The sequence below is a fragment of the Myotis daubentonii genome, chromosome 3 (assembly GCF_963259705.1).
Source record: "Myotis daubentonii chromosome 3, mMyoDau2.1, whole genome shotgun sequence".
NCBI lineage: Eukaryota > Metazoa > Chordata > Mammalia > Chiroptera > Vespertilionidae > Myotis > Myotis daubentonii.
In genome coordinates, this window is record NC_081842.1 from 198,616,558 (window position 1) to 198,756,458 (window position 139,901).

Below are 139,901 nucleotides of genomic sequence, written 5' to 3' on the forward strand. Positions count from 1 at the left end.
AAAATTAATTGTTATAAATATGAGAAAATAAGTAGCGTAAACTTATACTTGCCTGGAAAGAGTGGAAGATTTAAGGGGATCTACCCCATTTAGATAGTTTTGCCTTGCAAAGAGTAACAGAATGAGTTAGAAACGCAAGAAGTTAAAAGCCAACAGGTATGCTGAGAGAGGACAAGCAAATGTAGGGTATCCAATGGAATTGAACATAGCATTCCAAACACAGTGGGAAGCAAAAGGCTGGTGGTCACAGCAGATCAGAGGCCGACCACAGACGTGCAGCGTGTTTCTGCCACAGAGGAATGTTAATCACAATTAGAGGCCATTATTTGGGGCAAATGAGGGAAAGAAGGCCCCAGAGCTGGGCCTCGGAGACTCTGGAATTGTTTTGTGATCCCAAAGCTTTGAAACAGCCGCCTTGACAAGTTGCTAGGGCAGAAGTGGAGCAGGAGGAAGCCTCTTAGGAATGGCAGAGTCCTCTAATGGTGGACTGGGCCAAAGCAGTGAGGGCCCAAGGAGGTGGGAGGAGGAGGTGGGGAGAGGAAGCTGAAATCTCAAGCTGTACGCCTGTTTACCATGTAATGTCCTAATATTAACCCAAAGACAGTACCTTGAGAACTGATGAATCAATTAATACATGAAAATAGCTCCAGGAAGAATGTTTGTTGATCACTTACTTTCTGGATTTCTAAAGCATTTTTACAGAGCTTGGAGTTAAATGAGGAATTTAACCTAGTAATAGTAGTCGCTAACTAGCTTCTAGTTTCTTGCTTTCCCTCTCCCTTCCCAACAGTCATAAATATAAGAGTGCACTTGTCTAAACACCCTCTCCCCCCTCTGCCCCCCCTGGCCCCCCCCCACACACACACTCTATGGCTAAGTCTATTCTGGTTATCACTTTTCCCAGTTATACCTGTAGGTAGTTTGTTTGTTTTTCTTTTCTTAGAAGAATTTCTAAGATTTGAGAATGGAACTTTTTAAACTCTGGTGAAAAGCTTATAATCAAGCCTGTTTAATAATCATAAGGATTAAAAGCTCTTACCCCAACCCCCTATAAAATCTCTCTCCACACAGAGTTTTTTCTCTCTCAGCCACTGGGCTACCGTTGCATCGGTGAGTGTGGTCGGGGAGCCGAACTAGTTCGAAATGAAGGACTCTTTGCTTTTGCATTGGACTCGCTGGCTCCCTGTGGGTTCTTGGGAATCTTGAAATCTGGGCACAACAATTATTTCTGTTTGGTGGTTCCTGTGGTTAGGCTGCCCAACCTTCCGTTTCTGCCCCTGCCTATGTTCCACCTGCCTTTGTTTTCCACTGAACCCCTGTCCTATCTGCCCATGTTTCAAGTTAACTTCTCTCAATATTATATAGAAAGAGTAATGGTAAAAAAAAAAAATCTGATATTTTGTTATCACTGTACTCTAGGTTATGCTTTGAAAAAAATTTTGGTTTGAAAAAGATGATTGAAAAAATTTGTTTCAGTTAGTTTGATTATAAGTAAAGATATCAACTCAAGCTAATTTCAGAAACCAGAGTCAGGGAAAACTAGAGTTTCAATGTAAAGCTCAATATTCAAGTCTCAGACAGTACTGGGGAGCACAGGAGACTCGCTTGGAATGTTTGTAAGGAGGACATTCCGAGAAAAGGGAAGTGGGCTAAAGGTGGTCCACCCTGTTTATTGGAATTCTGACTTAGGGGAGTGCCAAGGGCGGTGCCCCTAATTATTTCTTGACCTTTCCAAATTCTGACTTAGGGGAGTGCCAAGGGCGGTGCCCCTAATTATTTCTTGACCTTTCCAAACAAGTCTGTGCACATGCAGACCCCCAGGTGTTTACTGGAATCATGCTTAATCTTTAGGTGTCCTTGCCTGAAGGACACTGCAAACACAGATGCCTTCCCAAGATTACTTATCCCACTGATTATATCTAAAAGGTAAACTTCATCTCAAACTGCTGTTACAATAAAAGCCTAACAAGGCAGGCAATCGAGTCTTTCTGGTTACTTTAGCCAGGATGTCCCTTAGCCCTCTCTTTCATAGCAAACGTGTCAGAGTAATCATTCATCCATTGCTCAGGGCCTGCTGGTCAGCCCCAGAAAGAGAGAATGAGAGCAAGAATATGAACTGTGACCTCCTGGTTCATAAGTCAATGCTCAACTACTGAGCCACACCGACCAGGCTACACTGTAATTTTTAAAAATACAAGTCATAATTCCAGTCCAGATTGCAAGTGATGGGAAATAGACTTCATTTCTAGATGGAAAGACCTGCAAGTAATTTATGGCCATCTTTAATTCACTGTAATGTAAGCCATTAGAGGTATTGACAACTTGATGTCCTTTTTCTTTGTATAAAACTTAAGTTTGAACAGTGTTTGCTTTTTTCTTGACATATAACTTATCACTCAGTGTAAGCAACTTTTCTATGCATTAGCATAATGTCATACTTTCTAAATTTGGATCAGCATACAAGATTTTATCCTTCCTACTTTCAATACTGTAAAATATTTATGTAATTTCTCTATCATTAATTTTCTTTTGGGCTTCTGAGACATCTTTGTCACAATTACTTTGCTCACTTTTATCAATAAGTTTGCCTTAATTAAGCTACTCTGGCTGTATACCAGGACGCTCTCAATAGACATCATGTCCATATTCCCATCCTCAGCCATTTCTTCAATACCTCCATTTGTAATAGAATCTAATTTTACTTCCAGCATTTTCACATTTTGTTTCTTTGCCACACTATTTTCCACTTTTTTATCCAATAATAAATTATCCATTTAATTAAAAAAAAGGGGATTAAAAGCTCAAATTTTTAGTCTTCCCTTCTCCACACTCAAGGCACTCCCATATTACAACTGGGACATGAGTTCTAGATTCAGACTCTTCTGGTTTATGGCACTTAATAGCTTATGATCTTGGGCAGGTTACCACTCAGAACCCATTTCATCATCAATAATTATTGCTCCAAAATAATGCTAGGAAGATTGATCAGGCAAAGGGATGGTGGTAATTATTAAATGCCTATTCTGTGCTGCACACAGTGCTAAGTGTTTTTGCATTCTCTTATTTACTTTTTCCAATAACTCTTAAAAATCTTTAGCATTAACCCTGTTTACAGATGAGGAAACCGAGGGCCACAGAGGTTAAGTAACCTGCCTAAGATCTCCCAACTGGGGCAGAGGCAGGAATCCAAATAGCTTTCTCTGAATACAAAGCTCTCCTCTTCCTTTTAAATTATGCTGCCTCCCCGAGACTGTGCCCAGCACATGGCGAGCTTTCAGGAAAGGTAGGTGTCCTCATCCCTTCTCTCCAGAGGACTCTGAGGCAGTTGCTTTCGACTTGTTTTCCTTTTCAGTTAAATAGTTAAAAATTCTTTTATAGACCCTGCTGACAGGACCAACCATGTATGTACATATGTGAAAATACTAGGAGTTAATATCCAAAATTTATAAAGAACTCAATATTACTCAACACCGGAAAAAACCCACAAACACAACAATCCAATTAAAATGTGTTCAGAGGACCTGAAAAGACACTTCTCCAAAGAGGACATGCAGCTGGCCAATAGACATATGAAAAGGTGCTCAGAGTCACTAATTGTCAGAGAAATGCAAATTAAAATCACAATGAGATATCAAAATGGCTATCAATAAATCCACAAATCACATGTTGGCAAGGGTGTGGAGAAAAGAGAACTCTCAAGCACTGTTGGTGGGAATGCAGATTGGTGCAGGCTCTATGGAAAACGGTATGGAGATTCCTGAAAAAGTAAAAATAAAACTGCTTTGCCTGGCTGGCATGGCTCAGTGGTTGAGCATCAACCTATGAACCAGAGGTCATGATTTGATTGCTGGTCAGGACACGTGCCCGGGTTGTGGGCTTGATCTACAGTGTGGGGCATGCAGGAGGCAGCCTATCAATGATTCTCTTTCATCATTGATGTTTCTATCTCTCTCTCTCTCCCTCTCCCTTCCTCTCTGAAATCAATATATATATATATATATATATATATATATATATATATATATATACACACACACACACAGAGTCCACCGTTAGAGGACTCTGCCATTCCTAAGAGGCTTCCTCCTGCTCCACTTCTGCCCTAGCAACTTGTCAAGGTGGCTGTTTCAGAGCTTTGGGATCACAAAACAATTCCAGAGTCTCCGAGGCCCAGCTCTGGGGCCGTCTTTCCCTCACTTGCCCCATACATATACATATACATATATACACACACACATATATATATATTTTTAAATGCTCTATTACCTAGCAATTCCACTTGTGGGGATTTATTCAAAGAAACCCAAAACACTAATTTAAAAGAATATATACAATCCTTTGTTCATTGCAGCAGCATTTACAGTAGCCAAGATATGGAAGCGACCCATCAATAGACAAGTGGATAAAAGAGTTGTGGTACTTAACACACGATGGCATGCTACTCAGCCATAAGAAAGAATGAAATCTTATTTGCGGCAGCATAGATGGACCTAGAGGGTATTCTGCTCAGTGAAATAAGTCATTCTGAGAAAGACAAATACCATATGATTTCACTTATCTGTAGAATCTAAAGAACAAAATAAGTGAACAAAATCGAAACAGACTCATAGACACAAAAAAAGACTGGTAGTTGCCAGAGGGGTGGGGGTGTTAGGGGACGGGGTAAAAGAGGGTGAGCGTATGTGTATGTGTGCACATATGAATAGGCATGCTTTGTGGAGAGACTTAGTATGCAGAAAGTTTTTATGGAGCTATAATTAATGAACAACAATAATTAGTTTTAGGTATACAACATAATGATTCATTATTTGTATATATTGAAAAATGATCACCACAATAAGTCTAGGTAACAACCATCACCACACATAGTTACAGAATTTTTTCTTGTGGTGAGAAATTTTAAGATCTACTCTCTTGCCAACTTTCAATACAGTCACCATATATCCCCCGGACTTATTTGTTTTATTTGTTTAACTTGAAGTTTGTGCCTTTGGAGATATTTTCATAGAGATCTTTTTCTTAGTCTTGGCTACTGAGATTACTATGTACAAATCCAGGAATACATAGCTCTACTAAAAATAAACCAGGAAGAATTGACTGAAACCATACTGCGAAGAATTTACTGTCATTAGGTTTTTTAAAAATATTTTTCTAACTTTGAGGTTATTCTCTGGAACTTAATTCTTCTTCCGCCCCAACCTACTCTCTTTCCAGTCTGTGCCACAAACTGGGTGGCTTAAGAAATGTTCTGGAGACTGGAAGTCTGAAATTCAGTGTGAGCAGGGCCATGCTCCCTCTGAAATCTTTCCTGGTCTCTTCCTAGCTTCTAGCACCACATTCCCTGGCTCATGAAAACGTAATTCCAATCCCTGCCCCATCTCCACAGAGCTGTCTTCTCTCAGTGTATGTGTCTCTTCACATGACGTTCTTTTATAAGGATATCAGTCATATTGGGTTAGGGGCCCAACCTGCTCAAGGGTGATCTCATCTTAACTAATTACATCTGCAATGACCCTCTATCCAAATGAAGTCACAGTCTGAGGTACTGGGTGTTAGGACTTTAACATCTTTTTGAGGGAACACAGCTTAGCACATAACAGGCAGTATTTGAAGTGGAAGAAAAAAGGACCTGGACATAGTGTGTGATGACCAGCTGGGAGACTGAGGCAATGCATGTCTTAAAGTTAGGCACCAACTTAACGTAGTGATTGGATCCAAGTTTGTGTATGTAATTGTCCTCTGGGAAACCAGTAGCATAGCATCCCTCTTTAAGCCCCAAAGTAAAAGTTCTTTCTACAGAATCCTTAATAATGTCAATAATAATTATGATGATCATCATAATAATAGCAGCTAACATTTATTAAGTGTTTGCCAAGTGCCAGGCATTTTTCTAACTGCTTTACATATATTAACTCATCTAATAAAGGAACCCTACAAAGTGGTATTATTGTCCCAGTTTTACAGTTAAGGAGACTGAAGCCGAGAGATTTAGCAACTCGCTCGGAGTCACGAAACTAGGAACTTGAAGTTTGAGCCCAGGCAGTTTGGCTCTTGAGCATCCATTTTTCATCACTGTTTAGAGCAGCGGTTCTCAACCTGTGGGTTGCGACCCCTTTGGCGGCCGAACGACCCTTTCACAGGGGTCGCCTAAGACCATCCTGCATATCAGATATTTACATTACGATTCATAACAGTAGCCACATTAGTTATGAAGTAGCAACGAAAATAATTTTATGGTTGGGTCACAACATGAGGAACTGTATTTAAAGGGCCAGAAGGTTGAGAACCACTGCTCTAGAGACTGACTCTTTAAATCTTAAGTCCCTAAAGGGCCTTCTGAAAAAGCTGCCCTAAATAAATAAATAAATAAATAAATAAATAAATAAATAGGCCAAAATTTAGATAGGGAAAACAGACCATGGTTCTGTATAAAGAGATTTTTAAGTGTGACTATGACCAATGATGAAAAATAACTTAGGGGATCCTCACTATTTACTGTGGTAGAAGAGTCCCTTTCCAAATCCCAAATCGGACTCGCATCCTTGCCGTTTATCACATGTATCATTGCTGAGTATTGTCCTCGGTGGTCCGCAGGCATCTCATTTAATCCACAGAACCACCGCATGAGGGAAATGTGACCTCATTCTACTGCTGAAGAAACTGAGGCCCAAAAGAATGTAAGCTGCCCAAGGATACTGGGCTGGTGGTTAGAAATTGAACCCAGGTCTTAACAACACAAAAGCCTGTGCTGCTAACCAACAGGCTGCAGGTATACCATCTACCATATACAAAAACACATATATAAAAACGGGTTTGCCCCCAAGCCAAAAATAGCCCACCACATATTTTTGTCACTCATATTTTATTGAAACACAGCCACACTCCACTTACAACTTGTCTACGGCTGTGTTTGCCCAGCAGAGTTGAGTAATCATGGCAGAGACCATATGCTGGCAAAGCCTAAAATATTGACTATCTGGCCCCTTACAGAGAAAGTTGCAGGCTGAATAGTTGACGTGTCTCAGAGCAGGGAGACTAACGCTGCTGAGTCTCACTCCCTAAACACCGCGTTGGCATCACATGGCTTTAACTAGATGTGCCTTCCAAAGGTGCCCATATCCTCCCCATCCCTTTCCTCTCCATATTCTTCAAACAACCAGCAACCAGCTTATAGAAACACTTGACACAATCTGCCTCCTATAACTTATGAAGAAAATAAGGAGGTTTCAGAAAAAGTATGTCCATGTAAACGTACGGGGTCTATTTCACAATGAAATCAGACTATTTTGCCGGCTAAGACTGCACGGTCAGTTTTAACTTCTCGTCCTTACTTTGGTTTCTAGTGACACTGAAGGGGGCAACAAGCAGAGGGTTGTGGGGAGGGAGAACTTTTTGAGGGGGCTTGAGCTGAATCCATTTGGACTGTTTCCAATGTATCAGTAGCCTCAGACAGCTGCCAAAGGCGCAATTGGACTGGTGCAAATCAGGATACTTAAGTGTGTGCGGCAAATGGGGGTGTAAGGTGGTCTGCCCTCTGGCCCCAAAGTCTAGAGAGCCTGAACACTGCTATTACTGACTTATACCTTGGACGGAGAAGCGACCTCATAGGAGAGACAGAGCCATAGCAAAGGAGCCCCATCATCCCGCCTTTTCAGAGCCTCCATACACAAGCCACTGCAGGAATGATGACACCAGCAGCCTTTGTGGACAGACTAGACCTCTCATTTCCTGCCGGTCTCCGATTGCATGAGGAAACCCAGCCCACTTTACTCCAGGGCTTTCAGCTCCAGTTGGAGAGCTGTTCTCAGTATCTTTCCCCTCAATATCCCTGGAACCTCTGTCACAGCTGTAATCCGCAGCAAATGGATTTCCCTGACCCTGGGACAAAGGCCCAGTGTTCCCTAGACTTGGCGGCTCCTGGGAGGGCAGGACCATCAGCATTTCTCCAGCTGCTGGTCTCAGGCCCCGTGGGCTGCAGAGACCTGTAATAAGATCACTAGCCAAGCCGGTTACAGTCAGCACATCATTCAAAGTGGTCCCCTGTGATTGGGAGGGGGAATTGACTAACATAAGAATCACAGCCTTCAGAGCTCGGGCTCACACAAAACCACACAGTGAGTTGGAATCCGGCGAAAAGCTGACTTCCAGTTCTGGATGTGAGCCATTAATCAGATCTGGCTGTGGTTCATAGTGGGAGTCAACAGGGATGGGTGGCCTTGGGGGAGAAATAAGGAACTAGTTAGAAGGAGGAAAAGGGAGGAATAAGAGTGGGAATTAAAAGGAAATTGAAAAGGGTGTGTAAAATGCTTAAAGCCTAGATACCGAGTTTAAGGGTTCAGACTTTCTAATGTGGGGCCACAGGGTTGGGGCGTCATGAGAGGCCACAGATACCTCAGTAGCCCTCACTGAGGCTTCTGAACCTCCACCACTCCCCCCAGATCAGAGCTTTGAGGCAGAGGAAGGTGGCCCTACAAGCTTGGCTTCAAAGAGGGGAACTGTAGTAGAAAAGGCTTGAAAGCTACTATATAGGTCCATGCCACCTAATTTTTGTCTTTTTCTACCCAAGTTCCCTTCCCCTGGGAAACCAATGAGAAAGTGACATATAGCAGCTTCAGACTCCTTCCTCCTCAGGGCAAACTTCAACCCTCTGGCTGACTAAATCACCACCACAAGTCCAGTCAGTGTTCGGAGGGTGCCTCGCGTGTTCATGCTACTGGAGGAGACTCCAAGGAGCCCTACCTCCTTGAGTGAGTCACTTTCCCAAAACCTGGACGTCAGTTTTTGCATAGGAAAGACAAGGGAGGTAATGCTAACTTTTGATTTCTTGAACTAACTGGTAGATTCACATGTCTATTATCTTTTATGTATACATTATATTTAAAATATTATTTTGTCAGTATAAAATATTTAATAGACATTACTTAATAATTAGGGGATTATATTCAATAATTTGGTTCCTTTTCACCTCTGAAAACCTAGTATGCTCTGATATGTATGGACTTGACCCAATGTCATCACAGTAATGGCTCAAGGCAGGAATATGGGTGGCTTTCAGAGGGCATGGTTTGGGAGGAGTTCTGGCTTTGGCGTCAGACCTGGTTTTGAATCCCAGTTCTGGGATGACGTTAGGTAAGTTACTTTGATGCTTCATTGACAAAATGGAGATAATAATACCTATCCTGTAAGGGAGGTCATGAGTATCCTATATAATAAAAGAGTAATATGCAAATTGACCAAACGGTGGACCGACCAGTTGGTGGGGGGTGGGGTTGGCGAGCAGACAGCGCCAGGCCAGCCAAGGTGTGTGCCAGTGGGTAGAGGGAGGGAACAGCAATGGGGGGGGGGTGGGCAGGCACCGTCCCCCTGACACCCATCCAGTCGCCTCCGGCAGAGGGAGGCCAGACTGCTCCAACCAACTGAGCCACACTGGTTAGGGCAATAAATGTAGTTTTTGATGTAGGAAGGAATAGGTAGGAGGGAAAGTGTATATATGGAAATGAGGATTTTAGAAACAACATGAAAGAAGAAAAAGAAAGGGACTTGAACTTAAATCTGAGTATGCCTTTCTCACCACCCCTTCTTCCTCCCCAGCCCCTCTCCAATGCCAGTCATTGCCTCAAGGGGATGTGTGATTTCCACTTCTGATCCAGATCAGAGGATGGTCCCTGAAGAATCTCTGGCCTCCTTAATGAATGGGGTAGAAGGTCCCAAGGGGCACTGCCGCTTCCACACTGGAAGAGGACTGACCTATTAGCACTGGGACAGTCTCAATAACCACACAACGGCCAGCGCTTATGGAGCCCTCCACTCACTATATACCTGATGCTCTGCTGAGCACCTTGTATCATTGTTTTACTTTATCCTCCCAACAATCCATACACTCTTACATCTGATAGTTAAGAGACAGAAGGTCAGAAAAGTGTGACTTGCCAAGCTTTCTCATCCAGTAAGTAGCAGGGCCAGGACATAAACCCAAGTTTTTCTGACTCCAAACCCTGCAATTTTAACCAAATTGCTCAACCTAATGCCCTACTCAGCTTTAGATTGGAGAGCACTCAGCAAGTACTTCATAAAGAAAACAGAGACTCCAAACATATTCAAAGCCCTTCCAGCTTTCAAAACAAAACAAACACTTCAGTTTATTTTATTGTCTCCTTATTGGCCTCTTCCTTTCATTCTGTTCTCTCTAGATTTTTATTCCCATTTCTTTCAATAACCGGCTGTATAAATGTGGAGAAATAATTAGTTCTCTGATATTTAGTATCTCCATCCCACAGATAAAGGGCTGGATGGAGTGAGAGATGATCCCAGTAAGACCATTCCAGGAGCTCCGCCTCCTCTGTTGGTTTTACTTCCTTGAGCAGAACAAACAGGTCATAGACTTTAGATCAGGCAGACCTGATTTCAACTCTCCCCTAGTGAACCTGCCTGGACCTGTCCTTCTGATGACAGGACCTCGGTGCAGTAGTCTCCCCACAGGCTGATGGGAAATTCCTGCATTCGTGTGCCTGCTCTAGTAAGTGTTTTAATATTTCACTTCTGCCTTTTTCCTCCCAGCATCCGCCTGCTCTTCTGCCATCTGAACCCCCAGGCTGTGCCATCCCACAGGCCATGGAGAATGAGCTGCCGGTCCCCCATACATCCAGCAGTGCCAGTGTCGCCAGCAGTGCCAGCGGGGTCAGCAGCAGCAGCGGTGGAAGTGGCCGCCCCGCTGGGCCCCAGATTTCTGTGTACAGTGGCATCCCTGACCGACAGACGGTGCAGGTGAGATTCCAGCTGATCTTGGATTGAATTTCTTGGTCATCTCCAGGCCTGGCCAGGAGGGCCTGTCAGCGTGGTCTAGTGGAATAACTGTGGTGTTGAATCTGTGCGGTTAGAGGAGCCTTTTATCATTTCCTCATTTCCTTGAGACTGGCTCAGCCAGTCCCATGAGGAAAGAGAGAATGGCAGTAAGGCCAGGGAGTGGGGGATGGAGGCTCGGAAGAGGGGTGATGGAGGGAGGGAGGGAAAGAATAGAGAGTAACGCATCACCCTGTGGCACTTGCCAGTTCTACAAGCCCCAGGGGATTTCTTCAAAGGGACTGGTAGGACTTTCCAGGCAGCTAGGGGCAAACCCTGGGAAGCAGTGCAAGTCTGCCCTGAGGGCCCTCCCCCCACCCCCAAGCAGGGAGGATATAGCCGTTGGGTAAGTTTTAGTTGGCTGGTGTGTTGCTTCAGTGGCAATAGCCCTCTCCCTTGTGAGTTGTCTCTTTCTTCCCACCCCTTTCCTTCTCTCTGCCTCGTTGAGTTTTGGTTCCCTCTGTCATCTTCCCTGTGTTCCAATCACCCTAATCTGAGGCTGAAGAATGGAAGGGGAGGGGAGTGTTATTGGCATGGGACACAGTGTCACTGGAGACTTAAAGGACTTCTGTCTCCCACAGCCTCCCCACCACCCTGAGAGTGAGTTAGAACAGTGGTGGGCTGCCTTAAAGTCAAGGGGGGCAGCCAACACAGGGCAGACCATTCTGGGGGGCAATGCACTGAAGAGATGCAAGATAGATAAGGCAGAGATGCCTCCCTGAGAAGTGATTGGTTGTGGTGCTCGCAGACCTGGTGGCCTTCTCTGAGCAGTTGGGAAGAGGGGGGTTGGCAGGCGTTGTTGCAGAAGGGGTGGGTCTGCAGGGGGTGAGCGGCACAGCTGTTTAACGCTGTCCGCGCCTCCCCGGCCCCTCGCAGGTGATCCAGCAGGCCCTGCACAGGCAGCCCAGCACCGCGGCCCAGTACCTGCAGCAGATGTACGCCGCACAGCAGCAGCACCTCATGCTGCAGACGGCGGCCCTGCAGCAGCAGCACCTCAGCAGCGCGCAGCTCCAGAGCCTGGCGGCTGTGCAGCAGGTGAGAAGAGAGGGTGCTGCTGATGCCCCAGGGTCATGGTGGCTGCAGGAGTAAGAGAAGTGGGCACTGCACACGTGCTCCGTGCATGCTCTCCCTGGACCCTCTCAGAACCCCAGAAGTAGGTGTGATTGTCGTCCGCGTCCTCTGACAGATGAGGAAGAATGCTCTGGGAGGCTACACACCTGGCCCAAGGTCACACAGCTCCTGAGTGGAGCGGCTGGAACCCTCAGCCCGCCCAGCCCAGCCCCGGCCTTCCTCACCAGGTCACTGTACCACAGAGACAGGACTGAGGGTCACAGAGGTCCACAAGCAAAGGCATCGCTCATTCAGCTTGCCTCTCTGCCATCAGTGCCTGAGAAGAACTCATCATTCATTCATTCAACAAAATATTTTATGGACCTACTATATGCCAGAGTTTATGTCAGGCACTGAGTATACTGTGGATTCTGTCTTCTTGGAGCTCATAGTGGCGAGACAGCCAGTAAACAGAAACCCAAATAGACAAGGAAACAAATATGTGCCCATCTCAGTTGTAAGCTGTGACTGAATAACAAGGAAGACCTTAGACTGGGCGGCCAGGGCAGGCCTCTCTGCTGGAGTAACATTGACGCTACCCTTGAAGGGTGACAAGAAGCTGGCCAAGGGGAGAGGGTAGGCTGGGGGCCCAGATATGATGGACTGAGGAGGAGTGGAGGACTGAGAGCTGGAAACCTTGCTAATAACCATAGCTGACAGTTGGAGTGCTTACATGCAAATGCTTTGCCTTGCTCAATCCTTTTAACAACCGTACAAGGTAGACCCTGTATTGTCCTCACGTTATGAAAAAGGAAACTGAGGCACTCGCTTAAGGTCACACAGATGAGGCAGAATGGAGGTTTGACTCCTTCCCACCCTGTCGTACTTCCTTGGAAGGTGAGAGCCTGGGCGGGACTAAGGGAGATCTAGGACTCTAGTGATAAGAATTGTCCTTTCCAGGCGAGCCTGGTGGCCAACAGACAAGGGAGCACCCCCGGCAACAGTGTGTCTGCACAGGCCCCGGCCCAGTCATCCTCGGTGAGTAGATGGGGGGCCACGGGCAGAGCCCCCGATCCAGGACCAGCTCCGTCCTCCTTGCCCAAGACCCAGTGGTGGGGAATCCTCAGCCACGTGGAGTCATGGCTGGGATCTATTACTCTTCCAGAAATATACGTGTCTCTCCCTAACCCTTACTTTAACAACTCCCTGTCATCGTTCCAGGGCCAAGGCTCTCTGTTCATAGCTCAGTTCTCTCGCCATTGGACCATCCCTGCAGCTCTGCACACAGGCCAGAGATGGGGCAGCGCTGGGGGAAGATCCAGGGCCAAGGACCAGAGATGGTTCTAAAGCAGCAGTTCTCAACCTGTGGGTCGCGACCCCTTTGGGGGTCGAATGACCCTTTCACAGGGGTAACCTAAGACCATCGGAAAATACATATATAATTACATACTTTTGTGATTAATCACTATGCTTTAATTATGTTCAATTTGTAACAATGAAAATACATCCTGCATATCAGATATTTACATTACAATTCATAACAGTAGCAAAATTACAGTTATGAAGTAGCAACAAAAATAATTTTATAGCCCTGACCGGTTTGGCTCAGTGGATACAGTGTCGGCCTGTGGACTGAAGGGTCCCAGGTTCGATTCCGGTCAAGGGCATGTACCTTGGTTGCAGGCACATCTCCAGTAGGGGGTGTGCAGGAGGCAGCTAAATCGATGTTTCTCTCTCATCGATGTTTCTAACTATCTCTCTTCCTCTCCCTTCCTCTCTGTAAAAACTCAATAAAATATATTTTAAAATAATAATAATAATAATTTTATGGTTGGGGGTCACCACAACATGAGGAACTGTATTAAAGGGTCGAGGCATTAGGAAGGTTGAGAACCACTGTTCTAAAGAAAGCCGAATCCACCCAGGGACAGAGAGGGGGGAGAAAGAGATGGGGCGCGGAGGTAACCAACAAGACCTCCCGTTTCCTACTGTGTGTCTCTCCCATCAGATCAATCTGGCAGCCTCCCCAGCGGCAGCCCAGCTCATCAACCGGGCTCAGAGTGTGAACTCAGCAACCGCCTCGGGCATCGCCCAGCAGGCTGTGCTCTTGGGCAACACATCTTCTCCTGCCCTGACTGCAAGCCAAGCACAGATGTATCTGAGGGCACAGATGGTGAGTACCCAGCCTGGGCCACGGCTCAGGTAGGCCAGGGGAACAGGCAGAGAGTCTGAGCGATGAGAGATGGAGAAGGGTAGGGATTAGTCCAGGTCGGGAAGAAGCCTAGGGGACAGTCGGCAGAGATAAGGGTGGAATAAAAAAGGGAGGCGAGCTGGAAAGCTGAGCGGGAGCTTTGGTATGGGCTCACTGACAAGGAGGGGGGCAGTTCCAGGCTGAAACAGTTACCCATGATGCCTCCTTTACTTCCCCTCCGAGAGTGAAACAGAACTGTGCTCCTCTTTTCAGAAACCACTTTCTAACACTAATTAGGGTAGACAATGTGGGAGTCCTTGCCTCAGCCGTCTGTACACTCAGGCACATCAGATAAGCAAGCACACAAACATCCATATACTGCACAGACATGGGGACATCGGTCTTAGCTCACTGTGACAGTCCTTGCTGGTGGTCAAGGGCCAAAGGTACATTTTGGCTCAGATAGTGAAGGTGGCAGCCAGCGTCAGGACATGCTGGTGCCTCCACTGCCCTCCCAGCTGGGTCCCATGCTAATCAGGGTCACCCTAGCAATTGTTAATCAGGTGGGCATGTTTGGGTCAAATGTACTCAGGACGGCATCGGCCCTGGACATGCATACCTAAGATCTCTCCTCTATACCTGGCCCTGAGGGCTGCAGAGGCCCTTAGGAACTTAAGAGGTTCCTAAGATTTGGAAGAATTTCCTGGGAAAATAGCAGCATGCCCCCTAGGAGGCAGTAGCATCTAATGGTTCTATGCTCAGCTCTGTCCAGCCTCATATCTCCCATCCTGAAGAAACCTTCCTCGAGCTCCTTGACACACAGTCCTACCCTCCCTCACTCCTGCGGCCAGAATTTGACACTCAGAGCCTTTCTGGTCTTGCTCCTCCATTTCCGTTCCTGACTCTGAGTTCATTGCTTGGGGTGCAGGTCCATTCCCAGGGACTAGCCCCTTAGACACACAGCGTAGACTAGACTTCCACTTCTCTAGGGAAACAGCCGCACTGTGGCACTGCCCACACGGGCCTTTGTCTTCAGTTACTCATTCCCTTGCCCAACTCAACTGACGCAACTGAGTCCCGAGGCTTGTCTGCCTCCCTCCCCAGAGCAGAGCATACACGCACGAGGGTGCCTCACAGAGTTCTCAAGACACCAGCATGTCCACATTGACCCCAAGCTAGACTCACAGAGGTGGAAGTGTCATGCAGAGACCATCACGTAGCCTGCATTGCACCCCGTGGAAGGAGATGCAGACACAAGTACAGCTCTAGACGCTCTGCTTCCTCTACCACTGTTGTCTACACGAGTGCGTGCGCACACACACACACACACACACACACACACACACACGCATGCACACCCCTAAACGTGACTAAAAATTGAGCAAATCATCCCTTCTGGAGCCGAGTCCTGTTCTGAGCCAACCTAGAGTCAGGAGTGGGCGAGACCTAGCCAGTGATCCTAGGGCGTCTATTTCAGCCCGGGGTCCCTGCCCCCGGGAGGCTGGGGAGAGAGTGACTAGGATGTCCTGCGAATGTAGGTCCCCTCTGGGATGAGCTCCTCACAGAGGCTGCTGCAGTAAACCTGACTTGGGTACAGCCCCAGGGTGGCTCTCCCCCACCCCTCACTGCCCAGCCTAGATCAGGATCCAGAGGATCTCTTTGGACTCCTTCCCTTTCTTGCCTCCCTAGTTCCCCATATCTGCTCGCTGGCTAAACTGTCTGTCCTGTGGCTGAGCCCACATTGGGCAGGTAAAAGGCGCCTCGTTTCCTGTGATTCCAGGCCCAGCCAGGTAACCTGGTGCAGGTAGCTAGGAGCCTAGGCGGCACTGTTCCTTTGTCCCCTCAGCTCATCTTCACGCCCACGGCCACCGTCGCTACTGTGCAGCCTGAGCTCGGCACTGGCTCCCCCGCCCGGCCCCCCACCCCCGCCCAGGTGAGGATTCCATGCTTGTGGGAGGGCAGGGGGGTGGGTACCCCTTGACTGAAACTGGGTATGGGCCCAAGCCCTGGTGGAGCTTTGAACCTTTGGAAAGGCTGGAATCTCCTAGGAAAGCAGGTGGGAGACTGGACGGCCCAATGCACCCAGACCTGCTCCTTCGTTCCCCACTGAGAAGGCCTCAGCCACTCCTGCCCCTGTTCCTGCAACAATGGTCAGGTGTCAGAGCAGCACGCTGAGGCCAGCGTGGTTGCCAGTAATGGCCCAGTGGTCTTTGCTACCTTTGTACCTTACACTCGCCCTCCCCGATGTAACTTCTGCTGCTTCGGTTGCTTTCAAGTGGAAAATCCCACTCTGGTTACATAGACTAGCACCTCTAGGAATCAGGGGAAATGGCATGGAAGGGGGGTGGGGGGGGGAAGATGAGTCCTGGGTCCCTACCCTCTGCTGGGAGCCCACAGATACTGCTGTGGCTGTAAAGATCCTATGGGCAGCCCGGAGGAGGAACACCTCCCACTCCCATCACCCCATCCCCAGCTAAAGAATGGGGACCACGTGGAGGACACTTGGTAGCAAGATCATCGGATTGGTCAGATGAGAGTCTGGCACAGCCTCTGTATGTCCAGCAGAGGGCACCAGGGACCAGGTTGAATAAGCAGGCGCAACCCGTGCACAGTTTATTCTGGGGACCAGATAATAATCCTCTGCCTGGTGGCCTTGCTGGTTAATTAACTTTCCGTTTTGCCCTGGCCGTTTCCAGTGTGGCAAGCCCACGCCCTGCGGTACCTGGGAATTCTTTCTAAGTGGTCTGCATCCCATCCTGCTAGCTTGGAGGAGGCGGGAATTAACAGAAGGGAGAGCGCCTGGCCTGCCGGCCCGGGCCTGCCCCAGCCTGGGCCATCCTCCCTTCTCAGAACTCCATTTCTTCTGCTGGTGGATCCAATTAATAGCACTCTCTCTTGTCCCCTTTAGAGCCTCTACCTGCTCCTGGTTTCTCTTTCAGCCCTAACTCATTCTCTCTCTTTATCTCTGATTTCATACACGAGCCTATTCAGCTATTCCTGGATCCGTCCCTAACTCCTTCCCTGTCTTAGTTGTGTGTTGGCATTGCTCCTACCCACATTCTCTGGACTCCTGTAGACCCCTCTTTTCCAGGTACAGAACTTGACCCTCCGAACACAGCAGACACCAGCTGCAGCAGCTTCGGGCCCTCCCCCCACTCAGCCTGTCCTGCCCAGCTTGGCCCTGAAACCCACGCCAGGTGGTAGCCAGCCTCTGCCTACCCCGTCACAGGGCAGAAACACTGCTCAGGGTTCCCCTGCAGGTGCCAAGTCTGGCCTAACTGACAGTGTGATGGAGCCACTCAAGAAAGGAGATGGCAACAGCAGTGTGCCAGGGAGCTTGGAGGGCCGGGCTGGGCTCAGCCGGATGGTGCCCACTGTGGCTGCCCATCCCCTCATTGCACCAGGTAAGGGCTCCAGGAAGAAGGATCCTATCCCAGAAAACTGTGGGCCAGGGAAAACTTTCAGACTTTCCTGTTCTCCAGGGACATGCTAAGATCCCAGCCATGTGTCTCTCCCCTCCTCCAATCTTGAAATGCTCATTAGCTCCTCAATCCGTTTCATGGTTCTCATCCAGCTTTAAAAGGAAGCCACATCCGTTGAACTAAATGAGTCCTTCACAGGGGGCACAGCGGTGAAGCTCAGAGTGTGCAATTATAGCTGTTGACCCTGTGTGGGTGGAGGTTGGCAGCGAGACTATTTTGAAATTCTCTAGGAGTCAGCAAAAAGGATGGGGCCAGCCAGAGGCATGTAAGAACACATGGGGAGATGAGGAAGTGGGAAGTTCGTTTTCTCATCATTCCACAGACATTTGTTGACCAGTATTTGCCAGTTGTATTGCCAGTTCTGGATATGTGGGGATCAATAAGACGGGGCCTGCCCTGGAGGAGAGCACAGACTGGAAGGACAGGCAGGTACAGTGTGGTGAGTGCTGTAATGTGTGAGCCCAGCACTGTCGGAACCCCGTGCACTGTCTGTCCTTGGGGAGGAGAAGCAAGAAAGGTCCCAAAGAGGTCACACGAGAATAAATGTAGCAGATTTTTTAAAAATAATCCAGCAAGTCACTTGTGAGGCGAGTTCTCTGAAGGAGGTGAGTCAGTCTTCCCGGGGGCCAGGCTCCTTTCCCTGCCGGCTAAAATTCTCCCAGCGCCGCCTCCTGTCGGCCATCTCTGATGGGAAGAACCTGCCAAGAGCCCTAGAAGCCTGACTCTCCCTTCCAGAGAGCAAGACCAGGCTGTTCTAACACAGAAATAAATACGGTGGTGGGTCGCGTGGCTTTGCATTAAAGAGAGACTCAGCCTGGTCACATCCCTTGCCCTCGGACCTCATCCAATCTACTTTTTTCTTGAGAACCTCCTCTGCTTGTTACTAATGAACCAAGATGGTCAAAATATGATTCCTTACCTAAAGGAATATATAGTCAAAAGGATAGAGCCAGCTATATAAGGAAATCCATTCAGTCATAAATCCCATTAAAGGAATAAGTACGGGGCAAGTGGGCACAGAGCACAGGTGGTCATCGCAGCACCAGGCAGGGTGGTCGGGTGAAATGGCGCGTGAGTCTTGAAGTATGAGCAGTTGACCCAGCAGGCAACGTGGACGAACGTATTCGAGTCAGGAAAGCATTATGACAGTGAGCTGGGAAGAATCTGATTTAAGGTCCTCTATTCGCCTTTTTGAGGTTTCAAGGACCAAGGGTTGGTCTCTACCTCCCGTGGTCACTACAGAACCTTTGGAGGCCTCACTGCCCTGTGGCTCCCGGTGTCTCTCTCTGTCTGGCATTGCTTTCTCCAGAGACTGGTCCAGTCTCTTCCTTTAGGGGGACAGGAACTGAGGCCCAGAGGTAAAGACAGGTTCTTAGGGTGACTTGATAGCAGCTTGGACTAGAGCAGTGATGGCGAACCTATGACACGCCTGTCAGAGGTGACACGCGAACTCATTTTTTTGGTTGATTTATCTTTGTTAAATGGTATTTAAATATATAAAATAAATATCAAAAATATAAGTGTTTTACTATGGTTGCAAATATCAAAAAATTTCTATATGTGACACGGCACCAGAGTTAAGTTAGGGTTTTTCAAAATGCTGACACGCCGAGTTCAAAAGGTCCGCCATCACTGGACTAGAGCAAGGACCACAAGTTAGCATTTCTTCTACCTACTCATTCAGTGCACAAACCCTAGAGCAGAACTGGGAACCAAGTCTGGCTGAGTCAGATCCTGGGTCTCAGGCATCTAGCCGTGTTTGCCTCTCTCAGTTCTGACAGTAATTTGGGGCTTTCTAGGCCTTTCTTATTTCTGACCTGAAGCTCAAAGAGCCAGTGGTTCTGAAACTGTCCTGGGGTTTACAGAGTCTAATGGAGGGCTCTCTTCTCTCAAGCCCGGTCAGGGTGACTGCAGGTGAGTCACAGGCTGAGGCCAGAGCCCAGGTGTAGCTGGGACTGACAGTATGTGGCTCTGCAGTACAGGGACCAGTGGTTCCACAGAACTTTCTATGGAGCAGCTGTGAGCTGTGGACCACAAAGACCTCTCCCCCAGAGACACAAATCAGTAGGCTTTGCATTGTTTCTGCCTCCCACCATCCCCTCCTATTCTTCCTTTCTTCTCCCACCCCTTCCTCTCTGTAAACCCTAGGGTTCCACTCCCCCACCCCACCTCCCAGATGGATGACAGCGGTGGTTCAGGATGCTGCAGATCCCCGCAGGGCCTCTGGAACAAACAAACAAACAAAAAGACTGAACTAACCCTATGACCTGATGCAGGGGCGGGGGTGGGGTGGAAGGGCTGCCTGGAGCGGCACCTGCCCTGGGCCCCGCAGTTCCCCAGGCGGAGGTAACTCCTGGCCTCCTGCCCAGTCAACCCCCTGCAAGTGGAATGATCAGAGCATGCGTGCATGCCAACTGAGGGGGGGGGGGCGGGGAGAGGGGGAGCACAGAGCGGGTTTTTTTGTTTGTTATTGGAGCATTTTTTGAGCTGGCTGGCTGGCTGCCCCCAGGGAAAGTAACCAGTGGAGACTTGCGGTGGAGGGGCCGTGGAGGGAGTAGAGCAGAGGGGAATGTGTTCTCCTGGGGGCTGTTTCCTCCCAGAGCAGGCAAAGGCTCTAGTCCCAGCTGGGACTGCTCCCACTGACAGCTGTTTGGGGGCAAAGCCCCTCCCCCATGGCAAGCTCCCCGCTGTTCCTGCTCCTGTCACCTTGGCAACCGGCTTCTTTAGGCTCTGCAAATAGAAAAGGTCCCTTAAGCCCTGAAAAGGAGTGGGGGAGGGGAGTAAGGGGCGGAGAGCAGAGCCTAAGAGGTTGGGCTTCTCAGTGACCAGGACTGAACCACGGAGGACAGAGAGGGGTAGGCAGCAGGGTCCCAGGGCCTGGTCTCCAGAGAAGCCCAGTCCTAAAGGAGCTGGGTTCTTGGAGTCCTCATTCTAGTGGATAAACCCGAGGCCTTGGGTGCCGTCCGGCCCAAAGGTGAGGAGCAAGTTGCTGACCGGGAGGGAGATGCTGTGACAAAAGGGGACTGTCTGTTCTTTGAAAACCCTGCACCCTTTTCACACAATCTTTCACACAGTCGTGCCGCAGATGCCCGTTTTTGTTCTGCCTCCTCGTCCCTCCTCAGGTCTCACGGAGGAGAGAGAATGCCCTGTTGGAAAGAACTGCACATAGCGGCTTTGTTTATCACAGAGAGGGTTTTGTGTCGGGGAGCAGTGATTTCTGTCTGTGATAGGCTGGACAGTGGGATGCTTGCTGATTCCAGGAATCTGGTGCACCACATCTCCCTCCCAAGCAGCTGCCAAACTGGGGGTAGACACACCTTTACTTAGAGAATCTAATAAAAAAACAAAACATGCAGGTGGGCCTGTTATCTGGCTAGAATCAAAATTCCTAACCATTTTGATATTAGAATCATGCAAGTAGCCATGAAGATCATTTCAACTATCCACTGTAGGAACAAGTTTAGATTACTAAGAATCTCCTTATATTGGGGGGTAATCCACAGGATATCAGTGGAATTTTATACTTTGTTCAATAACATCCCTCAGCATGAGAGAGAGAGGGGGGGGGGGAGCTGTGATGCACAGAGGACCTTGGAACTGTTGAGCACGCCTCCTTTCCTGGCATTCCTCACCCCAGGCTCCTATTATGTATATTACTTCCATGGATGCAGCCAGCTAAGAATAGTAATTACAGTTCATGAACAATTCAATTCCAGGCACTGTACTAAATGCCTTACCTATATATGTCATTTAATCCTAACAATGATTATTTCATCTCACAAATTAAGAAGATATGGCTTGATATGGGGATGAATGACTTGTCATCCCCAAATAGTTTTTTCTCTTTAATTGTTCAGTTCAGCTCAGCAAATTTTCATTTAGCATCTATTATGTGCCAAACATAATGCTAACCATATGGGAGTCACAGAGAGGAGCAAGTTTGAATTCCAATAGGGGTTGTGGAAATTTGAGTTGCACCTTGACAAATGAGTAAGTTTCAAGAACTGAACAGAAGGAGGATTATCTCCGTTGGCACTGGGCAGTACCTACACCCGAGAGGCCATGTGTGCCTCTGACCATCTGTTCATGTAGGTGGGACCTGCTCCTCCTCCCCTTTCGCTGCCCCACTGCCATGAGCTCTGGGACACCCAGAAGACCTTTCCCCCTGTCTCCCTTGTGTTTTATTCCAACACTTAGCCCCCAGAGGGGGCTTGTCTGTTCTTACATTTCAAAAATCTACCAACTGTCCACAGATGGCTTTTATGCATCCATCCCTGCCCTCATCCTCGCTCCCCAGAGGCTGCCAGCCAGAGACAGGATATTCCCACTTGGATACCTGCCCACCTGATTTTACATGTTTAACATTTGGAGAATTCATAAACACAACCAGGAGTCTTCCTCTACGGAAGGGTCCCCTTTCCCAGTTCCTGACCGCTGCTCACAGTCGTGAGGTTTTCCTGTGCGCCAGGCTCACAATCTCAGGCTTACTTTAACTTAATTTTCCTTCACCAGGGAGGAGAGGGGGGTGTTATAAATGGGAAAAGCACAGGCTTTGGACTTAGACCTGGTTTCAGACCCCAGCTTCATCACTAGTTTTATGACCATCATCAATTGCCTAATGTCTGTAAACATCAATCCATTTATAAAACAAAGATGATTATGTTTACCACAGGCTGTAAAGGTGAATGAGGTGGCCTGCAAAGTGACCACCAAAGAGTAGGCTTGCGGCAGGCTTAACTGGTTCCCAGGACGTCCTGCTCACAGCTGCTGAAATCATCTTCCCCAGAGATTCTTTCTTCCTTGGCCAGAAACCCTGCACTGTGTCTTTAGTTCCTACTTTGTCAGTTGCAATGCCCCGACTATGGGAGAGACTCAATCAATAGCACGTAAGGGCTTCCTGATAGATTGACTCTGCCCTGGGGGGTCGCTCCCCCCTTGCCCACTGCACCACTCTCACTGCCTGGCTTCCTCACACAGGCCTCTGCCTCTCCCCACTCCCACCCCTTTAGGACTCTTACCTCCCACCTTCTGGCATAACACTCCCCTGTCATTGTCCGTCCCTCCAAGATCACCTCTAACCGTCTCCACAGCCTCCCATGAAGCCTCCATGGCCTGCCATGTTCTGTGTGCATCCCGACTCGCACCCTGCACTCGCCCAGCAGCACTTCCTGAGCATTTGTTACACGAAGGCACTGGACCTCATCGGTCAGATGCAGTGGATTGCCCCCTAGCCGACTGCACTGTAGACGTCACTTGGAAACCACTCTCGACTTTTGCTTGTAAAACGGGAATGCTGCCCATTTGCCTGAGAGGCTTATTATAAGGAAGACATGAGACTCAAATGATGAAAAATGCTTTGAGGCATTCAAAGCAACATACAAATAGCTACCATTTATTGAGTATCTCCTAGGTATAAACAAAGGCAGTAAACATCTTTGTGGTTTAAGCATAATATTCCATTTGATTCTAACTTCTCTATGTAGTATGTGTCACCATTTACGGAACAGGAAATCCACGTACAGAGAGGTTAAGCAGTTTGTCTAAGACTGCACAGCCTAGAGGTGGCAGAACCAAGACTCAAAGCAGATCTGTCTGACTCTAAAACCCATGCCTTCAGCTCCTTAGGCTGCACTCCCTATCATCCTTCTGCCAGGGATGGGGTAGTTTCATTTTAATGCTCCAGGCTGCCTGGTAAGGAATCCCGCTCACAGAGGATTTGGGTGGCTTTGCCAGCTGGCTGCAGAGCAGGCCTAAGGGCACAAAAGCGTAGGTGCACCATGGCAGAGAGCCCCTCAGTTGGCAACCCTGATTTTATGAAACTCCCCTTCACTCTGCTTCCTCCCCCCCCCCCCCCAACAGATTCCTCCCAACATTCATGTGGCTGTTGCTTTCAGTTTTCCTAAACGGAGCTTCCTTGTCTGACCTCTGGAGTCGACCTCAATCTCAGTTATACCCTGAGGCCTGAGACATGTTTGGAGCTGAGTGGCCTCCTGAGGGTGCCAGCATCATTTAGACCTAAAATTGCCTCCTCTCTGGCTTTTCTCCTAGAGACACCCTGGGTTCCGCGGGACAGGATGCCCTACAGGTTCCTGAATGCACCCCTGTATTTTATAGCCCCAACTCTTCCCACACGCTGTTCCTTTTGTCATCTTACTAACTCTGGATGGTGCTAATACTTTCTTCATCTGGGAAATCTTCTCTGCACCCCTTCCCAAGCTGAACCCCCTTTTCTGTGTCCTCAGCATTCGGCCCTTATCTCCTATCATAACATTTACCAAGTTGTGCTGAGAAATCTGTTCACCAGCTGTCCTTTCACGGAACTGTTATCTACCTTATTCTAGGGACCATGTTGTAGTCAGCACCAAACATAGTACCTGGCCTGCAGTGGGTGCTTAGTAATGTTTGTGGAATGACTGAATGGCTGAAAGTATCTCTTCATGTAACTTTCTAAACCTTGAACAGTAGCAGGTAGTAAAATGTTATGCCATTCCCCTCTCACAGGTACCCTCCCCTCGTAATATTCCCGTAGCTCCAAACTCTAACCAGTTATTGACTGGGATGCTTATAGCACCTGTGGACTTGGGGACAAGAGTGCCAGCATTTCGGGAACGTGGGCTGAGTCCTGCATCCTTGAAGCCTTGAGATCAATAGAGATCCATTACTGATAAGTTGACAGTGGATGCAGTGAAGGGGCGTGTCAGTAATCCCTCAGTCAGCCCTCCTGCCTGGAGGACCTTAATCCCCTGTTGCTAACAACCAGCCGTTTGGGAACAGCAGTGGGCCTCTTGAGATTCTAACGAGGCTGTTCAAGGTTAGAGCACCAGACTGTTCCCTGAGTCTCCTTTTAGCTGGGCCCTAATTCCTGCAGACCCCAGGCCTGCCCCTCCCCTGCTCCCCAGCAGAAAGGGCTGATGAAGCCTTCCAAAGCTGTGGCTGAGGTCCCATGGAACCAACCCTTTCATCCTTAGAAGCAATGAACTTTCTAGCAATGGGGAGTGGGAGCTAAAATGGGTGCAGGAAGAAAATGAAACTATTGGACCTTAGGGAAAATATAAGAAGGAAGGTCCAGAGAGATTTCTGTGCATCAATTTCATAAAGGGATATGCCCCATTCTAACTGGGGAAGAGAGATATGGCCACCTCGGTAGCATGGCTTCAACGGGAAAGCCCTCCTTCACCACCCACACTGAGCTGGGGGGGCTGGGAGAGGGAGAAGAATTCATTGGCCTTACCATGATCAGCAGCAAACTTTTGCTAAGCATCTACAAACGTGTAGAGTATTATGTTGGGCAATGCGGAAGATAAAAGATACATAAAAACTTCCCAGTTGAGTTAAAGCCGTTTTTAATTTTTTAAAAAAAAAAGAAACATAAGACATCTTTGACTGTAAAACCATGCAATCTGGTTGGATAGATAGGAAATGAACACACAAAAGAATGCAAGTATTTCTGTTTAATCTAAGACACCACTGATTATAAGAGGCACCATTATTTTTTTTAACTAAGAAAAGCACTGCCAATTAAACCCACATCATCAACTGTATATGCATTCCAATTCAAAAGACATTAAAATGAGAAGTGGGGGAGACGAGTTAATTTTTAAGAATCAATGGGATACATATACAAGATAGTAAATGTTATCACAAGTTGAATCAAACAAGCAAACAAAAGCATTCAGGAATTCCGAGGGAAAACTCACAGTTGAAGGTTAAGGCAAAGAGGGAGAAAACAGGAGCTGAGCCTGTGCCTGAGAAGCTTATGCCTCAGATCATTGAAGCAAGAGGAGGGAACTCCAGGAAACAGGAGGCTGAAACTGAACCTAAAAGGGGCTGTGATGTCCTGAGGATGAGGAGCAGGGCCGTTAGGGTGAGTTGAAGGTTAGCACAGGAAGGTAGTGAGCAGAGGCTGGACAGGAGGAAAGTCTTCCATAAACCAGAATGGCCTGCAAGGTGGCACCCACCTCATCCATGTTCTGCTTTTTTGTGGTTGTTTTTCAAGTTTTAATAAATCTTTATTGTTCAGATTATTACAGTTGTTCTTCTTTTTCCCCCATAGCTCCCCTCCACCCCGTTCCCACCCCCCCTGCCTTTACCCCCCACTGTCCTCGTCCATAGGTGTACAATTTTTGTCCAGTCTCCTCCCGCACCCCTACACCCTCTTCCCCCAAGAATTGCCAGTCCACTCCCTTTCTATGCCCCTGATTCTATTATATTCACCAGTTTATTCTGTTCGTCAGATTTTTTATTCATTTGATATTTAGATTCACTTGTTGATAGATATGTATTTGTTGTCACTTTGTTGTTCATAATTTTTATCATTACCTTTTTCTTCTTCCTCCTCTTCTTAAAGAATACGCTTCGGCATTTCATATAATACTGGTTTGGTGGTGATGAACTCCTTTAGCTTTTTCTTATCTGTGAAGCTCTTTATCTGACCTACAATTCTAAATGATAGCTTAGCTAATCTTGGTTGTAGGTTCTTGCTATTCATCACTTTGAATATTTCTTGCCACTCCCTTCTGGCCTGCATAGTTTTGTTGAGAAATCAGCTGACAGTCATATGGGTACTCCCTTGTAGGTAACTAACTGTTTTTCTCTTGCTGCTTTTAATATTCTCACTTTGTCTTTTGCCCTTGGCATTTTAATTATGATGTGTCTTGGTGTGGTCCTCTTTGGATTCCTTTTGTTTGGGGTTCTCTGTGCTTCCTGGACTTATAAGTCTATTTCTTTCACCAAGTAGGGGAAGTTTTCTGTCATTATTTCTTCAAATAGGTTTTCAATATCTTGCTCTCTCTCTTCTGGCACCCCCATAATTTGGTTGTTAGTACGCCTGAAGTTGCCCTAGAGGCTCCTTACACTATCTTCAAATTTTTGTATTCTTTATTTCCCTTTGCTTTTCCGGATGGGTGTTTTTTGCTTCTTCATATTTCAAATCTTTGACTTGATTCTTGGGATCCTCTAGTCTGCTGTTGGATCTCTGTATATTATTCTTTATTTCAGTCAGTGTTTGCTTAATTTCTAATTGGTCCTTTTTCATATTCTTGAGGGTCTCACTGTATTTCTCGGAGGTTTCTAGAAGATTCTTGAGTAACCTTTTAACCGTGGTTTTGAACTCTATATCCAGTCATTTGCTTTCCTCCATTTCTTTCATTTATGACATGTTTCTTTGTCTCCACATTTTGGCTGCTTCCCTGTGTTGAATGAGTGGCTTTGTGTGCTAGGTGTCCTATAGGGCCCAATGACTCAGCCTTCCTAATTACCTGAGGTGGACACTCTTGGTGCACCCCTTTGTGGACTGTGTGCACAGTCTTGTTGTAGTTAAGCCTTGATTGCTGTTGGTATCACTGGGAGGAATTGACCTTCAGGCCAATTGGCTGTGAGGACCAGTTGTGTCTATAATGGGAGAACTTCTGTGCTGGAGACACCCTTATGGGGCAGGACTTGCTTCAATGGGTCTTTGGTGCTCACTGAGTCTGTCCCCTGAGTGTGTCTCTTATGGATGTGAAGAGTTGTAATCTGGATGGTCTCACTCTGACCACTGGGTATACTGGCTCTTGGATCTCCAAGGAGGTGCAAAGTCCGCCATTGCCTGAGGCCACTCAGCAGGAGCTACAGAGAGATCTTCAGATTCCTCATCTTTGTTTGGGGTTTTGAGGTGCCCAGATGAGGTGCAGCTGTGAAGCAATGCTGGCTGCTGATGAGCCTTAGGCCTTCTTTTGGAAGCTCTGGGATTCTCTGACCCAGCTACAGTTTGACAGGTTTTTAGGTGGAGAAAGGCCAGGCCATTCTATGCAAAAGCCTCTGCGCACAGCTTGGGTGGGGTTGTAAATTGGGTTTGGCGGGGTCTCAGAGAATCACCAGGGTGGAGCAAACAGCAATGGCTGCCAGTCAGCCCTGCCATGGAGAGGTCCCGGGGTCTGTGTCCCGTGGCCCTGTGCAGGAACAATCAACGCTGCAAGCACCTCTGTGAGAAAGCCACCCTCACGTTCCAGCCCAATGCCAGACAGTCCAGTTACTCTCTGTATGAGTCTGGGTCCCCAAATTCTCTCCCAGAATTGAAGTTCAGAGCAGTCGGGCGCTTGTATCTCCCTCCCGGTTGAAAAAGACAACAGCATACTCAGCTGCCAGCCCCTTTCACAAGTGCCTCCGTACCTCCACACTTCCACACCTCTGCACCTCCTACCGGACTAAATGCACTTTTCTCTTTCCTTCTAGTTGTAGAATTTCTACTCAGCCAGCCTTCCCGTGGTTCTGGATGATACTCGTTTTATCTTTTAGTTGTAGTTTTAATGTGGTTGTGCTCGGCAGCAAGTTCAGGTGCTTACCTGTGTCGCCATCTTGGTTCCATGTTCTGGTTTTGTGGGACAAACAAGCTGGAGCCCATGTTTGTCATTCATTCATTCATTCATTCAGTAATACTGATTGAGCATCTGCTAAATTCAAGGTGCTTTGGAGGAAACAAATCCCATCAATTCTGCCTACTAAAGAGGATGGTTGTTTACGGAAATAACTATGAGATAGGTATTATCATGACCCCCATTTTAAAGATGAGGACACAGAGGTACAGAGAGGTCAGATGACTTCCCAGCATCCCACTGCTGGTCAGTGGCACGCTGTCCCTAGGACAGTGCAAAGCAGAGACCTCCAAACAGCTGGGAGGAAGGGGAGAGTCCTGCTAGCTGCAAGACTGGGAAAGGGTGACCGGGATTTGGTCTGTGGTGCTCTAGACAGCGTGAGACAAGACAAACTCCATAGCAGGGACAGTGAGCTTGGAGCAAAGAAATCAGAATTGAAAGGTTGGTTTGTGTTGTGAAAAGATCTTGAACATCAGGGGCTTTAGATGGCTGCAGACAAAGAAGAGTCCCCGATGGCTTTTGATCAGGGATCAGATCTGTGCACCAGGAAGAGCACTTTGCAATCATTTGTTAGGTGGGCTATAGGAGAAGAAACTGGAGTCACAGAGACCCATTAGGTTATTGCAGTACTCAATAGAAAAGGACTTTTGACCCAGGACAATGCTGCAGTTTAATTCATGGTATTTGTTTTTCATTAACCTCAGAAGGATGTATACTCCACCCAAAATACATTGGGGTCTTTTTTCCCCCTTTACTGATTAAGGTATTACAAATGTATGCTTATCCCCCCATTGCGCCCCCCATCCCCCTAATCCTGCCCTCACCCTCACCCCCTGTTGTCTGCGCCCATTGGTTATGCTTATATGCACGCATACAAGTCCTTTGGTTGATCTCTCCCCCTTACCCCCACCCTCCCCTACCTTCCCTCTGAGGTTATCTAAGCTTCCACGAGCTTTGTTTACAGCCTTGGCATACACTAGCATCATTTGTTCTAAAACAATTGCCTTTGGGTTTTCCACTAGCAGCACAGGGTCAGGGAGGGGGTAGGGTAGGATTGGAGGCCCAGGGATGGAGGGCCAGTAGGCCAGCAGTCGCCTTTCCCAATTTGGTAAACATGTAGTGTCCCTAATTCCCTAGCTATACTATTTATGCTCTATAGATCCAGAACCTTTCTTCTCTTTAACCTTTTCTTACAAATCCTGAATTTTAAACTAGTTTCCTGTGATAGCCACTCACAATTGTAAAACAGGAAGAGACTTGTATGATCACCTAGCCCAAACCTCATGTTTCACAGATAAAACTGAAGCCCAGAGAAGGAAAGGGACCCATCGCAGGCCACACAGCCAGCGAGCAGTGGGATGTGCACTGATCCTCTCAGCTCCTCTGACCTGCACCATCTCTGGCTCTCACCTCAGATAGGCAGCCCCCAGAGTGACTCTGTTCCCAAGCCCAGAATTCCTGATTTTGTAATAAGAGAGAAACGGTTTTACTTGAGTTTTCAGTGAGGATAAGCATCCTTCTGCAGGTCTGTTTGGCTGCTGGAGCCTGACAGGACTGGCGTGGCATCTCTAGCATCTCAGGTGCTATCAACCGTTGTCTTAGACATTCCTGATCGTGAAGTTTGCCTGATTAACATTTTTTGCCTGGTTGTTAAGTTTTGAGTTAAGTGACTCTGTAAGTTAAGTTCATATAAGTTAAGTTCCTGGCTGTTCAGTGTGGAATTAGGAGACAAGGCTTCGGTTAGGGTCAGGGGCAACTTATAATCACCAAATGCCTGCTGGAAATTTTCATTTGGACGTTCCACCATCACCTCAAACCCAGCACATTCCTCTCAAAACCTCATCACCATTGGAATTTCCCTCTTTCATCACTGACTGACATCTACACCGTAGCCTGTGGGCCACCCACATTCGCTCTCTTTCTGCCTGCAACAGTCCGTCACCAGGGACCACTTTGTTTTTCCTTAATGCCTCTTGTTTCTGACCTGGGTTTCAGTCGAATTTCCTGAAACGCTACTGTTTACAAGGCATGAGGTAGACCCGGAAGGGAATACTAAAAATCCTCACCTCAAAAGGTCAGCCTGGTTAAAATGCAGGGAGAGAAGGCCAGCAGTGAATGGCAAAAATGACAATAAGTTTCCTTACTTAGCACCCATCTAGTGTCAGGCATGAGGTTCTGGATAAAGAGATACCTGACAGTTTTGATGCCACGGGGTTTATGATCTGGAAGGAAAGAGAGCTAATAACAGTTGTAGCTCACTGTAATACTGCTGATTCTGATAGAGGTAAGCCCAAGATACTTTGAGAATCCAAGCCAGCCCTGAAATAATGATTTTAATTATAGCTAGAAATGCTTGAACAGGACTGGGTGCCAGACACTGAGCTGTGCACATCATGTCATTTTCTCTCATTTTATTTGCACAGTTTTGTTTGTTTCTTATTTCATCCTTACAACTTTCTGGGTAGGAACTATCTTTATTTCTAATTTTTAGACAAGGAAGCTGAGGCCTAGAGAGGTTGCACACATAGCCCAAGGTCCCAGAGTATGCAACAGAAGGTCCTGGTAGCCCGGCCCTGGTCTGCCTCCTGCCACAGTCTGAGGACCACTGTGTGCAACTGGTGCTTCCTGGAGGAGGCCAGCCTGGGCTGAGCAGGGGGTGAATAAGAACAAGCCAGATAGAGCTGGGTTGGGCAATGGGAGGCTGCACGTATTGAAGGCATGGAAAAAAGCAAGCGAAGGGCCTGGAGAAGAGAGAGAACATGGCACCCTAGAGAATCCCGCTGGAGTGTCAAGGAAGGCTTCACAGAGGAGGTGAGTTTTGCATTGGGCTTTGAGGGACAGCCACAAGTCCAATGTCGCAGCATAGGAGGAAAGCGAGAAAACAGAGAGAGAGAAAAAACCGGGCCATGACCAAGTCAGGCTCTAGGCTCTAGGTGAAAGCAATCCACACTGAGCTTGAGAAGCCTCCTTTATGTGGGCATGGGAGGGGGTCCATTTGGGGTGCTTTGCAGAGGACGAGGTCAAGCCACGCCCCCTCCCTGGTTTTTCCCCTTCAGCCTATGCTCAACTGCAGCCACACCAGCTCCTCTCCCAGCCGCCTTCAAAGCACCTGCAGCCCCAGTTTGTGATCCAGCAGCAGCAGCAGCAGCCAGCGCAGCAGCAGCAGCCCCAGCAAGCACGGCCCGCACTCCAAGCCCAGTCCCACCCCCAGCTCGCCTCCATCCCTCCGAGCTTGGCCCTGCAGCCCAGTCCCGAATCCCATGCCATGCCTCTAGGCCCAGTTACATCCACCCTGCCTCTCCAGTGTCCCACTGCCAACCTATACAAGCCTGGCAGCACTCAACATTGCCACCCTCCCACACCAGATGCTGGGCCTCACAATGGGTACCCTGAGGGCCTGTCCCACACCCCTCAACGCAGGTTCCAGCACGCCTCCGCTGTCATCCTGCAACTACAGCCTGCGTCACCAGTGGTGAGTAAGACGATCCCAGGCGCGGGGAACAAACGGGGGCCACAGCTCAGGTAATCCCACAGCCCTATGGGGACGTGTTTCCAGGTGGGGTGAGTGGTGAAGACCTCTGGATATTCCAAGAAAGAAAGGGGCCTCTCTCTAATGTGGGGCTGGCTAAATCTTAATGTCCTTGTCTTCTACCCAACCTCCACGGAAGCAGGGAAGTGTCCAGAATGTAAAGGCAGTTCATGAGATCATCCCTGTCCTGTGTCTTAACAGCCCCAGCAGTGCACCCCAGAGGACTGGAAGGAAGTGGTACCTGGGGAGAAGAGTGTGCCTGAGGCTCGGTCCCGCCCATCACCGCATCAGCAAGCCATTGTCACTGCCATGCCCAGCGGTCTGCCTGTACCCAAGAGCCCTAATATCCAGCAGATCCCAGCTCACGGTATGAAGTGAAATGGGGCCCTTGGGGGAGGGGAGAGAGCTGGCCTTCCTTGCCATCCCCTGGCACATTATAGTTGGGCCACTAGAATGGAAGGGGAAACTATTGTAAACCAAAGAGGCAACGAGGAAACTGGGTAGGTGAAGATGGAGGGAAGAGAAGATGAACCAAGGATAAAGAAAAGGGGGCCTAGAAGGTATAAGATAAAAGGCTAGAGAAAGGAGAGTTGAAAATCCTAGATGCAGACTCAGGCCTACATGTCATTGCTGTCAGATGTGTCTACACATCCATTTGCTAGCTGGGGAGCTCAGCAGGTATCCAGTTGTCTCCGTTCTCTGCTTCATTGGTAGGAGAGGAGTTCTTGACATTGGAAATATGACAAGATGGCTGTGTAGCTCCAAGATAAGGGAAATAAATGCCTAGGGGGAGCTGGAAAGGGATTCAGAATGAGTTCAGCTTGTGGAGAGCATCTTTGAAGGAACAGTGCCCGGCTGGGACCCCATCTGTCTGCCTGTGAGTGCCCAGCGACAAGTGGGCTTTCCCATGGCCGAGGTTTCAGGAGATTCCGCTGGATCCCTCTACCCTGGCGGGAGAGTCACAGCAGTAGTTCTGCCTTCGCAGCAATCCATTTGCTTTCCTTCCCTCCCTGCCAGTGTGCACAGCAACCTTGGCCCAGATTTCAGTGACATTCTGAGCCATTTGCTGCCTACAACTCAGGGAGGCAGTTCCAGTCATTGGACTGTGTGTTGGGGTGAGGGTGGGGAGAGCCAACAGAAAGTTTGGAAACTGAAGGACAAAATGGGGGGGGGGGGTAATAAATGTCCTATAATGAATGGAAGACAGGATCAAGGAAAAGGAAAGCAAAGGAATATGGAGAAAGAACATTAGAAAAAGTAAAAGACAGGAAGGAGTTCATTGTTCTCTTGGCACTTGCAAGATTCATCATTTTGAAAAGCAGCCGTTCCATTGTGGAATTGCTCTAATGATCAGAAAGTGACTCTTCAAATTAAGTCCAAATCTGCTCCCCTGGAACTTCCACCACTGGTTGTGATTGTCTTGTGAATTATAACAGAGTCCATCTCCTACTGTGGTTGTAGACAGTTATCATGTCTCTTTCCTCTCCCTCCCAATCAGCCCTGGCTGGTGTTGCTCACTGGTTAAAGTGTCAGTCCGAGCACCAAGGGGTCATGGGTTCAATTCCCAGTCAAGGGCAAGACCCTGTTCAGGGTGCATGCGGCAACCAATCCATATGTCTCTCTCACATCAATGCTTTTCTCTCTCTCCTCTGTCTTTCCCCTCCCTCCCTCTTTTCCACTCTCTCTGAAAAGCAATGGGAAAAATCTCCTCTGGTGAGGATGAGAGAGAGAGAGAGAGAGAGAGAGAGAGAGAGAGAGAGAGAGAGAGAGAGAGAAGAGAAGAGAAGAGAAAATCCAGTCTAAAGGCTGAGACTTTTTTTTTTTTTTTTTACCTATTACATGTCAAAACCTCCTATTCCCTATTCCCGCTGTTCTGGTTATTCTTGTCTAGGCACTTTCCACCTTTTCATTAATTCCCTTCAAGTGTGATCCACAAAATTAAGCACCTTAATTCCAAATATAAAAAGCCACAAGTCACAGTAAGTTGGGACTTGGATCGCTGTATTAGCCCTTCAAGGGGCAGGCAGGACTGTTTTCCAGATCTGCATGGTATGGTAGGGAGGAACTGAAATTTATTGAACACCTACTATGTGTCAAGTACTGTTCTAAGTTTTCCTTTACCCATGATAATAAGGCCACGAAAGAAATGTTATGGCCCCAGTATTTCAAGGAGAAAACAAAAAGCTTGAAGAGGCTTCAGGTCACACAGCTATGAAAGCACCATGACTCTGGCTCCAGTGTCACCTTCCTTCATCAGGAAGTTGCACCCAGGGCCCCACATCAACTGCTCCAACCCAGGGGGATGACACTGTTGGGCCACAGAGCATTGTGTCACCTGAATTCCTGAGGGTTGGGTCAGCTTTTGTGTCTGCTTTTGTTTTTGAGGTTTCTTTTTACATGGACTGCTCTCACTCCAGGTCTCCCCAGTCCCAAACACATACAATTTATATTTTGTGCCAATGTCTAGTTAATGACATGTGTTAAATATCTTGCGAATTTAGCCCAGAGTTCCAACCTAGTAAGAAAATGATAATAGTTAATAGCTAACATTTACTGGGCCCTCTCTGTCAGAGTTTACATGTATTTCCTCATTTAAACCTGACAGTAACTCTCTGAAGCTGAAACTTTTATCATCCCCATTTTAAAGATAAGAAAACCGAGGCACAGAAAGAATATGTGGTGGGGCAGAAATGTTTCATATCTGAATTTTGTTATTCATTATATAATGCCTCTGCTAACTTTGCCATCTATCAATTATATAGCATGTTTTCTTTGTCTTTAACCAATTTGCTGATAGAAATGTTGAATAGGACCCAAATGAGGACACATGCCCTGTCTACAGGTTGGTGATAATCAATATTCTTTGTTCAATTATTTGTTATCCAATAACCCCTAAATGAACTGACGTTTGCCTACCTTTCTCCACCTTGTCTACAAAGCCCTCAAAAAATCTCTTCCTATAATCTAATCAAGATGATATACACATAACCAGGCATCCTTCCCCAAAAGGACTATCTAAGGAGAGAAGTAAGCTTTGCACAGTGGAAACAATGGTCAGCCACCAGCACTTAACTGTGTAACCATCCTGTATGTATCTGAATGCTTGCTCTGTGCAAAGCACTGTGGGATGGGAGGTAATACATAGAGTAAAAAAGATTTGTACCCTACCTTCAAGGAGCTTCAGTTCTGCTGGGAAAGATGATAAATGCACAGGGGAGGGGGGACATATACAATAAAAACTAAATGTGATAAATGCTATAGAAGGATTATAGGCAAGTGCTATAAGAGGGAAGAGTTACTATCAAGTACAAATTATCAGGATAGACTGCAGAGAAATGGCATTGTTCTAGAGCAGGGGTTAGCAAACTGTATCCCAAGGCCCAAATCCATCACATCACCAGCTTGGTTTTTTTATTATTATTATTATTTGTTTTGGTTGTGTGTGTGTGTTTAATCCTTTCCTGAGGATATTTTCCCATTGATTAGAGAGAGTGGAAGGGGGGTTAGGGAGAGGGAGAGGGAGAGAGAGGGAGGGAGGGAGGGAGGGAGGGAGAGAGAGAGAGAGAGAGAGAGAGAGAGAGAGAGAGAGAGAAACATCAATGTGAGAGAGAAACATCAGTTGGTTGCTTTCTGTACATGCTCTGAGCAGGGATTGAACCCACAACCTGAGTATGTTCCTGGGAATCGAACCGGCAACCTTTGGGTGCACAGGACGATGCTCAACGAACTGAGCCACTCAGACACAGCACATCACTATTTTTTTGTACAGCCCAGAAGTTATTGATGGTTTTTACATTTTAAGATGTTTAAGAATAAAAAGAATAGTCTTCTTGATACATGAAAATTATAAAAAATCCAAATTTCAGGGTTCATAAATAAAGTTTTATTGGAGCACAGCCACCTGTATTCATGGACATATTATCTATGGTTGCTTTCCTGCTACAACAGCAGAGCTGAGTAGTGCCACAGAAACTGTATGTTCTGTAAAGTCTAAAGTATTTACTATCTGGTCCCTTACAGAAGTTTGTCGGCCAGCTCTTGAGTCTTGACCTTGAAGGATAGGTAGGACCTGGACATGCAGAGTTGGGAAAAGGGCATTCCAGGAGGGAGTCGTGGAAGTAGAGGTAGGGAGTCAGGAAGATGTGGGCATGTTTGGAGAATAGAGAGAAGCTGTGTATTTGATCCTATGTTACCTTCTTTTATAAAACAAAATATATGTCTAAGAAATGTAAAGGCAGAAATGTGAATATTAATGAAAAAAGGCTTTGGAAATTTGAAAAATACTAGAGGGGAAAGGGAATGGGGAAAAGAGAAAGAGGGTGAGGTAAACAATCAAGAAACATAAAATAAATGTAAAACGTGGAAACAAAGACAAAGGGATGAGGGAGACCTAATGGGAAAAGAGAATGTGAATGCAGAAAATAAATAAAAAGGCAAGACAATGGGAAATGTTGGGAATAGTGAGCGAGCAATCATGGAGAGATTCGTGTTGTCTTCTCAGCACAAAGCTGGGAGTGGGGAGTGAGCTTGTGACTCACTTACGGCTTTTGTACCCCCCACAGCTCCTAGCATATCTACTGAATGACTGTACTTCGCCAGGACAATTCCGTTTAAAGCAGTGTGGTTTAGGGAGAGAAAGTAACCTTTATTGGGCTCCAACTGTGTGCCAGGCACTGCTGGCACTTTGTGTAAATGTCCTCAGTTAACCTCCACAGTAAGCCTAACAGTCCATTATTCCCGTTTATGGAGGTGTAGCCGGGTCGCTTCGGTCATTACTTAACCTCTCTGATCCTGTCCCCGTGGGGGCGGATAATGACTCCTGTGGGGCCGTTGCGAGCACGCAGAGTGCGCGCACGCAGAGCTTGGCACGCACCGAGCAGGCATGGCTTGCAGTTACTATTATTGCCTCCGTATTGGCCCAGGCGGGAGGCCAGGCCACCGCGCCGCTGGGGACTCGCGGCCCGGCGAGGGCAGACGTCCTCCGGCGCCGCTGGCCTCCCCGCACCGAAAGCCCAGGTCCCTAACCGCCGCGGGGCGGGCGGGGCGACCGCACAAAGGAAGCGCGCGGCCCGGCTTCCGCGCCGGGGCCCCGCCTCCCGGAGGCCCCGCCCCGCGGCGCCCAGGCCCCGCCCCGCGCCTCACTCCGCCCCCGGCGGAGGCGGCCGCGGGAGCCCAGCCGGGACGCGCCGCATTGTCTCCACGGCGGCTGCAGCCCTCGAGCGCCCGCCGCGCGCGCGCAATCCAGCCGTTGCCCGCGCCCCCGCCCCGGCCTCGCGCCCCCGCCGCCCTTTGTTGTCGCCGGCCCGGCCGGTGCGGTCGGATGCGCCGCGGCAGCCCCGGGCCCCGGCTCGGAGGCTCCCGGCGGAGAGGAGGCGGCCCGCCCGGGCCCGGGACTCCGCGCGAGGCGGCGCCCGGCCAAGGGGCTGCGTAGGCCCCGCCCGGCCAGGCCCAGCCGGGCCCTGGACAGGTCAGTGCCCGCGCGGGGGAGGGGGTCTTGCCAGGAGGGGTCCGCGGCCCGCGCTCCTCGCGCTGGAAACCGGGCACCGCCCTCCGGTGCCACTCCCGGCCCGGGCCTACTCGGCTGCCAGGCCGTGCCAGCCCGCGGCTCTCGCCCTCTCGGCGCCTGAGTGGTGTCCTGCGCCTCCTCCCCTCGTCGGGGACCCTGCCTGCCCCGCACTCCCCCGGAAGCCTCGGTGTCAGCCTGGCGAGCCCAACGCTTCCGTGTGTCCCGTCCCTACCCCGAGCCCCCGCACACCCCGCCCCGCCCTCCCCGGACGGCGAGTTGCGGGGGATGGACGTCCCTTTTAAGGAGCAAGGCTGCTGTGCTCCACCGACCGGGGACTTCTGCCTTGGAGGGCCCGAGGCTTCGCCGGGGAGTTTTGTTTTTAATCTAGTTCGGTTTTTAATGGGATGGAAAGGGACAAGCTGTTCTGTGTCTGTCCTCTCCTTTCCCATTTTTAGAAGAGCATTTTCTCTCCTCAGACCAAATGATGGTGTTCTAATATTGTTGATCCTTTACATCGGGATTTGTGAGGTTCGCTATTTAAATTGAAGTGCACAGAGGGAATGATTGGCCCAAGGTCAGGTTGCAAAGAATGGTGAAGCTACAATCTGAACTTATATCCGTCTGTGCCCCCCGCCCCCGTCCCTCCCCGCCCCGCCTTCGATACCTGGACCGATTTCACTGAGGCGACTGACATGCTTTCAGTTCTGATTAACTTTCCTTTCCTTCCTGCTCCATACTTAGAATGTTCACCTTCTTCCTGTGCTGTCTTCAGACACACATTCTTTTTCCTGCTTTGCCAGTGACAGCTTTCTCCTCCCATATCTCCCATCCTAGGTTTTTAATCCCCTCTATTAGCATATTGGGCCCAGAGGATCCTTGTAGTGAAATAAGCTACCGACCTAAATGCACCATATGCCCTCGATTTTTCTAGGACAGCCCCAATGTAAAATATTCTATCTATTGTCTGTCAGCCCGCACGTCTCGATTTTGATTTAGAAAATAGTCACTTTAGCTGTATCTACCCTGCTGTCCTGGCCTTTTCCAGCCTTTTGGCTCTGGGGCATAACGGTAATCCAATTATCATTCACCTGGGATTTTTCTTCCCCTTCTGAGTCAACCCAAATGTTGGAACTGCCAGGATTTCTAGGGGTGCCTGAGTACTACAGGCTACTGAGGAAAGGGAATGCCTTCTTACTCCTTTATTTCTGCCCCCTCCCCATCCTTTATACCAGTACCGGGAAGCTTTTATACACCTGGCAGTGTCCATTGATTAAGGCTCAGGTTTAAGTCATGAGGGATGAAGGGCTTTATGTCATTTGATTCTAGAATAGAAATAACTTACTGTATTGGTTATAGGGCAAGAGATTCTATCTTGAGTCTTAAGAAACCTGCCTGCACAGGTTTCTTAAGTAGTTTTGGTTTCATTCAGTTACATTTAACAGACCTCTGTTAGGCTTCTTCATATAAAGAAAGCACTTGCTAGGCACTGAGGAAAATGTAAAAGAGATTTCTCACACAGCCCCGACATCTGGATCTGTATTTGGAAATGCCCACACTTTTGAGTCAGCTGATAAACTTGTTTTCCCCTGTTTCTGTACCTAAGTTCCAGTCCCTGCAAGGCGGGAGCCAGAGCTTCTGGTTTGGCTCATTCACAAGGGCTGGCTTGTTTCACAGAAGGTCCAGCAGATGGGCAGTGGTGCTCTTTTGGCACCTGTCCTTTCCAGGCACTTTTCATCACATGGTCTCTGCCTCTCAGCCCACCCAAGATCTTTTCCCGTGCACACTGGGGAAACAGATACCTTTTTTCTCCAGCCTTCGTCTTGAGAAAGTAGACAGTTTCTTCGTCCACTTTTCCGTTGTTCTTGAGTTGGTTTCTCAGTTATCCAACTGCATTTTTTTTTTTAATCCTCACCTGAGGATATGTTTTCATTGATTTTGAGAGACAGAGGAGACATTTGAGAGAGGAGCATTGATCTGCTGCCTCCTGCATCCGTTCCAACTGGGGATTAAACTTGCAACTCAGGCACGTTTCCCTGAAAGGAAATTGACCCCGCCACCTTTGGGTGTAGGGACGAAGTTCTTGCCAACTGAGCCACCCGGCCAGGGGCAGCCCAGGGCGTCCGACTGCATTTTCATGAGTAATCTCTCCTGGTCTCACCCTCTTCTTTATTTTTCTTGTTTTAAGCTCTTGTTTTACTGAATGTGGCACATAGATGCTAAATGAACATTGGTAATTCATCATGTACTCACCTACCAGACCTTTCCACTTCTCTTCCAGGTCCTGGCTTAATTTCTAATTTACCGTGTTAAGTGCACTCAATGTATATTATTCCACTTTCTTTAAAGTAAGGAGAAAAGGAAACTGTCCCGGGAATGATTCTCCTGGTTGTAGATCTCTTCAGCCATCTTTTCTCGGCATCTCAGTGGTGGATAACTTTTTAGGAAGATGTTTTTAATGCTTCTCCAGACATACCTCCTCTGTCCCTGGCTTTCTAGCCGGAGCCAGTTGACCCTGAGACTTCTCTTCCTGCCACCAAAACCCCTTCCCCCATCTGTGACCCTGTGCCTGTTACTTGCTCTGGCTCAGCCCCAGAATCCACTCTTTTTCAGACCACATCCTTTTTCCTGCCTTACTCATTTCCTGTCTCAGATACTTTGGATCCCTTGGTTCTGATTTTTCCGAGGGAGAGAGAACAGACTAAGAGAAGAGGAATAAATAGATAAGTCATCTCACAAAATTGAACTGTTCTTGCCTCTGGTCTTGCATGCTCTCACACGGCCTGCCCCCCTCCCTGAGATTTCTTATTTAAGAAAAACAAAAACCAGTTACTATCTCAGAATCAAGAATTCATGAATGTTTTTTAATCTTTTCCCCTTTGTGAATGTATGCCTTCCTTAGACTCTTCCTCTAAGTCTTTGCCCTTCTTTGGTCTGTGGACCTCATGCTAGTCATTCGGTAACCATTTGCTGAATAAAGTTCACCCACTTCCTATGAAAGTCCTTCACTTACAGATAGCATGGAGCAGCAAGCCAAAATAAAGTAAAAACCAAAAACGGGAAAAGGATGGTGGTTCCAGTGCTGGTAATACTGTTCCGTGTTAATATGCTACTTACCAAGAGGTATTTTCCCCCTCTTCTTGAGTTAGTCCAAGTTTATATTAAAGTTCTCCCAGCTGTTCAATGCCACTTAATCTCTAGACAGATTTGGTCCCACCCACTAAAAGATTCTCTTCCAAAAATATACATCTACTGAGATGAGAGTAGGGACGTGAGTCTTCATAAATGATAGTTTCTCTTTTATTCCTTTTATGCCATTTTGCAACTGGAAGATGAAGATGATTTTCTGTGGTCAGGAGGGAGCTCACTAAAGTGGTTGTAGAGAGATGCTTTTGTGTTTTCCGCCCCCCTGGAAGTGCAGGGTGAGGACTGGCTGCTTATGCAATCCACTCTGGTGAGTCCTTTGTGCCAGTAACAGAAATGACTCCACAGTGATTTAGCAACTTGTTTGATGGTGATATCAAAGCTGGACTGCCCCTCAAGGCAGAGGTCTGAACATATGTAGATTTATGTTTTAAATATTTTTTATGGCATGGTTTAAACTACAATGTGAGTCCCCAGTTTAAAAGACTGAATATGTTTTCTGTTTAAAGAGTGCTTTTTTAAAACAACTATTTATTCACAACTTAAATAGGTGCAGGTTTCATTTTAAGCATTGACTTACTTTTAAATTTCAGTTTGAATTACTAGCTACATTAGATCACTGACTTGATATGTAAAACTATTCAGACACAGATCATCTTTAATTCAATTTCCTGACATTTTGCAAATAGATAGGAAAATAATCAACCATTTGTTTATCCAAGACAGAAGTCTTACAGATTCTGGACACTTTCCCATCAATAATATAGTTTTATAGTTAATCAATAATTATGCAATTTAAAATGGTTAGGTTTTGAAGATTAAAAGTAGAGTAAGAAACATAGCATTACTTTAAATAATAAATTGTTGCTCTGTGATTCAGTGTAAGACCATCTTAGCCAGCATGGTAAACTTAGTATTTTTTTCTTCCCCTTCCAGATTATTTATAGCTAGTGGAAAAGGATGTGCTTTCCTACTCTTTGAGTCTCCAGATGATTTTTTTTTAGTTTAGGTAAGTCCAAAAGAAGAGGACATTCTTTCTACATCTGCTTAAGAAATGATTGCTATTAAACAGGCATCGCCAGTGCTCTAAGAGGAATCCACATGTTGAAAAGAGTCCCCGTTGCTGTTAGGATTTTCTTGAAAGCAAGTATCTGTTTCTTGAATGACTTTCTTCACAGTAAAAGTTATTATACCTCCTCTTAAGAAAAGATGTGTTTTAGATGTCAGCTCTTCTCTGTAGTTAGGAGGACCAGAGCCGATGCTGAGTATTGAGACTGTTGGCAAGAAAGTGAGAGTTCGTGACTGCTTTGAGTTATTTTTAAAGTTTTAGTTGCATGGCTATTATGTCTCAAGTACTATATAATTATCCCTAGTTAGTGATATCTTTAGCATATTTGAAACCATCATACATGGTCTAAGTCCACACCAGCTATATTAAGACATTTTTAAACAATTAAAGCAAATGACACTTTAAATTAATAGCATGAATGTGAATCAGATACTTTTAAAATGAATTAAGTCCACATTTCCAGGACTCCAGTAATCAGTATTAATCTGTTCTGTCAGTTGATTTGTAGCAAAGTAGGGTGAGGGAAAGCTTAGACAGTGGTTACAGGAAGGAAGCGCGGGGGATGTTTTCCAAGAACTGAAATTATCAGGAGGATTGATTTGCAAGGTATTATCCAGCCCATTATATAGATAAGACAACTGAGGCTTAGTATTCTCCCTCTCTCCTCCCCCGCCCCCAATCCTTCAGCCATTTATCTAAATGATCCTACAGCTGGTAACCAAATAAATAAATAAGGCATCATTGCCTTTTCTTGTTGTCACCCTGAAAATAATTAGGGAATTTACTAAACATTCCTAGATATATATTTTTCTGGAGGGTAAACGGTTATTAATTCATCTCCCATGATTTTACCTTTAGCTATAAGAGGCTGGTTTCCTAATCTCTCAGATCTCAGTGATGTAACCCTTCTATGGCCAAGTCAGGTCAATTCCACTGTGTTGTACCTGCATTATCTTAATCCTCATGGAAGCCGCATGAGACAGAGCTTATACCCCATTTTGTAGATAAGGAAACAGGCCTTGAGTAACTTGTCCAGGATTACAAACTATGATTTAAGCCCAGAGTCTTTGTGATCCCCAAGTCTTAACTTCCATGTAGCCCAGCTTCTAAATGTAATCAGAGCCAGGGTTTTTCTTATACTCAAATATTTGCTGTAACCTTGCAAGACAGGCAGTGATCCTCATTTTTATAGATGGGAAAACAGGCTCAGAGCAGGTACCAATTCTTGAAGCTGCACAGGTGATCCATGATGGACCCAGACTGTGAACCCAAGTCTGACCAGATCCAGTGTTCTTTCCCCTGTGCCCTCTCCTTTCATCTCCTGCTGTGGTGATGCCTCTCCTGTTGGTTGCATTCTCCTTTGAAACCATAGTGTCTGCTAGAGCACTGTGACAGGAGACTATGTAGGGCCTGCACCTCGGCATGGGGTACACAGGACGTCCCCATTTAAGCAGGACTCTGAAAACCCCGCCTGCCTGACGCCTCGAAGTCAGAGGTAGCTGTTATTCCTGTCCTGTTGGACGTCCCCCTGTGGTCCTGCAGATAGATGCTGCTGCTGAGTGTGCTCTGGCTGTAGAGTTGCAGCACCCGCCTGACTGGGAAGCAGTTCTTGCAGCTGTTTGGAAATCCCCCACGGCTCTGGCTCTGTTGTCCTGAACCGCATGGGGGACGGTGGCTGTTCGCCCCATTGATTCCTTCATAGCTGGGGGTGGCAGCTTGGAAAACATTCAGCTGTTTACAATTCAGCTTATGTACACTTTAGCTGGGGATTGTGGGTGAGTGAGAAGGGCTGCTCTCTTTGCCTGTGTCCTAAGAGACAGCATGAAAGTCAGCTGTATGGTAATGGCTGCCAGTGAGGAGGAGGAGCCCTCCCTAACAGATGCCTCAGCCAGAGTCACTCAGCCCAGATGCTTAAGATCCGAGAAGCATGTCTGCTCTCCAATCCTCTTCAGCCAGACTCACAGATCATTGTGCCGTGACACCGAGGGCAGGTCTGGGGCCACCTGGCTCGGCCTCCCGCTCATTCTGCCGGCCAGCTCACCCCTTTGCTCAGTAAAGTTCCCCAAAGGGATCCGCCTGCCACCGCCGTCACTTCCCTCTGTTACTTCCCTCGGGGAGAGGTGCTTCAGATCGGCCGCTCTTGTTTGCAGAGCCAGGAAGGTGCCCTGAGGAGCAGAATGTGGGTGGCATGTGTGTGAGAGCCTGCTGTGTATCCTCAGGGCAGGGACATCTTGGATGTCTGACAGCTTGGTCCTTAGCAGGATTGAAAAACTAACAAACATTTGGCCTTGGTTCTTTCTGCCTTCTGGTACCTAGGGTCCTACAATTTCCCCACCACTACGAGCTCCTTCTGTGTGTTTAGAAGATACTGTCTTCCAAACAAATTGCATCTATTCCTCTTTGATTCTAAAATGCACAGTTAACTGTGCGCACTTTTCCTCCTCTGGAAAATGAAGATGTTATACGAGGCCCTTCCAACTCTAATCATCTGGGATCTCACACCCAGGATCCAAAATGATCGCTCTCCACCCCCGCGCCTCCCACTGAACCTTCTGTCCCTGCTCTGGGAAGAAAGCTATCTGCTTATCTACGTGGTTCACAGTGAGGTGTGAATGACCGCAGGTGTATATTTGCATTTTAAAGAAGGTTGTTAACCAAATCAATCTCTTTAATTGATGGGCTCTGTCAGGATCCCAGGGTAGAGCCCCACTCCTCCCTCCCTCTTCCCCTCATACTACCCCCCACTTCATTTTCCTACCCTTCCCCTGGGGGGGGGGGTTGGGGAGGGGGAAAGGAACCCCAACAGATTGGTGCTTATGAAATAGCTTACCTCCCTAACCTGCAGTGACACTAATTTTGTTAGGGGCCCAAATAAAGCTAAAATCCTAATGGGTGGCCCACAGACCTCTCCACAAAGACTGTGCCCTGCGCCCTGGGCTCCCTGCGCTGTGGCTCTGCCCTCTGCTCAGACCAGGCACTGCATCAGCGGCTCTCTGCCCCAGGGGTGTGGTTGCCCTGGGGTCCCTTTGCAGGTGCTCCACTCAGGCTCTCCCCAGAGGGCAGTCCTTCAGGAATCCTGCTGTCACCCTCCAGGCCTCGTGTCTGGCCTGCTAAGCTGGGCACAGTGAGCAGGACTCTAGAGCCAGGAAGGGGCCTGGAGAGGACCTCTGTGTGGCACAGGTGGCCTTGTTTTCCCATTTGCCCAGCAGAATTTGCTGCAGGCAAATGACCCATGTTATCACCTACTCTGCTTCCTTGAATTCTTTTAACTCCATTAGCTCTGGCTTACTCCTGCTATAGCCAAGCAAGGCTAGTTAGAAGCCTTGTTGAGTAAAATACTCTCTCCTGTTGTCTAGAGAAAGGAGGGAACGTGTTGGTCCAGCTGAGGGGGTGGAAGGAGAAGCTGTGCTTGCCCCCCATTTCCTCTGGAGTCAGGTCTTCACGGCAAATAGAATGAGCAGCCAGGCCATCTGAGATAGCCACAGTAAATATTAGTACTAAATGTATTCCAGAATAACTGATGATGATGATGTCTTATCTGTGCATGTAAACAACATCAGAACTGGTTCTGAAGCGGTCCAAGTTTTGCATAGCTGGGGCCAGCATGACCTCTCTCTGCAGAGGGCAGGAGAGCTCAGCCTCTCTGGACATCTACCAGTGGTCCTTCGGGCCTGCCCATTTCCACAGGCAACTCCTGGCCTTTGCCGCTAGAGGTCATTGTGCCTTTCCAAGTGCCTGGAGCTGGCGTAAATGTGTCCCTGCCTTAACAGGAAGAAGTGGACCAAGGAATAGCTCTTAGGCTTCTTTATAGCCAGGTACCCAGAAATGCCACTCTTACAGACAGGCACCAGCCTAGCTGCTCTCAAACCATCATAGCCTCGGAAGTAATTTTACAAATCTCAGTTGCTGGCAAGTTGCTTATTTTGAGACTAGGGAGACCTGTTGAAACCATGGTTTCATATATTCCAGTTTAACAGACATTAAGGGTCTGCCATATAGTGGACATTGCATTAGCCCCTGGAGATACAGAGGTGACTAAGATACAGCCCCTGCCTAAAGAAACGTGCTCTGCCTAGTGAAGGGGACCAACCCCGAAGCAGATCATTTCACAGACAAGGCCATTGTGGTCCTTCCCACATTATCCCGCCCCTATTAGGGCTATTTCTGCCAGAGCCTGAGTGAAACCAGAATTGAGAGCCACCCGAAAGGTTGAGACATTATGTAACGACTGCCCCAGACATACTGTTCTGTTCATTCTGGTCTGAATACTTGGCCCTTACGGTCAGCTTCAATTAAGGGCTAGATTCTACCTTCCCCCAGCACCAGCACCACAGAAGCTTGGCTTTACTCCCACAGCCTCCTAGACTCATGGTGTCCTGGCCTTCCCCTTTCAGATTTCAGGTGCCTAACTCTGAACAAAGGTATTTGAGACCCCTGGGAATCCCAGGCATCCCTTGCAGCCTAGGTCTGATCCAGAGAATTGAGAAAGGACAAATTCCAAACAGTAGAGTATTGCTTTGTCTCGGTCTTTTATCCGGCCTCCAGGCCAGCAGGGCAGGTTTCTGCAAGTTTCCCTATTAAGCTGCTTTTCCCCAAGCAGGCCGCAGAGCAGTCTGGGAGAGCGGGGAAGCAGATTAAATTAATCGCAGTGTGCTGAGCCTGGCGGGGGTGAGATTGTGTTTTGTCATTCCACAAATAGCCCAAACTCCTTTGTTACTAAAGCAGATGAGGGGTATTTGCTACGAGATGAATGTGAAGCGAAGCAGTGTCTGCAAACCTGTGCCTTCATAAAACATGCTCTTCTGTCCCTTGGATTCTGTCTCTCCTGTAACGCGCCCCAGTGATAACGGGAGTGATAGTTTCTAATGTTATGTACGGTGAAAGGGTTTCTCCGTTTGTTGGCTCTCTCGCCTCGGAGCTGGTGAAGGTATCTCTCACCACTGTATTTGGCATGAGGGAAGAATCTGACCTCAAAAGAGTTGTCCCGCCTTACAGTGTGTATTAATAGGCACAGCTCTGAGAGGCAGGAGGGAAGGGATGAGGGGAAAGGGGAGGAGTCCAGCAAAGATAGATCCCATGAAAGGAGACAAGGATCAGAGGCTGTTTGGTGGTGAGTAGCATTGAAAAGAGCAGGGGGTAGGAGTGATCCCAGAATTCAGGGAAGAATGGATTCATAAACTAAAGGAATTATAAACTAAAACACAGAAGTCACTAATTTCCCTCCATCTGTTCTCTTAATATAACAAAAATCTTATCAACCTGATCTCTTAGACCAATACATTGATATGTTTGCAGTAACTGGGTAGACTTTAAAAGATACAGGCCAAGAAGACCTAGGATGATGATGAACTTGAATCCTTTTTATATACAAGAAACAGTTGGAAGAGCAGAGGGAGTTGGGCCTGGAGGAGAGAAGTATTCTGGGGTCATGAGTGGCATTCTTCATGCCACCTGAGCATTTCCTAGTGTGCTAGCACTACACTGCTGTTGATTCATTATCTCATTTAGTCCTCACAGCGACACAGTGAGGTAAGTATTGTTATTGTCCTTACCTTACGCCAGTGAAACTGAGGCTCAAGGAACAATGAGGACTTGCCACTGACACTTCAGTGATAGAGAGACCAGCCTCTAAGACAGGTCCCAGCCTGTGTTTCTGCCCATTACACAAACAGGATTAGCCTTGTTCTGTGTGGTCTTAAGGAACACAGCCAGGATAAGTGGGCAGAAATTAACAGCAGATAGATTTGGGGCCTGTTATAAGGAAGAACTTTTCATTGAACTGCCCAAGGTGGGAACAAACTACTTCAGAGATAGTGAGCTCCTTTGTCACAAGGGATATTTAAACAGATGCCAGGAAATCTCTGGGTGGAGGTATGACAGAGCAGGTGTAAGCAGTGGTGAGAGGATGCCCAGAATTTCTCATCTTGATTCTGTAATCTATGGTTCATTAGAGTAACCAGAGAATCTTTTACGAGGCTCTAATAAGGAAGAAATAGCCATCATCTAAAAATAATATTTTAACTTACACAGTAAGCTTTCTAATTATCTATTCATCATTTCAAATAAAATATATACTCAATTCGAATTTTGAAAACATTTTTAAAGCAGAGGAAATGTAGTTATGTCAATGCAGACTTAAATATTTAAAATTTAAGTGCAGAGAAAAGTAATTTGATTATGTAACTAACTCAGTCCACCTAGTTATTCATAGTTTGTGAAAGAAAGTGTTTTGTTTTGTTTTCAGTTCCCAAATGCCTTTCACGTTAGAAAGATTTCAAAAGAGGGGAAAGTTCCTATCTTTACCAAAAGAGCCAAAGCTATAAATAATTCTCACAACCAAGAAGAATTTTTTCAAAGGCCATCAATTACACCTCTTGGATGACTCCTGCTCAGCAGTGAAGTTTATTAGAGTTGAATTAGGCAGGTCTGAGTACTGGAGCATGTGTCGTAGCCACCAACTCTTTTTCATCAAAAAAGATTTATTCTGGCTTATTTAAGCATTGGGGCTACTAGTAAGAAATGAGCCAGTTATAACGCTTTTCTAAAATGAGTTTATTTTGATTTCTCCGTGCTGCATAATTAGACCCTGTTCCATTGTAGGATTTGACATATTTTTTAAAAAATATATTTTATTGATTTTTTATAGAGAGGAAGGGAGAGGAATAGAGAGTTAGAAACATCGATGAGTGAGAAACATCAATCAGCTGCCTCCTGCACACTCCCTACTGGGTATGTGCCCGCAACCAAGGTACATGCCCTTGACCGGAATCAAACCTGGGACCCTTGAGTCCGCAGGCCGATGCTCTACCCACTGAACCAAACCAGTTAGGGCGGATTTGAGATCTTTAACATGAAATAAGAGCATCTTCATGGAAAGTTTTGTGCAGACATGGCTTAGCTAATAAATTTATTGAAATCGTTTTTAAAGTAACACACAAATACACACTGGTTTATACTTAATAGGCTGTTGCAGTAAAAAAAAAAAAAAAAAAAAAAAAAAAAAAAAAAAAAAAAAAAGCCGTTTCTTTCCTTTTCCCTCCTTTCTTAGGAAGTTCCAGGTTAAAGGCAACCTCAGGCCTCCTGGGCAGCTGGTGGTGGTAGAGAATGACTCTGAGAAGGGGGGTAGAGTTTCACAAGTGAGGTGACGAAGCCTTGCACCTCTAAACGACTCCTGAGAGGTGCTGTTGGAAGTGGAGAAGAGGCGGCCATTGCGGTGTGGTTCTGTATGGATACCCGTCACACTTTTGGAGCACTCTGTTAGGTCTTTCAGAGCAAGGCCAGGGGGTCCAGGAGAGGATAACTCAGGAAAAGTTGTCCACAGAGGGACAGAGGGAAGGAGCCTGTGGTTGGCTGGGCATCAGATCGGATACGGCGCTGACAACAGGCAAGAGGCTTGACTGAGCACAGGACGAGCAGAAGCAGCACGGAAGGCCTCCGCTCGGCCTCGCCGCCCCCTGGGGGCAGAATGGAGCGGTGTATCTTAATGCAGGGGCCCGAGTCCCAGGCTCTGGACAGTCAGATCTATGTTCCGTGTTTACTTGGGGTTCAGCTCCCCAAATTCCCTTTGCATTGATTTCTGGAATTCAGTACTCTGACATTTCACAGGACACTTTCAATCTAACCCTTTTCCAAGGAACCTCATAGAAGGTTCACTTGAACTCTTTCCCCCAAACCCTATTATACCCCTAGCCCTCTGTCTAGTTCAGCTTCTCAATCTGGTTTCTGATACCAGTTTGAATATATTTTCTCCCTTGAACTGAATGTTACTTTAATTGTCCATATCAATATTGACCAAGTTCTTAACACCTCAAAGGCAAGATTCTTGTCTGTTCACCTAGTTGAATTGTTAACACAGTTGGAAGTCTACAAAACACTGCCAGCTGATTAGTTGCATTGCTGCACAACTGACTGGAGTCACACCTGGTGGTGTGTCCCTTGACACCACATCAAATAGGTGGTTGAGGGAGGGGACTGCTTGGTTTGCATTGTCGCTTGGCTCCACCGAAGGTACCAGGCTCATGTTGAACCCCTGTGCTCCTGCTGGGCTGAACCAGGTTCTGACCTCCCCTGCTTGTGTTTCCCTACTTTCCCTGTACAGAGACAGGGCAGGGCATTGTTCATGCACTGACCGACCTCAGCAGCCCCGGCATGACCTCAGGGAACGGAAATTCTGCCTCCAGCATCGCCGGCACTGCCCCCCAGAATGGTGAGAATAAACCACCACAGGCCATTGTGAAACCCCAAATCCTGACGCATGTTATCGAAGGGTTTGTGATCCAGGAGGGGGCGGAGCCTTTCCCGGTACGGACTACTTCTTTTCCCCTCTTTTTTCTTTCTTTTCTTTTTTTTTTTAAGTATAATTTGGATGTGTATTAGAATATTTTATGTTTCCATGTAAAATTTCCAAAAATGTGAAATAGTTGTTCTTTCCCTGCTAATTTTCCCCAAAGGAATGTCAGAACTATTTTCTTTCTAGGATTGAGCAGTGTCCTGAGGTCCACAGGGGGTCAGTGATTAGGAATAATTGGCAAGATGCCTTGTTTAGAAGTTCCCAACATAGACTCTGCTGTGTCCCGCCTGGTGATATGTGACCCCCTTGGTTAAAAGGGAATTCTCCTTGGCATGTTTGGTGGACTTTGGGAGATGAAACCCCATTCAGTTTTGAATACTAAAACCTCTGCATGGCAAAACTGGCCAGTCAGAGAACAAAAGGAACCTGTACAGAAGAGAAGTCTTCAGATGCATTTGAAACGAAGAGAATAGCGTTGTGGCTGGGGACAGAGCCTCTAAAGGGGAGTGAATGAAAGTGAGGGCGCTTCAGAAAGGGCACAGTCAAGTGTCTCCAATCCTCCTATATAATAAAAGGCTAATATGCAAATTGACAGAACTGTGGAATGGTTGCTATGACGTGCACTGACCACCAGGGGGAAGATGCTCAATACAGGAGCTGCCCCCTGGTGGTCAGTGTGCTCCTACAGGTGGAGTACCCCTCAGCCAGAAGCTGGGCTCACAGCTGGTGAGTGCAGTGACGGTGGTGGGAGCCTCTCCTGCCTCTGCAACAGCACTAAGGATGTCCGACTGCCAAGAGGGCACAGGCTGGGCTGAGGGACCCCCCAAGTGCACGAATTTTGTGCACCAGGCCTCTAGTTAAAGCATAAGACCAAAGGGAAATATAAAAGAATTAAGAAAATGGCTTATTAAAACAAAACAGCCAAAGCTAATTCTGCTCAGTGCAGACTGGTGAGGACAGGTGGTACTGCTGTGTGGGTGGGAGGAGCCTAGAGCCAGTGCACAGAGCCCCTCCTGTGATAAAAGTATCTGTTAGAGACATACGATCCTCACGGGATGCCATCTGCCTCCTGCTCGTTCTCTGGATCCATAAGTGATTTGAATAGTCAGCAAAAGACTATGCTTGATTAACTGAGAAGGATGGCCTGCCCTTCTGAAATGCCGAAGGATGCATAGGTTCTTGTCCTCTTTTCCTCTGGAGGTCGTTCAAGGCCTGTAGCAAAGAAATTCACATGGCGCACCTTAGTTATGAGGAGCTCTAGGCCTATGACATCCCTTCCCTCATTAGACTAGGTCTTCCCCTGGGCCTCCTGGAGCAACACCAGAAGCCAGCCGATCTCTCAGGGTGATGCAGATTCAGTAACACCCCAGCATTGCTCTAGCTATCTGGCCACGGGGCTGCCTGAACAAAGGCAGCCAAGGGAGAACCAAAAGAATGAATTAGCCAATCTGGGATCCTTGCAACCATAGAGGGCATTTTTGCTCTTAACCCAGAGTCCATTTTTTCCCTACTGCCTTCCATGGCTGTGTGTACGTCTGCCTTGGGTAGGGCAGTGGTAAGATAGAGAACAGTAAGAAATTTTAAAATGGTTGTTGAGACACACACACACACACACACACACACACACACAGCCTTGGCTGTGTTCCTGCCTGGTGGCATGTGAACGCTGCTGGCAATGTGGGAAACTCCAATCTCTGCCCCTTAGACACTGGGAAGGGTAGATCTTTTCCTAACCTCCCGAGGCATCCATTGGTGCTGGATTGAAGCCATCCCTTCAGTCTCCAGTAGCATCCTGCCTCATGAGCTAACAGCGAAATAGGCCTTTTACAGGGCTTACTTGGATGATGATGTAGGGGCTGCCTGGATGCTTTATACGTGTAATTTTGGTGAGGCTGGATAAGGAAGCATTTCCCAGCTAACCCTCATGGCCTCCGTGTCACCATGTCCTCTAGGTGGGACGCTCGTCCCTGCTGGTGGGGAATCTCAAAAAGAAGTATGCACAGGGGTTTTTGCCTGAGAAACTTCCACAGCAGGACCACACCACCACCACTGACTCCGAGATGGAGGAGCCCTATCTGCAAGGTAAGCGTCTCACACCCGGAACGCTGAGGGCGTGTGTAGCCACATAGGACGTAGGCAAGTCTGGAAAAGCAGGCCTTCCCCACTTCCTTTCTTGGTATCCACGGAGGAACTCGGAGCTAGGGTGTGTGTGAACATGCCGACTTACTGATCATTTCCTCCAGTGCCTTCCCAGCTCCTAAGAAGCAGGGACAGAAGTCCCTGCCCTTGGGAACTGTTTGTGCCCTGCCTGCCCTCCAGCCAACCACAGGACTCTAAGGCTCTTCTCCCGTGTGAGTCACTGGAGAGTGGTAGGGCTTGAGGAGCGGCGGGCCACCCATGCCCTTCCTCCACCGCCTCAGGAGCCTGCACTCAGCACGGCCCAGCTCGGAGGCTCAGTGGCGGCCGGACAGGGACTGCACTCGTCACTTGAGCCACTGATAAATGGAAGGAGGGGCCTGTGTAGGTCACAGAACTGGATTCTGTTTCCCAGGTTAGCAGCCAACTAGACAGATTGAGGTGGGTGGGGAAGGACAGCTGTTCCTTCATGAGCTTCCACCCAGCTCAGATCAGTTGTGGCAGCACCCAGAGTGCTCCCTTGGAGCTCCTCTCTCCCAGGATCAGGAGGGGTGCTGCTACATCTTCACCTGTGGGCGCCTCAGGCTCGTAGCACTTAGACAAGAGAATGGTCAGTGTCACAGGGGCATTCTCAGATCCCTTTGAGTACTTTCCAGGGAAGGAAACAGCTCTTCCAAAAACAGTGACAGAGAAGGCTCAGCATTTCCCAAGCTAGGCAGCTGTGTGTGTCACAGCTGTGAGAACGAGCAGGCAGACAGTAGGGAGGCCCTGTGATGGGGCTGTTGACAATTGCTCGTTCTCCATACTTACCCATTTTCATACATTTCAGAATCCAAAGAGGAGGGGACTCCCCTCAAACTCAAGTGTGAGCTCTGTGGCCGGGTGGACTTTGCCTACAAGTTCAAGCGTTCCAAGCGCTTCTGTTCCATGGCCTGTGCAAAAAGGTGAGTGGCTTGGCCCCCCCACCCCCTGTGCTGTGCCCAGCTCCTGCCCTCCCCCAGGATTGCGTCTTTGATCCTGCTCCTGTGTCCCACCTCCTTCAGTAATAGTCCATCCCAAGAGACTGGGGGGGTGGCTTACCAGCTCCCCATTTCCTGTGCCTGCCTGGAAGCAGCACCGCGTCACTAATTCCCCCAGAGAACCCCCACCAGCAGATGAGAGAGAGCAGCCCAGAATGGAGGGAGGAGGCACAGAAGGAAGCAGGGCTTCAGTGTGGCTGCCTCCTGGGTCCCCTTGGCCCAGCCTCTTTTCCTGCCCATCTCCTTATGGCAAGCCCTCCCCTGGGAGCTTTGCCCCCAGCACTGCACTAGTGACAGTTCCTCATGAGCTTCCACCAGCTTAGGGAACTAATGATCCTAGTGAAAACCAGCCGTATTGGATGAGAGCCTATGTGTGCAGGGCAGTGGGTATTCATTGTGTCATCTAACCTTCAAGACAACTCTGAGGCCGGTGTTGCTATTGTCTTCTTTACACACAGTTTGGGAACAGGCATGAATGATAAATAATTGTGCCTGAAGTCACAGAGCTGGGGGGTTTAGATCGTCTGACTCTACAACCCTCTGTGGTCTTTGTACCAAAGTGGACAAGGCGGCTGCCCTAGAAGCCCTGAGCCCCCCAAAGAGAAGAACTCTAGGCCCCAGGCACCCATGTTCTGCAGGCCAACTAGAGTAAGGCTTCCTCAGCCCTCCGCCCCGCAGGCTGTGCTGGAGGGGATCAGGGCGCTTCAGTGAAGCCTCACCAAGCTGCTCTCCAGCAGGACCATGGACAGGAGTTTCTTAGCACAGGTAGTATTTGCAGCAGAGCGTGTCTGCAATGAGTTATCACCAGGATCCAATTTATGTCAAGTGACGGATTTAGGATTAGAATGAATGAATGGACGGACACGGGTTTGCCACATAGCTTGGCTGCTCTCCTCCTGCCCGAGGCCTGTGCACCCTGTGACTGCTGACTTCCTGTGTTCCCCTGACTGGCAGGTACAATGTGGGATGCACCAAACGAGTGGGGCTTTTCCACTCAGACCGGAGCAAGTTGCAGAAGGCAGGAGCCACGACCCACAACCGCCGTCGGGCCAGCAAAGCCAGTCTGCCAACTCTTACCAAGGATACCAAGAAGCAGGTGAGAGGGCTGGCCGAGCCTGAAGCTCCATCCTCACTGTCCCCATGCCTTTTCTGCCCACATCAGCATGCTCTGTCAGATCAAGCCTTCCCCATGTCCCTTCATGTAGTTCAAGCATGTCAAACTCAAATAAACAAGGTGTAAGTTTATGTGGGCGACAAAAAAAACAAAAGCTTCAATTTTCATAGAAACGTAGGTTTATTTCAATTAAAGATATGCTGAATACAAAGGGCTGAAATAAATGAGTAATCGTTAACATAAAGTAATAGAACATTTTAATAAAAATTTATATTTTTTCTTGGACATTAACTTACCAGATACTAACTGCACAAATCAATAAGCATAACGCAAATAAACCTATTTTCTTGTTCTCTGAAAGCGAAATATTTCCTGTTGCGCACACCAAACAAGTCAGTACAAGACTAAATGACATGGCAGTCAGCTGCTAAAATATTCGCTGCTAGTATTAGTGGAGATAAATGGTGTGCCTGTGCATAAGGCGCATAAGGGAAATAAACACGATTATAGTAATCAGTCATTGGCGAATGTTGTAGTTTGTTATTACTAATTATGTATAACAGTATATTATAAAAATTAAGTTACGAAATTTTTATTAAAATGTTTCTTACATACCGTTATATTGGCTGGGCTACAAAAATACTCGTGGGCTGCATGCGGCCCGTGAGCCGTGAGTTTAACATGCTTGATGTAGATCCATGGGTGCCTATGAGGTGACTCTGTTTTCAGTGACCTTGCCCCAACATCATCCCTCCCGGTTTGCCTTCATCCATGGCCTCAAGTGTGGCACATACTCCAGTACTGACTCCATAGGGCCAGAGAGGGACAGCACAGAAGGTACTTTTTGGAACTCAGAGATAGGTAGTCATAGACCAAGTAGAGGAGGGTAATGCACCTGCCTTTGCCCATCACTGTACTAGAGATGGTTTAGTCCCCATTCTGAAGAAACTTTCTCTCTCCCAGCCAACAGGCTCTGTACCCCTTTCGGTTACTGCTGCATTGCAGCTAACACATAGCCAGGAAGACTCCAGCCGTTGCTCGGATAACTCAAGCTACGAGGAACCCCTGTCACCCATCTCAGCCAGCTCATCCACCTCCCGCCGGCGACAAGGCCAACGCGACCTGGAGCTCCCTGACATGCACATGCGGGACCTGGTGGGCATGGGACACCACTTCCTGCCAAGTGAGCCCACCAAATGGAATGTAGAAGATGTCTACGAGTTCATCCGCTCTCTGCCAGGTGAGGCCCTTGGAGGTTCCACACCTGCATGGAAAGCGAGAGATGAGAGGGAGTGAGAGACCTCACCTCCGCCACCAGGAAAGATTAGGCAGCTCAGTTAATGACTCAGGTTCATGAACTGGGTACAAAGATGATGGTGATGAGGTTTCATAGCTAGAGCTTCCATTCTAGCACAGAACACAAACTAACATTTTAAAGCTATAATTGGATATAGTTGCTGGATATATTTACGTGTATGAAACACAGAGGTGATAATGTAATGAACCCTGTGTCCTGTGCAGGTTGGGAGGAGTGACAGGTGGGAGTGTAGGAAATCTGTCAGGAACATCGGGAACAGGTATAGGATAACGGCTGTAGACATGCCGTTCAAAAAATTTAAACTGAATGACAGTGGACAGGTAGGCCCTTGCCAGGTAAAGTGATGCATGAGGCAGCAGCGTGAGGCATGAAGACAGGAAAGTGCAGGATGCAGCTGGGAACTCCACAGAAGCCTGTGTGGTGGAGCGCAAGTGGTTCTGAGGGCTAGCATCCAGAGATGAGCCCTGAAAGGCAAACCTCACACCAACGCTCTTCTACTGTCTTCCTGCCAGGTGCACCCAGCCAGTGACCAGGTCAGGCACTGACGGCAACCACAGGCCTGACACTCGGGGCCTGGAGTGGGTGTAGTTGCCAAGAGCACAGACTTCTGAGTCAGACAGACCCCGGCTCTGCCAGTTAACCCAGTGTGGTAGTTATCGCACAGTTACTGTGGGCAGTTCTGCCGCAGGGTCCCTTTTGAGATTTTGATTAAGATGTAGACAGGTCAAGGCTGAGGTCCTCTGAAGGCTTGCTGGGGCCTCACTCACATGATTCTCAACTCGGGTGTGGCTGTTGGCAAGAGGCCGTTTCTCCACATGGGCTCTTCAGAGCACTCACGCTTGAGTCTTCTCTTGACATGGCAGCCAGTATTTGCCACCGGCGTTGTTCCAGGAGAGCAAGGTGGAAGCCACTGTGCCCTTTACGATCTGGGCTCAGGCACCACACAGAGTGCTGTCAGTCTCACAGCATCTTCCTGGTCTCCCAGGTAAACCCTGTTGTATTGTGAGGGACTCAGGAGGACATGTGAGGGAGGCAAGGGTTGTTGGGAGCTCTTTGGAGGCTGCTTACACAGCTCCCAGTGACTCACAGCCCCTCATGTAGAAACGCTCTCAGCCCTACTGGGCTCTCCTGAGGCTCCTTCCATTGCAGCAGCAGTTTGAAACCCAGGATCTCGTCCTCTAACTCAGGACCAGGCACGAATGAGCTTGCTCTTCCAATAAACAATTCCTCTCAACTTTCTTGAGAGGTTATCCGTTTTCCTTCACAAATTCAAAATATGGTGGGTGAGATAGGCATAGGATAACTACTGGAGACAGGTCGTTCAAAAGGGAGGAAACTGCCGCAGCAGTTCCTAAACCTAGCGGGGCACATGTTGGCATTTCCTTCACTAGGACTCAGCCTGGGAGTGATTGTCTGTAACTCTTGGTTCCACTCTCTGAGTCATTCTTCCTCCCCTATGAAAGCTAGCCTCAGTTTTCTTAGCCTGTTTCCTGCTGCTTTTCAGGTTGTATTACCTCTGACCCTTTCAGTTTAAGTGAGAAGCACTCTGCCAATATGATTCTCTTAAAATATTTGTTGGCCCCCCATGTATCTTGTTGGGGGCTCACTTCATAAGACAAAAACCATACCCACGGAAGTCTTCAAGATGAACTCTCTCTGCATCGGGCTTCTTCTGAAGCTGAGGGACAGTGAATGGTCATAGAAGCCTTGCTGATGGGTGGAGAGGATCTGTGAGGCACTCCCATAACATCCTTCAAGAGTTTTTTTATTGAATTGTGCTCGAGGCAGCATCTTAGATCTTTCTGAGGCCTTAAAAGATTTAAGTCACAGCCTCAGTTTCATCTGTAGACCATCTTTTCTTGAACACCGTGCCTTGTATTTGATCTTTGCCTAGAAACCATTTCTTAATTTTAGCATCATTTACCATGTAGAGAGGCTAGAGATTTTCAAAACCAGCAAATCCTGGCTCCTTTATGTTTTAACAGTTTTCCTTTACCTTATCTCTCTCCTCTCCTTTTGCTTTAAGCAGCAATAAGCCAGGCAGCCTGGCTGGTGTGGCTCAGTGGTTTAGTGCCAACCAATTGGAGTCACAATTCAATTCCTGGTCAGGGCACATGCCCGGGTTGCAGGATTGATCCTCAGTGTGGGGCATGCAGGAGGCAGCCAATCAACGATATCAATAAAAATATATACATTAAAAAAGAAGAAGCCAGGCAACACCTTCAAAATTCTGCCTAAAAATGTTAGCTGACCTGCTCAGTTCATTGGGCACATTAAACTTACCTGTGGCTGCACTTTCTAATTCATAGCAAGGATCCATTTCTTCCAGTTTCCAGTAAGTTTGCTCACTGTCCTTTAAGACTCCCAAGGAGTTTCTCAAAGGCCATCAGACGTTCAGTCTTGGGAAAGCGCCTTAGCCATTCACTAACACTCTCCTCTCAGTCCTCCCAGCTCCCACCCACTGGCGCTCCCAAGATCAAACCCACATTTTTAGGGGTTTGTTATGGCAGCAGCCCTCTGCTAAGTACCAAAATCTGCATTATTTTTATTGTGAAACAGGTTACCCCAAAACTTGGTGGCTTAAAAGAGTAATTATCGGAAGGTTTCTGTGGGTCAAGAAATGGAGTGGCTTAGCTGGCAGTTCTGGACGGGGTCTCTTACAAGGTCTCGGTGAAGACGTCAGCCAGAGCTGCAGGTGTCTGAGGTTTGGGGCCGGAGGATTCACTTCCCGGTGCCTCCTTCACATGGCATGGAGGGCTGGCTATGGGCAGGAGGCTCAGTTCCTCTCCATGTAGCCTCCAGAGGACTGCTTGAGTGTCCTTACAACATGGTAGCTAGCTTACTCTAAATTATCCAAAAGAGCAAGGTGGATTCCGCTGTGCCCTTTGTGATCTAGCCTCAAATCACATGCCATCACTCCTGCAACACCTTATTGGTCTCCCAGGCCAGCCAGTTCACTGAGGGAGGGCTCTGAACAACTCCATGGAGACTAAGGAGGTGATTTCTGGGGCCATCCTGGAATCCGGCTGCCTTAGGCAAGTCACTTAGCCTTTCAAGCTATAAAATAAGGACGTGATTGTGAGGACTAATTGAAATGTGTGTGCAGTGCAGGGACTACCAGAGTGAATTTGGGGGGCTCTGACTGACAGTCTTTGGTGGTGTCCCTGTCAGGCTGCCAGGAGATAGCAGAGGAATTCCGTGCCCAAGAAATCGACGGGCAGGCCCTGCTGCTGCTCAAGGAGGACCATCTGATGAGTGCTATGAACATCAAACTGGGGCCCGCCCTGAAGATCTACGCTCGCATCAACATGCTCAAGGACTCGTAGGGCTGGCCGGGCAGCCATGGTTCTGGCCCAGGACGCCTCCACCCAGCTGAGCAGAGCCAGACAGACATTCCTGAGGGGCCCAGACATGGGGCCAGGCGGAGGGCAGGGGCTCTCCCTGTGGGGCATGGCTGGTGGGGAGGTGTTGGCACCTCCCAGTGGCTCTCAGGGGCCTTTCTTTCTGTGGGAGGGGCTGAGAGGTAGGTGGCGCAGAAGATGGGGCTTTATGCTTGTAAATACTGATAGCACTGGCTTCCTCCAAAGTCCCAACACTCTAGCCCCGCTCTCTTCCCCTCTTTGTCCCCCATTTTCCAGGGGGTATATGGTCAGGGCTCCCAACCTGAGTTGGGTTACTTCCAAGGGCAGCCGTCAGGTCTGGATGGAGGCCTTGAAAGCCCTTCCTGCCTTCCTCCCACTTCCTTCTCCAGGCCTGGCTAACGCTCCCGACGCCAGCTTCTCCCCCTTCAGCTTGTTTCTGAAGCAGCCAGGTGTTCCCCCCTTCACCCTCGGCAGGTGGAGAGAGAGAAGCTGGGCCCAGTTTGCCATGCCTGCTGGCACAGACGCCTTAAACGCTGTGTGTGTGACTGTATGACTGTGTGGGAGCCTGGACTGACAGATAGGCCAAGAGCCACCCTCTGGCATCTCCAGGTGTTTTGTAGCAAACAGCCACTTAGTGCTTTGTCCTGGACTCCACTCGGCCTCAGGATGGGGAATAGAAACGAAGGGCGGCCTCAGTGCAGAGAGGCAAGATCAGAGCGCGAGTTAGATGCTCCTCTCCAGACTGGCCACGATGCCTCTAAAGTCCCTTCCCCACACTGTGAAGTCCCCCGACTGCCCTGCTGTTACAAACATTAAAGAAGCTGCCGGCCACAGTGCTGGTGGGCGGGCTGGGTCAGGCTGAGCCTCCTGCCCGCCGCCCGGGGATCCCAGTGGTGAGGCCCAGACAACCTCGGAGGGAGAGAAGAGCTGGAGTGACCACTCATGTGGAGAAGGCAGCCTCTGGCCTCCCGCTCCCACACTTGGCCTTGCAAACCTGCTCGCAGCAATCAGCTGCCCGTGGAGGAGGCAGGGCAGGAGGGGCGAGGTCTGCCTCCCACGTGCCCTGTCCTCGGCAGCTCCCCGGGGGCAGGGGGCCTCTCCCCGGAAGAGGTGGCTGCCTTCCTCAGCTTGTTCTGTTCCCCACTCACACCCCTGGCAGGGTTGGAAATGAAGGACTTTTTTAACCATTTGTTTTTGTTTTTTAAAAATAAATCTGTAAAATCTGTTTCTATGCCTTTCTTTCCTGGGGATGCCTGTCCCTACAGGTATAGGTCTTGAGTGGTGCCAGTTCACCCCTAGGAGCGGGGTGGGTCCCTGGTTGGGATAGCATCTCCTCCGCACTTCGCTGGCTGGGCCACTGAGGGCACCCTCAGCCCCAGTCCTCGCAGGGGTGGCAGATTCCCCGTCTCCTCATGGTGTCCCTTGAAGTGGAGGGTCCAGAGCCCCTTCAGCTCTGAGCCCCGTCCCCACCATTCCCCTGGGGAGACAAGTCCCCAGTGGGGATATCGGCCACCTGAGGCAGAACCCTGACTCCCACCCTCTAGCAGACACCTTTAGTGGTCGCTGCTCAGTGTCCCGAAGAGCCTTGGAATGGCTCTGGTTCACTCAGCGTGTTCTGAGCATTTGTTGGATGCTGGAATAGCAAATTATTAGAAAGTCATCGTCCCCCAGGAGGTAACACCTAAGCCTCGAATGAAAGAGAAAGCTCATTCCAGGCCCAGGCAGCTCACCCGAAGGTAGGAGCATGAAGGTGGGAGTGCAGACCAGCAGGATGTGAGGGGGTGGTGGGATGGGCTGTGTTGACCTGTGCCTCTGTGAGCCAGGCCTTGTGCTGGCAACGAGGCCTTGGTGGGGAGCAGGACACTGCTGTGCCTGCTTGCACAGAGCTTACATCTCGCTGCACCTATCTCAGGGGAAGGGAGGGCAACTGGCCTGGCTCCTGACCTTCTCTAGGTTTTTCCTTCAGTGTTTCCACTTGTTTAAAACATAGGATTTAGGCCGAGGGCCCAACCTACTGAATCAGAGAATCTAAGGGTGGGGCCCTGGAAGGTCAGGCCCACACAGAGCCAATACCCTCATCTTGATAGCACCTCTGGAAAGCCTGTTAAAATGTAGCTACTCCAGCCCTGGCTGGTAGCTCAGTTGGTTAGAGCATCGTCCTGATACTGATACACTAGTGCAGTGGTTCTCAACCTGTGGGTCGCGACCCCTTTGGCGGTCAAATGACCCTTTCACAGGGGTCGCCTAAGACCATTCTGCATATCAGATATTTACATTATGATTCATAACAGTAGCAACATTACAGTTATGAAGTAGCAATGAAAATAATTTTATGGTTGGGTCACAACATGAGGAACTGTATTTAAAGGGCCAGAAGGTTGAGAACCACTGCACTAATGGGTTCCATCTCCAGTCAGGGCACCTACAAGCAGCAACCAATGAATGAAAAAATAAATGGGACAACAAATCGATGTTTCTCTCGCTCTCTAAAACCAATTTTTAAAATATATGTACTGTCCTAGCCAGTTTGGCTCAGTGGATAGAGTGTTGGCCTGTGGACTGAAGAGTCCCAGGTTCCATTCTAGTCAAGGGCACAATCCAGGGTTGCGGGCTCGATCCCCAGTAGGGGGCGTGCAGGAGGCAGCCGATCCATGATTCTCATCAGTGATGTTTCTCTCCCTCTCCCTTTCTCTCTGAAATCTATAAAAATATATTTAAAAAAATAAAATAAATGCACTACCCGGAAGAGGAGGAAAAGCAGATTACAGGCTTACCTTGCATTTTTGCGCTTTATTGCAGTTCACAAATACTGCTTTTTTCCCCCAACAAATTAAAGGATTCTGGCAACCTTGCCTCGAGCAAGCGTTTTCCAACAGCATCTGGTCTCTGAGTCTCTGTCTGCTGCTGGGAAGATGCTGGGAAGACTGTTGGAATGAGATTAGTACATGAACAGATTGACAGCAGCAGCAGGGGTTGAGAGGATCTGAGATTTCCAGTTTTAAGTTCTGTGTTAAAATGCTACCAACAGCATCACATGCTACAGAGAAATTGTTTGTGAAGGGAAAAGTCAACTAGGGCAAACTTCATTGTCTTATTTTAAGAAATTGCCCCAGTCGCCCCAACCTTCAGCAACCACCACCCCGATCAGTCAGCAACCATAAACATCGAGGCAAGACCCTCCACCAGCAACAAGGTTACAGCTTGCTGAAGGCTCAGATAATGGCTAGCATTTTTAGCAATAAAGTCTTTGTAAACTAAGTTATGTGCATTATTTTAGACATAATGCTATTATTACTTAAAAGGCTACAGTAGCCTGGCCGGTGTGGCTCAGTGGGTGAGCTTCGACTCATGAAGCAGAAGGACGGGTTGATTCCTGGTCAGGACACATGCTGGGGTTTCAGGCTCCATCCCCAGTAGGGGACGTGCAGGGGGCAGCCAATCAATGATTCCCTCTCATCACTGATGTTTCTATCTTTCCCTCTCCCTTTCTCTCTGAAAGCAATAAAGAATATATTTAAAAAATAATAAAAGGCTACAGTATAGTGTAAACATGGCTTTTCTATGTACTAGGAAGCCAAAAACTTCCCATGGCTCACTTTATTTCAACATTCGCTTTACTGTGGTGGTCTGGCACCGAATCGTCAGTTGATAGCCCAGAGGGTGGAGCCAGGACTGGAAAGTCTGGTGGTTCCAGGAGATAGGGAATGGCTTGCAGGACCAGGGGCCAGCATAGCCCCTAAGCTGAGGGGGAAGAGGGAGAGCATAAAGGACCTTGGGGAGGGCGCCTAGTGGAGAGGGCACCTGGACACGCCCACTGCCCTGCCCCTCCCGCTGCAGGAAGTGGGCAGGTATGCTGTGGCCTGGGTGGCTCTGGGCAAGTCTGCACTCTGGACCTCGACATTCCCCTTCCTGGCAGATCGTGAAAGCCAGGCCACACCTGAGTTTGCTTTGGTGTGCATGGTGGAGAAAGAAACCTAAATTCCCAAGAGGGTATGGTGAATTTGAGGGAGCTGACTTAGGTCAATATGGGCACTGTTTCCTATTTTTTTGTTTTTTGTGTGTTTTCTTTTTAAACAAGTTTATTTAAACAACAAGACACTTGAAAGGAAAACTAGGATTCATTTTTTAGAGTAATTTATCCCTGCTTAAAAACAGATTGCCCTACATGTAACAGCTATGTACAAAAAAGTTATAAAATTGTCCTTGGCTTTACAATGATAAATGAAAAACATTAAAATTCTTCAATCAAACAAGGTATGCACGAATTTTTATGTTGTTCTTTTTTGTTAAACAGTGAGAGTAGAATAACTTACCGGAATATAAAGATAAGAGCTGGATGAGCATGCCACTAATGGAGAAAGGGGGTGTTTTCACAGATCCAGTATTTTCCCCATCCCATCTCCATTCGATGTAGATCAAAACATAACCATGGGCCATTTAGTTTAAAAAAATGCAAATGCTGGTGCACATACATCAGTTACTTCATGTACAATAAAGGAATGGGGAAGGGGGAAATGAAAGAATGGAGAAAACTATACGGTGGCAGTCAGATGTGTTGAAACCAAATTGCAGTTTTCTAATTGAGAATGTCTTCTTGGTCCGGAGGAATTGTTCCGGAGTAAACAGCAGGTTCCCTTTTCAGCAGACACCTGTCTGCTGCTGGAACACATGGACTGTATCTTCCTCCCCCATTTCCAACTGTGCAGGTGTGTCTGTTTCATTGATTGGCCGGCTGCCCGTCAAATCGGAAGCTGATCTGCCTCATTGACAAACCCTGTCATTCACAATAGGCTTTCCTTAGTTTACTAAGTGGTGTGTGCCTCTTAATCTTAAACGGCACCCCAGAACCACCCTGCCCCGCCACCTTCAAATTCGTATGGTCGTTATTCTCAGTCTTGGCTCCTTCCTTGGGCTTTGTGTCGGCCATGGCGAGCGCCGGAGTCTCCAGCTGCCGCTTCCCAAGAGGTACCAGGCCCGCCCGGAAGGAGCACACGAGCAGCACCAGGAGCGGCCTGGGCACTGCCACTTTGCTTTGGGTGGAAGGCCCCACCCCATCGCCGTTTGAAGGGTGCAGCCTTCACTATACTTTTGTTCCTGTTTACACTGTACACACAATTTTTCCAACCTCTGATTACGGCCCAGAGTTTAAAAAGTGTTTCCAACATTCATGCACATACTTAAATACGTATAATGGAAACAAAACTTCCACAAAACAACACCTACCGTCATGTACCATGCATCCTGGTGTTTTCTTTTCCATTCTCTTCCTGGTCACACTTTTTAAGTCTTGGTCACAATCCAGGAAATTGATTTCATGGCTCTCGGATGGATCACAACCTGCATCTCAAAAAACGCTGCCCAGTGCAAACTCTCCAGAAATCCCGTATCCGCTCTCTCGAGTGGCCCTTCCACTGTCCTGGTGACTTACCCATTTGACTGAGGAGGTGAAGGACTCCTGGGTAACCGGTCCAGGATCGCAATCCGCAATCGGGAGACGTGTGCTCTGGGGCTCTGGCTGAAGCCTTTCCCTGATGAGACCAGAAGACACTGGAAGGGCCACAGGGAGCGTAGAGAGGGAAAGGGAGTCAGTACGAAGTAGTTCAGAGCCTCTGGCCAATCAGAGCTGGCCTTATTCAGGTCCACTCTTTTCCAGGTGATTGGCCCCAAGGGGGTTCCCAGCCCCCACCCGAGCCTGGGGCCAGCCTCCTGCAGCAGGTGCCACTCCTAAGTCCCACACCAGGCCAGGCGTTCATCCCGCCTGCTCCTGTGGGTGTGGTTCCAGATGGCCTGTACCTGCTTTGTCCCAGACACAGGGTCATTTGCTTCCCCGCTGAGCTGAGAGAGTTCTTGGAAGGCTGCCCCACCAGCTTCTCAATATGGCTCTCAAAGAGAGACTCAGGTGAGTGGGGACACCCCCAGTGTGGGGGAAGCTGGGGGGGACAGCTGACCTGAGAGGAGTCTAGAACAGCCAAGGAGGCACCAAGACAGTCCTGGGAGAAGGTGCCTCTCAGAGGGAACACGGCCCACGGGGTAGATGGAGACGGCAGGGGACAATCTGGGAGATCTCGTAGCCTGTGAGGAGCTGGGCAAGTCCTCTTGCTTCCCTGACTGAGCCCCTTGGTGAGCCACAGAAGGCAGGCCCGGGGGCTGCACCCCCACTGTAACCAAGGGGTCTCCACGTTCCCACGGCAGTGACTGTCCAGGACTGGAAGCTTCTACCTGCTTAAGAACTAATGACTGATCTTTAACCCCTACAGGGAAGGTACAGGGAACAGGACATGGGGTGGGCTTGAGGGACCACCTTCTGCAGATAGAAGAGGGGTGAAGGGGGTCCTTTTGAAAATATCTGAGAAGGGAATGTGGAGGAATAGGCCAGGCAGCGGCCAGATGGACTAAGGGCTCCCAGGCTGGGGCATGGGAAGGCGGCAGGAACTGGCGGTGCCTGCCGCAGGCCTGGGTCTCAGCACCCTCCCAGACCTGACAGTTTGCACCCACCTGGCGCAGCTCTGCCTGGCTGCCCTGGTGGAGGCCCAGTGCCCTAGATAAGCATCGGGACAGCAGTGAGAGCAAAGGTCCCAGCCAGCCTTTTCCTGCCCGGCACCTCCTGTCGTGTACCTGGGCAGCCCTGCTTCCGGGAGCCGGAAAGGCCCTGGTGCAGCAGCCCTCCAGGAGCTCAGCGTGGAGCTGGGGAGTGAGGAGGGAGAAAGGCTTTTTGTAGGAGAGACACTGACTTGGGGCCGTGAGGAGCCTTGGGAGGAGCCAAGCCTATGGGAAATGGTAGCAGGGACGTTTGGAAGACGAGCGTCCGGGTTGGGCTGGGGCCAGGTCATAAAAAGCCCCAAACGCCAGGCTCTGGCTTGGGAGTCAGACAGACCTACGTTCGCACCTCAGCTCCAGCACTCCTAGCGGTGTGATCCTGAGCGAATGATTTCACCTTTCGGAGCCACAGTCCCCTTGTCTACAAGGTGGAGGTAATCACCGTATCTTCCTAAGCGATCGTGGTCAGACTTCCCTGAGAGAGGGGCATAGAACTGTCAGCACAGCATCTGCCTCAGTAAGCGTCTGGGATCATTCAGAGAGTGCAGAGCTGACCCTAAAGAAAATGGTGTTTTGAGCAAAGGAGAAACCATCAGTTTAGGAAAGAGAATGAAGACCAGGAACCCATGATGACCTCACTCATTTACTGAACAAATAACTATTCATACCGCCAACTCTGAGGCAGGCTCTCGGATCCAAAGTCGAATAAAACAGGAAACCCGTGGCCTGGCCGAGCAGTCAGTCTAGTTCTGCAGGTGCTAGAGTAGAGGTTTGCACAGGAGGAGCTCTTGGGAGGGCGGTTGTTGAGGGGAAGGCGTCCCCAGGAGGAAGCTGGGTATCGAGGGATGACTGGGAGCTTGGTGGTGGCTGATGGGGAAAGAGCAACCTGGTGGGAGGACCCAGAGTCAAAGCAAGTCTAGGAATCACAGGATGGAGACTGGGAGGCAGGTGAGGGGAGTTGCAGGAATCTATCTGATGAGAAACAATGAGGGGTAAGAATTCAGTGGGATGGAGAAGAGGGAGCTTAGAGCTCTACGAGGGAGGCACATGCAGTGGAACTTGGTGACTGAATGGCTATGGGGGGAGGGTGGCGGGAAGGGTCCCACTTGGGTAACGGGGACCAGTCACGGAGAATGCAGAAGGAAGAAGAGATCAGGGAAATGCAAATGCAGCTTGGGAAGCCAAGTTGGTGTCTATGGGACACCCAGGGAGACACCGCAGTCCAGGAGTCACACGGTGCCTGAGTCCAGTGCTCAGTGCTCAGGACTCGGTTTTCGGAGTCAGTGGTAGAGAAAAGACAAGGGGTGAAAGAGGCTGCACGCAGAATCCTAACTGGATCCCAAAAGGCAAGAAGGGCAAGCCAGGCAAAGGTGAACAAGAAGGCTGCGGGCCAGAGCACGTAGGGGCGCACAAGAGAGACCCCAGGAGCCAGGCGCAGGGAGCTCTGCACACAGACCCCAGGGCGCGGGTTTTGTTCTAAGAGCGTAAGAAGTCGTTGGAAGGTCTGGAAGAGGGGAGAGATGTGTTCTAATATGTTTTTGAAAGTTCATTCTGGAGAACGGATTGTTGGGGGGCAAGAGTAGAAGCAGGGAGGCTGAAAGGGGTGCTATGAGGTTATCCAGACAGTGGCCTGGAGTGGAATGAGAGGAGGCGAAGGCCCGTGGATGGAGTGGGGTGTGTTTGTGGGAGAGTCCACGGTGCTTGTTGGTGACTGCATGTGGGGCATGACACATGGGAAGAATAAAGGGGGGCTCCTAGGACTTCAGTTTGAGAAATGGGGTGTATATCATGATGCCATGTCCCAGGATGGAGGAGACCTGAGTGGGGAGCAGGTTTCTGAGGAAAATCGAGTCCCTTTCTGGTCATATAAGTTTGAGATGCTTGTGGGATATCCAAGTGGAGAGATCAGGGGGCACCAGTGCCCCAGGCGTCCTCTGTCACTGCCCCAGCGATGCCAGCTCAGTCCACCAGAGGCCCAGGCCATGATTCGGCCCCGCCCCGCTTCCGGGAGGGCGGTCTGAGAGAGGCTGTGGTCTCTTAAGAAAACCATTTGGTCACTTTTGCACATTGTCGTCTCCTTTCCGTGGACCTCCCTTCCCGCTCCACCATCTTCTTTTCTTGGATCCCTTCTCATTGCTCGGGTGCTAGCTCAGAGGTCACCTCCTCCAGGAAGCTGCCCTGACATCCCACCTGTCAAGGCTTAGGTGCCACTCTCCAAGCTGCCCTCGTAGCATCTTATGTTTATATGAATTACAGCCTTTGCTGCGCTGTGTTCCATTCATCTGTTTGCTGCTGTCACCTGACCTTTTCCCTCTCCTCGGGGACTCACATATTCCTGACTCCCTGAAGACAGGCCCTCTGAACCCTGACCTAGCACAATGCTTGATTCTGAGTGTGTGCCCATCAATACAGGTGGAATGCATGAATGAGCAGAAACGAGTGACCACCCTGATGCATAAACTTATTCCATGTTGAAGATTATCTCCTCTGAACAGAATCCCAGAAGCTGAGGTTGTTGGACTAAAGGGGATGAATACTGAAAGCGTCCATCCCCATAGCTAAGGAGCTTTCCACAAGAGCTGCAAGTGCGAGAGAGCCCATCTCACTGTGTTCTTGCAGCGTGGCTAAGTTCTCTTTATTTTAATTTAAAAAAATACGTATTTTAATTGATTTCAGAGAGGAAAGGAGAGGGAGAAAGAGATAGAAACATCAATGATGAGAGAGAATCATTGATGGGCTGCCTCCTGCACACCCCACACTGGGGATTGAGCCCGCAACCGGGGCATGTGCCCTGACTGGGAATCGAACCATGATCTCCTGGTTCGCAGGTTGATGCTCAACCCCTGAGCCACGGCAGCAGGCTTCTTTCTTCTCCAAATGAGCTCATTTTATAGGCAAATTAGAACCACCTTGTCGTAATTTGCATGTCTTTGATTACGAGTGAGGGTGAGCATTCTTCCATGTTTGACTACTAAATGCATTTCTTCTTTGAGGGTTTACCTGGTCATGTGCTGTGGAACTGGTAAGGCAGGTGGTGTTCTGTGAGATGTTTGGGGGCCGTGTGGGGAGTGACGAAGCACGGAGCTGCCGCTGGAATGCTCCTGGTGAGGGGCGAGCAGGCGGGGCCACTGAGGGGCTGGAGGAAGGGCAGGGGCAGAGGAGGTACACTAACACTGTTATTAACTCTCTATTCAGGAATAATAATAGTAGCTACAGCTTACTGAGCCACTAGTATGCGTGAGCCCTGTTCTCTTCACTTAGCACGTGGTAACTCAGTAACCATGACAACCCTCCGAGGCAGGTATTCTTATCCCCAGTTTACAGATGAGGAGACTAAAGTGCGGACGTCCAAAGCCTTGCCCTTGCTCAGGCAGCTAAAACGCGGTGGAGCTGGGATTCGAACCGCAAGGGTGTGGACCCAGTGTCTCTGCTTCTCACCACAGGGCCCAGCCTCTCCAGGGGCAGGGGCACACATCAGAGATGCAGGGAGCTGGACAAGACCCCCAGAAGGAGCTTATTAAGATTCCCAACTCCTGGCCCGCTTCCTAGAAAACAACCAGCCACGGACAAATGCGAGCCCACCTCTTCTGAGCCGGGAACGGGGCTGCTGAGTTCTGCTGGAGGAACCAGCCCCGTGACTGGAGCCACGACAGACGCCTGGTCCCTGACCACAGCTGCCCTCCACGCAGCCCGGCGACTCTTCCCCAAGCCCCACGTAGCTCTCGCCTCCCAGCCACAGTCACAAACTTCCCTGCTTCCCCTCCCAGACTCTCTCCCATCCAAGGTCAGTCCCAGCCCCTTCCCAGACTAAACACCCCACACCTAATGTTAGCATCCCCCCAACCTGCCCGAGGCCGTGCCCCCCCCCCCACACACACACAGCACTACTGGCAAAAGCAAAGGATATACATCTAAGTGCGCATTAGAAGGGACCTGGTCAGGTAGGTTATGCTATTGCCCATCAGTGGAAAGAAGGGTGAGGAAGCGATTCAAGTACTGAGATGGAATAACCTCAAAGACATTGTCATGGAAAATGCAAGATGCAGAATTATCTATTGTGCTACCATCTGTGGGGAGAAAGAAAGAGGAGGAGATGAAAACCATTCCAGGGTAAAAAAAAAAAAAAAGAAAAGAAAAAGAAAGGGGGAGGAGCAGGGCGGGTGGAGAATCTGCTACCGTATTCACCACGCTGCCTGCTTGGGCACAGCCTCTTTCTGGAAAGACACACCGGAAACTGGCGACACTGGCTGCCTCCACGCAGAGGAGCTGGGTGTCTGGGAACAGGAAGGACCTTGCACTGTGTATACTCGTGTATCTTTGAATACACATGTGAAGATACTCGTATTATTAATAATAACAATAATGAAACATTAAGTTGCACAGATGGTTTCTCATACGTGTGTGCAGAGATCTGTGTGCAGATAAACATAAACACACGTGTAAATCGTGTGCTGCCGACGCCCCTCCCCCTCCCCAGGGCCCGGAAGAGGACCTTCTGGTGGCTGATCCTGCTGGCAGTCAGCTTCTCAGGGCTGCTCCTGTACGGGCTCCCTGTCAGGTACAGCCTCCTCTCCCCAGCGCTCCAGGCGGGCCCTCTGGGACGGGACTCAAGTGGGTCTTTCCCAGCATCCCCTGAGGGGTGGCGGGGGTGACCATCCCAGCCCACTCCAGTGCCCTGTGGCTCTCCCTCCCTGTAAGGAGCAGGGCTGCTGAGCCGGCTGGCTGGCGTGCCCCTCATTGCTGCCCCCGCCCAACAGGTACCTGGAAACCTTCATCCCCATGGGCACCTGCCCTTTGGCCAGAATGCCCCTGCTGAGAGACAACTTCACAGGTCCCCTGCATCTCTGGTAAGGAGACATAGTGCCTCCCCCTCTGAGATTTCCCATGGTGCCCTGCAGTATGTGCCCCAGCATCCCTGCCCTCCTACCCCCTACCCTGGCAGAGCCAGGCTCTCCACCCAAGGGCCCAGCGGGTTGCACATCTCTGGATCTTCCATTTGTGTTGGTTCTGGGCCAGGGACTGGGTATGCCCCACCTGGGGGTGCCTAGGGCCCAGCATGGGGAGATGGCAGTGAGCATCACCAAGTGGGTGGACAAATGGACCCCATCTCCCATCCCTGCTCTGGCCAGGGCCCGGCCTGAAGTCCTGACCTGTACCTCCTGGGGGGCCCCCATTATTTGGGATGGCACTTTCGATCCAGATGTGGCCCAGCAAGAGGCTATACAGCAGAACCTCACCATTGGGCTGACTGTCTTTGCTGTAGGCAGGTAAGGCCTGGGGAGGGGAGTAGGGCTGTCAATCAGGGAGGGTGGGGGGGGGTGCATGTGATATGGGGGGGGGCTCCCTGTTCCCTGTGCCAGAGGATCCCAAGGTGATGCAGAAGGCAAAGACAGCACCCCCATCCCATTAATCCCCTTCCTGTCCTTCCCGGACACTAACACTGTGCAGCCCACCCAGCAAGGCAGCCAGGGGCTCAATGCCAGGTCCTGCGAAGCACCTGCCAGGGGGCTGGTTGTCCATTTGGAGGCACTGGGTTTGTGGTGAGAACATGATCACGTGAGAATGGTGAGACGAGGGGAGAGCAGATGGGTGAACAGAGGAAATGGCGTGGCTGCAGCAAGTGCCCACTGGAGTCAGTGGCTCAGATGCAGGCACGCGATAAGGGGAGGGCGGAGGCTTGCCAAGCAAGCCTGATGGAGGGAAAGGGGCTGGCGAGCTGAGGGTTTCTGCAAGGGAGTGAAGAGAGGAGGGGGATGCTGAGAAAGGGGTTCAAACCTGAGCGTCAGTGGGGTGGGACTGCTGGGGGAGGGGGATCACAGGAAGTGGGCCGGAAGGATGGGGGGATCACAGAGTAGGACAGACTGATGATGACCAGGCCAAGGGAGTAGACATGGGGATAGGTGACTGAGGAGGGTAGAGGACAGAATCACTGGAGGAGGGGAGTCTGAGGTATGGAGGAGCCGAGTGGGAGGTGGAGCAGAAATCCCAGGGGCACTGACACCCCCATTATGGATGGCAGCTGTCCAAGCAGAGTGCCCACTCTCCAGATGCAAAGGGGACAACTGGATGTAACCCTAAGTAGGTACCCGGAGGGAGAGTTCAGGGCAGTTAAAGGAAGCATTTGTACTAATGAAACAGACTGCTTTGGGAAGGCAGTGAGAGTTTGGCATCCAGGAAGAGAATGGGGGGAAGGAATTCTGTTATCAAATACCCCAGAACTCTGACCTCCACAATCCAGAAGGGAGAGAAAGCCAAGACGGTGCCTGGGAGTTAGGGGGCAAACAGAACTATAGGCTGACCCATCGGCCAGGTGGGCAGAACCTTGTGCTCCCACTTCTATTCTGGATACTGAGTAGGGTGTTCTTGCACCAGCCGTAGGGGGCAGAATCTTGGGGTCCAGAAATTCCAGGTCTTGAGGCCCTGAATTCCAAGGTTTTGTGAGTCTAACGCCCTGGGAGGCTGAGGTTTCCTTCCAGTTCCTCACAGACCTACCAGGAATAGAGCAAGTGCAGGTAAAAGCTCTGGCCCGAATGCCAAGCTGGGTTCAGATCATAGCTCTGCAACTTACCACCTGTGTGTATGCTTGCACCAGGCATGAAAGCTCTTTGTGGCTCATTTTCCTCATCTGAAAAATAGAGATAATAATAAATGGTGAGGATTAAATGCTCGACTTAGAACACTGTCTGCCACATAAATGTTCAAAAATATTAGGCATTATTACTATTATTTCAGAACCCTGGGATCCCAAAATCTTTTAATACAAAGTCTCTAATATTACAAATGTTCTGATAAGGAATTACCACAAACTCAGGGAGTTAAGACAACAATTATTTATCACTAGAGGCCCGGTGCACAAAATTCGTGCACGGGGTGGGGGAGGTGGGGGTCCCTCAGCCCAGCCTGCACACTCTCGCAGTCTGGGAGCCCTTGGGGGATATCTGACTGATGGCTAAGCTGGCAGTTGGACATCCTTAGTGCTGCTGCAGAGGCCGGAGAGGCTCCCACCATGGCCGCTGCGCTGGCCAGCAGTAAACCCGGCTTCTGGCTAAGTGGCACTCCCAGTGTGGGAGTGCACTGACCACCAGAGGGCAGCTCCTGCATTGAGCGTCTGCCCCCTGGTGGTCAGTGCACATCATAGCGACCAGTTGTTCTGCTATTCAGTCGATTTGCATATTAGCCTTTTATTATATAGGAAAGGATTCTAGCTCGTGATTTTGTGGTCCAGTAATTCCAACAGGGCTCCACAGGAAGTGTTCCATTGCCCCCCAATGTCTGGGTCTCTCCTGGGATAGCCCACTGCTAAAGACTGGTGGGGCACCTCTCTCCACACTGCCTCTCTGCACGGCTGGTTTGGGCTTCCTCACATCAATGCAACATCCAAATGTGAAACTTATTAAAGAAAGGCCCAGAGCTCTAAAGAGACAAAGGCTAACACGGTCAGTCCTTTGAAGGCCAGCGCAGCACAACTTCCTTGGTACCGCGGTCAGGGACAGCCCGTGTTCAAGGGAAGGAAGGCAGGGCCCCTCGGGGCACGAGTGGCAAACAATCTGCTATCACCTTGAATGGCTTGCAGGATCAGGAGCTCCAGGGACTGAGGTTGCAAGTTAACAAGGACCTGAATGCGGAGGAGCAGGAAAGCTCGAGTCGAGGGGAGGGGAGAGGACAGCGGGCGAGGGGATAAGGAGGAGGGGCAAGGCCATGCAGGTACCCCTCCCCCACCCCTTGCAGGTACCTGGAGAAGTACCTGGCGCGCTTTCTGGAGACAGCAGAGCAGTACTTCATGGTGGGCCAGCGCGTGGTCTACTACGTGTTCACGGATCGCCCGGCTGCCGTGCCCCGCCTGCCGCTGGGCCCGGGCCGCCAGCTGCGCGTGGAGCGTGTGCTGCGCGAGCGGCGCTGGCAGGACGTGTCGATGGAGCGCATGGGCACGCTGCACGCGGCGCTGGGCGGCCGGCTGGGCCGCGAGGCGCACTTCGTGTTCTGCATGGACGTGGACCAGTACTTCAGTGGCGCCTTTGGGCCCGAGACGCTGGCCGACTCGGTGGCGCAGCTGCACGCCTGGCACTACCACTGGCTGCGGAGGCTGCTGCCCTACGAGAGGGACCCGCGCTCGGCTGCAGCGCTGGCGCCGGGGGAGGGCGACTTCTACTACCACGCGGCGCTGTTCGGGGGCAGCGTGGCGGCGCTGCGCCGGCTGACGGCGCACTGCATGCGCGGCCAGCGGCAGGACCGCGCGCGCGGCCTCGAGGCGCTCTGGCACGATGAGAGCCACCTCAACAAGTTCTTCTGGCTGCACAAGCCCGCCAAGGTGCTGTCGCCCGAGTTCTGCTGGTGCCCGGAGTTAGGCCGGCGCGCCGAGATCCGCCGCCCGCGCCTGCTCTGGGCGCCCAAGGAGTACACGCTGGTGCGCGACTAGGCGCCGGGACCAGGCCTCGTGCGCCCCTCCGGACGCCTGGGCACCGGGACGATGCGCAGTGAGCGGAATCGCAAGGAGAGAGACCCTGAAGCCATCGGGTCCCTTTTGGAAGCAGCATGGCAGGCACTCTGGAGGACAGGGAGAGGTGGGCTGAAAGCAGCCCTGCCACCTTCTGCAGGTGCCCAGCCAGGAGGTGGGGGCGCCCTGCCTTCGGGAGTGTTTTGCGCTGGTCCCTGCCTGCGGGCAGACAGTGTTGTGGTTGGACCTGTGCACGTGGTTCTTCAGCGAAGGCCATCAGGACGCTGAAGCGAATGACTCACAGGTCCTGGAAGCTACACCGCACACCTAGAGCCACACAGCAAGGTCTCAGGTAGAGAGAGGCAGGCCCGGGGTCCCGTTTATTGGGGTCGAGAGTGGGGTCCTAGGGTTTCGTGGACTCACTCTGTTGGTGAATTCAACCTACAAGAGCGGGGATGTAAAGTTCTGGAAGAGAAAAAGCAAGGGGTCCTGAAAGGACAGAATGGGACTGATAGCTGTGTCCCTAACTCCTCTTCCAAGAAAAAGCCACAGAATGTATCACTCAGCCTGCCCTTATCTCAGCCGATGGGAATGCAAGGGAAACAAACCCAAGGCCAAAAGTATGCTGACCACCCCCCTGTCTTTGTGTAACCAGACCCTAGCTGCACCCTGCCCTTGCGTTACTAGCCCCCGGCCCTCACTCAACCAACCGGAATCGGCCAAATCAGTGGTCAGAGTGTGCCCCCACCCCAAGCCCTATAAATTCTTTGTTCTCTTGGGACTTGGGGCTCTCTCGCATCCTGCCGCTGAGCCGGTAAAGGAGGCAGAGGGACCAAGCCCAGGCTTGAATAAAGGCTCTTTGCTTTTGCATTGGACTCGGCTCCCTAGTGGTCTGTCTTTGGGGATCTTGAAATCTGGGCATAACAGCCCCAGTGATGAGTTGTTGAAATCAACCAAGATCTCTCAGCACAGGAGCCTCCTCGGGGGACGCAGCGGTTCTCTGGTCCTGTGGCTGGCCCTGGGGTATTGGAGAAGGCTGCTCTCTTGGACGTGCCTGCCTTGGCAATCAACGCTTAAAGTGGGCACTTGCATTACAAAAGGCAGAAAGAAAGAAAAAAAACTCAGGAAGGGCGCTTCTCACTTGCAAGCCTCCTTTCCCTCGCTTTCTGCGGGGAACTGAGGCAGAGACCTTTCACCTCTGACCTTACTGAATTTAGTCTATGCCACCTGAAGGGATGTTTTAGCCCCTCCCCACCTCACCCTCCACCCCCGTTTTTTTAAAATGAGGAGACTGGATGCCAGTGGCGTCCAGCTCCTTGGCTTTGACCTTTCACCTCCCTGGCCCTCAAGCATAGTTTGTACATATTTAAGTAATACGATTGTAAATGAAAAAGGGGCTGTGGCATAACCTAACAAGTTCAGGGGGCCACAGGCAGGCCTGATAAGCTCAGCAGCCACACATGGTCTGATCCTACATCCCTAACTGGGCAGGCCATGGTAGGTAGTCCCGTCCCAGGACTATAGCATCCTAGCAAAGGTCAGCCTTTACCTCACGTGAGTTCTGTCCACTGTTCTTACGCATCGAGGGTAACAGACCTTGGAAATGGCACAGTAATCACCTTTTAGACCCAAGAGGACACAACACAGGTACCAGAGCGCAAGATCCCCAGAACCCCTCATGGTTACCTGGTCCCCCGATACCATCTCTATGTGCTGTGTTAATGACTGGTTGTCCTGTCCTGCCAATGTAAGCCATGTTTCTCAATTTTGCTTTTTATTCAGTCCTAGAGATTTTCCCGCTTTGCTTTCTCCCACCTCCCTAAATCTGTCACCAATGATTTGATGTATCCTCCTTGTTGTTTTTTTTTTCTCTCCTTTAATCCTAAATGCATCCAAGGAACTGCAAACTGCCTTTTTCCAGAGCATTTTCGCAGTCTTTGAGATTTTGTTTCCAGGCAAACTTTGGCTCAAACTCTTTCTTAAAATTTTTTATAGGAATTCATTTTTTTTTCTAATTTTTTTTATTTTTTATTTTTTCATTTTTTTTTTTTATTTCAGAGAGGAAGGGAGAGGAAAAGAGAGATGAAACATCAATGAGAATCATTGATCGGCTGTCACCTGCAGGCCCCACTCTGAGGATCAAGCCTGTAACCTGGGCATGTGCCCCAATGGGGAATCAAACCGTGGCCTCCTGGTTCATAGGCTGACGCTCAACCACTGCCACAATGGCCGGGCCATTTATTTACTTGTTTATTTATTTATTTTTTAATCCTCACCGAAGGATATTTTTCCATTGATTTTTAGAGAGAGTGGAAGGGATGGGGAGAGAGAGAGAGGAGAGAAACATCAATATGAGAGAAATGCATCGATTGGTTGCCTCCCGAATGCCCCGGGACAGGGAATCGAGCCTGCAACCGAGGTACATGCCCTTGACCGGAATCAAACCCGGGACCCTTCAGACCATGGGCAGATGCTCTATCCACTGAGCCAAATGGGCTAGGGCAACTCTTTTTTTTAATGTGTTTATTGGGATGGTTTTTAAGATGTTTATTGATTTTTAGAGAGAGAGGAAGGGGGGAGAGAGAAACATTGATGGCACAATATTGATCAGCGGCCTGCCTCCTGCACACCCTCTACCAGGGAAGGAGCCTGCAACTTGGGCATGTGCCCTGACAAGGAATCAAACCAGCAACATCCTGGTGCACAGCAACCTCCTGGGAGAACGCCCACCCAACTGAGCCATACTGGCCAGGGCTCAAATAAGCTTTTATAATACTTTTCTGTATGTTGGGAGTTCTCTTGTTGGTATCATAATAAAATGAGTTATTCCAAAAGTGTCTTTATGGCATTTTTCCTGGAGAGTCAATGTTTACAAAAATGACATTTCCTTCTTCTGGGGCAATAGGTCTGTTTGGTCACAGTGTCTAGGAGAGATGTTTCCTCATCCATGGCTGCTGTCCAGACTCTGCATCCTCAACCAGGGAAAACGCAGGCTCTGAATGGGAGCATGCAGTCATCAGGTCCTCCAGGAAAGGTGGTCCCAGAGCCAAGGCAACAGGAAAGGTAACCACTGGAAGCCCCCGAGCTTTTGTCTGACAGTTGGGAACACTGAGGCCTGAGGGTGGGATTTCACTCCAGGTCTCCTGAGTCCTTTAGGTAGTGTTCGCATAGACTTGCAGTTTTAACAGCCTCCACTGCTCCGAGGCAGGATAGCAATGCCGGCTGTAAGCCAATCCTGATGGTGTTTATAACCTAGTAGTTTGTATAAGCAAGTTCCAGTTATTGATGATGTGGAATAGAAGATGCCTCCCCTCTCAAAAGCAGTTCAAACTTCCCTGGTGCCTCTTACCTAACGAAGGTAAGCGGAATCCGGAAGGCCTTTTGGCCACTGGATTAGAAATGAGAACAGGCCAGGTGAACTGGAGAACAGGTTAGACCAGCCGGGGGCAAACTACGGCCCGCGGACCAGATCTGGCCCGTTTGAAATGAATAAAACTAAAAAAAAAAAAAGGACCATACCCTTTTATGTAATGATGTTTACTTTGAATTTATATTAGTTCACACAAACACTCCATCCATGCTTTTGTTCCGGCCCTCCAGGCCAGTTTAAGAACCCATTGTGGCCCTCGAGTCAAAAAGTTTGCCCACCCCTGGGTTAGACTGTGATCTGGAACCTCCCCTCCTCTGGGACCATGATCCCCATCTCACCCTAGAACGTGCACCAAGGGTCACACACAGGACTCTGAGGCACTAGAGACCCCAGCGTGAGTAGGTAAGACCTGGGTGGGAATCGGAGGTTCATGCTCATGTGTGTGACTATGGACAAGGTCCTTACCTTTGTGCCGTCTCAGTTTTCTCACATGTAAAGTGGGGGTGCTAGTCGCCCTCTCTGCAGGGGTTGTGATGCTCCAGAAAACAGAACGTGCCGTCTCCCTCTCCTTGCCTGCCCCCTCTCCAACAGGTTCATAGTGCAGCTAATTCAGCAAACAGTCCTTTTCTCTTTAAAAGAGGAAGCGATGGCACACTCAAGGGTTTCTAGGTGCTGGGCTCGGGCAGCCTCGTGCTGCGGGTGAAGCCAGTGGTGTGCTGGTGAATGTGTGGCAACCGGCTCTTGGAGGAAAAAGAAAGCCCAGTCTGTCGGGATTTGCACCACCAAGGATACCCTGCCAGGGCTGAGTTCCAAGCTCCCACTGAATGCAGAGTGGAAAAGAGGTGTGGGCAGCCCGCTCCCATGAGCCAGGGCAGCAGGTCCTCGAATGATGTTTCGTTCCACATCTTTTCCTTACAGCGTTGATGAGACACAGTAGGAACTTAACTATTGCTTATATCAGCCTGTGGTAAAATTGGTCTCGATATATGTCGTTTCCCTTAAAGTCAAAGAACCTATCATGACATTACGGGAGGACTTAGCTGTACACTCCACTGGCACAGGAATCAAGTCACTGAGGCAGGTGGCCACCCCTGGCCAATCAGCTGTAGCTGGGATGGGGTCATGTGACCAAATATGGCCAGAGTCCATCCTTTCACTGCATAGCAGGCTGTGGGAGGTCAATTTCAGAGAAAAAGATGAGTCCTGTGAGACTACTTAACACATGTTTTGGCTACTCGTCCATTTCCCTTTCTGATGATCACACACTCTGGCTTCCTCCTGGGGAGGTGCTGCAGGTGCTAGGGCTCAGAGCATGGGCTCTTGGCCTGAGCCCACTAAGTATAAATGTTCCGGTCATGTGACTGGTTCAGGGACCGCACTTCACCCAGTTCAAACCGGGAAGACCCTCTCAGACTTTTGCTGGGACTTCTGGGAGAGACAGGCTTGACTGCTGGGAACCTGAGGGCTGTGAGTTTGGGAACAAAGCCAAGTGGAGAGAGACTTCACTGAGCCCTGAAGCTGACCTGACCCTGCTGATGTCCATGTTGCTATGTAAGCCAATAGATCCTCATTTGCATTGGGCGTTCTACACCCTGCAGCCATGTCTCACGTTCACAAGGCCATGAAGGCTCAGAGGAGTGAGCTCCATGGTGACTCATGTCCAAGTCACTTCTGTCTCCCCCATCATGCCTAGCACAGGGCCTACCTTGATAAACTTTGGAGGAATTAATTCCTGCAGTTCCCTCCTAGGCAATTAGAACACTGACCTCCATGGAGCAAACTTATGTGAAGGGGACTTCTTTTTTTTTTTAAATATATTTTTTTACAGAGAGGAAGGGAGAGGAATAGAGAGTTAGAAACATCGATCAGCTGCCTCCTGCACACTCCCTACTGGGTATGTGCCCGCAACCAAGGTACATGCCCTTGACCGGAATCGAACTTGAGACCTTTCAGTCCGCAGGCCGACGCTCTATCCACTGAGCTAAACCAGTCAGGGCTGAAGGGGACTTCTCGATCCCCTCAGTCACTGGAATAGCTCCCACAAATCTGGGCACTCATGATGGTCCCCCAAAGAGGGTTGGGAGAAGCTGCAGTGAACCTCACCGGTGGACTCCATGCGTCTGAAAAGGCTTCAGAACTAGACAAACTGGGGCTGAATTTACGTCCCTCTATTGCAGCATGATCCTCAGCAAAATACCTCTCTTGGCCCGCTGCCCACTTCATAGGGGGTTGTGAGGTAATCAACACCATCTCCCTCCAAGTCTGGGGGGGCGGGGGAGGGGAGAGGAGCAGTGGAAAGGTGCCCCCCAGCCCCGCCCTCGCACAGAGCACGCCACACACCACCGCCACCCGGGTGCAGGTATGTTTATTCTTCACAACAGAGAAATACAAAGAGCAGGGGGTTTAGAATTCCTGTGTGTCTTGCCCCCTTTAGTGTTTTTCCCCCACATTGGATTTTTTTCACTCCCCACCCCTTTTCTTAAATGTAATGCAAACCTCCTTCCTGACGCGTTGAGGGGCGCCTGCCCTCACCTCCCTGCCACCAAGATGCAGACTGAGAGGCCAACAGACTGTTTTCTCTTTTTTAATAAGGTAACTAGTTCTAAATAAGGTGGCCTGGAGGTCCCATAGAAAAAGCAGAGGGTGTTAACAGTGTGTATAACAGCGTATTTACAGGGCAGTAACATGCGGACAAAAGCTACAATACTGAGTATCAGACGACGCAAGTCAAACAGAGGGGTGGGGCGGGCGGGGGCAGAGAACCCTGTGGGAGAAGAAACCCCAGGAGACGTTAAACTGGTAAATCAATGGTGAGTTAAGGCTTAAAAAGTGTATAAAAATAACACAGTTAATATTCAAAACGGAACTCCAGATACAGAATATATAGATGAGTTTCTGTCTAGTTTTTTTTTTTTTTTTTTCCCGGGGGATGGAGTGGGGCTTCTCCGGTCTCTGTACACGGTTCCTATATACACGGACACGCATGGCTTTCAGATCGGGGTGTGTCTGTGGGGGCTGAGGGCAGGGGCAGCTCCTGGGACCCTCCTTTCGGAGGACCCCTTCCCTACCGAGGGGCTGAGGGCCTGGGCTGGGGGTTCCCCCTCCATGGCAGGGAAGACAAGTATCCCCTCCCTGGGTAATGTCCCATCTGGAGGAGATGATGGAGGGGGTCCTAGCCCCACACCCACTCCCTCCCCATCCCCCTGCCCACAGTCTGGGATGGTGGGAGAGGTAGCCAATAGGTTTCCTGGCCAGCACCGAGGTAGACTGGGGTGGTCTTAAGGGCATTGGGGGTCCAGGTCTTACCCAGCCCACCCCGCCCCATTTCCCTGGGCTGCACCCAGCCCAGCCCAGCACTGCAGCCTTTGGTCCTTCTGATCCCCCGGCCCCTCTCGTTTTGCCTCCTGAAGTCTGGGCAGCTCTGCTGGCTGCCGCCTCCCTCTGGCCAGTGATGCTCGGGGTGCAGCTCGAGGTCCAGGCTGGGCACCCAGGGTGAGGGGCTTGCTCCAGCTGCCTCCTGCCCCTCCCGCCAGCCCCCCCCCCCTTTGCAGTCCAGAAGCCCAGGCCTGAGCCTTCCCTCAAGACCTAAGGCCATGGCAAGAGGCGGTCCCACGCTGCCCTCTGGTTCTCTGTGTCCATCTGTCCAACTCTTAATTTCTCGGTCTTAGCAGCACCAACTTCTTGGCCAATAAATATCTTTTTTGTTATTTCCAAAACAAACTTAAAAAAAACAAGAGTGAAGCAAGTGAAGGGTGGAGGGAAAAAGAAAACCCAACAGAGAGAGGTTCAAAGTGCTCTGAGATCGTCTTTGGATGCCACCAAACAGTCCAGTATCTTGCGGTTGGCCTGGCCACCCGGAGCTGGGCCGGGCAGGGCTTCTGTGCCCAGGCTTTCTGGAAGGTCAGGAAGGTCATTGAGAGCTCGGCTGTTCCTGGAGGGCCCTGGAGGGGGTCGGGCCTGGTGCTGCCCGGGTCTGTGTCTGCCAGTGGGCAGGGCGGCGCCTGGGGTCGGCTCAGATGAGGGAAATTCGCACCGGGATGCCGGGGGACTCCGTCCTCTGGGGCGAGTGATGGCTCACCAGGTGCTCCACCACCGTGTGTTTGGACATGTGCTTCATCAGGTAGGTCTCCTGTGGGCAGGGATGAGAGTCAGAGCATAAAGCCAACAGCTGGCGGGGAGGCAGAAGAGGCTGCAGTTCCCACAAGGGACCACTGGAGGGCGCCTTGGCAATGGGCCAGCCAGCGAGCAGCGGCAGCCTGGGGAGCAGATGAGCATCCGCCTAGGTTCCAGGCGTGCTGCATCCACAGGCCTGGGGGCTGGCTCGCTGACCAGAGTCTGACCCCCTCGTGTTGGCTGGAGAGCTCATCCCTCAGCAATGCCCACCTGGCAGTGCCTAGGGCCAGGCCAGCTGCCATTTACCAGCGAGCTGCAGCGAAGTGTGCTGGCTGGTGCTCGCAGTGAAGGTGGAGTGCAGGCCTGGGTTTCAGCCTCGCTCTGGATAAGTCACCTCACCCCTCCAAGCCTAGTTTCCTCCTCTGCAAGCAGGGGTGGGCAGGAACAATCTCAAAGGGTTGTAGGGTGATGTGGATACCGATCTTAGCATGCAGTAAGTGTTGAGGGAACCATGCCTTCCCTGGCTTTGCATTTCATTCCAGGTGGTGGTGGGAGCCCTGGCCTCTGCACCCCCACACTGGACCCTCCCTTGAGGAGAAGTGGCGCCTGATTTGATTGGCGAGTTTGGAAGCATAAACTGGGCATGCTCAGCTCGTTCCTTGAGTGCCCCCCACAGGCTCTGCTGAATCTGACTTGAGGCACCCAAAAGTGGGTGGGCAAGGTGGCCAAAGGCCCACCTGCAGGCCCACAGGCCTCACACTAGGCTGCAGGGTGGCACTCTGGTTCCCACCTGCCACTCCTTGGCCTCATACCTCAATCTGCTCAGAATCCGGCAGAGAAAACCCTCAAAAGTGGTGGCCACATGCTGTCACACAACATCAGAGGGAAGCAATCAGCAAAATCCAAACTAGGAAATGACTCTTCAATGAGTAAATTGCAAAGGAAAAAAAAGGCAGGAGTCAGGGGAGCCAACAGATTAAAAGATATACTGACCCAGTGCAATGTAGAAATCTTATTTGGATGCTGATGAATAAAATTCTAAGTAAGTAAAATGATGGCATTCATGAGACAAACGAAAATGTGAATGCTTCCTGGGTATTGGATGTTAAGGACTTCGAGTGAATTATTTGTAGGTATGTTTAAAGAGTCCTTATGTTTAGAGACACTAAGATGAAACAGGATTGGCTGAGGGTTCTGGGGGCTGATGGGAACATGAGGATTCACTATTCTACAATGTTTCTTTTATGTATTACAGTAGTTTAAAAATCAATCTATTAATTTTTCTTGTTCAGTCAGGCCCAGTTCAGGGTGGGGCCTCAGGCCAGGTAAGAGCTGACCCCTTCCTTCCCCCCAGAGTTCAGACAGATCCCCTCTAAGAACCCCAGCTGTGGATGCTGGAGGCACCTCCTCTAAGAGTGGGGGTGTAGAGGAGGGTCAAGAGCTTGGGACTGGGACTGACTGAAGGTCAGAGGACGGGCTCCTAGGTCTCCGGGGCTCCCCACATATGCCCTTAGGGCCCTGGTCCCTGCAGGGTCTGTCCTCCCAGTCGCTCCTCTGCCTCTGACTCCAGGGAAGTCAGAGGCACTCAGCATGCTACAGCCCCCTGGCATCTGCCACAAACTGCTGACCACCTGCCTGTCATCCCTGCGTCCCTTCCAGCCAGTGTGACCTTTCATACTCTCCTAGCTGGCCCCTCCCGATGGCTTCCCATTCCCCCTAGAAAACATCCAGACTCCCGCACAGGCCGCACAGCCCCATGCGACCCATTTTCTTCCAGTTCTGGAACACGCCTCGCTGGTTCTGCCTCAGGGGCCTTGCATCTTCTGTTCCCTGCAGGGAATGTTCTTCCCTCGCCTCCTGCTCACCTGGCTCATTCTCCTCCAAGGCCTCAGCTCAATGTTCCTTCCTCAGACAGCCGACCCAGACCTGTCTCGCCTTCCCCGCTCCATTTTGTCCTCCCTGCTGCTGTCTTTCAAAACACACTTTCCTTCTTAGCAATGGTTCTCCATCAGAAGCGACTGTGCCCCCCACGCCCGGGACATGTGTCAAAGTCTGGAGGCATCTTGGGTTGTCAGACTGGGGAGGGGGTTGCCAGTGGGCAGAGGCCAAGAATGTTGCTAAGATCCCACAATGCACAGGACAGCCCGCCCCAGCAGAAAGTACCTGCCCAAACGCCAGCATGGGCCGAGGCTGAGAAACCCTGCTTGGAGCGATCACCACAACTTGTCAGTACATACTTATCTGTGTGGCCACTTATTTAATGTCTCCAGCAGCAGACTCGAACCTCCCTGGCAGCCCAGACGACATCTGTCTGGTTCATCCTGGTTCCCAAGCGCTGGCACAGGCGCTCAGTAAACCCTGAGTAAGTGTGTCAGCTGAGGTGGCTGAGGGCCAGTAGCCAGCCTGTGAGTTGAGAACTCTCCCTCCTCTGTTGACAGCTGAGGAAACTGAGGCTCCGAGCTGTCTGTCTGGTACATACGGGGGTCTGTTACCCAGAATATTTGATCAGCCAGAAGCACACACACAGTGACTCACCTGGACTCCCTCTTCTGAGGTCTGAAAGGCCCTTGTTTGGGAAATTCAAACCCAGGGCAGAGGGCTGGATGCAATGACCCTTCTGGCACTGTCCAGACCTTCCCTGACACCTGAGGTGGCTCTAGGCAAAGTCGCTCTGCCACCTTGTGGCCATGATGGGGGTTGCAGCTTCCCCAGAGGAAGAAAGCCTTCCTCCCTCCCTGACCCCAGAAAGCAGGGTACCAAGTCCCCCCACCAAGGCCTGGAGTATTCTGGGGCCTGGCGGGAGCCATGCCTCTGAACCCTAAAGGCCACCAGGGAGCTGGGAGCTTGGCCTGGGGCTGCCTGAAAGAGAACTGGGGAACAAGCCCTGGCTCCACCACTCACTGTGACCTTAAGGGGGCACTAGGAGCCCCGCTGGGCCTCGGTTTTCTTGTCTAGAAAATGGCAACTGTCAGAGGAGGAGGAAGCGGAGGCCGGGGAGAGGAGGAGGCCCCGGGGAGCCCAGGCACTCACGGAGGTGTAGGCCCGCCCGCACATGCTGCAGCAGTAGGCCTTGGCATGCTTGATGGCGTGCGCGGACAGGTGGATCTGCAGGGAGGCGGAGTCTGAGTAGGCCCGGTAGCAGTTGGGACACTTGTAGGGCTTGTCCTTGTTGTGCTGGCGCTGGTGAGACTGTGGGGAACGCAGGACGGAGTCAGGGGCCAGCAGGCCTCGCCCAGCCCCAGCCCCACCCCCTGCTTATGCTCCCTTTACAGGTAACTGCACCTGTTGGGCAGGAGGCAGGTGGCACTCACCTGGAGATTGGAGAGCTGAGTGAAAGCCTTTTCGCAGCCAGGATGCGGGCACTTGTAGGGTCTGTCGCCTGTGTGGATTCTGCAAGGGGCAGCCCAATGAGGTGGAGTCCGGCAGAGACCCCTAGGCCAGCTCCGGCCCCTAAGCCTTCACTGGCCCGCGCAGACCTCTGGCTGCCAAGCCTCCCAGGCTCCACTACACAAACTCTCCCCAGAGCGAGCCCCAGGCAAGAGCTGGGGTCTTCAAAGGCCACCCCCTCTTTCTCTGACCAACCACTGCCAGTCTATGATTAATGCCTTCCTGCTCCCCAAGTCCCTGCTGAGCCCAACCCTCCAGGGGCACCCACCCGGAGACCTGCCCCGACCTCCAGCTAATCATGGAGGGCTTGCTGGGGCTGCACTGGCCCCTGTCTTCTAAAAAGCCCACCTGCAGGCCACCCCTGAAAAGAGCACAGGCTCACAGCTGCTTTCCCTCAGGAAAAGGAGACGCCTCCCTTTGATTGGCCCCAATATCTGTTTCCGACCCCTCCCCATGTCAGGCACGTGTCCATGATGGCTACACGGTCACTCCAACTACTGAGAGAATGCAGGACAGGGTGGCCCTAAAGCTCAGCCCCTCTGTGTCCTTCCTGTGAGTCCCTTCTGTTCCCCTCATTCCGGGTTCTCATCCTGGCTCCACCCCTTACTAGCTGGGAGACCTTGGCAAATCACTGAGCCTCGGTTTTCTCATCTGCAAGATGGGTGCAAAATACAGTCCCTCCCTCACTGGGCCTTATGAGGATAGATAATACATGAAAAGGGTTGAGCCTCAAGTACTGGCACACAGTGAGCACTCAGTGAACACTAGTATTATTATTCATTCATTGAACAGTTACTACATCAGGTACCTACCTCTGTGAACAAAACAGACAAAAACCACCGCCTTGTGCAAACAGGCAGCAACACACAAGTCACATGTGGGAGGCAATGCGTGCTGTGAGAACAAGGTGAGGTGATCACGAGTGCAGGGAGGGGTGCAGGTTTAATCGGGGGGCCAGGCGGGCCTCATTGAGAGGCCGCTTGGAGGCTGATGGCGTATTTTCAGTTCATGTCTGTGGGCAGCACATGCCCACCCTACAGCCAGGTGGGGACACAGGTGGACCGAGGGGAGGTGTGTGGAGGGGGCCCTGCCCGCTCTCCCCACTCAAGCCTCCTCCTGCCACCTGGACTTGCCTTTCATCACCTGTCCTGGCAAAACCTCTGAGCCAAGCAGGTGGGGAGTGAAACGCTGGCTGGGTCTGAACCGCGTTTGCCTCCTTTACAGAAGAGCATTAGGTGCAGGGAGGACCCAGCTCCGGCCTCCTGGTGGCTCCTTCCCTAGGCCCGGGCCACCTCGCCAACTGGGTTTGCTCTGCCCGTCACCACTCTTCAAGCAAACTGAGGCCCTGGGCCAGGCCCCATGCTGGCTGGGCTTGAATCAGAGGCGCTCCCTGCCATCAACAAGCCCATGACACGGAGACCGCCCACTGTCAACACCGATGAGTCCAAATTCCTTCGTCGCTCAAGGCCCTCTGCCGTGGGGTCCAGCCTCAGCTCCCTGCTCCCAAGCGCCCCACGTCCTGGTCAGAGAACTACGTCTCATGGATGCTTCTGCCGCCAGCCCTGCGCCCGCTGCCTCCTCAGCACAGGAGGCTGCCCTCCGACTCGGATCCGAAGGGCAGGGACAGCCCGGTCTCGGGTGCAAGGCCAAGTGGAGCTGGGCTGGCGGGCCCTGAGGACCCCTACTCTGCCTGCACGTTTCTGGGTGTCACATTTTGGGGACATCATCCCAGGCTCCTGCACCCTGTCTCTACAATGGAAGGACCTTAAGAGCCATCTAGACCGACAGCCTGATGCCAGAATCCGCTCCATTCCCTCCCACCTTCGCTCCCCCCAGGGCTGTGGGATTCATTCAGCAAGAGACCCGGTGACAGAGGGGACTAAAGGGCCCCAGGATATGCACGGATTTTGGCTGAAACCCCACAATACTCACCCAGAGTCCCCACCTCCCACCACTGCTCGAGTCAGGCCTCTCCCCTGCCTGCGGCTCAGCCCCACAGGCCCCGCTAGCATTCCAAGTTGCCTCCTACCCCCAGTCCTTTATCCAGGCTGTTCCCTCCTCCAGGAACAGTTCCCTCAGCTAATACCCAGCTAAACCCCCCACTCCTGTTCTCAGTATAAAGGCCCCTTGTTTGAGGCAGCCTTCCCTGACCCCCCGGACTAGGCCTGGCCCCCACAGCCCACCCCTCAAGCAGAAGTCGTGCTGTCACTTTCTAGGCGCTGATTTCTTGGCTGCCTCCTCGATCTCCTTCACCACCATCACCCCAGGGCCCGGCAGAGAGGACTCAACACAGTCATCGGCTGAACGAAGGAAAGTGGGTTCTTTCTCTCAAGTCAGTCAGTGACAACAGTAATATGCTCGATGTAATCAACACCCACTCATTCCTCAGGGGTATGTCACACGTGTTTGTTGACTGACTCATCGATGGTCCTCTGGGGACTTGAGGTCTTTCCTTAGTGACCCAGCCAAGACCTCTTGACCAGGAAACTCCCCGTCTAGCCTTGTCCCTCAAAGCCCCAGCTGCCTGGCCTCCCAGCCTCTGCCTCTCCCCTTCTGATGCTCACACAGCAGAGGCACATGCCTCTGACCTTGTCGCATCCCTGCTTGGCATCCTCCACTGGCTCTCCTCTCCCAGGACGGAGCCCAAACCCCCTGCCCCAGATTCAAGGCCTCAGTTCCTAAAGCCTCCCCTCGGCCACTGCTCTCCCCAGGGGGGCATCTTACCAGCCTCCCCCCGGCACATGTGCAAACCTCCCCCCCAGCAAGCCTCTGAGCCTTTGCTCATGCTATTCCCCCTGCCAGGGACACCCTTCCCCTCTCTCACTCGGGAGGGCTATGGGCCCTTTACCACCTGACCCAGATGATCGCCCCAACCTCCACCACATACTTCCCTCCTATGAAGTTTCCACATCCACCAGCCTCCCGGGTTGCGAAGGGAGTTCCTCTGGGCCAGAGCCTGCCTCCGACCACGGATCAGTCCCTGTGTGTGGCCCTCCCTCTTCGGGGAGCCACTTTGGAAGAAAGAAGGACCAGCCTGCCCCTTCTCACGGATACTGGCCCCAAAGCTCTTCAGTCCCGGAGTTTCAAGTCAGGACCAAACCTTCAACTGCAGCGCCAGATCCCTCCCTTGTGGGGCACCTTCCCCCTAGGGGAGCACCCGCCACCGGCTCCCTCGCCTGTGGAGATGGAGAGCTCACCACCAACCCCAGGCGTGTGGATCACAGGGAAGCTGAGCCGAAACGGGTGCCCCTCACCTGCCCTTCCACCCCAGCCCCAGCCCCGGGCCCCAAATCTCCCTTCTGCCTCCTCCCAGGAGTGTGACCTCAGACAAGTGACTGGCTCCCTGAGCCCATTTCCTCGTCCCCACAACAGGGTGACAGTCCGCATCGTGAAGACTGGAGGGAGCAGATGGCTTCCATGAAGGTGTTCACAGAACATTTGTGTGGTGTTAGTTTTTAATCCATTCATTTCTATTTAAGATAAACAGTTTATGAAACACAACAAATGGGGAATTTATCCCATGTTTAAATAAAATGATTAAGGGTTCATTCGTTACCATTTCTCTCCCAGGTAATGAAGCCCCATCATGAGGAATGGCTTCAGTCATGTTGTGCTTTGTCACTGAGCAACGGCGGCTTTCGTTCATTGCTCGGAAGTTAGTTAACCTTCCCTCCCCGTGGCATTGTTCAGATTTTCATGTCTTATGAGGAAACCCCAGTTCACATTGTCTGAGAGCTTGATGGGTACCTTGTGTGCAAACAGCGACGCAGAGCCGGGCCCACAGGAGCGTTCTGACCAGGAGCGCAGGTGGGCACACGCAGTTTACGGGGCCTGTGGATCTCCTGTTGCTTGTTGTGTTGCAGTCTCCAGTTGTATTTTTAAACAAATGTCTACTTCTGAAAACGCTCAGATTCTTAGTAACTATCAGTGCTTGCTTCTGTGTGCATTTTCGTATGGAAAATAACGCAGTAATTAATACATGATAATACAAGAACCAACTCTGCGCTTCGTGACTCACAGCTGTAAACCTCCCTGTGCCCACCCTGTAGCGGTGATGGTTTTACTATCGTTACTCTCAGCAGAATGGAGAGCGAATGGCGCCCGTCCCTGTCCCAGTCACTACACCCGTAGAACACGTCACACAGCCAGGAGGAGGAGAGGCAAACCGCTCTGCAGTCTGAATAAACAACCACACGCACCTAGAGTCACCCTGTCTAGCATGTGTCCCCCACAAAATAAAACTCGGAGCCCTCTCTGTACCCACGAAGCGTGTTCTCCCTGACTGTGCATCGCGTAGCTGCAGATGTGTACGTAGGCCGACTGCAGGAGACCACTGCTGTTTTCCTACCACGAGCAGACTCGCTACAAAACCCTGCTTATTTTCTCTTAAAACGCATGTGGTATTACTGCTTCCCGAGCTGAGCCTCCGGACGCCTGGACTTCGGCAACCCTTCCAAGTCACCTGCTTCCCTTTCCCTCGTGCTTGTCTGACAGCTGAGGCCCCGCCAAGATGCTCCAGGGTCACCAGCGCACTGCGCGCTCCCAGCACAGCGCTCTCAACAGCCGGGTGAGCCTTGCTCAGCCCGTTTCTCACGGACGGGGCTGGTCCGTTTTGGACATGAACTCTTTTTCTTATTCCCTTCATTACTGGCAATGACACTGGGAAGACGGGTTTGGTTCTACGCCTGATGGTTGAGTCCAAACCCCCTGCCCCAGATTCAAGGCTCAGGTCCTAGAGCCTCCCCCTCGGTCACCCGGAATCGGGTGGCTTTGTGTGTGTCTGTCTAAAGGATTCTGGGACTTGTGGGCATTTGGGACCCCCACCTCTTTGTCACTGGGTTGACACGGGGGTTTAATATGTGCTGCTGCCTAATGACCAATGATGTGTCCCTAAATGTTGTTACAAACGTTGCTTGTTTGGCTTTTCACCATTGAGAACTGAAATCACTAAAAAAAAATTTTAAAAAATTGTGCCCTCAGGAACAGAGAGCACCCCCGCCCCCAGTCAAGGAACGTTCTGATGAAATAGTCTCCTTTAGGCCCATGGATTCCTTGTTGCTTGTTTTGTTGAGGCTTAAGTAATATTTTTTAACAAATGTCTACTTCTGGAAAAACTCGGTTCTTACTAATCATCACTGCTTGCTACTGTGTGTATTTTCTACTAGACTGATGCCCAAACCATGCCCGCGCTGCCACCTGTGCTGTAGCCTTTCTTAAATCCAGAATTATAAAATGACTGAGGTGTCCTTTACCCGCAAAGGCTCCTGCAGTTTCCAGAAGCTGCCGGGCGACACCAAAGATTTCCTCCTCCGTTTTATAAGAAGAGGGGTGATCCAAATAATTGGGTATTCTTTAAATTCTCTCTCTATATTTTTTTGTTTGTTTGTTTGTTTAGTCCTCACCTGAGGATATTTTTCCACTGATTTTTAGAGAGAGTGGAAGAGAGAAGGAAAGACGGAGAGAAACATTGGTGAGAGAAACACATCAATTGGTTGCCTCCTGCACAAGCCCCAGCCAGGGCCTGGGCCGGGAAGGAGTCTGCAATCGAGGCATGTGCCCTTGACCAGAATCGAACCTGGGACCTTTTGGTCCACAGGCCAATGCTCTATCCACTGAGCCAAACTTGCTAGGGCAATTCTACATATTTTTAATCAGCAGAACACTAGAGCGAGAGCTAGCCTGCTCCTAGCACGAGAAAGTTGGCAAAGCAAATGAAGAGAAGCTCAAGCTCCCTGAGTTAACTTTATGAATATCTGTAATTATATGTAATGTACATAAATATAATAGTAATAGAATCATAGATAACATGTAATCATACAGAATATAATTATGTGTGCCCTATAATTACATATAAAATAAATACACTGAGGCCCAGTGCATGGATTTGTGCACCAGCGGGGTCCCTCGGCCTGGCCTGTGCCCTCTCACAATCTGGGACCTCCTCAGGTGATGTCGGACTGCCAGTTTCGGCCCGATTCCTGCAGGCCAGACCAAGGAACCCCACCAGTGCACAAATCCATGCAGTGGGCCTCTAGTATGCATATTAGATCTTTGGTTAATCTCTTCCTGCCCTCCCCCTCCCCCCTTCCCCCTGAGATTCATCAGTCTGTTCCATGTGTCCATGCCTGTGCGTTGAGCATCTGCCCCCTGGTGGTCAGTGCACGTCATAGCTACTGGTTGAACAGTCGCTTAGGCTTTTATATATAGAGATTCACCATATAATTATATATAATATATTTATATATTTATGTTTTTTAAGATGGAGGGAAAAAACACGTACAGAGACTTGCACAATAAGTATCCACAGATTTTTTTTTAGCTTTAACTATACTTATCAATTAGTGCCAATCATAACATGAGCTTTATGAGATAAATTAGAAGGCCCTAAAGATTGGTCCATACCCTTACTGCCTGTGTTTTTAATCTGAAAAATGGACCATGATGCCGAAACCGGTTTGGCTCAGTGGATAGAGCGTCGGCCTGTGGACTGAAAGGTCCCAGGTTCGATTCCGGTCGAGGGCATGTACCTGGGTTGCGGGCATATCCCCAGTAGGAGATGTGCAGGAGGCAGCTGATCGATGTTTCTCTCTCATCGATGTTTCTAACTCTCTATCTCTCTCCCTTCCTCTCTGTAAAAAATCAATAAAATATATTTAAAAAAAAAAAAGGACCATGATTATACCTTAACAGAGGGCTCCATTATCCTCCGTTCTGATGTTGTTCACTATTATACCCAACAGTCCAGAGGGACTTAGTCCTGTCCACCAATCAGATTACCCCTCACACTTGCCTGAAGGCCCCTGCTTCAAACTACAGGTCAGAAATTGAGTCTGGAAGAAGCATCCACAGACGACGGCCTCAGCAGAGGACCGTGCCAGCCACACTCGGCTCTTTATATTTCAGGGAACGGACAGTGGCACCGGCGTCCAAGCTGATGCCATCACCATGACCGGACACTGCCCGGGGCCCAGGCAGGGTCCACGACTCTTTCGTCCAGAAGCAAACGACTTTGCAAAGTGAACTAACTACCCAAGATCAGCTGAACAGGAACACGGCCCAACATTGGATGGAAGTGATTTAATTCTAGTTAATGGTATTTCCTAACGGGCATGTGAGAAAACCCTCTTTTGCTTTGATTTCCCTCTAATCCTCAATTTAGGAGGCCATATCTGTACAAATGAGAATAAAATATTCCTTAAAGGGTGCCTTGTTCCAACTAACCCTTCAGAATTCTGGAGGGGAAACACACTATAAAAATTTAACATAGATATAAATCAATGAATGATCAGGGAAATTTAAAAATAATAGTTCTATTGAAAACCATACAGGTCATTGGCCTTGTTGACAACACTCAGAACAAGTACTGGAAAGCAGTCCACGTGACGTTACTGAGACCCTCCTCTTCCTGAGATCATCGCCGGCTCCGTAAGCAGGTTCAATAAGAATCTGTCCTCCTTCCTCATAGGACTCAATTGGGTAAATCAAATTTGTAACCATGACCATGCCAGAAATGTCACCTTTAAGGACAAAGGTCATTTAATTGGGCATGACAAGCGTCATAGTCAGAAGCGAGGACTGGACTTCACCGGTGGCCCCCCAGGAAACCGGACTGGCTCTGCTCCGCGGCAGACCCCAGGGAGTTGCGTCCTGAAGGTTGTAGAAAGAGTCATTCCTGCCGGCCCAGAAAAGTGACCAACTTGGGGATTCTCCGAAAGATGGTACCTACTGTTCCAGGTTACAGAGCAAACCAGGCAGGGGTGAAGCGGCTGGTTCTAGGTTCCCGATCTTAGATAATAAGAAAACTTTGCGGCTTCACACAGTTTCCTGACAGAAGTCAACTCTCAAACCTTAGCGTCACATGCTCTAATTTTAACAACCATGCAAACAGCGGGGCTTGATTACATATAGTTCTCTGTACATGAAACTGGCCAAACCTTAAAAAAAAAAAATCAAAGTAATGACAAAAACCAGAGAATTGCTGAAGCAAACTTAGCGGCCAAATCTACAGCAGGGGAGGCATGAGACAGGGAAAGGCGGACTGACTCCTTGTCCTGTGGCCGTTCTGCCATTTGTTATCCTACCTACACATCACGCCCCCAAGTCTGAGCGGCAGACAGACAAAGCCTGCTGCACCCTGACAGAGCACCCCGAGAATGGAGAGAAATGAACACATAAGGACAACAAAACAAGTCAGACATCAGGTCCCTCTGTTGAGCATTTGTCCCCAAAACAAAGAAAACCTTGAGCGCTTTCTGTGAGATACCAACTCCGCGGCAAAAACAATTTTATCCCTGACGGCGCAAGGCGGATACTGGCAAACACACAGCATGTTACCGATCTCACCACCCTGGAGAAAAGGGCTGTGTTTCTCCCCTCGGGAGAGATGAACTGCCATCTTGAAAACCCTGAGTTTGTTTCTTTAAATTTCCATGGTATTTTTATTTGGTGAGCCAGTCTCTTTGATGTCTGTCCTCCCCTGCAAAAACATTTCTTTCCTTAAAGCATGTTTCTCTTAGAATCTCCCTTCCACACACTGGACTGGAAGGTAAGCCCATGAGGGCAGGGATTTTTGTCTGTTTTGTTCATTGTCGTATTCCCAGCACCTAGAATCACATCTGGCTAACAGAAGAGGTTCTGTAATTATTTGTTAAATGGCCCCATAAAAGCTAGTTCTAGTTATTTCACAAATATTAAACAAATGCTTAGATGCTTGCGGCACGCACTGGGGTGTGTGGAAATGGAGACCAAACCCTGGCCTTCGAGAACTCCCAAAATATTGGGGATGATGGGCAAATAGCCAGGTAAGTACAAGACAGCCTCCCACTGCTGTGATGGGGAGGCCCAGGGCCTGTGGAACCAGCTCAGGGGGGCCCAGGAGGACTTCCTGGAGGAAGTGGACTGAGAGATGGGTAGGACAGGGCCAGAGAAACAGGGTACAGGAGGGAAGGGTGTCAGGGAAAAGACACAGCATGTGCAAAGACCTGCAGATGACAAAGGATGGGAAGGATGGTGTAGCAGTGTGAGCTGGTGCCAGTGAGGCCCACGTAGGCCATATCATAAAAGGCCTCCCTCGAATACCAAGCAAAGGAATTTGGTCTTGACCCGGAAGGCAGTGGGCACGGAGAGAAGGTCCTTGCCCCAGGTCCATGCATGGGCACAGGTGCCGAGCTAAAATGGCTGCAGGCTGGCAGCAGCAGGCCACTCACCTGGTGTGCTGCTGGAGGTGGGAGAGCTGTCGGAAGGACTTATCACAGTAGGAGCAGTGGTAGGGCTTGACGCCCAGGTGGATGCGCAGGTGCTGGGCCAGGTAGGAGGCGTTGGCAAAGGACTTGGAGCAGTGCGGGCACTTGTGGGGCTTGGCCTCTGTGTGCGACTTGGAGTGGATCTGCATCTCGGACTTGGTGAAAAAGGTCAGCGGGCACACCTTACACCTGTGGGCAAGAGGCAGGTTCACACCCGGGAAGACGCCTGCACCCCCTGCCTGTACCGCTCAGGGGAGACCTTCTGCATGAGACCGTGCACCTGGGACTGAGCTTTCCTGTGAGGAGTCTCTGGGGCCCAGGCCCCCTCGGGAGAGGTGGGAGGCAGGCTCGGGCCTGGACAACCTCCAATCTGGAGGAGAAAGCTCTTCCGCCTGGGGGCCCCTTTCCAGCAGCCTGCGCAGCAGGCTCACCCCTCACAGGGAGGAGAGGTCCGGTGATCTGGTGATGGTTTGCCCAGAGCCACACCCACAGTTCTGGGGGAGCGCTCAACCGGCTGCACCTTAGAATCACTGCGGGAACTTTCAAGAAAGACTGACACCTGGTCCCCCCAACAAATTAAATTAGAATTTTGGGAAGTGAGGCCCTGGTTTGGCACTTTTTGAACTCCCCCCAGTGATTCTAACGTTCAGGGTGGAAGGGAGGAGGAAACAGACTCCCATGACCCAGGCTGTGTGCCCCGCACTCACTGCTGCTGAAAGGATGTGGGTGCAGTGGACTTAGCCCCCCTCAGCCCCTGGGGTCCCTCTCTCCAGCCCCCATTGCTGTGCTCCTGGGGACAGCCCTCCGCCAGAGCCTCTGCCCCAAGCCCACCTGGACCCCCTCCGGCCGAGACCCCCACCTGTATGTCTTGCCCTCCTTGGCAGTCTCGCCTGAGGCCAGGATGGGGTAAGGGACTACCAGGACAGGCGGGCCCCCTGGGTTCTCCGCCTTGATCTTTTTGCGGCCTCGCTCGGACTTGGGGGGGCCCAGCAGGCCATGGCCCTGGATTGTCTTGATGGAGTCCAGGAGGGGGGGGCTGGTGATCCCTGAGATGAGGGTGGGGGACGAGGCGATGAGGCGGCTCTGGCTGGTGGTGGTGGGTGTGGACGGGGTGCTGGTGCCCGTGCCCGCGCTGGACTCTGATGTGCTCACAGCCGGGGTCCGGGAGGAGAGCCCTAGACCTGCGAAGACACGGGGGTGGGGGCAGGGGTGAGGGGCAGCTGCAGAGGCCAGCTCAGCCCTGGCCACCCAGCTGTGCGACTTTGGCAGGTTACTCGCCTTTTTGAGCCCCCCCTTCCCTTTGTAAATTATTGTCCAGGAGTAACTAAATGAGCTTGTGTATGTGTAAGATGCCTTAGATACCTAAGAATTAAAATGAGTTAGATAAAAGGCACTTGGAAATCATTCAAACTACAGAAAAAAAAACAAAAAACTGAGACACAAAGATGTTCACGACTGTGTTAGTTATAATAGTAAAAATTAGAGGCAACTGAAATTTGTAACATTAGGGAAGGAAGGATTTGATGAATTTTGATCAATCTTCTCTACTAAACATTACTACCCATTAAAAAGTTTGTATTTGTTTTACGGAAAAGTAAGAGGAGATATACCAAAATGTGATGTGGATGGTAGAATTAAAAGTAATTTTAAAAATATTTTTGGGGGGTTTAACTATACTTTCAGACTCTTTGACAATAAACTTTTTATTTTTACTTCTATAATAAAAGTTACTCTTTTTAAAACGAGGGGACCAGAGCCCTGGCCGGTTTGGCTCAGTGGATGGAACATCGGCCTGCGGACTGAAGGGTCCCTGGTTCGATTCTGGTCCAGGGCACATGCCCGGGTTGCAGGCTCGGTCCCCCGTAGGGGGTGTGCAGGAGGCAGCCAATCAATGATTCTCTCTCATCATTGATATTTATCTCTCTCTCCCTCTCCTTCTTCTCTGAAATCAATAAAAATATATTTAAAAATAAAAATAAAATGAGGGGACCAGAAACATCAACACTAATAAAAGAGAAAAATGGTAATTGGCGTACGACGATACCCTTTTCATTGGCTAATCAGGGCTATATGCAAATTAACTGCCAACTAAGATTGGCAGTTAACTGCCAACAAGATGGCGGCTAATTTGCATATGTAGGCACAATGCAGGGAGGCGAAAGGGAAAGCAGGAAGAAGCCCCCTGCCACTGACAGTGATCGGAAACCCAGGGGGGAGCTAAGAGCTGGGGGGCAGGGCAAAGGCGGCCCTGGGGCCGCCTTTGCCCTGCCCCCCAGCCATGATCGGAGAATCAGGTGCCTTTTCCGCCCTGGCCAGTGATAGCAGGAAGTAGGGGTGGAGCCAGCGATGGGAGCTGGACACAGTCGAAGCTGGCAGTCCTGGGAGCTAGGGGTCCCCTGCCTGGGCCTAAAGCGGAGCCCACGATTGCGGGGCCGCTGCAGCTGCGGGTCCCCGCTGCCCGGGCCAGATGCCTCAGCCAGAGGCGTTAGGCCTGGGCAGGGGCGGAGCCTACAACCGCGGGGAGCTGGGGGTCCCCTGCCCAGGCCTAACACCTCTGCCGGAGGCCTCAGGCCTGGTCAAGGGGCCGATCCGGTGATTGGTGATCGGAGGGTGATGAGGGTCAACTCCTCTGGCCGGCATCAGGCCTGGGCGGGGGGCGGAGCCGGCGATTGGGGGGATATGATGGTCCCCTTGCCCAGGCCTGAAGCCTGGGTCAGAGGCGTCAGGCTTGGGCGGGGGGGTGGAGCAAGCGATCAGAGGGAGATGGGAGTCCCCTGCCCAGGCATGATTCCTGGGCCAGAGGCCTCAGGCCTGGGCGGGGGCCAGAGCCAGTGATCGGGGGGAGATGGGGGTCCCCTGTTTGGACCTCTGGCGGAGGCGTCAGGCCTGGGCAAGGGGCCGATCAGGTGATCGGAGGGTGATGGGGGTCTACGCCTCTGGCTGAGGCATCAGGCCTGGGCAAGGGGCAGAGCCAGCAATCGGAGGGGTCTGGGGGTCCCCTGCCCAGGCCTGATGCCTGGGCCAGAGGCATCAGGCCTGGGCTGGGGCAGAACCAGTGATGGGGGGAAATGAGGGTCCCCTGCCCAGGCCTGACACCTCTGTCAGAGGCATCAGGCCTGGGCAAGGAGCCGATCCTGTGATTGGAGGGTGATGGGGGTCAACGCCTGAGGGCTCCCAGTATGTGAGAGGGGGCAGGCTGGGCTGAGGGACACTCCCCCCCACACACACACCCAGTGCACGAATTTCGTGCACCGGGCCCCTAGTTTACAATAACAGATTAAGTAGACAAAACGATGAAAATGGTATCATGTGGTGAAACTACACTTTTTTTTTAAATCTTTCTGTGCACTGAAAGAGAGAATACCCAGCACCAGCACAAGCATGTTGTAGACACACATGCAGCTGGAGTGTGCACTTAACACCTTTAATGAAGGACTGCATGGCAACAGCCCTTAAAATGTTAAATGTACGTAACTTTTGACCAAGCAATTCTATTTCTAGAAATTGCCCTAAAGAAATATTTGCACATGAACACAAAGGCTGTATGCATGGACCTTCCGTACAAAACTGTGGTTGGACAAACTGGACACGAGCTGTTTGTCCTCATAGGGATTGCACAGAGAGATACGTCCGCCCTCATTGTGGAGAACTGGGAGCCACGACAGTAAGACAGGTGTCACCCAGTGACACAGCGAGAAGGCCAAAATGTGCAGGCAGTACGAGCCCCTCTATTTTAAAACACACACCCGAACTACATGTGTATTATACAGAGACAACATATGTGTGTGAGTGCACAGGAATGCATGTGAGAAGAGACACGCCAAACTAAACTGTGTGTAAATTGTGGTGCTGTCCAGGGAGAAAGAATGTATTGGTAAAAGGAGAGTTTCATACTTTGTCTATTTTCTTATATATTACTTGAATTTTTTTACCTGGTGAATTCCTCCATTTTTTACATCTGTGATTAAAGAATAAAATAAAATAAATTATAGAGAAAACAATGAAATGCTAATAATGGGACTAGGACTTTTTCTCCTTTTTATCTTCAATTTCTAAACTTTCTATAATGACTATGTATTATCTTTATAATAAAAAATGCACTAAATACTAATGTGTCCCCCCAAAATGTATACACACTTTGAATGATTATTAATTCCAACGGGTTAAATCTGAAAAGAAAGAAACATCAGTTGAGCGATCAGCTGTTAAAGTGTGTATACAGTTTTTAGGGACACCCTGTATGTTTATGATAGAATGGCAAGTAGGAAAGCAAGTTAAAATCATGGGTACAGCCCTCCCACAAGCTCAGCAAAACACACACACACATTAAAAAGCAAACAAAAAGATGAAAAAGGGAGGAAACAGACCAAAAGGCTCTCTAAGCTGCTGGGTTAGGAGCTAGGGGATTTTGAGTGCTTTTTTCCTTAGTTTCTCTGTTTTCCAAATTTCCCTTAATATGCTTATATTACTTTTTTAATATTACTTTTATAATGAAAAAATAAATTTAATAAAATCATAACGGGAGAATGTGCAGAGTGTGGCTGGGGCCTGGGGGAGGCTTACGGGCCCAATAACTCTTGGGTGTCTCTGGAAGGAGGAGGGAGAAGGGAAGAGAGGCAGGGGTGCCTGGCTGGTGGCAGGGGTGAGCCAGGGGAAGAACAAAGGCCCAGCCACAGTGGCCACCAGAGAAAACCCGTCTGCCAGGCACCCCCAGCTCGGTGACACTGCACCAGGATGTCCCCCTGGCACCCTATCCAAGACTGAGCTCATGACCTCCCTCCCCCTCCTCCTGTGGTTCCATCTCATGGGCAGTGCCTGAGGGTCTCCCTCTTCCCACTCCTCACCCCTACATCCAGTCTAGCAACCAGCCCTGTCTATTCTTCTCAACATAACTCAGACCTGTCCTCTTCTCTCAGTCCCTACCACCTGGCCAGGGTCCCACCATCCTCTCCTGCATACCCCTCCGTCTCCATGCTTGTCTCCCACCAAGCCAGTTTCCACTGCAGTCTGACCCAGCTTTCTAACCCAAATCGGAGCCCTTCCCTCTCCTACTAAAATCCTTCCATGGCTCCCCACTGCCTGAGGGTCCCCACTGCAGAGCATGGCTCTCAGGCCCCTCACAATCTGCTGCCCCTTCCTCTCTAGCCTCAGTAGAACCAGGACGAGCCAAGGATTAGCACATGGGCTCTGGAACCTCACTGCCTGCCTCCGCCTCTTCCTCCTGACTGTGAAACTGGGCCTCAGTTTCCTCATCTGTCGAATGGGGACATTAAAGTGAATGCACAAAACTGCTGGTTTTTGTAAGTCAAAAACAGTCCAGTGTTCAACCTAATACTAACAGTACCCACCTCACAGGACTGCTGGGAGTGGTAAAGTGAGTACCAGTGAACATACACCGGTGCTCAGCTGGAATTAGCTGCCATAGTATGATCATCATCACCATCATCTTCTGGTGCTCCCCACCCAGACTGTCCTACTCCTGCTTTCTACACATGCTCACTTTGCACATGCTGTTCCCTCAGGCTTCTCCATTCCCTAGTTAACTGCCAACCTTTCCTTGCATATAGGCTCCTCCCGGGAAATCTCCACCCGCCACCGCCCGCCCCTCCAACCTACCCCAGGTCTGGTCAGGGTTCCTCTCTGGATTAACCTCATGAGCCCCTGGTGGGCCTACGTCCTGTCGATTTAGTGGGGTAGGTCCTCTCAGCAGGGTCAGAGGAAATCTGGTAGCTGTACCCATTCTGCCCTCACCCGGCCGGGCCACCCTCGCCACGCCCCTAGCCCCGCCCCCACCCGGCAGGTCTCCGCCCTAGCCCCGCCCCCACCAGGCAGGTCTCCGCCTCTAGCCCCGCCCCCACCAGGCAGGTCTCCGCCCTAGCCCCGCCCCCACCAGGCAGGTCTCCGCCCCGGCCCCGGCCCCGGCCCCGCCCCCGCGGTACCTGTGACCGTGCTGGTGGCCGGCCGCGCGTGCAGCGCCACGTCGGGCTGCGGCACGGACTGCGGGTGCAGCCCCGGCACCTGCTGCAGCTTGGGCAGCGACATGACCGCCTGGCTGCTCTCGGCGGGCGCTGGCGGCACGAGCAGCGGCTGCTGCGACGAGGCCGACGTGGGCGGCAGGTGAGGCGGTCGGATCTTCTCCGCCATCAGCTGCTCCTTGATCTTGTTAATCAGGACCAGGTTGTCCAGCTGCGGGACAGTAGAGGGACTGAAGGGGCTTGGCCAGCGCCCGGCCCGGTCCCTGGCCGACAGTCCACCCGCCAGCCCCTCGCCCCACAGACAAAGCAGTAAGAGGGGAGGGTGGCCGCAGGGGGCGCTCCTCTTACCTGGCTGGGCATGGTGGGAGGAGGGGGCCAGAAGTAGGGGTTGTTAAATCGAGGCTCGGCCATCCTGCGGGGAGAGACCGACTGTTACGGGGAAGAGGGCCCTCCCCACCATCTTGGGCCGAACTCAAGTCGGAGCCAGTGCGTGGGACCCTCACCCCGCAGCGGGGCAGGCCTCCTACCAGGGCCAGGGAACCGCAACCTCAGGCTCAAGAGTCGAATGCAGTGGCTCCCTCAGTGGGCACAAGGGTCACATCCAGACCACAGTGCTGCCAGCCCCTCCTGAAACTGCAGGCCAATCCCCACCCCCAGAAGGAACCGGCAGAGCCAACCCCATGGACCCGTGGATTCTGCACTAACACCACTAACACCACCACCACCCCACCCCACCACCACCACCACCACCACCACCATCCCTGCTTCAAAGGCAAACAGGAGTCCTGGGGACTGTGTCAACGGCCACAGCAGAGGCAACGGGCCGTCCCTCATCCCTACTCCTATGACCCATGGCCCCTCTAATGCAGACGCCCCCATCACAACTCAGGGCAACCTGAGTCAGCAGGTAAGTATTTCTGAGAGGCAGCTTGGCCGGACGACTTACAAGGACCCAAATGGTTATTGGACTTTGACCCAAGAAACTGTACCTCTGGAAAGTGACCTTTAAGATACAAGCATGGCTGTGGGCAGCCCTTTACCTGAAGGTGTCAGGTCACTGCACAGGAGGGGGCGGAGGGGGCCTGAGGCTCGCGCCCTGGGGCTCTTCAGAAGTGACTGTCTGTCTGGTGGCCCTGTCCTCCCAGTCCCATGGCAGGCCTGTGCGGTCAGAAGGCCTTTCAACCAGGGAAGTATGCGGGATGGGCCTTCAAAGCTAACGGTCTTCTTGTGGCCCTGGAGTAAGAAGTGCCGTATAGGGACCATGCTGGGCAGAGGGGTTCTATTGTCTTGCTTCCTACCCCATTTCTCTTATTTAACAGAAATTACTAACTAAATACCTAACTGATCTCATTGCTTAAATGAACTTATTTTGATAGGCAAGGCCAAAAGGAAGTGTCTTCAACCTCTTTTCCTGGTCCTACAAGCCTGAGAAGCCCCTACTGGAGATGCAGACAGAGGGTTTCAGGAGAAAACCCTCAAAAAGATTAAATCTAATCTCAACCCTTTAAGAAAGATGTTTTATGTGAGTTATCTCTTGTGATCTTTACGTAAGAAGGTATTATAACCCCAAATTACAGGTGAGGAAACTGAGGTCTGGAGAGAAGGGAAGAGAGCTGCTCAAGACCACAGGGCTAGGGTGTCAGAGTCAAGACTAGAAATCAGATTTGCACAAGTTGGTTCCTCTTGTAATTTGCTTTGTAAACCCCAGTCTCAGTTGAGCAAATAGCCACGTGCCAGTAACTCGATACCTGTATGCAAAACCCTGGCCTCTCACTTCCAGCCTCAGGCGGTCTGGGTGTGAGCCTGGCCAGCCTGGGCATCAGAACCGTGCTCTGGGGTGGCCAGGGCAGCCCCTGCCTAACAGCTCTCCTGCTCCCACCACCTGCAGACGCCAAGCTGCCCTTCCCCCTACCCATCCCTCGCAGCCCCATACAAGCAGCACTTCCTGCCTGGAGTTCTCCCAGAATGCTCCAGGTGCCTGGGGGTTCTTTCTCAGAAAGACCTCAAAACAATAATAACAGCAAGGAGGTTGCCCTGGGCCAGGCACACTGACTCTGAAAAGCAGATGCTCTCATCCCCCACATTTTACCACGGAGGAAACTGAAGTTCAAAAAGGTGGGATGACTTGGCCAAGGTCACACAGCAAGTAAGCAGAGAGCTCAGACTCCCACTCTAAACTGCCTGACTCTGAGGTCCAGCTCATCAGTCCCTTAGCTGTTCCGGCCCAGAGGTTATTAATAAAGTGAGCTGCATGACAGAATGAATAAATGAAGGCATGATCATTGGAATCATTTTAAAGACACACCCACACGACTATCTAGCGCTGCTGACAGTTTACCAAGCTCTTCTGTACCCACTGGCATTCTCATCAGAGCCCCGGGGAGCAGGGAAGAGTGTCCACCCCCATTTCCTAGAGGAAGAAGCCAGGACACTAGGAGGGAAGCACTTTGCTCCAGGCCACGTGGATGGGGGAACGGGCAGGGGCTGCAATGGTGGGCATCGGCTCTCTGCGCATCAGTTTTCCTCGTCTGTAAAATGGGGTGAAACACCCTGGCCCAGGACTCTGTCCATTGCACCCAGCTGTTCCTCAGGCAGTTCTGGGGGAAGCTGTCCTCTCCTCCTCGTCAATCCAATGCCGAGTTCAGGCTTCCCAAAGCCCGACCCTGGTCAGAAAGGATGTGGAAGAGGGCGGCTTGCTTAGGGTCCCATAGCTGCCACAAAGCATCTTCTCGGCCATTTACCAGGCCCCCGGCCAGACAGGGACCACCCCTCACCTTAGATGGGAAGCAGGCCCAGAGAGGGGAAGGCTCTGCCCTCCTCTTTAATCTGAGCTGCCCAGCCTCTGCCTAATGTCTGCATACTTCTCTGGCTGGTCTGAAATAATTGAATGATTTGGTTGATGACCTTGATCCTGGTGTATCCCTACTATGTGTCAGATGCAGGGAAGGCTGGCTGAGGTGGGGCGGGGGGAACACGTGCAAGTTTCTACTGAATGTCGGACACATCGCTAGGTGTACACCCAAAGCATCTAATGTGAGTCCCCCAGCAGGCCGGGCAGGGGGTGTCCACCTGTGCAACCCCGGGACCTGCATGGCAAGGGGGGAGAGGGCTGGAAAGGGAGTGGGGGAAAGGTGGCCAGGGCTGGGCTAAGCCCCTCAGACCTTGTTTTGAGGGAGGGCTTTAAGCAGGAGAGAGACTGGACAGATGTGTGTTTAGGACAGGTGGACAAGGCAGAGGGCATTCCTGGCAGAGGCACCAGCTTGACCAGAGGTATGCCAGTCCAAGGCAGGTTTGGGACAGTGAGCAGATACCCACTGGCATCAAAAGGAGAGTTGGAGAGTTGGGGGAGGGTGCTGAGAGCCAAAGGCCAGTTTGGCAGGGCCTTAATGCCACGCTAAGGTGTTGGGATGGATGCTGGTGGTGAGAAGGCATCAGGAAGTGTTCTGGGCCAGGGGGGGCAATGAACCTAAGGGGTCAGAGGGAGAAGCCTGAGGACAGCGCTGGGGGCAAAGGGGATGGAGGCAGAGCAGACTGGGTGGGGCTGAGTGTCCATGACAGAACAGGCAGAGGAGACACACTGGTGGTGGGGAAGGACACGTGGATTGGGCTTCAAGCCGCAGACAGAAGCCTGGACTCTACTGCATCCTGGGACAGATAGCACTGATCCTTGCAGTGGGGCTATCATTTGGGGGGTTTTGCCCTAAACAGGGGGAAGAGTTGGATGGGTGGATGAATGAAACACCTTCCAGGGCTGCCTCTGAAAACAGCATCCTGATGGCAGCTGCCCATCCACCCACCCGTCCGTCCATCAGTACATCCATTCATCCTGAATGCACCTTACGGGCCAAACGGGGAGCCAGTGCCGGGGAACCTGAGGCACAGAAGAGCGCGGCCCCCCGGGAGCCCCAAGCTGAGTGGAGGAAGCAGACAAGTGGCCCAAGTTCCTGAGAAAAAGAACCTTTGCCTAAGAAACCTACTACATGCCACCGAGGCACGTAGTCAACGCTGACAGGCCATTCTCCAGTCCCACCTGGCGTCCCTGCCACCGGGTCCTTTGGGAAGATCTGTGTGCGTGACCCCGGCTCCCTCATCTCAGTCTCTTTCACAGCAACCCCCACCCCCGCTGGGCTGCTCAGGGTAGTGCAGGCGATTCTTCTCTCCCACTGACCTCAGTACCTGGGTGGCCCACCTACTCTAGGGCTTTAAATGCCAACCAACCCCCAAGTCTCCACCTGCAGCCCTGGCCTCTTCCTAGAGCTCCAGACCCAACTTGCCGCTGCCTCCCTGACACATCCCTCTGGCTGTCTCCCAGCCTCTCAGACTCAGCAGGCCTAGGCCAGGTTTGGTCTTTCCCTCGATGGACACCTCCTCTAGCCATTCCCAACTCCAGGAGGGCCTCACCAGCTGCCCATATGCTCTTGCCACATACATACATCGATCTACAACACTTCCCCCCTCTTCCCAGTTCAGATCCATCGCCAGCCACGTCCTCAGCATTCTCACTTCCTTCCACAAGTCCTAGCTACACTCACCTCACCTGGACATGGGACAGCCTGCTTTGCTTGGAGCCTAGTGCACCCAGGTTCAATTCTTGGCTCAACTCACCAACTGTGTGATCTTGGGCAAGCCACTCGCTTCTGCCCCCCGAGTAAGGGAAGAGCAGCCCAGAGCCAGGGGTCTGACCCAGGATGGAAAGAAAGGATCAGGGAGGACTTCCCAGGGGCAGTGATGCTGGCTTTGGGTCTTAAAGGATGAGTGGGAGCTAGCCAGGCAAAGGAGTGAGGAGCACTCCTGGCAGAAGGAGCAGCCTGAGCAAAGGCCCAGAGGTGAGCAGCAACACGGCCACGGCATGTGAGGGGCTAACGCGTTCCGGTGTGGACTGGGAGACAGGACACGAGGCTGGAGCCATCAGCCGGGGCCAGACCCAGAAAGTCGATTCCTGAATCCTAGGCCTGGAGTCTGGACTTGAAGCAGTGGGTGATGGGACGGAATCTGTGGCTTAGAAAGACCCCTCTGACTGCTGAGTGTAGACAGGACTGGAGAGGCCAGAAGTGGAGGCAGGGAGAGAACACCCCTTCGGAGGCCCTTGGGAATGGAGGTGACAGGCAGGGGTCAAACCTGGGCCAGGCAGGAGAGTGAGCACGGAGGCCTGGCTGTTTGGTTGAGCTGGAGGCCAAGGAAGTATGTGCAGGCTGCCACCCATGGTGTGGCCTGGCAGGTTCCCTGGATAGCAACATGGACACACATGGCCACAGGAACATGCAGACAGACAGCACCAAAGTCAGATACACACGACAGACACAGACCTGTAGCCCCACACATGGACAGACGGGGACACAGCAACTCCCATGAGCAGGAACCCACAGCCACCAGGACACAGAGTCCTAGGAGGATGCTGTTCAAGTGGGCGCATGCATACGACCCTCGGTGCAGACCCAGAGGGACGCAGTGAGGGATGCTCAGGGGAGCTGGGATGAACACAAGGGCTTAATCCCCCAAAGAACAAATCCCTCATTGACAGATTTCAACCTGGAATTACAGGCTGCTTACCTAGAGTGTCCTTTCCCACTTGGTGAACTTCTACTCATCCTTCAAGACCCAGCTCAAGTGTTCCCTCTTCTACGGAGCTTTCCCTGAACCCCCAGCCAGTCACTTCCTCTGTGTTCCCAACAGCACCTTGTATATGAGAATAACAATAACAATGATAAAATGGCAGCTACCATTCATTTCCACACCTATTATGTGCCAGGCACTGTGCTGACTGTGTCATATGCATCATGTCACTGAATCTTCCCAGTGACCCTGTGAAATGTACAGTTAACAAAAGAGGAAACAGCAGCTCAGAGAAGTTGACCAACTTGCCCAAAGTCACAGAGCTAGCAAGTGATGGCGTGAGGATGCCTCCCAGCACCACAGGGACAGTCAGACCCTCGCGTGGTACCTGCCTCCCTGGGCGACTTCCCCACCAGGTTACGAGCCCTTCGAGCCAGGGAGAGCTGCTGCTGATTCACCTCTGCCACCCCCACATCCAGCCCACGGTGGTCTCAGAAACTCTTTGTAGCATGAAAAAGGATAATAATATCGACTACCGTTTCTTGAGCACTTACAATAGGCCAGGACCTGTGTCAGGGCATTTTACAGCCATTATTTTACTGTTGTAATAGACCCATTATAAGGAAACTGCGGTCCAGAGAGGTTAAGCAACTTTTCTGAGGTCACAGAGCCCGGTCTGGTTTTAAAACCAGGTCTGTCTGTCACCCTATCCTAGGAAGGAGGCCTCTGAGGCCTGCCTGGCAACCTGCACAAGGGGGAACTTAGGGTGGGGCACTGCGGAAGGGGTACACCAGGTGCCAGGCCCTGCTGCCCAGGTAGGTTGAGGCCTAGACAAACAGACACAAAGAGGACAGGCAGCCCAGGGTAGAATGCAGCTAGCCTTGCCCACTGCAGGGCAGGGGGATGCGGTTAAGCAACTTATGACCCACCCCCATCCCCAGCCCATCCCACAGACATTAAAAAATGAGAATTGACCAGACCCCGTGGCCACAAAGCAAATGGGAGGGAACAGGACCCAAAACTGTCCGGACACTATGATTACAAAGAGGCAAAAATAAAGACCTGCGTCAGAAAAAGCAAGCAGCAGGAGCCGCGCCCAGAGGGAGGCTGGGCGTGCCGGGGGAGGCGGCTGGAGCCCATCTGACTTTGTGTCATTGTTTCTCTGATTTCCACATTCTCTGTAATATTGTTCGGTTGCTTTTATATTGAAAACAATAAATGTATTCTTTTAAAAATGAAAGAGAAAGAAAAAAAGAAAGAAGGAAGGAGAGAGAGAGAGAGAGAGAGAGAGAGAGAGAGAGAGAGAGAGAGAGAGAGAGAAGGAAGAAAGAAAGAAAGAAAGAAAGAAAGAAAGAAAGAAAGAAAGAAAGAAAGAAAGAAAGAAAGAAAGAAAGAAAGAAAGAAGGGAAGGAAGAAAGAAAGACAAAAGGAAGGTTGGGGGAGGGGGAACAGATGGAGGGTCTGGCGCATGGAGGAGCAGGGAGAGGTCAAGGTCAGCCAGGTGGACACTCCGTTGACAGTTACAAGCCAGGCCCTGCGCAGCCCCCACGCTCCAGGTACATATGACCTGGGTAGGGGACAGCAAATGTCAGGAAGGGCCACCTGACAGAGGCAAGAGTCAGTCTGCACTTTGAAGCTGGTTAGGATTCCACCAGGTGGGGAAAGAAGGGTGCCCCCACCCCCTTTCCTGCCGTGGTCCAGGCCCCCTTCAGCTACTGCGAGTTTCCTCAAGGTTTCCCCACCTCTGCCCACATTCCATTCTCAGTAGTCACTCTGATATTTCTAAAATGTAAAATATAAATACGATCCCCTCAGAACCTCCCATGGCTCCCTACGTCCCTGCACACAGGGTCTGGATTCCTTCGTCCTTACATACCCAGCCCCTGCTGACCTCTTTGGCCTCCCTGGCTGTTCTGCCTTACACTCTGCCCCTGCCGGCCTGAGGGTCCCCCAGTGTCCCACTTCCCTTCTCGATTCCTTCACCTCCCAGCAGGCTGCCTCCTCCCCCTGGAGCCCTCTCCCCGCCCCAGCTCACTGGTTAACTACAACTTATTCCTGGGGCCCCAGATTACAGGCTATTTCCTCTTGAAAGCCTTCTGGGACCCTCCACCGCCCAGGCTGTGCTGGGCACCTCTCCTCTCTGTTCCCTTCCTGCCCTGCATTTCCATCATCAGACACTCATCACGGCGGTGTCTGCCTGTTGTCCCGTCCACCTCGGCTGCTGGGACAGTCACAGCGGAGCCATTTGTGCTCCCAGCCCCACACTGCATCTGACACGTCTGAATGAAGGAATGGTCTGGTGCAGGAACTGAAAGTGTCATGGTCTGGGGAGAGGAAAGTCCCTCCTCCCTCCTCGGGGTCCCTGCCACTCACCCTGGCACGATGTTGTCCCCTGTGTTAGCCTGTTTCCTATTTCCTGTAGCTCAGCCCTGTCTTCCTAACTGACCTGAGGAGGGGTTGTATGCTATAAAGACCAGCAGACCAAAAGGGTGTTAACAGCTAATAACCACAGAAAATGGTTCTGCTTCCCTGGCAGTGAAAAGCAAATGAGCTTCACATGTTAAAATAGCAAAAACATATAAGAAAATGGTCATACCCAATGCTGGCGAGCCTGTGGTGACACTGGCACTCCCACTGCTGCTGGGGTGCAAACGGGATCATTTTAAAGCCATCTGGCAATAGTGTGTCACGAGCTCTAAAACTTTTCAGACGTCCTGGCCTAGCCATCCCACTCCTGGTCATCTATCCCTAGAAAATCCCCCAAATTCAGATAAAGTTTTAGACACGAAGCTGTTCGCTTCGGTGGTTTCTTAGAATAGCAAAACCTGGAACATCCGAAATTTTAAACAAGAAGGGGATGGCTCTGGACATCATGTTAAACAGTGACAGCGTCTGCAGTCATTAATAACAGACAGCGTTTACTGGCGTTGTAACGACTTACTTAACACTCATATCAACCCGGAAAGGAACTAAGGCACAGACAGATCAGGTAACTTGCCCAACGTCAAACAGTTTGTGTCTGACAGGAACCTAGAAAGTTGGGCTCCAGAGCCCCCAAACTCCCCCGTTAGAAAGAAGGATTAAAACCACGCTGCAGTCATTTAGAAAATGCCTGTGATACAACATCTATATATAAAAACAAACAAACAAACAAAACAAAAAAACTAGGTGCGGGGAGAAAACAGGGAACGAAACACAAATATGCTAATAGCAGTGGTGTTCAGGCTAATCTGATTTTCCTACAGGATGGTTATGTGACTTTTATTTAAGGAATATTTTTAATAAAAATAAAGGTTCAGCAAGCTTTGGCCAAGCAGATACCCCAAGCCGCCCACAGCCCCATGAGGATTCTGGCCCTCCTCTCTGGGGCTTTAGAGAGGAGGCCCCGGCCACTCACTCTCCTACTTAAATCGCCCCGCTGGTCCCATCACTTTGGGGCACAGCTCAAAACTCCCCAGCATAGCACCCAGGGGCCTTTGCTAGGGAGGCCCTGCTGGCCACATACATCCCAACAGGTACCTCCCCGTCTCCAGCCTCACTACCTGCAGGTTCCTCCAAAACTAGCTGCTCTCTTGCGCCACAGGGCCTTTGCACAGGCTGTGCCCTTCCATCTGAGGTCATCACCAGCCAAAACCCTGCCAGGTTCCCGTCACCCATTAAGTCAGCTCGGTGTCACTGCTGGGAAAACCTTCCTGACCGCCGCCCCTCTCCCCCGAGTTCCCACAGCTGCCCAGGCTTCCCCCTCCAAAGCCCTGACCCCATTGTCCTGGAACTGCCTGGGTGCTGGTTTGCCCACGGAGCTGGGAGCCCCCCCAGGGGAGCTTGGGTCTGGCTCTTGGTTACAACCCCACACCCTGACTCGGCCCCACAGCTTACCAGGCTCCTCCCAACAGGAATCGGGCCACCCTGTTACACACCCACTGGCCCCTGCATTCTCCCCACCCCGCCTCTGTACCACATCTCTAAATACTCCCTCCAGGCCGGACCCACAAGGATGGAGCCAACGCTGTAGGCCCAGAGTCAAGTGCTGGCCACACAGTAGGTGCTCAAGTGCCCAGTTCACAGTAGGTGCCTAATGAATGTTCACTGAGAGAATCAGTGAGAGGAAGGGGCCTGTCCACATGGGCCTGGAAGACTGAGAAGTTTGCCAGGAGAGTGAGGGTGGAGAGAGCCTCTGAGCAGAGGGGCAGCTTATGAGGATGCAGAGGGTTCTCAAACACGCTACTGCTGGGGGTATGGCTGGGCCAGGGGGTGGGGCATTCCTGGGAAGATGTCATAAGATGGGACTTACTGATGGGGGGAAGGGAGATGCCAAGAAATGCCAGGGAAGGGTAAGCCAGGAGGCAAAAACTGCATGTGCAAAGGCCCGGAGGCAGGAAGGCACACAGCACACACGTGGTCTGCTGTGGGGCCGTGCAGAAGTTCACAGGGGAAGGAGGGAAAGGCGGCCAGGGCAGTCACAGAGGCCCAGAGTTCCAGGCTAAGAGCTTGGATGAAAGGCTGGGTGTGGGGCATAGGAGGTCTCTGAGCAGGAGGAGGCCATGGTCAAGGTTTTCATGGAGAGGTCATTATGGGGCCGGAAGGATGGCCAGAGATGGACTAGCAGGAAATGGTCTAAGTTGAGTTTTCCCATTTTCCCAGCGCCTTGAGACCCCCGTGTGCTCAGAGGTTTCCTCCCCATGACCCCTCTGCCCTCCATGTACCCCAGTCCCTACAGCCCTGAGCCCTGAGCCCCACTCCAGCCTCAGAAGCTGGCTCCTGGGAACTTCCTGTGAGGAACAGGCTCCCAAGGGTCCTGGATCCAATCAGGCTGGGTTTCCGCAGCCCTGGGGAGGGGGGGGCGGGCAGCGGGGGGGAGGGCATGTTTCCATTGCTGTGGTGGGGCTGACCGGAGCAGGGGGGCTGCTGTCTATGCCCTGGGCGATGGGAGCTGGGATGCTAGCCCCTCCCTGACCCCTCTCATCCACTGCCAACCCCCAGAGCCCCCAGGGCAGTGCCCTCACCCTCCTGGGAGCCTCAGTGCCCTCACTTAGGAAATGGGCCATGACTGCTCTTCTCGGGCCTGAGAGATGTGCTGCAGGCTGTGAACACATGCCCTGCTCTGCTTCCATCCCCCTGGGGATCCCCATCTCCCATCCCCACAGGGGACTCCTCTGGCCACCATCAAATGACAGTAACAAAACAACAACAACAATAACAGTTACTAAGCATGTCTCCCAGGTCAGGTGCTATTAGGTGCTTTATAAGCATTTCTCACTCAGCCCCCTAATGACCCTGTGAAAGATGCGTAGAACCTCAATGAACAGCTTGGTGACTTGTTATGAAGCCCCCACCCGTCCCCTCCCAATTGCAGTCCCCTTGCTTGTATCCTCCAAAGTCCCCACCCTCCTGGCTTCCGTGGTCATCTTTTCCTGTTTGTGGCAGGAATAAAGCCAGAGGAGTATGTAACCTGCCCCAGGCCATGCGGGGGGCCGGCAGGGAGCTGGAACCCTCCGCCATCAGCTGGCTGTGCGACCTTCAGCAAGTCCATTTCCCTTCGGGACCTTCATTCTTTCATCTATAAAAATATTCCACTAAGTCACAGCCTGAATTCCTGGACCCGATGAGGGCCAGTGTGGCAACTGACAGGCCAACAGTACAGATTCTGGAACAAGATGGTGTGGAGGGAAGCCCCAGGGACTGTTACCAAACTAGGGATGATAACAGTATCCCCACAGTGCTGCTGTGAAGATGAAATGGGTTAATATGTATAAAGTCTTTAGAAGAGTGCCTGGTACACAGCAAGGACCCCGTATTGGCTACTGCTGTTCTGTTACTAGGTTCTCTAAGGCATAGAGAGCCTTTCCCAACCCAAAGACCCACGTGGAAATCTGACCAAGCCGTGGCAGTAGCTGGGCCGGGGGGTGGCGGGGGGAGAGGGGGGAGCAGCCCTGGAGCCTCTTGGACCCACAGGGGCTGCTCTGCTGATGTGGGAGCCAAGTCTGGGATTAACTCAAAGCAGGACAGCCAGTTGCTGAACCCCAGCTGTGACCTGGCCCCCAGAAACTTTCTAGACCAGTGGTTCTCAACCTTCCTAATGCTGCCCCCCTTTAATACAGTTCCTCGTGTTGTGGTGACCCCCAACCATAAAATTATTTTCATTGCTACTTCATAACTGTAATTTTGCTACTGTTATGAATCGTAATGTAAATATCTGATATGCAGGATGTATTGTCATTGTTACAAATTGAACATAATTAAAGCATAGTGATTAATCACAAAAACAATATGTAATTATATATGTATTTTCCGATGGTCTTAGGTGACCCCTGTGAAAGGGTCGTTCTACCCCCAAAGGGGTCACGACCCACAGGTTGAGAACCGCTGTTCTGGACAATTCCTAGGGGTTGTAGGCAGGGAACCCCTGGCAGATGGTCAGAACCTGTTCTCATGCTGTATCTCCAGACCCCAGAGTGGGCCCTCCACGCAGGGCAAGGCAGCCAAGGGAGGGGCGGGCTGGTCAGAGAGGGTAGGAGGGCCTGGGGTGGACACGTGTCGGGGGGTAAAGAGGCCAGAGAAGACCTACCCCAGGCCCTGCCAGCCAGGTCTCTCACCCTCACCCAGGGATTGTCTAGGTCCTAGAGTCTAGGAGCTACCACCTTCTCCATGATCTCCCACCTCAGGGCTTTTGCCAGGCTGCTCCCTTGGCCTCTGTGGACAACTTCTGGCCACGGTTCAGGTGTCACTTCCTCCCAGAAGCACCTCTCACCTACAGGTACCATGACCGTCACTCATTATAGGGAATTTACAAGCATGACGCTACAGGGAGGCCCTTGCCAGAGAACAGTAGTTCCTTCCCAGCACCTGCCACAATCTACAGTCACATCATCATTTGTGTGCTCTTTGGCACGTCTGTCTCTCCCACCAGGACAGGAACGATGTCAGTTTTCCTCACCTCTATCCCCAGCATCTAGCCCTTGGCCTGGTATATAGTAAATGCTCAAGAAATACTGCTCATGGAGGTGGAAGATGGAAGCAAGCGGCCTGCTCCACCGCTGCAAGCAGATCCAGGCAGGGTGTGGGCACACGCGTGAATGCGTGGGGATCGTGTGCACAGCCCAGAACTCATGGTGTAAATGAGTGGGTATGCAAGGCATAGCTACATATAAAAACACACATGTATATGAGTATGCCTGAGTGCGGGTGATAAACTTGGCATGTATCATGCATGTGAAAGTACATGAGAAGGGATAGCCATGCAGCTGTTTGTCACTTCCTGGGAGGGTGCACTCAGGTGTCTGCACGTGTATGTAATCCTGCAGGTGGTAGGAGCGTATGCATGTGTTCCCATGTGATGTGTGTATCACGTGGTAGATACACACTCCAGCAGACATGCCTCCTGAACTTCTGGCCCCTGTGGGCCCAGTTCGGGGCATCTCTGGTGGTGTTTCTGAAACAGCAGGGGGGCACCCAAATGGCAAAGGAGGGTAGGGTCAGCGGTGGCAGTGGGTGGCTGATAATGTGAATATGTAACAATGTGTGCTTTTCAGTGGATCTGGGGGGATGTACCCACCCCAGTCAGGTTTCTCCCACTGAACCCCAGAATCTGAAATGGCTAAACTGTCCCCTCAAGGACTGTCCCTGTTGGCTTTAGCTCAGAGAAGGACCCACATGGCAAGGAAATCCTGTGGCCACACAAATGAGGCAGGGACAAGGCAAGACACTTTGGGCTGCAGAGCCAAATGCCTGGGCCTTCCCCCCACACCTTATCCACTAAAACACCGCTCAGTCACCTCCCCAAATCCTACCCAGCCTCCAAAGCCACCCCAGCCTCAGGGCTAGGAAGCCATCCCCACAGCCCCTAACCCTTCCACCACACCCACTTCCTCAATCCCACCCAAGTGCCAGGCGCCGGGCCCTCGGACAGCCCTGTGCACCTGGGATGTGACCCCCACTGTGGAGGTGAGGAGGCCGGTGCTACCCAGGGAGTTTCTCCAAAGAGGACGGCCCCTGCCTTTGAACCCCAGGCACATAGTGTGGCCGCCTGTTGGCACCTGGGGAGCAGAAAGCCCACCAGGCAAAGCATCTCAAGATGTGAGTGTCCTTGGACAAGGCCCACTCCTCTCCCTTCCCACTGTAGTCTCCCCAACAGGCAAAACGAGGGTCCGCTGGGGAATCGCTGAGGTCTACCTCTCTCCAATGAGTATGCGACTTTAGGTCTCAGATGGCTCTCCGAGAATGGGGGACACACATCACCGATGCAGACCTTCTTAGGGCTCACTTTTCTTTCCTAAGTGCACTGAGTCTGCCCAATACCCTGGAACAAGTGCCTAGCACGGTGCTATAGAGATACATGGAAGCCTTCTTTGTACACACCATTCATTCATTCATTCAACACCACGCACCAAAGCCGCCTGCCTTCAAGGAGCTCACAACCCAGTGGGGAGAAAGAGGCTTCTAAACTCACCAACCACTGGGAAAGCACTGGGAACCCATCATGCTCAGATCACGTCACACTCTGTAAAGAAATCTTTCCAGCAATGACAACTGTCTGACAAGGGGAGAATTGGGGGGCCTGGTGAGGAAGGGGTCCCCGTCACTCTAGCAGAGTCAGGGCCCTTTTGCCCAGGATGTGGGGAGGGGACTCCAGCTCCATGCAGGGTCTGGGAAGCTGGGCTTGTCCTCCACAGGTGTGGGATTCACAAGAGGAGCCCAAAGTGCAGGGTTCAACTCCCACAATGCCCTTGACAAGCTCTGTGGACCCTGGCCAGTTACCTAATCTCCCTGTGCCTCGATTTCCTCACCTGTAAAATGAGGGTAATAACAATGAGGATTAAATCCATTAACGTTTACAGAGCCTCTTCTAACGTGGCCTGACGCACAGGGAGAGTAAGGCAGGCAGAGTCCCATTGTAAGATTCTAATTCCCAGAGCAGAGCATGCGAACACTCCAAGTGTCAGAGTTTCTGAGGCAGAAAGCTTCTCAATCCTGAGACTCTGAGACTGGCAGGGACTGGGATTCCGAGCTCCCGCGCGCGATTTCATCATCTCATTATTTCCTAACAACAGCCCGGAGCCTCCCAGGGGAGGAGAGGACAGGGCTCGGTGTCACTTCAGTGCCACTTCATCTCCCGGGCGCTGCCAGGGCCGCCGCCACACCTGGGCTCCCAGCATTTCCGCACCTCCACGACAGCCCCAGTCACACCTGCTGGGGCCAGCTGCCCACTCGCCTGCACGGTCTAAGCATGTTCCAGTGGTGCAGACAGACAAGAAGTGCAAATAAACAAATACAGGAGAATGTTTCGGATACTGGTAAGAGCCACAAGAAAAAATAAAAAGGGGCTGACATGGCCAAGAGTGAGAGTGGGAAGCTATCACAGAGCAGGTGATCAGGGGAGCCCCTCTGAGGAGGTGACATTTGAGTTGAAACCTGTGAAACAAGAAGGTGGCAGCCATGTAAACATTTAGAGGTGGGGGGGTGTGCAAAGGCCCCACCAAAAGGCTTGGTAAATTTGAGGTACAGAAAGAAGCCAGTGCAGCTGGAGACAGTGAGACCAGAGGTAGGGGTGGGGCGGGTGGGGGTGCAGGGGAGCTGAGGTTGAGGGGTGGGCAGGCCCAGACCTGAAGGGCCTTGTAGGCCGGCAGTCCCTTGCAGGACTTTGGATATTTTGTTCATCTCAATGCCTAGGAAACATTAGAAACGCCTCAGCAGTGGGATGACAAGGCAGAGCAGGGCTTTCGGGGTCCCCACACCTTTTGGCTCGTTCTGAAAACACCACGATAGTTTTAAAAATCCAGGTTGAGCCCAGGCTGGTAATTAGCAATCCTTGTAATTCAGTCGGTGTATAATGAGCTCCTACCACAGGCCTGGCCAGGGCTGGGAGACATGCCGGACACTCTTGTTATCACTCCCAACAACCGATGAGAGTTTCACAGAGATGCCCCGATGCCCCACTTTAAAGTTCAAAAAACTGAGGCTCAGAGGGAGGAAGGAAGTGCCCAAAGTCGCACAAACCATGCACCACACTGTGCAAGCTGTAAAATTCAATACACAGATGGGACTTGGTCCCAGGACCCAGACCCAGGACCCAGACCCACCGTCTGTGGAACTCCTTTGGTATTTTTAAGCCTCCTCTTCTCCTGGAGACCTGGGCTAGAGCGACACCTCTAGTCTTATTCCTGGTCTGTCCAGCTCCACAGGGCACTGTGAGCTCCCCGAGGGCAGAGTCAGGTTCAAGGTGGGGTTTCAGAGTTTAGGGCTGTACAACTCGCATGCCTGGGCCATAGGTACCAAGCCAGGCATTTTTCAGATGAAGAAACTGAAGTCCAGAGTAGGGGAAGTGACTTGCCCAAAGTCACATTGCCAGTTGGGATACCTGCCCTGGGGCCTCGTGTAGACACCAGGCATACTGCCCTGGCTAGTGCGATACGCACCCGCAGTCTCACAGCCTTTTCCCTGTTGGCTTTAGAGGACTGTCCAGCCTGGGCTAGGTGTGCCGGGGATTGGATGGTTGGATGGACAGAGAGATGAATGGACTAATGAAATGACTAATCCAGTAAACTAATGAATAAATGAAAGAATAAAGAATCTGGCAGACCAATAAACAAATAAGCCAATGGGTGGGAGATGAATGAAGGAAGGAACAACTCTTACTTTACAGAGAAGCAGGGCAGAGAAGTGCCTGGAGCCAGGCTAGCTTCAGACCCAGTCATACCTCACCCACACACCCGCTTCCTCTCCGCCCGGGGCCATTCGCCTCCATTTCCCCAAGAACTCGGGGAGCCTATTCCTCAGCCCCTGGGACAGACCACGTCTCTAAGCGTTGGCCACGGCAGTGCGCACCTGCACAACCAGCGATCACAGCTCTCCTGAGCCCAACGGAGCCCGCAGTGGGAAGAGCGGCTCCCTCTCCCTCTGCGTGTCTCACAGAGGAAGGGAAATGAGACACCAGAGCTCGGGTCCCAGCTGGGCCCTGAATCGCTGGGTGACTTCAACCCAGTGGCTTCCCGCCTCTGAGCCCAGGTGACTTCTCAGGGCCTTTTCAGCTCTCACTGTTGTAGGGGGTGGGCCTCTAGATTTTTACAGTCGCTGGGTCAGCAGAAGTTGAGTGATCAAAATCTAGAAGGTGGGAAAGAGTTCTGTCTACGAGCACCAAAGTCCACCTAGGAAAAGGCCCCCAGACGAGGAGCCGGGATGCTTTGGATTAAGCCTTCCTCTGCCACTGCTCAACTTCTGCAAGCCTGTTTCCTACATTTTCAGATGGGGTTAAGTGTCCTTGACAGTTTCACCCCAACAGAGCTCCTGCGAGGCCTGATGTGATCAGGACCAGGCACTACACTGTGCAAACTGCAAAGTTCCGTTCACTCCTGAAGGGTTACTATGGGGAAGGGCTATTACGGGCAGGGAGATGTGCTGTCGCATTCTAGTTTAGTTCTTTCCAAAATGACCCTCTCAGGGGTCAGGGCCAGAGAACAGTGGAGGGAGCCCAGAAGCAGGAGCCTGAACAGCTGGGCCCCTGACTTAGCATCCCAACTGGCAGTGTGACTTTGGGCAAGTCACTCCCCCTTCTCTGGACTTGTTTCTTCGTCTGAAAAATGCCTGGCGTGGTACCTATGGCCCAGACATGCAAGTTGTACAGCCCTAAACTCTGAAACCCCACCTTGAACCCGACTCTGCCCTCGGGGAGCTCACAGTGCCCTGTGGAGCTGGACAGACCAGGAATAAGACTAGAGGTGTCGCTCCTCCAAGAGACACCAGGGCAGGGGCCAGAAGGGCTCGGGGTCCTCCGGGGACACACACTTTCCCAACAGAGGAAAGACCAGGCCCCATGAGCCCGGGTGCCTTGGACAGCGCCAGCCACCCCAGGCCTGGCCTCCCGAACCCCTCTGCAGGGTGCAGAGCCAGCAGGCCCTGATCTAGAGAGAGACTTCAGGAACTACACTGCCCCCAACACAGGAGCCGTCAGGGTGCTAGCAGGGGTGGCAGAAAAGGGTAGGAGCCACCACAGGCAAGAGGCTCAGATGACCCCCACTAGCAAACCAGCAGAGGCCCCCCAACACCAGACAACCTCACAGACAGGACCCAGGGGAGTTTCCGGCTGTACCCAGCCAAGAGCCCACCCCTGGGGGCATTCACCACCAGATGCCACCTCCTGCAGCAGGAGGCCTACCAGGGTGGGGAAGGGGCTTGCCAACTGCCAACCAAGCGCACTTGCCAGAGGGCTCTGGGAGCCTCCCTGGCACCCAGGGCAGGATTCCGGACTACAGGGAGGCCCCGGCCACCCAGGGAGACAGGCCCACTCCCCACACTCACGGCTGGAGGGCAGGGCGCTGGAGAGCAGGTTCATTTCCTCCTGCCTGGAGTCTCACGCGGAAACCCTGGGCCCACTCAGAGCCCTTACTGCCGGCCCTCTCCCTCCAACCTGAGACCATAGTTCTTTACATTTTATACAGGTTCTTCCAAAAGACGTTTCCTGGTCCCCCCAAGTCCCCATCCCCAACCCCCCACATGCCTCCCGCAGCTCTGAGGAAACCAACAGTTAACTTTTCCCAAAAATTCCTGCAAAGGCGACTGTCTGGGGGGAGAAATGGACCCCGAGATCCTTTCGCGGCATTTCACCGCCTTCAAAAAAAAAAAAAAAAAGAGTGAGATAGAGAGAGAAAGAGAGAGAGGGAGAGAGAGCTTTAAAAAAAAAAAAGAAAGAAAGAAAACTTTCCGAGTTAACTTTAAATTCCCAGCCCTACCCCCCAAATCGCCCAGCGGCTTCCTTTTTTTTCTTTAAAGTGCAATTGCATTGTGTCTCACCTCCCCGAAAGGCTCGCGGCTCTCGCCAAAGAAAAGGGAAAAAAAGCCAACCCTTCGGGTGCCCCCTCTGCTTCCAGCCGCCTCTCCCACATTCTCAGACAGTTTTATTAAAATTTTCAGACAAAAGAAAAACAAAAATGGCAGCCTGGCTTATTTTTAAAACAGGACAGGGACGCCATATTCTGCAGATCTGCAAAAAAAGGGAGAAATCCGGCACTGGCCGCTCCACCCGGCCGGCTGCAAAGTGCGCGAACCGCGCCGTTTGCTACCCGTTTATTTGCATTAAGTCCCATGAATCATTGTTTACCGGAGAATTGCAGCAGGTTTGAATAGCCCGGCTTAAGAAAACACACACACACACACACTCGCTCACACTCGCACACGCTCGGAGCAGACAGACACGCCGCGGAGGCACTTCCTACCCGCGCGCCGCCGCCGCTCCGGGCCCCGCCGCAGGCGCAGGCGGCCCCGGGCCCTCGGAGCGCCCGGCCCGCGCTGACAGCGCCCGCGCCGCGGCCCGCACCCCGCCCGCAACTCCGCGCAACTTTCCCGCGGGCGGGCGCTCGGGCGGGCACCCGCGGCCACCGAGCCCGCTCCCCCCGCGCCCCGGGCCCGCACGGACCTGGCTGTGCGGCGGCGGCTCCGGCACGCGGCCGCAGCCCCGCGCCCGGCGGCCCGAGCAGGGCCGGGCTGGGGCTCCGGCTCCCGGCTCCGGTCGGTGCGGAGCCGCGCGCAAACCTTCCGGGTCGCCTGCTGTTCACTTCTGGGTTCTGCACGCCGAGGCGGCGGCGGCGGCGGCGGGAGGCTGGGTCTGCAGCGCCGCGCGGCCCCCCGTGTTCTCGGCGAGCCCCCGCGCCAGGCGCCCGGCTCCGGGGGGGCCGCGTCGGGCCCCCGCCTCTCCGGCTGCGCAGCCCGTCCGGCCCCGGGGGCTCCCGCGAGTGGGCAGCGCCGGGCGCGGGCGACGGCGCGCGAAGGGAGGGGGCCGGGCAGGGGGCGGGGGCGGGCCGCGCGCTGGGGGCCCCGCTCGGGCCCCGGGGCCTCGTCTGGCTCTCGCCGCCGCCGCCGCCGCCGCCGCCGCCTCGCAAAGTTGCGCGGCTCCCACCGTCCGCGCCGCGCCGGAGGCAGAGCCACAAAGGAACTCCTCGCCCCCCTCCGCCCTCCCGAGCCGCGCGGGGAGGGCACCGGCGCCCGGCCCTAGGCCAGCCCCTTCCCCAGCGCGGGGGCTCCCGGGGCCCCGGCGGCCGCGGCCATTGTCCCGCCCTGGCTGGGCCGCCGCCTGGCCGCCCCCTCCCCGGCGATGGGGACCTGGGCCTGGCGAGCCATGGCCCGGATCACGGCGACCCCGCGCGGCGGCAAGGCTGCCCCTGGGGGTCTCCTTCGCAGACGCAGGCAGAAGGGGACCCTCAGAATGGGCCCCCACACCTGGGAACCAACGATCGCGCTCAAAATCCAGGCTGAGATTATTTTTTTAGACGAGAACATGGGGATGGGGGTCGGGAGTTTGGACAGGCCAGGCCACCCCTCCCTCGCTAGGCTCCGGCCCGCCCTGGATCTAGGCCCGAGCCCCCAAAGGGTGGGGCCGCCCCAGGCTGTCAGCGGCTCTCCTCGCAGAAGCTATCAGAGGTGGCACCGGCTGTCCCCCGCTCCAGACCTCAGAGCCATCTGTGTGTGACTCCTCCTCCCGCCTCACCCTCCCCAGCCAATCAGTCACCAAGTCCTCCGGATTCGGCCTCCCGGGCTGTGTCAGCTTCCAAACTTCACTTCTACCTGAGGTGGCCAATCCCCGGCTCCCTGACCCAGCTCAGCCTTCTGTGCCCCTGACTGCCACCCAGCCTCTAGGCCACGATGAATCGGGGCTGGCCCTGCCCTCAGGGAGCACCCAGTCCCGGGGGGAGGGCACACACACAATCGCCTGCCCCGCTTGCCCTCCTGCAGGAGGCATTTCCCAGGGTGCGGGTAGTGCTGATACCTGCTATCAGCACCTCTACCTGTTGGCTGGAAACAGCTCTGAACAAGCTGGACAAAGTGCCTGCCCTCAGGGCACTTCCCGTCCAGCGCAGATAAGGCCGTGAGCAGCTGGAGGGCAGGACACACGTAGACCTTTGTTTCTGAGCCCAAGTCCCGGGCACAGAGCACAATACGTGTGTGGCATGAACTAGTTGGAATTACAAAGCATGAGAGAACACAGATGAGGCCACTCGTTTTCTCAGGGAGGTAGAGAAGGTCTTCAGAAATTACGTGTAGTGCGAGCGGGTGGGGAAGAACCAGGGCCTTCCAGGTCCCAGAAAAACAGGGTGATAAGTATCAAGCGCCGTTGGGAAGTTCAGTGAGATGATACATTTTAAAATGGAGAGAAGGGACAACGCTCTCGTGCAGAAGGATTCCAAATAATTTATGTAGACACTCCAGGAGCTGGAGCATAACTCTCCACTCCTTACGTGTGAGCTGTGCACTGCAACGTCCAAAGTGTACAGTATGAAAGAGGAAGGGAGCCCTGGCCGTTCGGCTCAGTGGGTAGGGAATCAGGGCACATACCTCAGTTGCAGGCTCAATCCCAGGCCCTGGTCGGGGAGGCAACCAACCAATGAGCCTCTCCGCCTCCCTTCCACTCCCTGGGGGGGAAAAAATCAATGGAAAAATATCCTCAGGTGAGGGTTAACGAAAAAGGAGAGGGGGAAGTAAATTCACAGGGGAAAAGCTAAACAACTCCTACCTCGGCCAGGCAATCAAGGCCAACGTCGGCAGTCGCAAGTCCTGTTGACAGTATGTGCGCTCGATATGCAATGAAAATGACACTTTACCTCTGTGGACTTCCTCCCAATAACCTATGACCCCAGTCTCGTCATGAGAAAAATACCAAACTCAAATCATGGGTCTCCTACAAATATCTAACTAGGACTCCTTGAAACGGCCAAGACCATCAAGACAAGGAAAATCTCAGAAACTGTCGCTGCCCAGAGGAGACTAAAGAGACATAACAATTGCAATAGGGTATCCTAGATAGGATCTTGGGACAGAAGAAAGACATCAGGTAAAAACTAAGGAAATCTTTATAATAAACTGCGGAATTTGGTTAATGATGTAGTAACAAAAGCATCCATCAATAAATAATTATAACAAATATACTAACAAAAGATATTACCAGCAGGAAAAACGGGGGGGGGGGGGGAGGCGGTATATGGGAACTCTCTAATATTTTCTCAATATTTTTGTAAATCTAAATCTGTTCTAAAAAATAGAGTCCAATAAGAAAAAAATAAATCCCTGAAAAATGTACTAGCCCATGTCATTACTGATGTCATTGTTAGTCAATGAAATAATGCTTGACATGACACCTCACATATTGTAAGAGGCCCAACAAATATTATTATGTTATTATTATCATCCTCATTGTAATTCTCGGCACTGAGAATAGCATCTGCAAAGGCACCAGAGTCTAGGGTTGAAAGGAAGATGGGAGGCAGAATCCTGAATGCTTTGCTGGGATGAGGTCTTGATAGGGGGGGTTGGGGGGGCAAGTAACATGATCTGGCCCATCTGCCTCACCAGAGCCTCCTGTCTGGCCACCTGGAAAGCTATGCTCTCACCAGACAAAGTGAGCTGCCCTCTCAGGCCTTGCCATCTCCCCTCGAAGGCCTGTGAGCATGCTGTTCCCTCAGCCTGGATCCCCTCCCTTGTCCTCTCATCACACCTCTCCTGGTCCCTTCAAGCCATCCTTCAGATCTTAACTTAGACGCTCTCTAAAATGTCTTCCCGGACCAGCCAAGATGCCTTCAATATGGTCAGTGCGGGCTGAGACGCAAGAAGCCAGAGATGGAAGCACTGAGCTCATCTCTTTGCCATTGGCACCCAGACTCCCCTGCCCCAAATCCAGTCACACTAGATGCTGCCCCACACTGTGTAGCTCTGTGTCTGCAAGCCTCTGTCCATGCTGTTCCCTCTGCTGGGGATCCTCAGTCCTTTTCTCCCCATCTCATCTCTGACAAACACCTATTTATCACGGCTCAGCTTAAACATCACCTCCTCTGTGCAGCCATTCTAGATCCTCACATGGGAAGAGGCACTTTCCTCTGATTCCCAAAGAGCACCTGTTCCTCTGGCCTCACTGCTGGCAAAACCCTTATGGTGCACTAGAATAAGTATTTGTTGAATGGATGAATAAGTGATGGGATAGACAGCAAACCCACTCTCATTCTCTCAAAATATTCAATCTTCCTTATTCTCTTCCAGGAAGTCCTCCATGACTGCTCCAACCCACAGACTCCCTCCTTTTTCTTTAACTTTTACAATTTAGCCACTGACTATATTCTCACGGTTGTGTATATAAGTATTACTACAGTAAATTATTTGAGAAAGCAACTACTAGTATGAGATTATATATTCTGTTTTGGGTGGGGTTTTTCACTCATTCAACAAATATTTACAAAGCACCTACTTCTGTGTTGCAGATAGGGTCTCAGGCTCTGGAGAGGCAGTGAACAAGACACAGGCCCTGCTCTGATAGAGCACAAGTTAGCATAAATAGTCAGGATAGACCAGAACATGCTGCAGTAACAAAGAACTCTGAAACCTCCATGACATAACACTTGTGCCACATACCCAGCCTAAGTCCTCAGCTCTAGTCACCCACAGGCCTAGGCTGAGAAGTCCTTATCATCTTGAAGCTGCACCCAATGGAACATGTGACTTTCTTAGTTACCAGGGCAGGAGAAGAACATTGAAGAATTGTATGAAGGTTTCACACTGCTTCAGCTGGAAAGGGATGCACATCACTTCTCCTCATTATCCATTGGCCAGTATTAGTCACGTGGTCCTGCCCAACTGCAAGGGAAGCTGGGAAGTACAGTGTTCCCCTGGAGGGCAAGAGAAGTGGACATTGGTGAACTCTCCCAGTCTGTTCCAGGAGACAGAATTTAACAAGTAATCAAGGAGCGCTGTAATTAGTCTCCATAGCTACAAAGGACAGGTTTCAGGTGTCAGGGGTGTGGGTAAGTGAAGATCAAGGAGAACTGCCCAGAAGAAGGGATGTTCAAGCTGAGATCAGGGAAGAGACGAGAGAAAAAGCTTTCTGGCAGGAAGAACAGTGTGTGACGCTTCTGAGGCAAGAAGGCACTGGCCATATTAAAGGGCCAGGAAGGATAAAGGAGCTCGAGGGCAATGAGGGGGGACTGCAAAACGACACTGAGGGCTGGGCGTCCTAGGTGGGCCCTGGTAAGGAATTGGGATTTTAGCTTAAGAGCAATAGGAAGGGTGGGGAGGTGGGCATTAAGTAGACAAATGATGTGGTCAGAATTCTTTTCAAAAGGTTCATGTGGCTGCTGGGGAAAGAATGGGTTGGAATGGGGCAAAGCAGGAAGGCCAATAGGAGGCGTTCAAAGTCTTCCAGGTGAACAACGGTGATGGCTTGGACCAGGGTGGCACTAGCAGAGGTGGAAAGAGGTGGACAGATGTGGGGCGCGGCTACAGCGTTCGGACAGGTTCAAGCCTCGGACTGATGAGAGGGCACAGTCCTCTTATCGCCACGTGCAAGTCCCAGCTTGGAGGGCAGAGCCCTCCCAGCACAATTATAGCCGACAGCTAGAGTTGTAGGCTTGAGCCTGTGGTCCGAACTCGTGGCCCCACATGCCTGAGTGATGTGGGCTTGATAGAGTTCAGGTGCATGTAGTTGAGTAGGATTGAAACCCACGAGAATGTTGTAAGCATCTTGATGACGCCCTTACTTTGCCTCGTGGCATCTGCTATAAAATAAAGACACGGCTTGTGGCCGCGGGCGCTGTCTCTCCCACCAAGACCCAACTTTCTTCTCTTGTCTGTCTTTTCTTAATCCTTCACCGCCCCCTCTCAGGGTCACTGAACCAGGCTGAGCTGGTGCGGCACATAAGGCGCCCTGGGGCTGAGTATGCCATGGCCGTGCCGGCTCGCCACAGACAACTGTGGGATTTGTCCACATTTGTGGATTCCGTGTCACCAGGACTTAGTGACTGATAGATGTGAGGTGTGAGAAAGCAAGTGTCTAGGTGACTCCCAGGTTCTGCAGCCCCCATCGTGGCAAATGCAAGGTTGACTTCATAGCATCGCAGCTAAAGCCTGTTCACAGCGGGGCCTTAAGCCCAAAGATTTCCATCTTCCTCTCCTTGCCCTCTACTCAACCTTGCCGTCTCCTTATCCCTCAAACTGGGCGTACCTCCCATCGGAACTAAAACAATCTTGAGCTTCAACAGATGCGCTTTCTAATTAGACCCCCAAGGGAGCCCCGGGAGGGAGGCTGGCAGGGATGTTAGCCCCATTTCACAGGTGGGAAAACTGAGGCCCAACAAAGGCAAATGGTTGGTTAAGTCCTGGGGCTGCAGGATTTGTAAAAACAGGGATCATAGTCATCATCTTCCTGCCCTTTGCATTGCTATGATACAACGCCCACTATGTCTTAAACCTTCAGCTAAAGGAGCTGCACACTGAATGTGAGGTTGGCACTGGGTTGCCTGGACTGGCACTGAGCCAAGAGGAAAGGTGGGCAGAGGAAAGGTACACTAGGCGTAGACAGTTGGAGCTGGAAGTGATCAGGACTTAGTAAGTCACTGGATTTGAAGAAATCTTGAAGACATCATTGGATTTCTACAAAATGTGAGGTAGTAAATTCCAGTCAATTTTTATTTAAATCTCAAAGGATTAGGAATCTGGGCTTTAAATAGGAAGAATGCTGTGACTGATTAGCAATGTCTGACAGCTGGTTCCAGAGGCCAGCCTTATTCAGGGGCTCTGGGGTCTGCAATTGAGCTCACTCAGTGTTTGCTTTAGCCAGAGGGTCAAGACTAAGTCTTGGTCATCTTCTGTGTCTCCACCATTAGTAGTGAGCTGCGGGTTGTGGGATGCCAGGAGGTGGCAGAGGGAATGGAAGGGGAGCAGAACAGGGCCAGCAGCAAGTCGGGGCAGGGCAGACATGTGGAGATTTAAATAAAATCCTTTGAGATTTAAATAAAAATCGACTGGAATTTTCTACCTCACATTTTGTAGAAGTCCAATGATGTCTCCAAGATTTCTTCAAATCCAGTGACTCACCAAGTCCTGATCACGTCCAGCTCCAACATGTGCGTCCAGGTTCTGGCTCTATTAAAACAACCTCCGTGAGCTGGGGTCAGCCACGTTGCATCTCTGGGCCTCAATTTCTTCAACTGTGAAATGGGCCAGTCGTATCTGGTGGCAGGTTGTAAGGGAAGCGCCTGAGTGTTTTGAGTTCAGACATACAGGGTTCAAATCCTGGCTCCCACCAGCTTTAAACCCTGAGGACACCCCAGTCTTTTCATTTATAAAATGAGGAGAATACTGTCATTCTTATTTCACAAAGCAGTACGTCAGGATTAGAAATGGTCTACACCGCCATTTACCGAGCATTTACTATGAGTGCGGCACCTTGCTGGGCTTTTACAGGCATCATCTCACCTGGAGAAGGTAGCGTGACCAGCACAGTGCCCAGGACCTGGCTGGTGCTCAGGGAGCCCTTTCCTCTTTTCCTGTAGGACCTTAGGAGTTCATGGGCACGGGAGGGCTTTATCATCCACAAATCACCTTCGGCAGCCACTATTTACAGCCCTTCCTCCAAGCTGGTCTAAGGATGATCCATGCTGGGCTGCCACAGCAGACCTGGACTGCCCGCCCCCCCCACCCCCCCCCCCCCACACACACACACACACTCTTTTACGACTGGAGACTGGCCTGGGGCCGCCAGAGGAAAAGGGCAGAAGTGCTATAATGAAAGGGCAGACAATTACCTCCCCTTATAATTACCATTTGCAGTAATTAAGTAATAATAGCCTTTTGTAGGCCCTGAGAATTCAAAGCAGCCCACCAAGATAACATCTGGCTCCCTTCTCTTCTGCCAGGAATTATGTGCCCACAAGGACAGAATGGGGAAATTGAGGCAAGGAAAGCAATAAGGCCAGCCACCCCAGGTCACACACAAATCAGGGTGCCAGAGTCCTGGAAAGATCCTTAGAGATGGATGTGACTCGGAGTGGCAGGCGGCCGGCGGCCTGTCTCCACTGCTCACGTGCTGTGTGGCTGTGGATGGCTCAGCTCCCTCTCTGGGCTTCAGTTTTCCCACATGTAACATGAGGTGGAGCCAACACTTGACCGGACACAAGTCTATTGTTCTAGGCTTTATTCCGCTGACACATAATATTTAACAATTATCTTTGCACGTTTCGGATTGCAAGAGACAGACTGTGTATCAGGCTAGCAAGTAAGCAGAAGGGGTGTGTGTATGTGTGTGTGTGTGTGTGTGTGTGTGTGTGTGTGTGTGTGTTGGGGGGGCAGTAACTGGCTCACAGAAGCCATTTAAAGGTTGAACAGCTGTGTGAGGAGCAGAGGTCTCCAGAAGAATCAAACCAGGCACTACTAGGACACTCAGGCCTCCCTCCTCTCTGCCTTCCAGGAATATCAGCTGTATTCTTTCTCCACCTCCTTCCAGAGTGCAAGAAACATGGGCACCAACAGCTACCCCTAACCAGGGGTTCAGAGCTTCAGCCACCTAAGGGAGTGTGCTCTGATTGGCCCTGCTTGCGTCAGGTGGCCATTATTGAACCAAACCACTGCAGCCAATGGGGCAGGGTCTAATTATCCCATGGGAATGTTAGGGATGGAGCAAGAGAAGGGGCTGGGGAGGGGAGAAATAGAGGGCACTAGGCAGGCAGCATAATAGTCATTCACTGAAACAAAATTTCTGCACATGGCCTGTCGGAGAGTGAAAGCAGCGCCATCAAACCAAGCAAGGGTATAAATCACCAGGAATGCAGAAGTGCCAGGGGCCCGCCTGGCAGGGGCAAGGGGAGAGCTGTACAGGACTGAATTCACCACGGGGAGAAGCAGGTTCCAGGCTTCTGGATGGCCTTGGTGAGATACCCTGTGAGTGGACATGGATTGATGCCGCCTGCCAGGCCCCTTCCTTCCTCTGGTGGTAGCAGCCCCCTCCTTTGAAGGAATTGCTGTGCCTCTTATTCCAACCAGGTGGTCCTAGTGGGGACTGGAGGGTCACATGACGCAGCCAGGACCATCAGAATCCTTCCCCCGGCCTTTCCGTGGGCACCTAAAGCTGTGGTCCCAGAAGAAGCCATCCCAGAGCATGAAGCCTGGGCTGAGGGGGGCAGATCCCCGGCAGCATCCCTAAGCCTTGGCCCCTCTCCCTGTCCGCCCCCCCTCCCAACTCCCCCAGAGCTCAGCCTTCTGCAGGCCTTCTCCTCGGTGGCTAAAATGAGCCGGTCACTTTCCCCTGGGGCAGGTGTTTCCCAGGGCTGTGGTAACACGTTACCACAAATTCAGTGGCTTAAAACGATAGGAATGTATTCTGTGAGTTTTGGAGGCCAGAAGTCTCCAATCAAGATGTGAGCCTGGCCCTCACTCCCTTCTACATTTCCAGGAGGCGCTCCCTCCTTGCCCCTGCAGCTGCTGGCGGCTCCAGGCATTCCTTGACCTGTGGCGTCATCATTCCCACCTCTGCCTTCATCTGCACATGGTCTTCTCCTTTTGTCTTTTTTAAATTATTATTAATCCTCACCCAAGGATATTTTTCCATTGATTTTTAGAGAGAGTGGAAGGAAGAGAGAGAGAGAGAGAGAGAGAGAGAGAAAGAGAGAGAGAGAAACTTAGATGTGAGAGAGGGGATTGAATCTGCAACCGAGGTACATGCCTTTGAGCAGAATCTAACCCGGGACCTTTCAGTCCGCGGGCCGACGCTCTATCTCCTGAGCCAAACCAGCTCCTCCTGTCTTTTATAGGGGCCCTTGTCACTGGATTGAGGACCTACTCAGGTGCTCCAGAATAATCTTATCTTAAGAGCCTTAACTTTATTACATCTGCAAAGGCTTTTTTCCAAGTAAGGTCATATTTACAGGTTCTGAGGTTAGGACATGGACATATCTTTTGGGGGAGCTACCATTTAACCCACTACAGCAGGCTTATGCCCTTGTAACCGAGAGAACCCTCACTCATGCATGCCTCGGGGCTAGCATGAAGCAGTTCTCCCCTCATTGTTCTGGTCCTGGACTCTAAACATTAACACACACACACACACACACACACACACACACACACACACACAACAATTCCAACTCCTTTCAAGGAATGCGATCCCTCTCTGAGCCTGTTTTTGTGTTCTGCCTATCAACATGGGGTAATACCACCTGTCCACAGGGATGTTGAGTGAATTATATGAAGTGTCACAGGTTAGATTTCACAGTTCACGCTCCATATGAGCTTGTCTCCTGAGCCCCAGTGGAGGTGGATGGAGCAGTCGGACCTCTGCAAAGGAGCATCCTGTTTGTCAATGAGCCACTTGACACCTGGTTCATTCATCAGGTTCCCAAACGTATGATCCTGGGGACTTGACAAAATCAGATTTCTGCTCCTGCAGAGCTAAGGACCAGAGCCAAGTCCATCAGACTCGGAAGAAGGTGGGAATCTGTAAGCTGATAACATTAGGGTCATAGTCACGGAGGAAAAGCCCAGAGACAGAGAAACCACAACATTGATAGCTGTTCCCTAGTGGGTGCCTCCTCCACACTCAGTGTCAGGCCCACACTCAGGCCCCTGACCCCTTCTTTTGCCCCCACCACCATCTGGTGAGGCAGCTCAGGTGACCCCCATTTAAAAAGTTGCTGAGGCTCAGAGAGACAAAGTCAGTGGTCCAAGGCCACACAGCAATGAGTTGTGGGGCCTGATCCAACTCCATCATTGTGCTGTCTCCTTAACCACAGTGCCTCCACAATGCTCACTGCCCCCACACCCAGTGGCATTGGGGCTCTTGGAAGCACAGTGAGATAGCATTCTGCAATATTAAATGAGGGGTCCCCTCCCACACACACACAAAATGCCCTTGTCACACACAACATACCTATGGAGACTCAGTCCTTCCTCCATCAGACTTTGAGTCACAGTTGTGTGCCTGGTGGCTAAAATGGTGCTGGCACACAGTTGGCACTCAAGAAATATTTGTCGAACGAATGGATTCAGTTAGCGAGGGCATTCCTGTGGCTAGTGCCTCGGAGAACTGATGGGAGAACGGATGACATCATAACGCAGGTAACAAAGAATTGCCGTCCTTTCGGTACTCAGCCTGGTGCAGGGGGGGAGGAAATCCCTGCAGGTGTGTCAGACACCTGAGCCAGCCTCAGGCCTCCCACTGCACAGCGGGGAGTGGAGCTTGGCTGGGAAGGGCTGGGAGGATTAGGGGCTCTGGGAGGAGCCGGGAGGCAGGCCTTACTGAGGCTCAGTGCACACAGCGGGCTGCAGAGCAGCTGTGGAGCCACACTGGCCGAGCTCAGATCCTGTTCTGTGAGACCTGGGGCATCTCCTAACCTCTCTGTGCCACTGTTTCCTCATTAACCCAAAGATGACTTAATATTTCCCTCTTCATAGGACCAGTGTGAGGAGGAGCTGCTTGCCAGACACTTTGGCCACTTAAGTGGTTATTGTTTTCAATACGGGAGCTGAGCTGCACCCACTACAAAGCCAGTTGTAAACACTTGTAGGGAGGGCAGCTCCCTTGATTACCCTCCTCCCGGCACAGCAGGGGGGCCATCAGAAGCTGGGAGCCCCCCAAGGAAGGTCGCCCATGTGCTCGCTCCAGTGTTAGAGTTCATGACCCTGGGTCCCATCTGATCTGCAAAGTCTGCAAAATGAGATGCTGTTTGCAAAACAGAAAGTGCTCTAGGAATTTCATGGATTATTCATAGGAACTGCATACCTGCTTCTCCCACCTCATCCTTCAACTGACAGTTTTTTCACCCATCTCCAAATCCATGGGCACTTTTTAATCTTTCTTTCCCTTATTTTTTAAAAATTGCATTTACTTTTTCCATTATAAAAGCAACGCCTGTTCATGATAGAAACATTTGAAAATACATAAAAGTCAAAGAAAACAGGGGAAATCTCCTTTGGGCCCATGACCTAGTGGTAACTAATAACTTGATGTATTCCTTTCAAAAATATTTTTTGGGGGGGGGAGGGGCAGGCATTTTCAACAAATTTGTTCTAGTAATATGAAAATTTGCATATAATTATTTTGAATATCTCTTTTTTCTTATTATAATAAATGAATAAAATTAGTACATAAAGAAAAAAAAGAAGAAGAAAGAAATACTATCCAGAATCTTCCAGTTCAGATGCAGTGAAACCCCAGGTACCTCCCCTCACCTCCTGCCCAGTCATTTTCTAAAAACTTGCACGTTTCATAATCATTTTTTAAAAATCCTCATCCGAGGATATGTTTTTTATTGATTTTCGGAAAGAGAGAAAGAAACATTGATGTGAGAGAGAAAGACATCAGTCAGTTGCCTCCTGTATGTGCCCGGACCAGGGACCAAACCTGCAACCCAGGTATGTCCCCTGACCAGGAATCAAAGCCACACCTTTTTGGTGCCTGGGACAGTGCTGCCACCAGCGGGGCCACCTGGCCGGGCGGTGTATTGCTTTTTTGAAAGGGCTGATGTGGACGAGGAGAAACAGCACTCTGCCTCTCCAGAAGCAGCCCCAGGCCTGAGGAACACAGCTGCTGTTTTTCCGTCCTTGCAACATGCCTTGTTTCTGATCCAGGGACAGAGAGGGAAGGGGAATGAGATAGGGACATTGAGTACTTTCTGATCACGTGTCACCAGTGGTTTGCTAATTGCACTTCTCACTCTACCTCCAGGACTCTCTGATCAGTGGCAAATCTTGATTCTGACCCTGGGACGATTTTCAGCCCTGGTTTTCGATGTGTCTTCATGAATTTTTTGTCTTTTTCTGAGTCTTCAAATGACCTTTCGTGCCATCTGTCCCCAGTGACACTTCCTCCCGCTTGAAATCCTCACTCCCTTGACTTCTGTGACACCTTTTGCCACTAAACTCTCCCTTTGCCGGATCCTCCCTTTTCTGTTTATTTTGCCGACTTCTCTTCCTCACACCTCTTAAGTCCTGGTCTCCCTGAGGTTCATCCCTCTCTCTTCTCTATAATGTCTTCCATCCCTCCCATGACTTGCACAAGGTTAATTTCTAGGCTTGTGTCCTCCCCGACTATCCTTCAGGAATCTGAGATTCCACCGGTCCATGACCTCGTGCTTTCTTTCCCCAAAATTCTTTCTATTGGATCAATAGCTTCTCATATTCATGTTCTCTCTCGCCCTTTCCCTCTCCTTCTCCCTCTCTCTCTCCATTCACCCACACTAGGTAGCTCAATGTCATCCTCTCTCCTTTACCCCAAATACCAGTGGGCCCAGCTTAACCTGTTTGGAGTTTTGCGGTTTGGTTTTTTTTGTTTGTTTGTTTCATTTTGTTTATTTGTAAATTTTCATTTTGAAATAATTTCAAATTTACATAAAAGTTGCAACCATAACCGGGAGAAACTCAAATAGCCTTTACCCAGGTTCGCCAATTGTTGACATTTTGCCTCATTTACTCCGTTTTTCTCTCTCTCTACATATAGCGTCACACACTCAGGTAAGTATTCACTAAATAGTTCAGAGTATATTTTCTAAGGAAAAAAGTAGTCTCTTAAAGAACAACAATACAACCATCAAAACTAGGGAATTAACATTGATACGACTCTGTTATCTAATAAACAGTCCATGTCCAAGTTTTGACAATTATCCCAATAATAATGTCCTTTATAACAATTCTTTTCCAGTCCAGGATCCAATCCAGGATGGCACACTGCAGTTAACTGTCATATCTCTTTAGTCACCTTTAATCTGAACTGATTCCTAACCCTTTCAATCTGTTGCCGCTGACTTTTTTTATACCCACCAGAGGAGATGTTTATTGATTTTAGAGAGGAAGGAAGAGGAGGAGGGAGGAAGGGGGGGGAGGGAGGGAGGGAGGGAGAGAGAGAAACCTCGATGTGAGAAAGAAACTTCTATAGGTTGCCTCTCATACGCACTTCAACCAGGGATCAAACCCTCAGCCTTTTGGTGTACCGGATGACACTCCCACCAAGAGACTCAGCAGGGCTTAACCTTGACATTTTGAAGATTCATGAACAAGTTATTTTGTAAAATGTCTTTCAATTTCTCTTTGTCTCATGTTTTGGAATCAGATTACATATCTTTGGTAGAAACACCGTCGAAGGTTGTATCCTTCACAATGTGTTACCTAGGGCACTCAACACCTGGAACAGATTTTTTTTTTTAAATTAACACTTCCTTCCTCTATATGGCACAATTCTTTTCAAAAATAATCATGAAATTATATGAATAATAATAATGATCCGGAAGAGAAACACAGAGATGCCAGTAAAGTTATGAAAAAATCAAATATTAAAAAAAATGATAGGGCACAAAAGGGAAAAATTAATGGATTAGAGATGTTAAATTACATTAGTGTAGTTTTAGAAGGGAGGAATAACACATACCTACATATTGGTCTGTCACAGAAATGCACAATAACCGTACACTTCCTCATTTTTGTGCCTTTGCTGCTATCAATTTCTCATGCTTTCATCAGAATTTATTTTATTCCCATGTTCAATGGGAAGTGTACCCAGATTTATAAATCTGTCTTCACTCATAGTTGGTCAAATAATACTTTTTACTCATTTTCATTTAGACAAGTTTCTTTCATGGGAATATATATATATATATATATATATATACACACACACACACACAAAACATAGTTAGAAAAAAAGTCATGGGCACAGGGCTAAGTTTGGGAGGAACCCATACAAATCCCTGTTCACAGTAAGTCCAAGAAAGCGCAGTGCTGTTCCCGGCTTTGTGTCTTCGGGATGGATACCGATCCAAACACCTTCGCAATTTAAAAAATTTCCACTAAATTATATTCACCAGAAAATTCATCCAATACATCCAATACTTCTAATCTACTTGGTCAGGAAAATAACTTCCAAGGTTTTCCTTCTTTTGCAAAAACAGACAAAATGGATGGTCTATCACCAAATTGCTGGCACATGGTGATAACAAAAAGCAAATCAATGTTAGTTAGACGTTATTTGAACCCGTGCCTTTCAAGAGGATCCAGTTCTGGGTGAAAATGACTGTGGCCTCCAAGCATTTGCCTTTTATTTCTTCTTGCAAAGGGAGACGAGCATCTCCGGCGGTTTCTCTGGCTCTCTTCTTCTGAACACACTCATTTTTTCTATGTGAATTCCCACTTCCTTACCTGTGCTGTTGCATGGTTAATGACTTTCTCCCCAGTTTCTGTTCACCAACCTGCAAGAAGCAATTTGAAAGCTGGAGGTTTTACTGTACCGTCATCCAGGCTGATTCCAGCTGGTTCAAATATTTTTGTGTCTGATTGACCTCACCTCAAACTTCACACTTGATAAAAGGTAACTCAGGGGGAAATTCTCACATGCAGCAGAAAGCAAAATCTGCACGGATTCCCCTGTGGATCACACAGCTTTCCAAAGCTGGGGTTAACTTTTCAAACGTTGTCTGACTTCATGCACAGCTTCAGGCGGGGCAGCGGTTTTGTCTGGGGAAGTCTTTTCACTGCACTTCATTCTGCAGCATTTTCCATCAATGAAGCGACCCTGAAAAGAATGACTACCTTTTTTCTAAAGTTCCAAAAAATGTCACACACGGGGAGACACTCCAGGGGGTCACATAGAATGTCAGAATTAAACTAACTCAAGTTCAATTTTCTTCACCATCGCTCTGCTATTATTGCTTATTTTGAGGCCACTATTTAAACACAGACTGTAACCAGGTTAGCTTGAACGGTTAAGAACTGAAATTAATTTACTCTGGCAAAACAAACAAACATTTTTCAGAGCCCACATATGCGAGGGCCATGAGATAAGTGGGAATTTTCCAAATAAATATTCCCTTTGAACCTATTGTTTATTAAAAGATAAGTGTGATTAAAATATTCTCATTTGAAGCACATAGGTGTGTGGTGTATAGGTGTATGTGTATACATATAATTAAACATATACTAAATACATAATTAAAGATAAAATGAAAACTCAAACATAATGGCGGCAATTGCTTAGATGTTTTCAGGGAGGACTGGTCTATCACCAAATTGCTGGCACATGGTGATAACAAAAAGCAAGTCAATGTTTTAGTCAGTTTTTCTATTTTTAAATCCTTTAGAAACACAAGTCACCCCCTTACTATTCTACCATCCTTTGTTGATTTTTTTAACTCCCAAATTTTCTCAAATTTAGTAGTTGGCATTCTACAGTTAGGAAAAAGAATTCTCTTCTCCCATATTTATCTATCATTTATCTATAGCAATATGGACTTGCAGATTGTTATTTTAGTCAATGGATTTTAATCCAATGCTATCTTTTATCGTTTTGATTTTCAAATTGTTTCTGATTTGGCCAGTGGGAGCCTCTTCAGGTTAGGACCTGTGCACTTTTGAAATGTCCCCATAAGTTTTTTGAGCACTTTCTTACCTTCTGATGGATACCAATAGGTATCATGCATGCCACCAATGTGTGTCTGTATACTGGTACGTGTCCATGTGCCAATATGTATGTAATGTGAGAATCAGGAAAATGAGCTAGGGGACCCCAGAGGGAATGTTGCTGGTCTCCCCTGGGGCCCATTGTGGGGTCTTGCCCAAAACACTGGGGCAGGAGAGAGCAGACCTGTGACAACTTTCCATTTTGTCTGCAACTCCCCACCAGAGTGAGTCTGCTGCCCCTCTTCTGTGCGGTGATACAATTACCCGGATTCCAACACTCTGCTGTTGATAGTATCTGATAACAGTGCAGCGTATACAAACTGGAGGATGAGGTGGATGCTACCTGGCTCACAGTGGTTCTCCCAGCACGAATTCACCACCTCATGGGGGTATTCCCCATTCCCCCAGGCAACACACACCATTTGGAAAACCATTCCTCCTGAATTCCTCGACTCAGACATCATAATAAAATCCATCGACAACAGAAATTTATTTTCTCACAATTCTAGAGGCTAGAAGTCCAAAACCAAAGTGCCAGAAGGGTTGCTTTTTGATGAGACCTCTCTCCTCAGCTTGCAGGCAGCACCTTGTCACTGTACCTTTACATGACCTTTTCTCTGTGCATGACCATGGAGGGAGGGAGAGAGGGAGAGAGGGAGAGAGAGAGAGAGAGAGAGAGAGAGAGTGTTTTCTGGTGTCTCTTCCCCTTCTTGTAAGGACACCAGTCCTACGGGATTAGGACCCCACCCTTACAGCCTTATTTAACCTTAATTACCTCCTTAAAGGCCCTATCTCCAAATGCAGTCACATTAGAGGTTAGAGTTGCAACATACACGTTTTAGGGGACACAATATAGTCCGTAACACCTCCCTTTGCTCTAGCTAGGTATGTTTTCTTGTGACCCTGCCTTCTTGGCTGCAATGATTGGCTGAGGCACAAGCACCTGGCTGAATCTTGGCCAATCACTGCACTTCACTCTCCTCAACTATGGTGATTGGCCGAGCCAAGATCACATGACTCAAATTGTCTTTCCAAAGGGATTAATTTTTCAATTTAGAGAAGTTCCAAATATTTTTTTAAAAATAAAAGGCTAGGTAGTAAGTATTTTAGCCTTAGGAGGAAAAGGGGATACGGTCCCTTTCCCGAATATCAAGTCTGTGCTGACCTCTGCCCTTGCAGATGAAAGCAGCCAAAGACAATACATAAAGGAATAGGCCTGGCTGGATTTGGCCTGTGGTAGGCTGGACTGTGCAGACCCTGATCTACAGCCTAGTGGATAAAATGGGGGCTTATTATGTGGCTTCCTCCATTCAAATCCTGGCTTCATCAGTTTCCTCATCTATAAAATATGACCAAAAGGTAATTTTGTATTAATGGGCAGTGGTAGCTGCTATAATAACCCCAATATCTCAGTGGCTTAGCACAACAAAAAGTTATTCCTTATGCCACCACACTCCACTGCTGATTGTCAGAGGTGGGTGGCATTGCTGGCATCAGCTCTGCTCTGTGAAGTCATTCAGGGAACCACGCTCATTCTACCAGGAGGTTTCACCATCTATAACACATGGCTTCAAGGTTGCCCTGTCCTCCGCCCACTGGCAGATCAAAGAAAGAGAGAGCACAGAGGAGTAGTCACTCCTAACTGTCTTGGGCCATACAGAGGTCACTTCCAGTCACATCCCATTGGTAAGAACTAGTCATGTGGCTCCACCCAGACAAAGGGATCTGGGAAATGTAGTTTGTTTGTGGGTCCAGGAAGAGGAAAAGGGTCTGATGAGCATCCAGCCAATCTCTGTCGTGGACTCCAGGTTATCATGAGACCTGGATTAGAGAAAACTGTGAAGACTTAGAATAGTGCCTGGTCCTCATAAGCATCCATAAATGTTAGCTTTGATTATTACTGAAGCTAGAGGGGAGAAAAGAGAGAAAGGAGAGCGCTCTTTTCCTTTTGGGTAGTAAAGCCTTGCTGATATCATCTTACCTATAGGATGGAGCTTATAATAATACCTCCTTCGCCCTAGCTGGTTTGGCTCATTGGATAGAGCGTTGGCTTGAGGACTGAAGGGTCCCAGGTTCGATTCCAGCAGGGGCACATGCCTGGGTTGCGGGCTCAATCCCCAGTAGAGGGCGTTCAGGAGGCAACCTATCAATGATTCTCTCTCATCATTGATGTTTCCATCTCTCTCTCCCTCTCCCTTCCTCTCTGAAATCAATAAAAATATATTAAATAATAATAATAATAATACCTCCTTCACTGGGCAATTGGGAAGGGTCAATGAATTAGGGCAGTGACTGCAGTAAAAAAAGACATTTTATGTCATCTAAAACCAAAGTCCATCCATAAAACAAAATTTTTATTATTATACTCTGTGATATGCTCTGATGTATAGAGCAGCCTGCAGCTGTGGCTTCTACTGAGTGGCAAAGGCTAGCGTAAGGAAAAGATGCTGGCCCACAGATAAAGAAGCCTGGGTGGAAAATGGAGGCCAACGAGAGAATCCTGATTGTGCCAAAGTGCCTGCTGCAACCAAACCTGCCCTCTAATCTTGGTTGGTCTGTAATTAACAACAACAACAACAATAATAGCAGCTAACAATGACTGAGGTCTTATTATGTGCCAGACACTTTGCTAAGCTCTTAATAGCCATTAACAATTTTTAAACTCAAACCACAATCCATGGCAGGGGAGTGGGTCACGAAATCACTTTACGAAGTTGGTACCAATATTTTCTTAATGAACAAAATAGACTAGACTAAACTAGGACTAGGTTAAACTACAACCAAAACATCAGAGTGTATCACACATAATAATAGCAAATTTTGTTTTATGGATGGACTTTTGTTTCAGATGATGTGCGTACTGGTCATGACATAAAATGTCTATTCTACTGCAGTCACTGCCCTAATTCATTGACCCTTCCCAATAGCCCAGTGAAGAGGAATTGATTATTAAAAGCTCCGTCCTATAAGTGAGGGAACTGAGGCACCCAGAGGTGACCCCACTGGCTGCAGGCTGCACAGTGAGAAAGTGGTACAGTCAGCATTGGCACCTTCATGGTTTGGCTGCTGGGTCCCACTCTGAAATCTACCCTAAGATCCTTCTAATAAATCAGTCACTTCCTTTTTGGCTTAAGCTTCTCCCAGTCAGATTTCTGTATTGTGCAAACCCAGGAGTCCTAGGAAGCAGGGGCAGAGAGCATAGACAGGACATGGGATATGCAGAGAGGAAGGAGGCTGGACTGGGCCTGGGTTTGGCCTGGAGCTGCCCAGAGACCTTCCACAGGGCATCTCACCTTTTTGAGTCTGTTTCCTCCTGGGAAACGAGCCGGGCAATCGTGTCTCCCTCAGAGGCTTTGCCAGGAAGAAGGCGCTGACCTAGGAGAGCACCAGGCCTGGGTCCGCCTGTGAGCCCTGGATCGGGGAGGGGAGGGGAGGGCAGGGACAGCACCTTAAAGGTATAGAGATGGCATGGAGCAGAGCAAGGGAAGACCGACCAGACAGAACCAGAGGATGGGAGGTCAGGCAAAGCAGGTGTCACCAGCCTCGAAGGGTCAGTTCACCATGCAGAATCCTGGGAGGTCCTAGGAAGGCCAAGTGGGAAGTTCCCAGTGTCCTGAGGCACAGACAGGCATTTCCTGTGAGTTAAGCTTGAAGAATACACAGCATGGTATTGTTCATCCCAGCTGGCCTCCATGCCAGGTGGCTAACCGAGGAAAATGGAGTCAAGTATCTCAAACTACAGCTCAGGACTGGGGGAGAGTGAGGGCTGGGGGGAGGGAGGAAGCCAGGGTCCAACCTTGGCCGAGGCCTTCCCAGTTCCCAGAGCTGCACAGCAGGCTCCGTGCAGAGCAGGAAGCCCAGAGCTGCTCCAGGGGGCAGGCAGCTGCGAGGCCTCCTCTGGGAAGCTACTCTTTGATCTCCATGGCAGCTCAGGGTCCCACTTCCTGCATCCCAGAATGCCTGCTCCAGAAGGACCTCAGAGGTCGCAGAGCCCAACCCCATTGGACAGATGGGGCCGATGGGGCCCTGAGAGGCACAGAGTCTGGTCAAGGTCAGACAGGGAGGGGGGTGGGCGGGCCTTGAGGACCAGGGTCCAGGCAGCAATGCTTGCCCAGGGCCCCCTCCACTCCTCAATGCTCCTCCTGTTTCCCCTCCCTCAGTGGGAAGCCAGCAGGGAGGGTCAGCTCTTTGGCTCTTTCCATTCTCTCTGCTGTGGGGGATCCATTTCCTGCCCCAGCCAAGTAAGTTCAAAGGCCCTGGAATGGCGGGGAGGGGAACCCGGACAGCACAGGGTAGGGAGTGGGTCTTTAAATCACAAAGGCGACTTTATCCTTTGAGATTTTAAGTGGACAGAAGCCAATTTTCTAACATCCTTTCTTCTGATGTGGCCCTTGGCAAAAATTATGACATGGGGTGGGGATAAGGAAACTTAAGGTATCTGAGCCCCTACTATATGCTGGGCTCTATGCCAGGCACATCTTTTATAGACATAACAATCTTTCCTGGTAGGGACTGGTTTCCTCAGTTTACAGATGAGGTAAGGGAGGCACAGGAGGGGAAGTAACTTGCTCAAGGTCACATAGCTAGGATTCGAGCCCAAGTGTGTCTGATTCAAGAATGTTTAACCTTGCCCTGCCAACGTGGCTCAGTGATTGAACATCAACCTATAAACCAGAGGGTCATGGTTCGATTCCTGGTCAGGGCACATGCCCTGGTATGGGCTCGGTCCCTAGTGTGGGGCATGCAGGAGGTAGCCGATCGATGATTCTCTCTCATCATTGATGTTTCTATCTCTCTCCCCCTCTCCCCAAAGCGTGTTTAACCTCAGGCCACATCAGTGCCCAAAGGGTTGTGTTGTGGGTAACCTGAGTTCTACCACTGTCTCAGTCAGGGTTCTCCAGAGAAACAGAACCAACAGACAGTAGATAGATAAATAGATAGATAGATGATAGATAGATAGATAGATAGATAGATAGATAGATAGATAGATAGACAGATAGAGTTGGTTCATTATGAGACTGTGGGGCTGAGATGTCCCATGATCTGCTGGAGACCCAGGAAAGCTGACGGTGTCATTCTAGCCCAAGCCCAAAGGCCCAAGATCCAGGAGAGCCAGTGGCGTCCATCCCAGTCTGAGTGCAGCTCAGGCACACAGCGAATTCACTATGTCTCCACCGTTTTGCTCTGTTCCGATCCCACACAGATTGGATGATGCCTCACTGGAGTGGGCAATCTGCTTTACTCAGCCCAACAATTAAGATACTAGTAGTCAAGTTAACACAAAATTAACCATCACAACTGGTCCATTAATGCATCCAACAAATACATGCTGAATGTCTGGTAGGTGCCAAGTGCTTTGAGTACAGCAATAATAAAAATAGGCAAAATTAATTGAGTACTTGCTATGTGCCAAGCACTGTTCTAAGTACTTTATGTGAATTAATTTATTTAAGCCCCACAACAATCGTGCAAGGTAGAACCTGTTAAATATCCCCATCTTATGGGGAGTGAAATAGAGTCACAGAGAGAGGAAAGGACACACCATAGTCCCAAAGCCAGGAAGTGCAGAAGCCAGCAATCAAACCCTGGTGCCAGCGTCCATGCTCTTGACCACTACACCACACGGCCCTGTTAAACCTCCAGAACTCACAGGCAGGACTCCATAATAAAGTGTGAGTGGGGATGGGTGAGGGAGGTACAGGGCATTGCTG

At 50.6% G+C, this 139,901-nt stretch overlaps 3 protein-coding genes, 1 long non-coding RNA gene and 1 pseudogene across 7 annotated transcripts; 2 read left to right on the forward strand and 3 right to left on the reverse strand.

Annotated features, from left to right (window-relative positions):
* The first annotated feature begins 10,576 nt into the window (after nt 1–10,576).
* Nucleotides 10,577–59,623, forward strand: PHC2 (polyhomeotic homolog 2). 3 transcript variants are annotated; one of them, XM_059690298.1, is made up of 14 exons: nt 10,577–10,764; nt 11,716–11,874; nt 12,850–12,927; nt 13,898–14,062; nt 15,861–16,013; nt 17,172–17,484; nt 30,971–31,386; nt 31,645–31,810; nt 49,258–49,460; nt 51,402–51,531; nt 52,415–52,529; nt 53,559–53,700; nt 54,682–54,958; nt 58,208–59,623. In XM_059690298.1, the coding sequence occupies exons 1-14, from the start codon at nt 10,612–10,614 to the stop codon at nt 58,360–58,362; spliced, it is 2,625 nt and encodes an 874-aa protein (XP_059546281.1). In that variant the 5' UTR covers nt 10,577–10,611; the 3' UTR covers nt 58,363–59,623. The 3 variants fall into 3 exon arrangements, with proteins under 3 accessions (XP_059546281.1, XP_059546282.1, XP_059546283.1); XM_059690299.1 differs by having other exon boundaries at nt 10,579–10,764; nt 15,927–16,013; XM_059690300.1 differs by lacking the exons at nt 10,577–10,764; nt 11,716–11,874; nt 12,850–12,927; ... (3 more) ...; nt 30,971–31,386; nt 31,645–31,810 and adding an exon at nt 36,605–36,910.
* Nucleotides 59,624–61,221: 1,598 nt separating this feature from the next.
* On the reverse strand, nt 61,222–71,563 carry LOC132231346 (uncharacterized). Its single transcript, XR_009452040.1, has 4 exons — nt 71,504–71,563; nt 63,827–63,945; nt 63,622–63,735; nt 61,222–61,322 (listed from the first exon to the last, which is right to left on the reverse strand). It is a non-coding gene; the product is annotated as an uncharacterized LOC132231346 (long non-coding RNA).
* Nucleotides 63,037–63,325, reverse strand: LOC132231344 (small ubiquitin-related modifier 2-like; annotated as a pseudogene).
* Nucleotides 63,599–76,203, forward strand: A3GALT2 (alpha 1,3-galactosyltransferase 2). Its single transcript, XM_059690301.1, has 6 exons — nt 63,599–64,297; nt 69,413–69,493; nt 69,693–69,782; nt 70,065–70,202; nt 72,664–73,855; nt 74,297–76,203. The coding sequence occupies exons 1-5, from the start codon at nt 64,275–64,277 to the stop codon at nt 73,349–73,351; spliced, it is 1,020 nt and encodes a 339-aa protein (XP_059546284.1). The 5' UTR covers nt 63,599–64,274; the 3' UTR covers nt 73,352–73,855; nt 74,297–76,203.
* Nucleotides 76,204–79,088: 2,885 nt separating this feature from the next.
* On the reverse strand, nt 79,089–118,702 carry ZNF362 (zinc finger protein 362). Of its 2 annotated transcripts, XR_009452041.1 has the most exons (10): nt 118,415–118,702; nt 105,007–105,132; nt 99,805–99,868; nt 99,421–99,667; nt 94,341–94,662; nt 93,446–93,670; nt 84,164–84,242; nt 83,883–84,041; nt 81,665–81,772; nt 79,089–80,868 (listed from the first exon to the last, which is right to left on the reverse strand). XR_009452041.1 is itself a non-coding variant. In XM_059690302.1 (9 exons), the coding sequence occupies exons 2-9, from the start codon at nt 105,042–105,044 to the stop codon at nt 80,752–80,754; spliced, it is 1,251 nt and encodes a 416-aa protein (XP_059546285.1). In that variant the 5' UTR covers nt 105,045–105,132; nt 118,415–118,702; the 3' UTR covers nt 79,089–80,751. The 2 variants fall into 2 exon arrangements, 1 of the variants encoding a protein (XP_059546285.1); XM_059690302.1 differs by lacking the exon at nt 81,665–81,772.
* Between the last annotated feature and the right edge of the window lie 21,199 nt (nt 118,703–139,901).

Coding starts and splice junctions, on each gene's coding strand:
- PHC2 (XM_059690298.1), top strand. CDS start 10,612: ATGGAGAATGAGCTGCCGGTCCCCCATACATCCAGCAGTGCCAGTGTC. Junction 17,485..30,970: donor CCATCCCCTCATTGCACCAG/GTAAGGGCTCCA, acceptor TTTCCCCTTCAG/CCTATGCTCAACTGCAGCCA. Junction 54,959..58,207: donor GTTCATCCGCTCTCTGCCAG/GTGAGGCCCTTG, acceptor TGTCCCTGTCAG/GCTGCCAGGAGATAGCAGAG.
- A3GALT2 (XM_059690301.1), top strand. CDS start 64,275: ATGGCTCTCAAAGAGAGACTCAG. Junction 69,494..69,692: donor CTGTACGGGCTCCCTGTCAG/GTACAGCCTCCT, acceptor CCCGCCCAACAG/GTACCTGGAAACCTTCATCC. Junction 69,783..70,064: donor ACAGGTCCCCTGCATCTCTG/GTAAGGAGACAT, acceptor TGCTCTGGCCAG/GGCCCGGCCTGAAGTCCTGA.
- ZNF362 (XM_059690302.1), bottom strand. CDS start 105,044: ATGAGTAGAAGTTCACCAAGTGGGAAAGGACACTCTAG. Junction 84,243..93,445: donor CACCTCCAGCAGCACACCAG/GTGAGTGGCCTG, acceptor TGCCCCTTGCAG/AATCCACACAGGCGACAGAC. Junction 80,869..83,882: donor GCGGGCGGGCCTACACCTCC/GTGAGTGCCTGG, acceptor CCCTGCCCACAG/GAGACCTACCTGATGAAGCA.